Source organism: Hemiscyllium ocellatum, chromosome 47 (assembly GCF_020745735.1).
Source record: "Hemiscyllium ocellatum isolate sHemOce1 chromosome 47, sHemOce1.pat.X.cur, whole genome shotgun sequence".
NCBI classification, from domain to species: Eukaryota; Metazoa; Chordata; class Chondrichthyes; order Orectolobiformes; family Hemiscylliidae; genus Hemiscyllium; species Hemiscyllium ocellatum.
Genome location: NC_083447.1, coordinates 244,271 through 388,449, shown reverse-complemented (window position 1 = coordinate 388,449; position 144,179 = coordinate 244,271). Strand labels below are relative to the sequence as shown.

Here is a 144,179-nt window from a genome sequence, read left to right as displayed (position 1 = left end):
CCCATCGAGTCTGCACTAATCCCATTTTCTAGAACTTGGCCCATATACTGGAATGTTATGACATTTCAGGTGCTCACCTAAGTACTTTTAACAGAGTGGGTGGCAGGTAGTTTACTGGTTAGTACAGCTGCCTCACAGTGCCAGGGACCCAGGTTCAATTCCAGCCTCAGGTGACTGCAAACTCTACACAGACATTCTCCCCATGCCTGTGTGGGTGTTATGAAGGTGTAGGTGTGCACTATACCTTTAAGAGAGACTGGAAGCTGGTACTAACTTAGAGAGGCAGAGAGTGTGCTGAAAGAATTTGAAATGTAACATTTGGCTGTGAAACCAATAGTACAGCTGAGTTGCCATGGTACATAACAAATTCAAATTTGGCCAATCAGTTTAAATAATGCCCCAAGATGCCAAAATCCAATCGAATCCACAGCGGTCAGTATTGGGGCCATTGTTGTTTGTGATATCCATAAATGATCTAGAAGAGGGCACTGTTGGTATGATCAGCAAGTTTGCAGATGACACGAAGATTGGTGGAGTAGCAGAAAGCATAAGGGACAGTCAAAGAATAGGAGGATATAGATAGACTGGAGAGTTGGGCGGAAAATTGGCAGATAGTTTTCAATCCAGACAAATGTGAGGGGATGCATTTAGGCAAGTCTAATTCTAGAGCGAATTATACAATGAATGGAAGAACCTTGGGAAAGGTTGATGGGCAGAGAGATCTGGGATTGCGGGTCCATTGTACCCTGAAGGTGGCTGCACAGGTGGATAGAGTGGTCAAGAAGGCATATAGTATGCTTGCCTTCATTGGACGGAGTATTGAGTATAAGAGCTGGCAGGTCATGTTGAAATTGTACAAGACATTGGTTCGGCCGCATTTAAAATACTGTGTACAGTTCTGGTCACTACATTACCAAAAGGATGTGGACGCTTTGGAGAGGGTACAGAGAAGGTTTACGAGGATGTTGCCTGGTATGGAAGGTGCTAGCTATGAAGAGAGGTTGAGTAGGTTCGGTTTATTTTCACTAGAAAAAAAGAGATTGATGTGGGCCCTGATTGAGGTTTACAAAATCATGAAGGGTATAGACAGGGTGGATAGAGATAAGCTTTTTCCCAGGGTGATGCATTCAATAATGAGAGGTCATGCTTTCAAGGTGAGAGGTGGAAAGTTTAAGGGAGATACATACGGTAAGTACTTCACACAGAGGGTGGTAGGCGTTTGGAATGTGTTGCCAGCAGAGGTGGGAGAGGCAGGCACAGTAAATTCGTTTAAGATGCGTCTGGACAGATGCATGAGTAGGTGGGGAACAGAGGGATACAGATGCTTAGGAATTGATCGATAGGTTTAGACAGTGGGTTTGGATTGGCTCAGGCTTGGAGGGCCGAAGGGCCTGTTCCTGGCTGTAAGTTTTCTTTGTTTTCTTTCTTTGAATTGGACTTTAGTGTTTTGATGACATCAAACCAATGAAATGATCCAATGTTTTGGGGTATAAAACCAGATATTTTGAACAGTTAGGGGGAGAACTGCCAAAAAGTATTTTTTTTTGTAATTTTTATTTTAAGTAGTGACCTCTGTGATAGTTCTTTTGCCTCTCAAGATTTTACAGATTATCGCATGAGATGAGCGTCTCTGTGTGTCTGCTTTAAATTAGCAGAGGGGTTTACCCCATGTTGGAACAGTTGAATTTCGAGAGGCAAAGATCTATCCCAGAGGTCACTATTCAATGTAAAAATTAACAATTTTATTCTTTAAGTCCAACAGAGAAGATTAAAACCGAAACTATTTACAACTCCTTTCTCTCAAACCTGACTTTTACCTCCCACTCTACAATACTGGTCCGATTTTTAAAAAAAAACAATTAAGATTTATCAATTCTCCTCTGTAAGTTTCACTCTGGGTTTTCCTGGGTCGTGTCTTCTTCGATCTTCTGCTGCACAACTTTTTTTATGGACAGGTACCTTTCAGAAAGCTATGTGGCTAGCAGTCTATGTTTGTTAATTTTCTTGGCAGCTTCCAGTCTCTTTTAAAGGTACAGTACATAGCTACATCTTCATAACCGTGGGTTTCCTCCAGATGCTTCAGTTTCCTCCCACAGTGCAAAGATTAGAATGGATTGGCCTGAGGAAATGCAGGGATATATGGTGTGGGTCTGGGTGTGCTGCTCTTCGGAGGCCTGATGAAGGGCTTTTGCCCAAAACATCGATTTTACTGCTCCTCGGATGCTGCCTGAACTGCTGTGCTCTTCCAGCATTACTAATCCAGAACCTGGTTTCCAGCATCTGCAGTCATTGTTTTTACCTGCTCTTCGGAGGGTCAGTTGTAGACGTAATGGGCCAAATGGCCTGCTCCCATGCTGTGGGGGTTCTACAATTGTGAGGTTTTTCATCTTTATTATTCTCCCAGGGCCTGTTCACATTTAACTGTGTTCAGGGCACTTCTCTGCATCCATTCACCATACCAAGGTTGGTGACATGTACATTTGATTCCAAGGATCTTTCATATTCATCTTTAGCAGGTCTCCTCCGAAACAAGAGTCTCCCGACAGTGCGACACTGCCTGAGTACTAAACCTCCGACAGTGCGACGCTGCCTGAGTACTGATCCTCCGACAGTGCGACACTGCCTGAGTACTGATCCTCCGAGTGCGGCGCTGCCTGAGTACTGATCCTCTGACAGTGCGACACTGCCTGAGTACTGATCCTCTGACATTGAAGCATCCCTCAGTGCTGACCCTCCAACAGTGCGGCATTCCTTTAGTGCTGACACTCCGTCAGTGAGGCACTCCCTCAGCACTGACCCTCCGACAGTGAGGCACTCCCTCAGCACTGACCCTCCGACAGTGAGGCACTCCCTCAGTACTGACACTCTGACAGTGCGACACTCCCTCATCGCTGACCCTCCGACAGTGCAGCGCTCCCTCAGCACTGACCCTCTGACAGTGCGGCACTCCCTCAGTGCTGACCCTCCGATAGTGTGGCATTCCCTCAGCACTGACCCTCCAACAGTGTGGCACTCCCTCAGTACTGACCCTCTGACAGTACGGCACTCCCTCAGTGCTGACCCTCCGACAGTGTGGCATTCCCTCAGCACTGACCCTCTGACAGTGCAGCGCTCTCTCAGCACTGACCCTCTGACAGTGCAGCACTCCCTCAGAACCACATTGGTGATTTGTATGGGCAAATGCTGGAGGCAAATTTGAACTCAGAACCTTCAGTCTCCATGGTTAGAGTCAACCACATAACCATACCAAAACCTGAACCATGGCAATGAAATAGACACAGGATTAAAGTGACAGTGGCTGAGGAATAAGATGGAGCAGGAGCCTGAGCAAATAAAAAGAGCAGTGGCAGATAAGGAGATGGAAAGAGAGTTTGAAGATTTAAAGCCTGGAGTTATGGGGTTTATTTTAATTATTTTCACATTCCTCCACTGGGGAGTTGGACATCTTCACTTTGAATGATTTCTACTACCCTTCCAGGCAGCACATTCCAGATCACACAAATAATTATACAAAGAAATTTTCTCACTGTCTCCAATTCTCCCCCCAGTCTCTCTAAATATGTCTCTTTAATACACAACTCTAAACATCCCAGTACTCAATGTTTGGGCTATTCACTACGCAGACACTCTCTCACAATTTTGAAACGTCTGTGTTTTATTTCTCCATTGCTTTCTCTGTTTTCAGGACAGAATCCCAGCTTCTCCAGCCTCTCCACATTTACTGAAATCTCTCAGCCCTGGGACATTCTCCTTTACCCCCTTCTTCAAAGCCCTGATATCCTCCTTAAAATGCAGTGGTCAGAATCAGACACAGTCCTCCAGCTGAGATCTAAGTAGTGATTTATGGAGTTAATGTGCTTTCCTAACCTTTATCAACTGTCTAAGCGTGAGTTATCTTTTGAGCTTGAACATATGAGCCATTCTGAAGTAGACTCTTCTGCAATATTTCACAGTTGGTGCTAAGTTCAATCTGTCCCAGCAGCCTCTTGGCTGCCTCAAGTTGTCTCACATTTTCAGGCTGGTGGGGACAATAGATTTACTACCACTGAAATGTCAACAGCTGTATTGTAAAATAGGTCTGAGAAAAAAAAAACCATGAATTCTCCAAAAGGAAGAGAAAACACTCAACAAATTTGGCAGATCTGACAGTAACTGTCAAGAGAGAAACAGAGTTAGTATTTTGAGTCCAAACAGAACTGTTCCAAAGAAGAGTCTACTGTCTTTCAAACATGTTCTGTTCCATTACTGGATGGGGATCTCAATGTACCTGTATTCAGTAACTACACTACTCACTATATACACACAGACACACTCAGACATAAACACACAAACACAGACGCACAGATGCATGCGCACAGACACACACATGTACACAGACACACACATGTACACAGACACACATATGTATACAGACACATGCATTGCCACCTACACACAAATACTGAGACAGTGTGACTGCTTCTGTTCTTGGTGTCTCTAAGTGTGTACAGTGAACAAGGATATTGAGCTGTCTAACCAGTGATGGAACACAGCATCATAGCTGAGCAGCAAATGGCTCAATCTTCATTTGAAATACAAAAAGATTGTGTTTTCTTTTTAAGGACAGATTTGCTTTGAGAAATCAAAAACTCTTTCATTCATCAGCACAGTGCCCCATTTCCTGCCCTTTTTCTGCATTTCCCCTCCCCCACCCAGTATCCACCACGCCTCTATCTACATCTTCCTCCAGCCCTTCCTCCCTATGTCTGATATGTGAAGCTCTGTAACCTCTTCCTTGTGTTTATTGCAGTTTAAATGTCTGTGGCAGTGGCTGCTGTAACGGATGGGCATTGGGACCCCAGACTAGACAGTGCACAAAACGTAAGTCCCTTTCTCAAATACTCCATATAAAAGCAGTGAGGATGGAAGAAGCATTTTTGTATACCAATGAAAACACTAGGGAGATCCTCCACTGAGTGCTGTAGAATTCCATAACCCTTCCTGTACAGAAACAGACCATTCAGCCTTTCTGCTTCATGCTGGTCTGTTCCACATAAGCCTCCTCCCAACCCCTCTGCTTTTTGTCCTATCATCATCTCTTTGTATTCCTTTTGTCCAAATTCCCACTTTAAAGTATTAATAATATTCACCTTGACTACCCTCTGTCGAAGTGACTTCCACATTTGGATCACTGTCTGAATAAAAACATTTCCCCAGACATCCAGGTTGGATTTGTCAGTCTCTCATTGACAGCCCTGAGATCTGGTCTCCAAGGAAGGGAAAACATTACCTCCATGTTCATCCTATCAAAGTCCTTGTCTCACCTTAAAACCCTCGATCAGGTCAGCCTTCAGTTTTCTTGTTTCTAGTTGAAAGAGACCCAACCTGTCTGATGTTTCCTGATGGTTATATCTTCTCTCTGTTCTGGCATGAGTCTAACAATATCTTTCTTCAGTACCTTTGTTTTGATATGGAGACAAGACTGTGCACTACAATTGTGATTGCACTGAAGTTTAATGTAGGATTTACAGGAATTCTCCATTTCAATTCTATCCTTCTGGAAATTAATTCCAGTACCTGCTTTTCTTTTTCAGGGCCTTATTACTTTGTATCACTGCTTTGTGTGATCTGTTTTCCAATCCCCATTGTCATTCATTTTTTAAGAAGTGTGTAGTCTTTGATTCTTCCTACCTTATCTTTATCTCTATTGAATCTACTTACAAATATTCACCCATTTTGCAATGTATCTTGTCACAGTATTTCTGTGTATTAACTGTGTGCTCTGATTGAAAGGCCAAGTCTTTATTTTATTTATCCGTGTCACGTGGGGGTCTTTGGCTGAGTCAGAATTTATTGTTCATTCCTTGAGGCCATTGAGAAGGTGGTGGTGAGTTGTCTTGTTGAACTGCTGCAGTCTTTGGGGTGTAAGGGAATCCACAAAGTGGTTAGGATGGGAACTTTGACCCAGTGACTGAAAAAACGGCGATATATTTCCAAGTCAGGATGGTGATAGCTTCGAAGGAGATTTGCAGGTGATGTCCTCTGTAAAAGTGTCGAAACATCGGACAATATCAGTCCCAGTGACAATCCTTATGAAGCTTCACTTCCTAATTATCACCGTTCTGAGTGATTAACTTTAACCTGTTCTCTGCACCTTCTTTTGTAATCAGTTTACTATCCTCTGATTCTACCTGTTGTCACCTTCATTACGAGTCTATTATGCCATAGCATATCGCTGGATCTTTTCCTGACTAGGTTTAACCTCGGTCTGCGTTGTCATTCCAAATGGCCAGACTCAAAGAACTCAAAGGTAGAGCAGCCTGTATTTGCTTCCTTCACCACACCCAAAAGCCTTGGGGTCAGTCTGGGGGGAAACCTGTGTGCACAAAGTATGGCTGCAATTCTGGCAATCGGGACTGGCTCTCGATTTGTGCTAAGCTGTATGAGCTTTCTGTATCACAATGTAGACGTGGTTATTCAATGTGACTTGTAAAACCCGAGCTGAACTGTGCTCTTTGTAGTTTCAAGTGTAATTTCAGGTAATTGAAGAGACACTCGTCAGTTTAATACTTTCTTTATTTTGAAGCATTGCATTGTGCTTTGCACAGAGACCACACTGGTCCCCATGCAGAACCTTTGTGTGTGTGTGTGTGTGTGTGTCCTCCAATCATTGACATTCCTTTGTAAGACGGTCACAGTGACCGAAATCTCCGGCTCCAATCTGCCTTTATGTCTGATCCAGATGCAGAGTCTCAGCAGGGACCAGCTGGTTAGAGTTTTCCAAAGCCTCCCTCTCAGAGTGGAGTTGCTCAGTATCTTTCTGTCATCTGCTGACTTCCTGCTTCCAGAGACAAAAAGCTGCAGTTGCTGGAACCCAAAGTAGACGAGCAGGAGGCTGGAAGAACACGGCAAGCCAGGCAGCACCAGGAGGTGGAGAAGTCCCATGTTTTGGGCATAACCCTTTTTCAGGAATAAAGGTGGTGATAGGGGGAGTTACAGGTAAAGGAGGGGGTGTAAGGGCTATGGATGGGGAGAGGGGCAGAGTGGTGCGGTGCTGATAGGTGAATATAGGTGGGAGATACAGCCTATTTGGTCGATAGAAGGAATGAATCTGGTTGGAAGCTGGAAGGTGGGGTTGGTCAGAGAATGGAAGAGAGGAGGCAAGACTGGAATGGAAATTTCAATTCCCCTTCCCTCTCCCTCTCCCTCTCTGATTGACATGTCCATCCTCAGAATCCTCCATTGTCACAGTGAATCAGACAGTAAGTTTGTCTTCCACCTGGGCAGCTACAGCACAGAGGACACAATACTGAGTTCTCCAATTTCAAATAATCTCCCCACCCATCCCCTGATTCCATGTCCAGCCCCACCTCTGACAGACCCCTTCTTCCAGCTCCCAACTGGAGTCACTCCTACCGACTTACCAAGTTGTACAGACCACCAGTATTCATCTTTCACCACCTTACCACTCTGCTCTCTCCCTACCCACAACACCCCCCCACCCCCCATTTTATCTGCAATTCCTCTTAGCCCCACCTCCACTCCTGAAGAAGGATTATACCTGAAGCAGCAAACTTCACCACTTCCAGGTGCAGCCTGGCTCACTCTGCTCGTCCAGCCTCCTGCTCTTCTACTTTGGCTTCCTGTCTCTGACTGACCCTGGGACACACAACCTCGTGAACAGGTGGCCCACATGCTCTGGAATTGGGAGAAGTTTTTTTTTCAGATTGAAGCATGCACACAACATTGGACTCCCCCTTCCTCCAACACCCTCCCCACTTTGACCACGAAAGGACCTTGAATGTGTTTAGCGGATTTTCTCCAGTGTAGCACTCAAAGTGTGATATCTGATACAAAAGTGCTTCCCAGCCCGACATAGCTTCAATAGACTTAGCTTCAGTCTGGTTTCTGTATCTCAGCTCCAATTACACTTCATCAGAAACAGAAAGGCAACAATATTCAGGCTTTTAGCAGATGCTGTCACCAAAGCTTATTGTGTAATCATACAAAGATGTGCCTAGCTACTGTGTCCAAGCAGAAGGTTGGGGCAAATGTGATTGATGGTGTTTGAGTGGCAACACCTGGTACATTTTACAGGCCAAAAAGATGTCCAACAGGAAAAGACAAACTTCAGAGAGAATCTGACTTGAATCAGCTAAACTTTCAAGTCCATTTAATGGAGGAATTGCAATTCCTTTTATCTTTAAAGGATATTGTTGCTTAGCACATTCTCTAAAAGCAGTTGAGATTTGATTCCAATCAGTAGTTTTTTTTATTTATTCACAGGACGTGGCTGGCCAGTATTTATTTCCCATCCCTAGTTGCCCTTGAGAAGGTGGTGATGAACTGCTTTCTTCAACTGCAGTAGTCCACCTGCTGTCAGGAAACCCACAGTGCAGTTAGGGAGAGAGTTCCAGTACTTTGCTTCAGTGACACTGAAGGAATAGTGATATATTTACAAGTCAGGATGGTGAGTGACTTGGAGGCGGAACCATGTATAAGTGATGGTATTCCCATGTATCTATTGTCGTTTTCCTTCTAGATGGTAGATGTTACAGGTTGGAAGATGCAATCAAGGGAATATTGGTGATTAGCTGCAGTGTAGTTTGCAGATGATACCCACTGTAATGTTGGAGGAAGTGAATGTTGAAGGTGGTAGATGGGGTGTCAGTCAAATCAGTTTCTTTGTCCTGGATGGTGTGAGCTACTTGAGTGTTGTTGGAGCTGCACTCATCTAGACAATTGGAGTGTATTCCATCCCATTCCTGATATGTTCCCTGATGAGCTTCTGGTCAGTGATGGCCCCCTCATATTGATAGTGGGGGAGCTCAGCAATGTTTGTGTTATTGGATATCAAGGATAAACCATGAGGATTTTTATTGTTTGAAGGTGATCATTGCCTGTCTTGAGTGCCATAGAGGCTACTTTTTAAAATTAATTCATGGGATGCGGATTTCATTGACTGGACCACCCTAATTTATTGCCCATCCCTAATTGTTCAGAGGGTAGTTAAGAATCAGTCACGCTTCTTTGGGTCAAGAGTCACATGAATGCAATACTGGGTAAGGCCGGCACACTTCATTTCCGAAAGGACATTAATTCTAAAACAGTTGTATAATTACAGCACAGTTTGTATTTGGTCTGCAGCTTTTCTCACTCGCTGTGGTCATTCATGTTGCTGCAGTGATACAGCTCAAACCCACTGCCCAAATCCTAGTGGTTCCCTGCCTCAACACCAACCCCATTGCATTGTGATTTTAATGGGAAATTATGAAAGGTTTCATTTCTGGTTCTTCAGCAGCAGCTGCTGTACCAGCGAAATGTGGCCAGTAGATGGTGGTAGAAACTCAGAAACAGAAGGAGGTCAATCCAAGCCTCAATGTTCTGGAGTTCTGCCTCCCAGTTTCCCCACTCTCAGCAGCTCCCTCCCTGAACAACCCTACACTGAAACTCCCTCCCAAACCTCTCAACCCCACCATCTGCCTGGAATTCTTGCCTAAATATCATCCAAATCTCTTTCCCTGAATACGCACACTCCCCTCGCTGACCATCTTTAGCTGTCCACCCCTTCACATCCCCATCTCTTTGTCTCCTTTCAGTAGCTGCAATCTGGCTTCAAGTCACTTGTCCCAACATCTCCTTGTTATCCTAATGTCTGATTCACATCTCAAAGGCTGCTCGGGACATTTTACAATTCTGAGAGTAGCTATTTAGATGCAAGCTTTTGTTATAAAATATTTGAGTTGAATCTCTTTTTGAACATCAACATCAAGGATTTCCAAACAAAGAACAGCGTGTGGTTAAGTACTGAGCAAAGCTCCCTTTGCATTGTCCCCATCAAACCCTCCTGGGACAGGAACAGCAAGAGTTAGATACTGAGTAAATATTCCTCTATACTGTCCTCATGCACACTGTCCTTATCAAAGGCTCCAAGAACAGGTACAGGGTTAGCTACAGAGTATTGGGAGTCTGTTTTTTTTAACTAACCAAGTCTGTAGCTCAATCTAAATTTCAGTCATTTTCTGTCCCAAAACTAATGTAACAACAAGCATTGATGACCTCTTGACAGCGTAAAATTCCATAGAACTACCTGATGACTTGGTTATCTGTAGCCAACATCCCAGATTTATTCTGCCTATCTATTTGTATATATATACACAACAAAGTAAAGGGGATTTTGGTCAAGGTTGGATTTAAACCCAGAGTCCAAAAGTGACAGACAATGTTCAACTCACTATCAGATAACCTGACGAAGGGCTTTTGCCCAAACATTGATTTTCCTGCTCCTTGGATGCTGCCTGACCTGCTGCACTTTTCTAGCAACACATTTTCAGCTCAAATCTCAGTGTTGTCTGTCTTCCTAGATGCTGTGTTAAATAGAGATGTATAATGCCAGAATTTCAGACTTTTACCTTCGGTGAGCTGTTTCTTGATTGATTTTGTTCTGGTCACTTTGCAGCTATTTGTTTCCCACGTTGTCAGAATGGTGGATTTTGCCAACAGCCTCAGGTCTGTGTGTGTAAACCTGGCTTTACCGGCACACGATGTGAAGTAGTGACTGACCTTCATCTGCCAACCAATCCCACATTAGCTTCACCCAAGACACAGCATGTGCCAGCTTTGTCAATGGGACACGTCAGTAAGAAACAAAACAGGGAGAGAGCCGGAGGGACGAAAGCTTCAAGCACTCGCTACATTGGCAGAAAGAGGTCTACAGTTCGATGGCAACCACTCACGTAAGTACCAGAGGAGCCATTCTCAACTTAGGGGAAGGCAGTGAAATTAGTAACTATGTCTCTCAGACAGCACCTTCCTTCAATTACTGTTCCTCCACTGGTTTAGACAGGTGAACCTGAGTGAGCAGTGGTCAAACACAGGAACTTTTGGAAATGGTTAATGGGTTAAATCAACAATAATCTAAGGCACTACCTGTGAATTAACTGGGATGAGGGGCACAACCATCTTCACTGCTGGAATTTACAGACTGCCCTTATTGGGCCGTACATTAGGTGTCGACATTGTTATGACACAGGGTAAACCCTTCTGTTAATTAAACCAAACACACAGAAAAGGTCATCTCACCTTGTAAACTATTAAAGTATGAGTGACAGAGGAATATCCAAATTTCTTTATTTAAAGAAAAAAATTAACAATTTATTCTTTAACTCCAAAAGAGAACATTAAGTAACAACTATCTACAACTGTAAGCCTCCTTTGTCTTAATGATTTATCTACCTCCCACTCTATGACAATATTTGATTCAATAAAGCCCCTATTAAATTTACAGCAAATCAATTTTCAAAACCAGGTGCCATCTTTGTGTGCTGTACTTCCTCTGTCAGTAGATTTCTCCTGCATCATCTTTGGTCTTCTCCTGCAAAGATGTTTCATTTGAAAAAGGTACCTTTTAGAGAGAGGGTCTATGGGTAGCCTATTGATGGCAGTAGGTGCTCTTTATCTCCAGCTAATGGTTCAAAATGTCTGCTCTTTAAACCCCAAAACATCAGATCGCCTCATTGGTTTGATTTTGTCAAAACAGTAAAATATAAATTTTATTGAATTTTAGTATCTTGGGGTATAATTTAAACAGTTTCGTTGAATTCGAATGGTTGTGCAAACAACTCATTATCTGAGTTACAGCTCAAATGTTACATCTCCAAATTGTCCAGAACGTTCTGTGCCTGCACTCAGTCACATGACAGGTGCTTGCTAGCTTATCAACTTTTAGTCTCTCTTAAAGGTACAGTACACGCCTTCAACTCCACAACACCTCCCCGTTTAAGAATAGAAATGAACCATCATAATGTAAAGATAGCTTCATTTTATTTGTCTAATTCTTAACCTCACTACCATGACACACACGGGACATTAATTTAAGTTCATATTAACCTCTGCACACACACACACATATATAAATATATATATATAAACTTTGGTATCTGTTCAATCTTACCTATACTTTATCCATGAAATCCACAATAACGCATCTGCTATTACATTCTTACGATCCACAACATGTACAATTTGGAAATTAAAAGTCTGTAACATAAGACTCCAATGAATTAGTCTATATTCTTGTCTTCAAAGCATTCCAAGAATGTAAGGGGATTGTGATTGTGTAAACAACCAACTCGGACATATTGTTCGTGACATAAACATTAGAATGTTGTAAGGCCAGGACCAAACTCAATCGCTCTTTTTCAATCGTAGAGTATGTTCTCTGGTGAATGTTGAGTTTCTTTGAAACGTAACCATTTGGCAGTTCAATTCCATCCTTATCTTCCTGTAGCAGTATAGCTCTAACTCTAATGTCACTAGCATCAATTGCAACTTTGAAGGGTTGCAAAAAAAGTTGGTGTAACTAAACGTCGATTCTCCTGTTCCTTTGATGCTGCCTGGCCTGCTGCACTTTTCCAGCAACACATTTTTAAATTCGGGTAATCCTGACAGTATGCTCTTAACATGGTCTTCAGGGTCTGATGCCACCTTTCTAAAGCTCCCTGGGATTCAGGATGATACACACTGGATATAAAGTGCTGTATATCTAAGCGATCCATAACCTCCTTAAACAGCCTAGCAGTAAAATTTGACTCTTGGTCTGACTGAATCTCTCTGGGCAGCCCATACCGTGTGAAAAAAGCAACTTACTCCTCTACCATTCTTTTTGCCTTAATACTCTGGAATGGAATTGCCTCCAGAAATCTGGTCGACACATCCATTATGGTGAACAAGTAGTGGTTCCCACTTTTAGTTCTTGGGAGGGGACCTACACAATTAATCATAACCTGCATGAAAGGTTCTTCAAATGCAGGAATTGGAAATAAAAGTGCTGGTTTTATTACCGTCTATGGCTTATCTGCTATTTGGCATGTATGACACGTACAGCAAAAGTTAACCATGTCCTTGTGCATTCCAGGCCAATAAAGGTGTTTTTGTACCTTAGCCTGAATGTTTCATACGCCTAGTTGACCTCCTACAAGTAGTTCATGTGCTACCTGTAACACCTCCTGTCTGTATGCTACCGGCAACACAATCTGGTGCATCTCTGCCCATTTCTCCTCTGCACTAACCTGCCATGGTCTCCATTTCCATTTTAGGATTCTAATCATCCTCAGGAATATTCTCTGCCTCTTTTTGGGATTACGCATCAATATACAAACCTTTTATTGTCTCATCTTTCTGTTGCAAGTCCCTTTGCCTTTCAGGACTAAAAACTTCTGTCTGACCCTCTGCCTGTTCAGATTTTTCCTGCACCATTACATCAAACAGGGTGTCTGCTAACTGCACCTCAACTCCTTCATCTTTCTCTTTAGTTGTTTGCTTCGTGCTGTGATTTATGAGAGTTATGACGCTGTCTGGGAAAATATCAGGGTATTTTTCTTTTACCTCCTCAGTTCCCTGGTCTTCCTTGGGCTTCTCCACAACAAGGGGTGTCACTCCCACCTTGAAACTTGCTAAATCATTCCCAAGAACAAACTGGATTCCTGGATCGGATCTGTGTCAATCACTCCCACTGTCACTTCCCAAGTCTTGAGTTGGCACTCTAATCTGATCTTACATAGGGGAATGCTAACTTTTTGTCCATCTATCCCAAAACTTACCACTCTCTCAGGTAACAGAGCAGAAAGAGTGCAAATATGTTCATGTCTTACTATTAGAAACTGGTTAGATCCTGCATCTCTCAAAATTATAACGTCTTGTCCTTCTCTTCTTTCTGAGTAAACTTTACCCGCAGAGACGAATCCTTTATCAAGATCAGGCACTAACTCCATACCCAGACCCTGCCAAGGCTGTACACTATCCTGCAGTTCCTTGGCTCTCCTTGGGGTCTCCTTTACTACTTTCACTAATGCCACTGGCTTAGCTTCTTTTACCACATCTTTTCCCAGAGTGCCTTTCTTTAACGGCCAGCACTTTGTGTTTCCCACTTTAGCACAGTGGAAATACACAAGGACTTTCACCTCCTTTCCAGCCTCTTGGGTTTCTTTTTTAACCTGTGGTAAACAATTACCAGTATTCTCTACTCTTGGTTTCATAGTGTAGGATCTCCCCTTCTCCCAACTTCTAACCCTCACAGATTGAAATTCTTGCCGGAAGCTAAAGCTTGTTTGACCTCTTCATGATCTCTTAACCCCTTATCTGATATCGCTGCAAATACCTCACTAGCTCTGTCTACCAGTTTAGTCTGAACTAGCATTACCCATAAGTCCTCTGACCACTCCATCTGCCAAGCCAGTTTTCCAAATAAAATAAAGAAGGTTTCGACAACTTTCTCATCAAAATGTGGCAGTGTTTAACATATTTGTACATATCACTACCTTCTCTTTTAATCTCCATCCTGTTAACTTGACATTGCTAACTATATTCCTATCTCTTTTCCTCTCCTACTTTCTTCTCTCTCTTTCTCTTTCCCTCTCCCAAGTTTTTCTAACTCTATGGCACTTGTCTCTTTCTCTGACACACCTAATTGCTTGAGTGATTTCCTTCCAATTTCACCTTTACTTTTGTCCTTGGGTAAACCCAATTCTAACTTCTTTGCTAATTCTAGAAGTGAGGTCGTTTTCTTTCCTTCTAAACATTCTTGGCAAATTTGGAAATCATCTTCAAGCCCCAGAATCTCTTTAGCAATTTTAAGAGCCATTTGTCTCACTTTTAATTTAACCAACCACTAATAACTAAAATTCAACAAATTGTCTCACCTATGGTTTATTTAAAGATCTAGGACACTAATTGGCAAGTGTTTAAATCTGCTGGGATTTTATCTGTTCAGATTTGTCCAAATCTCAGACTGGATCTGTCTAAACCAGTCCAAATCACAGACCCGAGCCCAAACACTGTTATGACAAAGGGCAAACCCTTCTGCTCATTTAAACTAAACATACAGAAAAACTCACCTCACCTCGTAAATTGTTAAAGTATGAGTGACAGCAGGATACTCAAATTCCACTATTGAAAGAAAAATTAACAATTTATACTTTAATGTTTTCTTTTTGAGTTAAATAACAACTATCTACAACTGTAAGCCTCCTTTGTCTTAATGATTTATCTACCTCCCACTCTATGACAATATTTGATTCAATAAAGCCCCTATTAAATTTACAGCAAATCAATTTTCAAAACTAGGTGCCATCTTTGTGTGCTGCACTTCTCTGTCTGTAGATTTCTCCTGCATCATCTTTGGTCTTCTCCTGCAAAGATGTTTCATTTGAAAAAGCAGACAGACTACAGGTAGCCTATTGATGGCAGTAGGTGCTCTTTGACTCCAGCTAATGGTTCAAAATGTCTGCTCTTTATACCCCAAAACATCAGATCGTCTCATTGGTTTGATTTTGTCAAAACAAATTCAATTGGATTTTAGTACCTTGGGGCATAATTTAAACTGATTGGTTGAATTCGAATGGTTGTGAAAACAACTCATTATCTGAGTTACAGTTCAAATATTACATCTTCAAATTGTCCAGAATGCTCTGTGCCTGCACTCAGTCACATGATAGGTGCTTGCTAGCTTATCAACTTTCACTCTCTCTTAAAGGTACAGTACATGCCTTCAACTCCACAACACCATTATCGTGAATAATTAGCTCTCACCAAAAGATGATGTAACAACATCCCGGCTGAATGGTTTTGTGAGAACTTGATATTCCCTGAGGCTGGGAATCAAGTTGGAAATATATCCTCCAGTCTGAACTCTGAGGAACTGTTCTCACTGCTGTCATATAGTTCAGGGGATCCCCATCAGAAATCCTGCAATAAACACCAATTGTGACTTTCAGGGAGAAGAGAAAGGAAGCATTGGACATGGGGTTCAGGTTGAAAAAGGTGTTTGAAAATCTGGTTGAATGGATAAGGAGATTTCTAAAAGTGGAATAAGGAGATATGAAGGAATTTGAGGAGTGAATTGTGGGGTGAGGAGGTATGATGGACAGGAGGTTTGTAAAACTGCAGGAGGTTGTAGATGGAAGGATGATGGAACAATTTAAAGACAAGCGCCTGGATCTATTGTAGCTCAAATATTTTCAGCTTCAGACCGTTTGGAATTTAGTGAGTTAAGGAATCCACCCTGGACAGAAACATGAAGAAGGTTTCACTTGGTGTGAGGGTCTGAGGACATTGTTAGTAACTAAGATGATGTGGAGCTTGAAACTCAGTTCCATTTCTTTTGAGTAGCTTGTGTTTAGTTAATAAATTAAAGAGCTAGCTAAAACAAATTCTTGAACAATAATGGAGCCAAACTGACTCATCTAAGTCACATCAACAATATTGAATGTAGCCAGCATTAAGTGCACCTGACACAGAGTGGAAGTTGTGTGAGTTCAGGGAGCATGCGGGTTTGTCAGCCTGAGACTTTGGTGAAATGGTAGAAGGAGGTCTACCTGTCTTCTTTCTTTCTTGACCTTTTCGGAGTGCACCATTTCACCCCCTTCACCCACAGCAGCTGGCAGTCAGTGTGTGCTCAGTTTGAGAAACAATGAAAAATTAGTGGCATCATAGGAGTCGGGTGAGTTAATTAAATGTTCACGTATAACTTTCAGTTGTAAATGGTAATAGCATTTAATTGATAAAGTAAAATTGTGATAAATAATAAAAATTTAACATGACTTATCAAATTATCAACTACATTTAACTAATTAGATAAGGCAATGGGGAACCAAGCTGACGAACATGGGACATGGGAGCTTTTGGATCTGAAAGTAATCTAAGGCAAACACCTCTCCTGTAAATGTGTAAAATTACAGGGAATCCAACTCAATCATTAAATTGGAGGCTGAACTGAAGATATTATGATGTATCAGACAGTAGGAAGAGATACCAGATATCCTAGAAGGCACCCAATGTGTACAACGATACTTTGTTCTAAAGACAATCATACCCCTTAGGGTTTGACTCTCCAATTCCACCTGTAGTAAGGGTCGGGACCATTGAATCATGAGTGAGGCAGGTAAGGGCTAGGAGGATACTTACAATGTAGGAGCCTCGGCCTTTGTAATGATCTAACATGTTTCACTTGTATGGACAAAAACAAGGTCTGTAGAGAGGTGGAGCACACTGACCAGGACACTTTGGTTGCCTTTCAAGTAGCGGGGGAGCGAAAACAAATACAGTGGCAATAGAGGCTAATATAATGAAGGGAATAGATACCATTCTCTGGAGCCAAGAGGGTGACTCCAGGCAGCTGTGTTGTCTACCTAGTGCCAGAATGTAGGGCATCTGCTCAGGATAGTGTGGAATTTGGAGTGGGAGGGATAAGATCTAATTGTTGTGTTCCATGTAGGTACCTGTGGTATTGGCGGGGCGAGGAAGGAGTTTCTACTTAGACATTATTAGGAGCTAGGCACCCAATTGAAGAGCAGAACTTCAAAGGTAATAATCCTGAACCATATTCCAATTGACAGAGGCCAGGAAGAAGTTAATACATTGCTCAAGGACTGCTTTGGGAAAAGTAGGTTTCGATTCATGGACAACTGGAACTCATACTGGGGAAATGGGGTTTATACTAATAGGACAGCCTTCAACTGAATTATGCTGGTATCAGTGTTCTGGCAATCTCTATACCTAGGGAAGTACAGAGGGTTTTATACTAAACAGTGGGAGCGAGGATAAAGCTTGAGTTGGTATAGCAAATCCAGGGGTTGAGTCAAGGTAGTGGGCAGAGAATGGCAGGAATAGGCAGAAAGAATACATCTCAGATTCTTTACTCAGCGAGTTGTGTGTTCATGGAATGCCCTGCCAGTAGCAGTGGTGGACTCTCCCTCTTTATGGGCATTTAAACGGGCATTGGATAGGCATATGGAGGATAGTGGGCTAGTGTAGGTTAGGTGGGTTTGGATCGGCACAACATCGAGGGCCAAAGGGCCTGTACTGCGCTGTATTTTTCTATGTTCTATAATGCATCAACAGTCAAGATAAGATGTTACAACAATAAAAAAAAGCAAAATTAAATAGTCTATATCTGAATGCATGCAGCATTCATAGCAAGTAAACAAATTGATAGTGCACATTGAAGTAAATAAATGGGATGATGTAAGAGCTATTATAGAGATGTAGCTACGGGATGATGAAGGTTGGGTCCTGGATATTCAACTGTACATGACCCTCAAAAAAGAACAGGAAGCTTGGTAAAGATGTAGGGCTAACACTGTTAATCAAGGATGGCACAGGAAGGAAGTTACTAGTGGGAGTGCTCTTTCAGTGCCCTAACAATAACTATACCATGGGACAAAACATACAAGAAATATTAAGCACTTGTGAAAAGGGACAGCAATGATCACAGATGATGTTAATCTACAAATAAACTGGGAAAATCAGTTTGGCAGGAAAAATCTGGATGAAGAGTGTGTAGAATGCTTTCAAGATGGTAGCAGAATGTGCTGTTCTAAAAAACAAACATAGATTTTCAAACCCCCAAATTGGGCTCCATTGTGACTGACCCTTGAGCTTTATCTGGAAGAAGTACCATGACAAACGTAGAGATTTTTGTCTTCACTTCATTTAATTTATTACCTTATTATTCAAACTGAAACTATCACTCATCAGGATTCATGTTGAATCTCTGCAGGTTTTCTGTGGGGAGTAGCAAAAACAATATTACTCACCCCTGCTGAAAAAGCACAAAAGTCTGATATAAGACAGTCATCAGGGTCTAAGCAGGGAGAGCACATTATCCCATACGGGAAAAAGACAACGTGACAGAACTGAATCTGGTTTTAAGATATATAAATATTTAAAATTGTATTTCCAAAGATTTATTTTATAAATAAATATTGCAGTGCAATAGATTACAGAATCAATTCTTGAAAATAATTCAATCCCTTTCTTCTGTACCTGCCTCTTTTTGTTTTCTTAATGGGAACTGTCCTATGTTGGGTACTCTGTCCTGGCTCCTGTCAAACCCTGGGCTTTCAACCAGACAGTGCTGGAAAAGCTGTTTCCTGCAAGTGTTCTGAAATACACAGTTCCAGAGACTGGTTTTTGGAGTGTTGATGTTGCCATCACCTGTCCCTGGGACCTCATTGGATGTTGTGTTGGGTGCTGATGCTCTGGACTGTTGTACACGGGAGAATATGAATAAGGAACAGAATTAGACCATTTGGTCTCTCGTGAAAAATAAGTTCATTGCTCATTTGATTACTCTACATTTCCATGTACCCCACCATCCCCCAATAACATTCACACTCCCACTTGTTTATCAAGAATCTATCCATCTCTGTCATAACAAATATTCAAGGCCTTTGCTTCCACTGTCTTTTGAGAAAGCTCCAAAGACTCTCAAGCACTGTAAGAAAGATGTTTCTCCTTATCTCTGTCTTAAATGGACAACCGCTTTCTTTTAAACAGTTATTCCTAGTTCTAGATTCTCCCACAAGCTGTGACATCCTCCCCACATCCCCCCTGCCCCAATGCCTCAGGGTCATCTCTGCTTCAATCATGTTGCCTTACGCTCTTGTAAACTCCAGCAGATGCCAATCCAAACTCACCCAACCTTTCCTCATAAGAAAACCGTCCATTCCAGGGATTATCCAATTAACCCCTCTCTGAACTGACACCGACATTTTATCATCCTTCGTTAAAAGAGGTGACCAATATGATGCTCAAGATGTGGTGTCATCGGTACCCTGTATAACTCCCTACTTTTGTAATCGATTCCCTAACACGAGGTGGCTTGATGGCTCAGTGGTTAGCACTGCTGCCTTACAGCACTAGGCCCAGGTTTGATTCCAACCTCGGGTTACTGTTGGAGCTTGCACCTTCTCCCAATGTCTGCGTGGGTTTCCTCTGGGTGCTCTGGTTTCCTCCCACAATCCAAAGATTTGTAGGTCAGGTGAATTGGCCATGCTAAATTGCTCATAGTGTTAGGTGCATTAGTCAGAGGGAAATGGATTTGGGTGGGTTAGTCTTTGGAGGGTCAGTGTGGACTTGTTGGGCCGAAGGGCCTGTTTCCACACTGTAGGGAATCTAATCTACTCATCAAAAAATTAAATTGCCTAATTATTTGCTGCACCAGCAAACAAATCTTCTGCCATTGATGCACAAGAACATCCAGATCGCTTTGATCTGAGGTTGCAACCTCTCACCGTTTTAAATTGCCCATAGCATTAGGTAGGGGAATGGGTTTGGGTGGGTCACTCTTCAGAGGGTTGGTGTGGAATTGTTGGGCCAAATGGTCTGTTTTCATACTGTAGGGAATGTAATACTGTTTGCCGGATCTTTTCCCACTCACTTAACCTATCTACACTGTATATCTCTTTGTAGCTTCCTTATGTCCTCTTCCCAACTTATTTTCCTACCTATCTTGTATTGTCAGCAAATTTAGTTGCCATCTCTTCCGTCATTCACAATTTGTATTTTTTAAAATTCATTTGTGGGACTTGGGCGTCACTGACTGGCCAGCACTGATAACCCATCCCTATTTGCCCTTGAGAAGGCGGTGGTGAGCTACCTTCTTGAACCACTGCAGGCCACCTGCTGTGGGTCGACCCACAATGCCATTAGGGAGTCATTGGATTTTGACCCAATGACTGTGAAGGAATGGTGGTATATTTCCAAGTCAGGGTGGTGAGTGGCTTGGGGGGGATCTTGCAGGGGCTGGTGTTCCCAACTACATGCTGCCCTTATCCTTCTAGGTGGAAGTGATCGTGGGTTTGGATGGTGCTGTTCAAGGATCTTTGGTGATTTTCTACAATGCATCTTGTAGATAGTACACACTGCCGCTACTGAGCGCCAGTGATAGAGGGATTGAAAGTTTGTAAATGTGGTGCCAATCAAGCAGGTTGCTTTGTCCTGGGTGGTGTCAAGCTTCTTGAGTGTTGTTGGAGCTGCACCCATCCAGAGCAAGTGGGAGTATTATATCACACTCCTGTCTTGTGCCTTGTAGATGGTGGATAAATTTTGGGAGTCAGGAGGTGAGTTACTTGCCGCACTATCCCTAGTCTCTGGCCTGCTCTTGTAGCCATTGTGTTTATGTGGTGAGGCCAGGTGAGTCTCTAGTCAACATTAACCTCAAGGATGTTGACAGTGGAGGATTCAGTGATGGTAATGCCATTGAATGTCAAGGGACAGTGGTTAGAGTGTCTATTATTGGTGATGGTCATTGTCTGGCATTTGTGTGGTGCAAATGTTACTTGCCACTTGTCAGCCCAAGCCTGGATATTGTCCAGACCTTGTTGCATTTGAACATGGGCTCCTTCAATATCTGAGAAGTCACGAATGATGCTGAACACTGTGCAATCATCGGTGATTATCCCCACTTCTGACCTTATGACAGAGGAAAAGTCATTGATGAAGCAGCTAAAGATTTATTGGGCCTAGAACACGATGGGGATTCCTGCTGAGATGACTAACCCTCCACAACTACAACCATCTTCCTTTGTGCCAAGTATGACTAACCAGTGGAGTGTTTGCCCCCGATATCCATTGATTCCAGTTTTGCCAGGGCTCATTGATGTCAAAGATTGACCCTCTCCTCTGGAATTCAGCTTTTTTGTCCATGTATGAACTATTGCTGTAATGAGCTCAGCAACTGATTGGCCCTGGCAAAACCCAAACTGGGTGTCACTGAGCAGTTTGTTACTGAGCAGGTGCTGCTTGATAGCCCCTGTTGCTGAACCAATCCATCACTTTATTGATGATGGAGAGTTGACTGCTTGTGCGGTAATTGGCCGAGTTGGATTTGTCCTGCTTTTTATGTACGGGACATACCTGGGCAATTTTCCACATTGTTGGGTAGATGCCAGTGTTGTAACTGTATGGGAACAGTTTGGCCAGGGGAGTAGCAAGTTTTGGAGCACACAGAGCACACGTCTTCAGTCCTATTTGCCAGAATGTTGTCAGGGCTCATTGCCTTTTCAGTGTCCAGTGCCTCCAGTCATTTCTTGATATCACATGAAGTGAATCGAATTAGCTGGAGACTGGTCTCTGTGATGCTGGGGACCACTGGAGGACCCCAAGATGGATCACCCACTTGACACTTCTGACTGAAGATTGTTGCGAATGCATCAGCCTTATCTTTGGCACTGATGTGCTGGGCTCCTCCATCACTGAGGATCAGGATAGTTGTGGTGCTGCCTCCTCCAATAAGTTAGTTAATTGTCCATCACCATTCACAACTAGGTGTGGAAGGACTGCAGAGCTTAGATATGATGCACTGGTTGTGGGATCACCTAGCTCTTTCTATCACTCACTGCTTATGCTGTTTGGCAAGTAGTCCTGTTCGGTAGCTTTACCAGGTTGATACCTCATTTTTAGGTATGCCTGATGCTGCTCCTGGCATGTCCTCCTGTAGTATCCATTGAACCAGGATTGATCCCCTGTCTTGATGTTAATGGTTGAATGGGGGATATGCCGAGCCATGAGGTTGCAGATTGTGCTAGAGTACAGTTCTGCTGTTGCTAATGGCCCACAGATCCTCATGGATGCTCAGTCTTGAGCTGCGAGATCAGTTCGAAGTCTGTCCCATTCAGCACAGTGATAGTGCCACACAACACGATGGAGATTATTCTCAATGTGAAGGCGGGACTTCAACTCCACAAGGTCACTTTTATCAATACTGTCATGGACAGGTGAGTCTGCAACCAGCAGATTAGTAAGGATGAGGTCAAACATGTTTTTTCCTCTTGTTGGTTCCTTCACTACCTGCCACAGACACAGTCGAGCCGTTATATCCTTTAGGACTGGACCAGCTCGATCAGTGATGCTGCTGGTAAGCCACTCTTGGTGGTGGACATTGACATTCCCCACCCAGAGTATATTTTGTCCCCTTGCCACTCTCAGTGCTTCCTCCAAGTGGAGGAGTTTACTGACTCATCAGCCAAAGGAGGACAGTACGTGGTCACTTTATGAATTTATATCAATTGTAAACAGTTGAGGTGCCCATATTGTGGGACAACACACATTATGTTTCGTCAGCCAGAAAATGACCCACTTATGCCTGCTCTCTAGTCCCTGTAAGATAGTCAATCTTCTGTCTGTGGCAAGATATTACTTCTAACACCATGAATTTTAATTTTAAACACTAACCTTTGATGTGGCACTCTATTAAACACCTTCTGGAAATCCAAGTTCAGTACATTCACGAGTTCCCCTTTCTCTACAGTAAGTGTTACTTATTCATACAACTTCAATAAGTTGTTTAAACATGATTTTCCTTTCACAAAAGCACTGCTGTAATATCTTCAATAATGACTTAGAGCATTTTTCCGATGACAGATGTTAAACTAACTGACCTGTAATTTCCTGCTTTCTAACCCTTCGCTTTTTTAATAAAAGAGTTGTTTGTTATTTTCCAATCTGAAGGAACATTCCCCAAATTGAGAATATTTTGGAAAATTAACAGCTGCCCACAGCTCCAACAATTTGCTTACTACATTACCTGATGAAGGAGCAGCGCTCTGAAAGCCAGTGCTTCCAAATAAACCTGTTGGACTATGACATGGTGTTGTGTGATTTTTAACTTTGTACACCCCAGTCCAACATCAGCACCTCCACATCATCACCACCACCTAATGATGGTAATCTTTTTGAGTTCCTCCTGTCTCCCATTTCCTGTTTTACAGCTATTTCTAGGATGTTACTCGTTTCTTCCTAGTCAAGGCTGATATAAAGTATGTGCTCAATTCATTTGTTATCTAATTTTCCATAATTAATTCCTAAGGCAAACTTTCTATAGGAGGAATTCTGACTTTAATTATCTTTTTAGAAATAAATTTTAGAAATTTTTGCTCTGTTTTCTTTTCTCTAGTTCACTTCCTCACATGTCCTAATTTCACTTTCTTATTAATCTTTTCATTAATTAACATTGTTCTCCAGTCTAATGTGTCTGGTGTTCTGGCCTGCCATTATCTTTATGCAATTTTACACTTTTCGTTAAAGTTTATATTGTCTTTAGTATTGGAACTTATTGTAAGATCCATTAGATGATTGTCCTTACCTTGAATATTTTGTTCTTGTAGTAATGTATCTCTGCTGCGTATTCTGAAAAAAGCCTTCAATGTCTGCCAATGCACATCAATCAATCTATTGCTTTTTCTACTTTTCCAGTTCACTTTAGCTAGCTCTGCTTTCATACCCTCATAACTGTCCTTAATCAAATTTAAATTAATAGTCTTGGATCCTCTCTTCTGTCCATCAAATTTAATGTATAATAATTTGCATCACCTGATTGTTGACCTTTTTGCTAATGGACATAGGTCTCTCATTCCACACTATCACTGTTGACTAAGCTGTCTTCATTAAATCTCGGTCTAGGATACCTTGGTTGGTTGACTGGCTCTCAAACTTACTGTTTAGTTCTAAGAAACTATTCCAAAAACATTCTCATAATGGGATAGCTTTCTCTAGTACTCTCTATGACCTTAAGTGCTTCCTCACACTAGGCATAAACTATTTGAAAAACTAGCCCTTGGACATGTCTCCTAACATCCACACGATGTTATAGCTGTTATACAGTAGTGGTGAGTGTATGCTCACATGATATTGGCTTTGCAATTTCCTGGACTTCCTAATCACAGATGGAGTTAGGTACAGCCCACCAGGAATGGTCCTTGGTTCTTGCGTTGCTTAAATCCTTGAGTCTTCATGATATCTCCTGTGGTGGCCAGGATGGTATTAGGCCACATCATACAGAACCACACTCTCTCTTGTCCACTGTACACTTGTTATTTCGAGGTTCAGTTCTAGGATGATTAGTATGAGCTACAGCGCCATTCACTGACCTCATCTCTCCAGGGGTATTAAACTGTTGAAGTAGCCATCATTGGCCATGAAACGTATTTGTCCATTCAGTTCATCACCTGGGTGTTCACAATGGCAACTGAGATGTGAATTCCTTCTGCCTGCATCTGAAAACTCCAGTGCACAGCTGAATCCAGGCAGGTCTCACTGACCATACAAGCTTTCTCACTGAGAAGCTAGCTCTTCAGTGTCACTGATGATGCACACTATTGACCTTCATTTGTTATTGTCCTGATGTAGCCCATGGTGACACCAATATCTTTTCCATCATTTTAATTGTCAGCCTGCTCAGACATATTATGTCACATCTCAGGGTCAGGTGGTAATTGAATCTAGACCTCCTGGCCCAGACATAGGGACACAATAGTTTCCTAATCCATGCCTGTCTGTACAAACATTGAAGCTAATTGTCAATAACAAAGTGATAATTCTGCGAGCGCGGCTGGGTGACTTTGGAGCATCTGATTGAGCTTGTGATTGTGGAGCCAGCAATGGATTCCAGCTCAATGTTTTCTTCATTTTCTGAAAAGTTTGGTGAGTCACAAAACATCTACGCTATCACCAAATTCACAAAGTATTGTTTCGGCCTTCCATTGTAATTATATTAAGAATTGCACTGTTGACTGATTGGCTAACTTTACATTCAGAAATCTGTGAAATGATAGAGACAGGAGCTGGATAACTTCCCGATATCTGAATACTGAGTCAGTCGAATGGATTCCAGAATTGGGGAGGACATTCCTTGTAGGGGAATAAATGCACAGTCCAGAAATAAGCACCTGTCCTTACAAGGTCCAGGATCTGTTAAACACTTTACTTACTTGAAACAAAATGGTTTCAATAAGAATCATGTCCTGGTGTGAATCACAGCTCAAGCATTAAGCTTTATTTTAAATAACAAAGACTAGATTCTGCTCAATACCTTTGATTACAAGTCTACAGAGGACAGTGTCATTTCACCCAAAGATATTATTGTGTATGACAGACGATCAGGACCCACTGGTCAATAATGGGATAGACAACTCTTGCAGACTGATTCAAATCTTATTCTCTGTCTGGTCTTGACAGTTATTTTGCTATACCCTTTGGCCTCTGTAACACTTAATGTTTAAATAAATCTGAACAATTTGTTTAACCTGTATAGCTTGGCCTTCTGTTTTTTTTATATTGGAAGAGATTGTGGGGTTGTTTAAAGTAATTAATGGTTGATTATTAAATTCTGGAACTTATATGTGGGCTGTAAGGACCCGGGTGGGGTGTTGTTTAATTGAAGACCACATCTGTTTATAGAAGTTGGCTTCAAGCCACTAAATCCAAGAGGCAAATCCAGGGCAGTAACTATCCAGTGGTGCCACTGCTGATGTAAGGGTTAATGCTCAGCTGCCTAGCGTAATCTTGGCATTTACATCAACAGGTCTGCAGGCACCTGCAGTTCATATGGGCAACGATTGTACACCAGACAAGTCTGCAAATGTTTCATGTTTCAGACTTCTATCTCGCATGTTTAATCTTTCCAAACTGAGATGTGATCAAATTCACAGATCTGTTCTTTATTATCTCACCTAGATATTGTAAAGGGTGAGAGTCAGAAGGTTAGGGTAGAAGAACAGGGTGAATCGTGATGGAAATGGGGCATGGGGCGGGGAGTTGCTGAGATTAAAAAGGAGAGAGTTTCAGGAGCTGATGAGTGTAGCCTCTTGTCCTACTGCAGCCTCACCTTCAGCATTTTAAAAATGGTTTTTATAATTACAAGTTTTAGATTAATTTTTACTTCTTTTATCAATCTTGACCAACATAAATCCAGGTGGTGCTGGAAGGATCAGTGAGCATTCTTTCTTTGTACAAAGTGAGAGACAGACCAAAATGTTGTGGGATAGGGTCAAGGAACAGTAATGAAGCATGTTTTAGCAATTGCCCTTGTCAGTCTGTAAAAGCTCTGTGCATTTATTGCATTACATGAGAACTGTGTACCAGCCTTTTCTTGGACAGGATAATTTCTTTGTTCCAGACTGGCAGGCAGCATTTACAAAGTGCCATCTCTCAAGGATATGGGGAGCTGTTTGATGATCATAGTTGCAGGAAAGAGATTTGTTTGGCTAGATGTTGAGTGAATTGCCTCCCTTTACCACTTACTTAAGGGCTGTTAGATAGGGACTGGAGAAGTGGTTAGCTAAACTTTACCAGGAGTTTATTTACAGAGAATTCGATAGCATTGAACAATTAAACACAGCACAAATGAACTCCTCCTTCCCAGTGAACCCAGAGCGAATCAAGATTCTTAGACTGAATTTGGAGTGGGTCGGGACAGAGAGACCGAATCAGAATGGACTGGAAAATACAAGCTGAACCTTGAGTTGTTGGTTCTGAGCAATCTGTTCCTAAGCTTTGAGCGCCAATTAATCTTATGAAGTTTACCTGGAAATAGTCAAAACTAACATGAGATTTCTTTACATTTTCAAAGTTATCAATGCAGAAGAACAGCAGGAAGTGTTATCTCCCCCTCTTTTTCTATCCCTCTCTCTTTCTGTCTTCATCGCTCTGTGTCCTCCCTTCCCCCACTCCCAGTGCACTCCCCCAGTCCCACGCTTTCCATCCCTAAACTCAGCTCTGACTAAGCTCTCTGGCCTTCAGTGAGTGATTGTCCTCTGGGAACCAGTTGAAGAATGTTTGTTTAGCAAAAACAAATATTGCATTTGGTGCCAAGAATGTTCAGAATGGGGTCGTGTATGTGTCAGGCACATGTGAATTAATTACAGCAGAGCAAACTGTTACCATTTTGAGTCAAAGAGTGAACAAGATGAACAAAGAGGTTGAATGGAGGTAAAAAGATGGGAGGGGCTGGAGGACCTTGGAGAAATGGATTGGAGCAAGTTGGTTTGGCAGAGGAGGAACATTTTAACAGTTTGATACAGTGTGGAATGTACAGTCCAGCCGGGTGTGAGAGTGGTAACAAATAACACCTGCAGTTCTCGTGGAGAGGAATTTTCTGATTTTATTTGAAGCAGAGTAGAAATCTACTATGCAATATTCCTCCTTCTATAAACTCTGGAAAATATGATTATTATTATTATTTATTTTGAGGTGTCTGTGAAACTTACTGAGTGAGAATTGGATTTCATCCCATGCATCAACCACTCATTCAACACCAAACACTTTGAAAGCTCTCCTGGGTGTGAGAAGGTATTAAATGGCCTCTTTATGGTCTTCTAACAAGAGCCATTTTTAGGAGAGAAGGGAGAGATAATGCAAGATGAGCAAAATTCTGCAGAACTGCACATTATTTCTCCATTAGCCCCTTTCTTGATAATAGAAGACTGCTTCCACAAAACTGAACACATGTTTAGACAAAATTTTTCAGGGTTTTTGGAGTGTTTTAAGCCAATGAATTATGTTTGGATTTTTAAAAAATTTAATACGGGATGTGGGGATCATTGGCATACCCATCCTAATTGCCCAGAGGGCAATAGCATTACTGTTACACCAGTACCTCCTCAACTGTTTTACTGTGAGACAACAGGACAACTAATTTTCATCCAATCTTATCGAGAACATAAAAGTATAAGAGAGGGGAGGAATCGTTCCATAAGATCATAGCTGATTATCTGCCTCAACCTTGTCTTGCTGCATTAGATCCAGACTACCTTCATATCCAAAATCTGTATAATAATTTAAATACATGAACATTCAACATACTCAACACATGCACATTCACTGTTCTCGAGGGTAAAGGATAATAAATCCTGAAGATTCACAATCCTTTTCATAAAAATAATTATCCTCATGTCTGTCCTAAATCATTGACTTCCTATTATGAGACTGTGATGCCTGATACTTAATTCTGCCAAATGGGGGGAACATTTACTCAGAATCACCCCTTATCGGACAACGTCCTCATCCCAGGAATCAGTTTGGTGAATCTTCATTGAGCCCCCTTGTTATGAAGATGCTTCATATTTAATAAAGGACTAATATTATTATACAATGCTAGAAAACCTACTTATTTCAAGTTTAGTGGAAATACCTCTAATGTGGGTTCTTTAAAAGAGGAAGTTGAAGGTTCACTGTGGACATTGTAGATTTTTTAGCAAGGCTTCCTAAGAAATCACATGACTATTAAAACTACTTGTTTTAAGGTAGACCCCTGCAGAGGCTGTTTTGAGCACTGACTGGCTTTAGAGAAGTTCTTGTTTTATCTTGTCTAGTTATAGGAAAGCCTGCAAAGAACAAGCTGCCCATCTGATTGCTGCCCTTTCTGAACTGAAAATCTTCATTTGAGCTCAGGCTGAAACCGATTTGTTCGTTTGTAAGATTTGTTGCTGGAATATTTCAAGTTTTCTCTTTTCCGTTAGCCAAGTAGTGCTTTCATGTATTTGTTAACTAACTATTGCATCATCACTGAATAAGTTTTATTTTGATAATAAACCCATAATGGTATTTATTAAAACATTTGGTCAATAGATCTTTTTGTTGAAAACCTGATACAGATAAGGTATTTAATTGGTCATCTGAAAGGGAAAGTAACCAGAGTCATACTGGCCCATATCACTACTCTCTCATTTGAGAGAGGTGACTGGTGCTGAGTTTAACCTGAGGGGCATGACGCTGCAGGTGAGGGGCAAGATTGAGAAGGAGAGTCCTCATGATAACCTCAGTCAATGCGGGAACTGAACCGACACTAATGTGTTCCTGTGCTCAGAAAAACAGGCAACTAGCTAATTGAGCTGGCTCAGTATGGAATCTGATTTCAAGCTTCAAGACCAGACCAGTTGCAAATTGACACTGTGAGAGAGCTCAGCAGTGCTTATTTCCCCATTGACTAAATTGGTGAGGGAGGTTGGAATTTGCTAAAGTTGGAATTTTAGAGATTCTGTATAACAATGATCTTGCTCATTCAATTCTGGGAAGATGATCTTACAGAATATGAGGAAGTTGAAGAGCATTTACTTTTAGCTCCATGTGCTGAGAATAAAAGAAAACTAGAGTTTTAGCCTCTCTTTACAACAATAATGAAGAATTTTACCGTCTTAGGAAAAAAGACGGGGTGATTTCTATCATAAAACTGTCAGAGTACGATTCATGTCGGATCTTCAAACTTTGGATAAAGTTTAAAGAAAAGATCATATTATGGGCCTGAAATTCATTGAAAATGATCCTTGAGCAGATCTTCTAAGCAAAGTAAGAACATCTGCCTGAGCATGAGTAGGAATTAAGATTCAATAGGAGAAACCGTTGAAATGATTTCAAATAAATTGAGGCATATCATAAGGTGAGGCATTAGTTTTCATTGTCTGCATCTTTGATTTGCTTCTGTTGAGGGCTTCTAATTGGTTGTTGGTGATGACAAGATTTTAGGCAATTGCTCTTTGCTTGTATCTACAGAACAGGTCTAGCTGAGGTGTAGTTTATATCACAGATTGGGTATGAGAATTTGGCCACACTAGTAGATAAGGTGGTAAAGAAGATGTGTGGCATGCTAGCCTTTATTGGTCGAGGAATTGAGTACAAGATTCAGGATGTCATCTTGTAGCTTTATAAGACTTTAATTAGGCCACACTTGGAGTACTGCATTCAATTTTGGTCACCACAATGAGGGAAGGATGTGGAGGTTTTGGAGAGGTTTACCAGGATGCTGCCTGAATTGGAGGTAATGAACTATGAGAAGAGACTAAAAAAACTCTGTTTTCTCTGGAGCATTGGATGATGAGGAGAGACTTGATAGAGAGACTCTATAAAATTATGAGATGTATGGATAGGGATGATGATCAGAATCTTTTTCCCAGAGTTGAAATGTCTCATACTAGGGGTATGCATTTAAAGTGAGTGGGGGAAAGTTCAAAGGAGATATCGAGGAGGATTTTTACAAAGAGGGTGGTAAGAGTGTGGAATATTATATCAGGGGTGGAGGTGGAGGCAAATATGATAGGGTCATTTAAGAGATTTTTAGATAAGCACATGAATATGCAAGGACTGGAGGAATATGGACCAAGGGCAGGCAGAAGGGATTAGTTTAATTCATCATCATGGTGGGCCAAAGGGCCCAATTCTGTGCTGTACCATTCTATGTTCTTTAAGCCGAACTCCAGTGTATGATTGAAGGAATTCTGTATTGTCCTCAATGCATTGACTTCAGATGGCAAACTAAAGGATGGGCATAAGACTGGTTTTTGCTGTGAGCCTCCCACCCAGAGCCTGAGATACATGTTCCAGATTTGTGGGCGGCACGGTGGCACAGTGATTAGCACTGCTGCCTCACAGCGCCTGTAGACCCGGGTTCAATTCCCGACTCAGGCGACTGACTGTGTGGAGTTTGCACGTTCTCCCCGTGTCTGCGTGGGTTTCCTCCGGGTGCTCCGGTTTCCTCCCACAGTCACAAAGATGTGCGGGTCAGGTGAATTGGCCATGCTAAATTGCCCATAGTGTTAGGTAAGGGGTAAATGTAGGGGTATGGGTGGGTTGCGCTTCGGCGGGCCGGTGTGGACTTGTTGGGCCGAAGGGCCTGTTTCCACACTGTAAGTCTAATCTAATCTAATCTAAAAAAATTTGGGGGCAGTAGAAATTGTCCCAGAGGCTTCAGTTTCTCTCTAGAATCATAACCTCCAAGTGAGAAGAAACACAAGGCTACTTTGACTGCTTCAATCTGAAATTTAAATTAACGGGGAAATGCTCAGAGAGTACAGAGGTTCCCCAAAGGGACCTCTTGGTTAAAATTCCTCCATGCTGCATACAATCTGGACATTTCTCTTGTGTCAAACACACAATTGTTACTGTGATTGTCACACTTCGCTATGGTGTATCATTTGTTTTGACTCGATCTGCTGTTCAACAAACCCACATCTTCAATTCCTCATACAAGGGAATTAAGTGACAACAATATCATTGAATGTCGAGGGGTGATGGTTAAATTCTCTCTCATTGGAGATGGTCATTGCCTGGCATTTATGTGGCATGAATGGTACTTGCCAATTGCTAGCCCAAACCTCAACATTGTACATTAATCGGCGAACATCCCCACTTCTGACTTTATGATGGAGGGAGCGTTATTTGATGAAGCAGCTGAAGATGGTTGGACCTAGGACAGTGCCCTGAGGAACTCCTGCAGAGATGTTCTGGAGCTGAGATGGCTGACCTCCAACAGCCACAACCATCTTCCTGTGTGCCAGGTATGACTCCAACCAGCAGAGAGTTTTCCCGGACACCCATTAATTCCAGTTTTGCCAGGGCTCCTTGATGGTACACTCAGTCAAATGCAGCCTTGATGTCAAGGCCTGTCACTGTCACTTCCCCTCTGCAATTCCCCTCTTTCTGAACCAGGGCTGTGATGATGTCAGGTGCTGTGTGGCCCTGGTAGGTCCAAAACAGAGCTTTTGTACTGATGTGATTTTCCCTGTAGACGATGCTCTTGCTATGATGTACAAATCACTTTCACAATTCATGTAGCACATCTCGTGCAGAAATGTTTTTATCAGTGCTCAGTGGGCTGCTTCTGGAAGTAAGTTTGTGCACCAGTGTGGGGTGAGATTCTTGTCCCCGTGAAACGTAAATCTAATCAGTTTGTTTCAGTCTGAAACTACTGCCAAGTATCCTTGATTTGTACCTTTGTTCATTCTGGCAGGAAAACATTCTGTCTGTACTGGGGGGAGAGCAAAGTCGAGCCAGGAACTGTCTGAATATTACGTCTGAAAATTGAATGTAAACAGAGTAAGTGATTGTGCAGATTGAGAGTTTCCTGTCTCCAGGCAACCTGAACTAACTAGCTCTGGGGCTTGCAAGAGGTAACTGTCTCTTTTTGCAACATTTAATGTGTACTTACAGGAATGGATGTGGAGACACACAGGCTGGGCAATCCCAATGAAGTGCATCATTTGTTTTGGCTGCATGTATAGATAATGATTGGACAAACAGGAGGAAAGATTAGGCCTTCAACCAAAGATTTTCCTTGTGTCCAGTCGACCTTTGCTTGCTCCCCTTCCTCGTTCCAACTTTCTAAACTGGTTCCTCTCTCACCTCTCTTGTCCATTTCTCCTCATTTCCTTTCTCTTTGCCCAATTTTCCCCTTCTTCTACTCCCTCTTCTCCTCCCTCTCTTCCTCTCTTTGCTTCAGCAGTTTCCCATGTTGTCTGTAGTATCGATTATTACTGTATTAAATTCTGTTCCTTTTCCTTTGCAGTGTGAAGCAGGCACAGTCGGTGTTACTGAGGAAACTCACACTCTCCAGCCAGCGCTCTGTCAAAGTTGCCAAGAGACAGCCAACACCATCTGATGTCACAGCCAATACAAAAGGCCAGGGCCCAAAGGCACATGGGCAGAACCAACCTCGAGTTAAACAAGCAAGTGTCAAAGGTAAAAGTGAAGGGGAAGTGGTTATAACTGCAGGTGTAGAGATGAGAGTGGGCTCTGAGTGATACAATCAGATTAGGTACCACTCCAGGTGAGACAAGGGAGAACACAATCACTTCATTGTAGACCCTTTAATTCCAATCCAAAGAGTGAGCTTCCCAAAAGGGTCCAGTGCGAGCTAAGCTGAGCAATCCGAATCCAATTGCTAGTGATCGTGGGCTCTCATCATTATTAACAATAACAGCCCTTCAGGTCTACTTCAGCATCACCTTGTGGTTACTTCCATCCAGAAGGACGGGAATCCACATGGGAATGCCAGTGCCCGCCCGTTTCTCTCCAAGCCACTCACCATCCAGGCTTGGAAGTATATCGCTGTTCCTTCGTTGTCACTGGACCAAAATCCTTCTCTAATAAGAAGGTACCTCACCGTCATAATTTTCAGAGCAGTTCAGGGTGGGTAATAAACACTGGCATAGTCAAGATCAAATGAACCAAAGTACCAATCCACACTGTCCCTGTCCTAGGAATATTTGATGGAGGCAGTGTCAAGGGAACTTTACTTTCAGTTTAAAGGAGTAGAGGTGGCTTTACTTTATGTTTAAGCAAATATGCAGGGAGCTTTACTCTATATCTAATCCTGTACTGTCCCTGTCCTGACAGGGTTTGATGTGGACAGTGTACACAGGGCTTGACTTTAGGATCAGTGATAGGTGACTGGCCCTTTGATTTCATTCTGCATACAATGAGATGACGATTTATCTGATTCTAGAGACAACATTCACCGTTTTGTCTAAGAACAAGGGAAGGGTGCATGAGTGAGTGACTCTGGGTGTGTAAGGGTGGGGTCTGCATGTGTGTGTGAGGGAGTATCTGGATGAGTGAGACTTGGCTGTAAGTGGCTGTGTCTCATCACTCTGGGCATTTCAGCATGTTAAGTGTGCAAGTCTGTGCGATAGAGTTAGTGTGTGTGAGAGTGAGTAGGTGTGTTTGAGTTTGGGCAAGAGAGTGAGTGAGTGTGCATGGGTGTAGGAGAGAGAGGAAGGGTGCATGGGTGCAGGAGAGAGTGAATGTACGAGTGAGTGTGTATGCAATCTAAATCAATACAGACTCGTGTAAGTTGTCACGAGACTAGATGTTAGGCAGTTGAATTCGGTGAGATTCTTGGGGTTAAAATGCCTTCACATTGCCAGGATTTGAGGCAGCTGTAATTGCTGCTCCCAGTCTTGCCAGCTGATATTAATGCAGCCTCACGAATGTTGGCCTGATGCCATTGTTCCTAATTGCAGCCTTCCACTCAATCTGGATACAGGCAATGACTGACTGTGATCCCTGACTGTCCATCACCAACCATTTCGCCACAGGGTTTACGCTCTAATCAGCTGCCCTCCCTATACCCCATGCCCCTTTTGCCTTGTCCTCTCCGTCCACTCCACTTCCTTTTCATACCCCTCAACAGTGCCCTCATCCCTCTGCCCTCTCCCACCACACTCCACAGCCCCCACCCACCCCTCTGCTCCCTCCCCATCCCACTCTGTCTCCTCTCACCACACTCCTCTACCATCCCCCCGTCATCCATACATCTTTGCACCCTTCCACTTTCCTTTTACTCTCTCTGACACCCCTTCCACCTCCTCCACCACCATTTACATCATCCTCAACCCTCTCACCGGTTTCCCTCCAGTCTCAGTGGCAATTTTCCTTTCCCCTCTGATGTCCCCGCCTCCCCCACCCACCCCAACTCTCCTGTCTCCTCCCCTCTCTCCTCGGCTCCCCCACACCCCTACCCCAGCCATTCTGCTCGGCTTCCCTCTGTTATATCCTTCCCTCTCTGTCCCCTTTATGCTCCAGTCACCTCCATCCCTCCACCCTTATCCAGTTACCTTCTGCAGTCCTCCAGTCATTTCACCTATCTGTTCTCTGCTCTCCCAAACATTATCTCAAATTGTCTTCAAACTCTGTCCCAGTCCCAATGCACTCTCTCCCCTGTCTCTCCACCTTCATATCTCCTTCAGCAAGCATTCAGTTCCTCCAAACATAACACCTTCATTGTAGAAAGTACTCCACTCTGTATCTAACCCTGTGCTGTCCCCATCCTGGGAGTGTTTGATGGGGGACGATGTAGAAGGAGCTTTATTCTATATCTAACCCTGTGCTGTCCCAGCCCTGATGTCTAATGTTCTTTTGAAGTGTGGGACTGGTTGTGTGTGCCCCTTGAGTGAGCGTGTGTGCACTGTCACCTCGGAAGGCTAGATTGTTGATTGAGCTCCAAGGGAGATGAATTGGTGTTTGTGCACCGATTACTGAATCGCCATGCAGCTGTTGTTCTTGCTGAGGGCGTAATGGAGACAAAGGTGGAAGTTAAGATGCTGATACTTCCATCCTAGACTATTGGAAGGTGGTTTCAGAGTCAAGCTCCTGGATTTGTGTGGCCCCTGGCTGTGGTATTTGGTTACAAGTCAACAAAAAAAAATCACCAGGATCTAATTGATTTTGGGAAGAAGGAATACAGATTAAAATGTCCAGAGACTGTACCAAGACATATGTTCTTTACATCAGAATGATGATTATTTGCTGAGTTTTTTTTTTAAAAGTCTCAACGCTATGTGGCAGAAAAGAAATTTTTCTTCATGTTGACAACTCGCAATTCTCCTGGTGCAAATCCTTCAGTGTCACAGCAAAACCAATTAAATTCACAGTTTCATAGGTTTCACCAACGTGTTAGTTTGTTTTGGCATTTTCTCTCTTTCTAAATTTGTACACTCAGCCAAATCCCCCAACCTCTTTCCATCTACTCACTGGGATAACCAACTCCACTAACTCAGTCTTGACTAATGTTCCACAGCTCTTGTTTCACTCAGCCTCCCATCCATCTGGGACATTTCCTCACTGCCTCAGGATGATCCTCTGTGCAAATGTGGCATATTCCCACATGTTGTTCTTCAGTTGAAGTCAAACAACACAGGTGGAAGTTTAAAGTAGTTCCTAAGATCCATCTCCTGGAACAGAGTCATTTCAGCTTATGAAGTTAGGAACTACATGTTCTACATTTGTAGGATTTGTACATGTAAACACTGATTGAAAAGTACAAGTGTAGTGTTCAATTATATATGATATTATCCAGCTTGTAATCCCTTTTACCTTCTGTAAGCTGTACTGTCAGTAGTGGGGAAAATACTAGAGTCTATCATAAAAGAAATGATCACAGAACATTTTTAAAATGTTAACAAGATTGGACAAAGCCAGCATGGGTTTATGAAAGGCAAATCATGCCTAAAAACCCTCCTGGTATTCTTTCAGGATGCAACCAGCAGAATGGAAAAGAGAGAACTCGGGAAAATGGTGGATGTGGATTTTCAGAAAGCTTTTGGTCAGGTGCCTCCTAAGAGGTTACTAGGCAAACGTGAGCCACATAAAATACAGATAATGTATTGGCATGGGTCAAGATATGGTTGACAGACAGGAAACAAAGAGTGTGAATAAGTAAGTATTTTCCCAAGTGGAAGGCAGTGACTACTGAAGGTCCGCAGGGATCAGGGCTTGGGGCTCAGCTCTCCATGATATTTATAAATGACTTGGATGAGGGAATCAAACACAACATTTCCAAGTTTGCTGAAGACACTACTGGGTTGAATGGTGAGGAGGGTGCAAAGAGGCTTCAAGGCGATTTAGACACGTTGAAGGAGGGGGCAAACATATGGCAGTGCAGTCACAATTTGGCTAAATGTGAAGTCATACATTTTGGTGCTGAAAATGTGTTGCTGGAAAAGCGCAGCAGGTCAGGCAGCATCCAAGGAGCAGGCGAATTGACGTTTCGGGCATGAGCCCTTCTTCAGGAATGAGGAAAGTGTGTCCAGCAGGCTAAGATAAAAAGTAGGGAGGAGGGACTTGGGGGAGGGGCGTTGGAAATGCGATAGGTGGAAGGAGGTCAAGGTGAGGGTGATAGGCCGGAGTGGGGTGGGGGGGCGGAGAGGTCAGGAAGAAGATTGCAGGTTAGGAGGGCGGTGCTGAGTTCGAGGGTTGGGACTGAGACAAGGTGAGGGGAGGGGAAATGAGGAAACTGGAGAAATCTGAGTTCATCTCTTGTGGTTGGAGGGTTCCCAGGCCGAAGATGAGGCGATCTTCCTCCAGCCGTTGTGTTGTTATGTTCTGCCGTTGGAGGAGTCCAAGGACCTGCATGTCCTCGGTGGAGTGGGAGGGAGAGTTAAAGTGTTGAGCCACGGGGTGGTTGGGTTGGTTGGTCCGGGTGTCCCAGAGGTGTTCTCTGAAACATTCAGCAAGTAGGCAGCCTGTCTCCCCGATATAGAGGAGGCCACATCGGGTGCAGCGGATGCAGTAAATGATGTGTGTGGAGGTGCAGGTGAATTTGTGGCGGATATGGAAGGATCCCTTGGGGCCTTGGAGAGAAGTAAAGGGGGAGGTGTGGGCCCAAGTTTTGTATTTCTTGCGGTTACAGTGGAAGGTGCCGGGAGTGGAGGTTGGGTTGGTGGGGGGTGTGGACCAGAAGAGGGAGTCACGGAGGGAGTGGTCTTTTCGGAACGCTGATAGGGGAGGGGAGGGAAATATATCCCTGGTGGTGGGGTCCATTTGGAGGTGGCGGAAATGACGGTGGATGATACCTATCGCAGGACATGCAGGTCCTTGGACTCCTCCATCGCCAGACCATAGCAACATGACGGCTGGAGGAAGAGCGCCTCATCTTCTGCCTAGGAACCCTCCAACCACAAGGGATGAACTCAGATTTCTCCAGTTTCCTCATTTCCCCTCCCCCCACCTTGTCTCAGTCGGTTCCCTCAACTCAGCACCGCCCTCCTAACCTGCAATCTTCTTCCTGACCTCTCCGCCCCCACCCCACTCCGGCCTATCACTCTCACCTTGACCTCCTTCCACCTATCACATCTCCATCGCCCCTCCCCCAAGTCCCTCCTCCCTACCTTTTATCTTAGCCTGCTTGGCACACTCTCCTCATTCCTGATGAAGGGCTCATGCCTGAAATGTCAACTCACCTACTCCTTGGATGCTGCCTGACCTGCTGCACTTTTCCAGCAACACATTTTCAGCTCTGATCTCCAGCATCTGCAGACCTCACTTTCTCATACACTTTGGTGTCAAAGTCAGAAAAGAAGGGTGTTATTGAAATGGTGATATATTGCCAAGTGTGGATGTGCCAAGGGATCTGGGGATCTTTGTACTCCTTCAGTGGAAGTGAACAGGCAGCTGCAGCAAGGAATTGAGAAGGGACATGGTAAGTTGGCCTTCATTGCAAGAGAAATTGAGATCAGGAGTAAGGGTTTCTTACTGCAGTTATACAGGGCATAGGTGAGACAGCATATGGAGTGTAGTGTGCAGTTTTGGAGTCTCTACCTAAGAAAGGATATACTTGCAAAAGAAAGAGTGCAGCAGAAGTTCACTAACTTGATACCTGGGATGGTAGGACTATCCTACAAAGAGTGATTGCATTGACTGGGCCTGTGTTCACCAGAGTTTGGAAGAATGAGATAGGACCTAATTGAAATGTATAAAATTCTAATAGGGCTGGACAAGCAGGAAACATGTCTCCCCTGGCTAGGGAGTCTAGAACCAGGGGACACAGGCTCCTGAAACAGGAGGCCATTTAGGACTGAGATTTCTTCACTCAAAAGGTAGAGACCCTGTAGAATTCTCTACAACAGAAGACTGTGGAGGCCAAGTCACTGAATGTATTCAGGAAAGAGACAGATATATGTTTAGATTATAAAGATTTCAAGGGCTATGGAGACACAGTGGGACTATATCATTGAGCTAGAGCATCAATGGTGATCATATTGAAGTCGCCTACTCCTGCTCCTATCTCCCAGGGATTTGATAACACAGCTGGTTGGGAACTTGGTGTGTTTTGACTTGGCAGAACCCAGTTGTGATGGTCAATTCTGATCATTGTCCAATCAACGCAGTGGAAGTCACATTAACACAGTCCTGGGTAATGACTCGATCAATTTCCCTTCCCTTCTTATCAGGAATATCCTCCAATTAACAAAGAAAATGGATCAATCTGCAAACGCTTCAGCAGTGATTCTGTTTGAACTGAATGGAATTTATCCTGTTTATAACAATCTGACATTCTGAGATAGAAACCCACCTTCACCCATGGTGAGAAATGGATCTTGCTATCGGCCACATTTGTGATTCCATTCTACTGACCTCAGCAGAATTGACTGTCAGATGGGGAGTATAACAGGGAGTATAACAAGGCCAGTCATTGCTGGTGTAAAGGGAGAAGCTCTATTGAAGTAATCAACTGGCACTGGATTGTTGTGGCAGTTGAAACGTTTCACTATACTTTACCATGTTGTTCATTGTAGAGTACAATTGTCAATAAATCATCATTCATGATTAAATACAGCCTCATTTTTGCAGCAGAATAATGTGTCGTGTGTTGCTTAGAAGACAGACACATTGCTGAAATCTGTCACCTTGCACTCATCAAGCCAAACACAAGACTGCCAACTTTCAAACAATTGCAGCAGTTTACAGTATTACTGGAGAAAGGCTGTTGATTGGTTGGCAAATCAACCTCAGGCTATTTAATAAGCAACAGAAAATATACCTAACATGGGTAATTCAAAAAGGCAAAAGGCTGGAATGTATTCCTTTTGTTTGCAGAGAATGAGCCCTTAATTTTTTGTTGAGCAAGTGTAACTGAGCCATGGTACACGTTTCAATCAATTATCTGAAATGAGTTGTTAGTTTAGTCATTATTACAGTCAGAATCGTATGGTGAATGCTACCTATTTGTAGAATCATATCTAGTAGTTGATTTCTGTGTAACACTCCCATTCTGATTAAAATATTTAGCCTGTGAGCAACACCAGGGGAGATCTGCTAGTGCTAGAATGGTTGGCATTGTTCGGATAAAGTGACTGTATCCTCCAATGACACGTATTTAACTACATCTCAACTATCTTTATAACAGAAATACTATCTCTCATTGTTCCAAGCTACTCGCCTCCCTTCATCTCCCTCCACATCCCTCATTGACTTCCTCTGCTCTTCTCTTTCCCTCTCTCACTATTCGCCTCATCTCTCCTTTCTTCCCTCCCCCTATTCTCTCTCTTGCTATGTGTCTAGAATTCCGTGCTGTACATTTTGGCCAGGAACCAGAAAGCTAGACTGTGTTTCACCTCACCAAACAGGATTTACTTTCACAATAAAACCTGATTTTAATTTGCAAGCACTTGCCTCCTGTGATTTGGTAACTGTGTTGAGTTGTGATGCCGTGCAGTGAATCAAGGATAGACCTTTACTGGGTTAACTCCGAGACTGTTACCCCTCATAAAGTGCATGTTTGGATTTCTTCCCAGTGTATACTCAATATGCTGCATTCAATTAAACTCCCATACAAAGGATCACAAACCCTGTGGAGATTTTAAGATATTCTTTGCGTTAGCTTGAGCTTCAGTTTCCTCCTTGGATTGCTCGGGGTTCTGAACCTTTAGGGACCCCAATGGATTCCGAGCTGCTCCTGATGCTTTGTTGTTGCACTGTTTTCATGTCACCAGTGTTTAATCAAATTGCTGAGGTTGGGAAGATCAAGGTTCTTTTCACACCTACGGTTTGTAAGCTGAAGTGTGAGGCTGGACATTGCGAGAATCGTTGTAGAAAGGGCAATATTACAACGGTTTACAGTGACAGTAGCCCTTCTGACACAGCCAAGACTGGATTCCGACTGTGTGAGTAACTAACAGGAGGGGGGAAAGAACGAGTTTTATGAATCTTTCTTGAGCTCTTGATATAATTTACTCCATGTGCCTGGGCAGATGGGACTTAGAGTTTTGATTTATTTTACAGATGAGAAAAAAAAGTTTCCATTGTAGTTTGTGTGCAAGAGTGTTTTCTTTTGTGTTTCATTCCAGATCCTGTCCCTGTCTCTCCCCCACTCCTAGTTTTTCTAAGTTGAACAGTAATTTTAAACTTTATAGAGATTTTTCAAAGAGCCTTTTTACAATAGGCAGGGTGAGTCTACTCTTTGTGGTGCACAAGATCAGAAAACCCCAGGGGATGGATTTTAGCTAGCATTTTACAGATCTGCCGAGATATTCAGTAATTTGTTCCTGTAAACAATGATTGTAATTTACTCTGACGCTCTGTATTTAAACAAACTCTCTGGGCTCAGCGCCATGATTCTGCATGTCTTATTATGATGTCAGTGTGTAGCAGGGGCTTTGGGACTCAGCTTTGACCAAGTGACTTGTTTGGGGTCACATTGACATGTCTTTGCTCTTTTCAGTTAAAGAAATGTGTTGCTTTTAGGGTGGAGAGAGGAAAGGAAGTGTGATTAAGGCAATGCATTTTCCACCCAATGCACTATGAAGAAACCAGTTTAACCCTTGTTCTGCATCTCCTGTTGAGTATCTATGTTGAATCAGTATTTCCCATAGTGAGAGTGTACAGATGTGCCTGATGCTGTACATCAGGATGAGACCACAACATACTAGGCTTGTGAAAGTGGCAAATTGTATGGCGTACATTCAGTTTTACTCTGGGACGCCTCAGACAGTGATGCCTTTTTAAGAGGCGTGCACATAGTTTTCACTTTTCAAAAACAAAATAATTATTAAGATGACGGATTGAGTGGAATCTAGCCTCTCCCCTCGAGAATGTTTCTGACACACACTTGGCCAATCGTTCAGCAAACTGGAGCAATTAGCCCTCAGGGAGAGAGAATGTTTACAGAGTGAGAGTGGCCAAGAGCTGGCTGTGCCTGAAGCTTGTGTTTTGCAGCATGTTGGCAAGTCAGTGCGTACAAGTGACTTTCACTCTCTGTAACCTATGCCTGACACGACCCAACAATAAATCCTAATGCTGACTATAAACATGGATTTGTTTCACTTCCCACGATGGAGAGGGAGTTGATGGAAAGATATCTGTGTAAATGTATGACACTGTGATTACACCTCCCCTAGTGGCAAGTAGCGTAATTACAGTGTGACATGTTGACATAGCATTCCCAACATTAAAAGTTACAACCAAACAAAAACAGGATGCCACCCATGACCTAAAAATAGAAATTGAATAATGTCAGGACTTTCTAACTGAAATATAACCCCCAAACTCAACCACTGCCCTCTAACTTAAATTTGAACCATGCTCAAATGCCCCAAACACTCACTCCCCCCACCCCCAAATGAGTAAACTCAAATGCACCCCAAAACAATCTGTTGATCAAATTTTCATGTAAATGAATAGTTTTATTTATACTTGTGAAGAACTCTGGAGGTTTTCTGCAGTTTCTTGGGGAGGGAGAGATTGTTGGAGTGGAACATGAAGGGAGTATGGGAGAGGGGAGATAGTTTTTTTTCAGTGTGATACTTGCTCACAGACCCAGGCTTCAGCACTGTGTGATTGGGTTGTTCAGAGGACACCAGTTACTGAAATGCCCAAATTGACCAACAGACACAAGTCCTGCCTGATACCCCAAAACTTGTACCCCCCGTCCAAATGCCAAAACTCAAATCCAGCCCAATACCCACAAACATCCACTTACCAAATGCCCCAAATGAACCCTGTCAATAACACCAAACATACATCCTGCCCCAAATCCCCCAAACCTCAACCTGGCTCATCTCACCCATCTTGAACCCTACCCAGTTGCCCCCAGTCTTTAACCCTGCTCAACCACCTAGGCTCAGGCTCTATCTAAATGCTCCAGACCAGAACCCTGGCTAACTCACTTGGAGGCTGGAGGGTAGAGTTTGACCTCCGTCCATAGAGTCATAGCTGATTCACTGTTTATGTTAAATCTGTTGATCAAATTTTCTGGTGTCTAAAATGAAAAATATTATCCACAATCAGGAAGAATTCTACAGGTTTTCTCCTGTTTCTTGGGAGGGGAGATTGTTGGAGTGGGGCATTGGAGATGTGGAAGTGGTTAAAGTTTCAGTGTGATACCTGCTCAGAGACTCAGGGTTCAGCACCCTGTGATGGGGTTGTTAGAGGAGAGTAGTTGCTGAGTTATTTTAATATTGAAGTATCTCAGTGTTGTGGGGATAGGAGTGAGTGTGATGCTCTCCCACAGCCTGGATTAAGTTGTCCAACTTTCCTGCCACACTTTATTCAGGAGCTCACTAAGGATTGGGAGTTACATCTCCTCTAAGCTTACAATAACATATTTAGCAAACTTAAGCCATTGGCTGGATGTCAAGTACACCCTAAATTCATTTCTCATTCTCCATGATCTGTAATTTAAACTTAAACTGAGGAAACAAAGTTGAAAAGGAGATATGGTAATCTCGGAGGAAGTACATCAAGTCATAAAGACAGGGAAAATACGATGGTGGCGAGGTGAATGACACGGTGTTAGACTCTGACTCTACCTCATTCATGTGGCATAGGAATTTTCCATTCCAAAAGCTGTCTCTTACAGATTCTGCTGCATTCATTGCTAATACTGTATTTGTGAAAGGCCAGACATAACCAGATTTATTTGAGAGACTGGAAGCTGAATCTTCGCAAAACATCACTGACAGTGAAGCTCCATTTTACAGCAGTGACCACCTAAATCAGTCAATGCCATCTCATCGCCATGTTACTGAGAAAGTCTCTGCACTATTAACCAGAATCTTTCCTAAAGGCTTTGTTAGTGTGGGAGAGTACGAGAGAAATCTGGTTCTTAATCTGCAAATGGTTGTAAATAGGTGTTAGTATTTAAACTGGAAAGGTGGCTTTATTTGGAGCCATGGGTGACTGCAAGCTTATTTCATAACACAGTTAAATATTTAATATCTTCCCAAGTAATTTCTACAATATTCCATAGCTATTTTCATCTTTACCTACACAAGGTACTTCATGTCAAACTTGACCTTGTACAGCCAATAAGTAGTCAGTGCTTAATTCAGACGGGTCAGTGACAGTCAGTGAACCTGAAGGGCCTATTATGTATGTGTTAAAGATCCCTGGATCTATTGTAATATTTTGAAGGTCAAATCATCCCGAGGTTAGGGTTAAGGTTAGGGTGAGGATTCCACCTCCTGCCTGATCTGTTCTATCCATTTCTAGTCTGTCTGGGAACTCTGCCTCTATTTTTGTCACTTACATGTTGCTTCCTGAAGTTTTCTAAATCTTTGGGCCAAATTGAGCTTTTCATTACCTAAGTGCACCTTGTATTTAGAACAAAATAAATAAAATTAATATGTGCAAGAAGTTTGGTTTTGTTGTTGGATTGCGGATAGGTTGATGGTGTAGTTTAGTTTGTTGAGTTAATTCCTGAGAGTCAGGAAAATTCTCTGGAAGTATGGAAATGGCAGCTGGGATCTACCCTCAGGATTTCTGACTTTCTGCCAAGGGGACATAAATTTAAGGTGAAGGGTGGAAGGTATAGGGGGGATGTCAGGGGTAGATTCTTTACCCAGAGAGTGGTGGGGGCATGGAATGCGCTGCCTGTGGGAATGGCAGAGTCAGAATCATTGGTGACCTTTAAGCGGCAATTGGATAGGTACATGGATAGGTGCTTAAGCTGGGACAAATGTTCGGCACAACATCGTGGGCCGAAGGGCCTGTTCTGTGCTGTATTGTTCTATGTTCTAGGATTAGGGTGCAGGCAGGTTCAGGTCAAGTGCATGCACCCAACATTTTCAGGGTTGAACATCCCCCACTCTCTGGCAATTTTTGTGCAGTCACTCAGGCCTTGTTTTTAAAGAGAGCTGGTTCATGCAGCCATAAGAAGCTGTGAGCTATTGTCTGGGTGAGGACATCTTGTGAATCCCCATTCAGTCCTATAATCCTCATACTCTCTGTGTTAAGCTTCATGGTTCCACCTCCACCCCTCTGCCTAGCCTGCAAATTCTCTGTGGAGATTAAAGTGGTGCTGGAAAAGCACAGCAGGTCAGGCAGCATCCAAGGAGCCCTCGGATACTGCCAGATCTGCTGTGCTTTCCCAGCACCACTCTAATCTAGACTCTGGTTTCCAGCATCTGCAGTCCTTGTTTTTATCCTGTGAATTCTCCGTGCCAAGGTATGGCATTTAGATGCTTATTTACTCACAAAGTGCACTATAAACACAGTGGCTCAGTGGTTTACACTGCTGCCTCACTGTGCCAGGGACCTGGGCTCAATTCCTGCCTTGGGCAACTGTCAGTGTGGAGTTTGCACATTCTCCCTGTGTCTATGTGGGTTTCCTCTGGGTGCTCTGATTTCCTCCCACATCCAAAGGTGTGCAGGTTAGGTGAATTGGCCATGGTAAATTGCCCATAGTGTTAGGTGCATTAGTCAGAGGGAAATGGGTCTTCGGACGGTCAGTGTGGACTTGTTGGGTTGAAGGGACAGTTTCCACACTATAGAGAATCTAATCTAATATACTGTAATACCAATGATTCTTATGTTGACAATAGTGTGGTCCTGAACCTCAGAAACTGCAAGCACTTGAAACCCCTTTATCTTCTCTAAGTAAACATTGTGCAATTGAGTGAATAGATCAGATAGCCAGAGCTGTCAATCAAACAGGGTCTTGTCTGGGAGTATTGGGTGTCTGGGCCTGCAACCAAGCTACATTTGCAATGTTATTTATTTCTATTCTGTACTTTAGCCAGTTCAGGGCATTCTGGGCATGAAAGGAGAAATACCTGTGTTATGTGATTGTTGGGAAGGATCTGTTTGACTGACTTCATACACTGCTGTATCTGTATTCAGACATATAATTAATTGAGATCATGTCCCTGTGGTGTTTAGAACTCCTTGTAGATATAAGCAGGTTACTTTCCCTTCTCAGTAGATCCAATCTTTCCTAACGGGAATGTACTATCCCGTTCCTTTCCATTATCTGCCAGTTAACGTTTCCCCGATGGTGTCCAGTTTTCCCTGCCTTTTAAGAGCGGTGTGAAATTTCTTCTTCAGTCACCCAGCAGCTCTAGAGTTGGTCAATTTCCACTCCCCAGCTCGACCACAAAGTGTACAAAGCATGATCACAAAGTATTGGTATACCACACACAGCCAAAGCCATGTGACAAAATGACAACCTATACAAGCAATGCATGTTTCCCCTGCTCCTCAGTGCTTTACACCTTAGGTTGCTGGCGAAGCAGTGTGGAGGACATTTCCCTCCCTTTCCTCAGTGAGGAAAGGCATGTATGCAGGATCTTTCCATAATGAGGTGACACTTATCATCTCAGGCACTGACCCCCAGTGATTACTTAGCAAGAACAGAGGCTTGGATGTTCTTGTTCTGAGGCTCAGGACTCCACAGTGAATGTTGCAACCTTTCAGGGGAGTGATCTTTGTTAAAAAAATCAAAAACAATTTTAATAGCTTGCTGGATTATGAATCAGAATTTGGAAATATCAGAATCATGGCTGTCCAGAGTTTTGAAATCAGAGGTATCAATGAATGGAAGATTTGTGGTTAGGAAGAATAGTGATTGAAAGATTCCCTGCCTTTAACACGTATGTTTGCAGCACAAAGACCTGGATTCCTGTAATGAATGAGAATGTAAAGCATTCTTCCCAAATTACAGCACTCCACATTCTAATGGCACCAGGCACTTGGCAAAATAACTGCTGAACCTTGTTTCTCAAACTGCACACTTTTAAAAGCCTGCGGGGAATAGTTTGAGAGTGTTTTGCTCTCACAGATCACAGTTCCCACCTTTCCCATCAAGGAGTTCTCTCTCTCTCTCTCTCTCTCTCTTTCTTGGAAAGAGACCATTGTTGTGAGGTCATTGTATTGCTATTCTGTCTCTATTTACTGTTCCATTTCTCAGTTTTTTTTTGTGTTCTTCCCTGTCACTTGATCTTCTGAAGTCTGTATTTGCTGTGAAGAAGGTGCACTTTGTTGTTGAGAGAAGCTCCATCCTACTCTCCTCCTGAAACAGTCAGAGTCATTGTAAAACATTTTACGCAGGCAACCAAACATAGAAAAAGTCTAATTCTGGAACCTTCTGATTAGATTAGATTCCCTACAGTATGGAAACAGGCTCTTTGGCCCAACAAGTCCACACTGCCCCTCCGAAGAGTAACCCACCCAGACCTATTCCCCTCCCCTATATTTACCCCTGACTAATACACCTAACACTATGTGCAATTTAGCATGGCCAATTCACCTAACCTGCACAGGTTTGGAAACCAGAGCATCCGGAAAAAAACCCACGCAGACACGGGGAGAACGTGCAAACTCCACATAGACAGTCACCTGAGGCTGGAATTGAACCCAGGACTGTGAGGCAGCAGTGCTAACCACTGAGCCACCATGCTGCCCCCTGTTAACAATTCTGTTAAATGATCACTTAATTTTCAGTTTTAAAGCTTCACTTCAGGATTAGACCTTCCCATCCCAGCTACTATTTAGAGAATGAATTGGCTTTTAGCTTAGACTGAAATATTTTTCACTTGTTCCTTGTGCACCAGGAATAAAATATGTAAAGACCCAGGGTCAAAAATTGCAAACATAAACTGACCATTCTGGAAAGAAACTCAGCAAATTCAGTTCAACAACTTCTGTTGTTACCTCAGACTTCAATGTCTGCACAATTCGGCTTTTCAGAATAATACATTGAGAAATTTTGCAACTCTACACTATCTCCATCCAGGACGGGGACAGGACAGGGTTAGATATAGAATAAAGTTCCCCAGACTCTTTAAAATGAAAAGTAAAGCTCTCTCAACACTGTCCCCATCAAACATTTTCTGTCAGCCAAGGCACAGCACAGGGTTAGATACATGGTAAAGCTACCTCTACCCTATCCCTATCAAACACTCCATAACAGATACAGCATGCTGTAAGCTACAGAGTCATTATATATTCATTCAGGAAATGTGGGTGGCATTGCCTTGGCCAACTTTTATTGTCCATCCATAATTACCCTTGGAGAAGGTGGTCATGAGGTTCCTTTTTGAACCACTTGCAGTCCATTTGGAGTGGGGGGACCCACAATGCTGTAAGGGAGTGAGTTCCAGTACTTTGCCAATGAGTGAATAGAGGTATATCTCTAAGTTAGGATGGTGATTGGCTTAGCAAGAGAACTTGAAGTTGATAGTGTTCTCATGTATTTATTGCTCTTGTCCTTCTAGATAGCAATGTCTATGGGTTTAAAATGTGCTGTTTAAGGATTTTGTAGTTGCTGTAACTTTTCTGGAATTTAGCAAGTTAAGGAGTGATCTGATAAAAGTTTTCAAGATATTAACTGGAAAAGACAGGGTACATAAACGTAAACTATTTTCACTAGTTGGAGATTCTGGAACGATGGGGCATCATCTGAGAAATAGGGCCAGGTGGTTCAGGAGAGATGTTAAAAAGCTCTTCTACAGACACAAAGTGTAAATGTTTGGAACTCTCTTCCACAAACAGCAGTAAAATTAATTTTAATTTTGAGATTGATAAATGTTTGTTAAGGATAGGTTTTAAGGGATATAGGCCAAAGGTGAGTATATGGAGTTAGACCACAGATCAGCCATGGTCTTGTAGAATGGTGGAAGAAGGCTGAATGGCCTACTCTGTTCTGTGTTCTTAACTTGCTGCTACTGTGTGTCAGAATGTTGATAGTGGTGGATGTGCTGCCAATCAAAAGGGCTGCTTTGATTGAATGATGTCAAACTTATTGAATATTGTTGGAGTTGTATTCCAGGTAAGTAGGGAGTTGTCCCTCACACTCCTACTTTGTCCATTGTAGATGGTGGAGTCATCAACACCATCCTCAAAGTTTGGGGAGTCACTGCAGGATTCCTAATCTTTGACTTGTTTTGTTAGCCATTGTGCTTGTCTTGCTTTTTATGTACAGGACATACCTGGGCAATTTTCCACATTGTCAGGTAGATGCTGGTGGTGTAACTGCACTGGATCAGGTTGGCTAGGGGAACAAGTTCTGGAGCCCAAGTCTTCAGTACTGTTACCAGAATGTTGTCAGGGCAGAGAGCCTTTGCAGTATCCAGTACCTGTAACTGTTTCTTGTTACCACATGGAATGAATCATGTTGGATGAAGACTGGTACCTGTAATGCTGGGAGCCACTTGACACTGCTGACTGAAGGTTGCTGTGAATGCTTCAGCTTTATGTTTTGCATGGGTGTGCAGGGCTCTTCCATCATTGAGGGTGAGGATATTTGTGGAGACCCCTCCTCCTCCAGTGAGTTGTTTAATTGTTCATCACCATTCCCAATTGGATATGGCAGGAGTGAACTTAGATCTGATCCATTGATTGTGGGATCACTTAGCTCAGTCTATCACTTGCTGCTTATGCTGTATGGCATGCAAATTGCCCTGTTTGATAGTTTCACCAGGTTGACACCTGAGTGGGAAGCAGTGTGTGTCCCAGAGTGGGAAGCAGTGTGTGTCCCGGAGTGGGGAGCAGTGTGTGTCCTGGAGTGGGGAGCAGTGTGTCCCAGAGTGGGAAGCAGTGTGTGTCCCGGAGTGGGGAGCAGTATGTGTCCTGGAGTGGGAAGCAGTGTGTGTCCCGGAGTGGGGAGCAGTGTGTGTCCTGGAGTGGGGAGCAGTTTGTGTCCTGGAGTGGGGAGCAGTGTGTGTCCCGGAGTGGGGAGCAGTGTGTGTCCTGGAGTGGGGAGCAGTATGTGTCCCGGAGTGGGAAGCAGTGTGTGTCCCGGAGTGGGGAGCAGTGTGTGTCCCGGAGTGGGGAGCAGTGTGTGTCCCGGAGTGGGGAGCAGTATGTGTCCTGGAGTGGGGAGCAGTTTGTGTCCTGGAGTGGGGAGCAGTGTGTCCCGGAGTTGGAATCAGTATGTGTCCTGGAGTGGGGAGCAGTGTGTGTCTTGGAGCAGGAAGCAGTGTGTCCCGGATGAAAGTGTATCACATTTCCAACGCCCCTCCCCCAAATCCCTCCTTCCTACCTTTTATCTTAGCCTACTGGACACTCTTGCCTCATTCCTGAAGAAGGGCTCATGCCCGAAATGTTCATTCTCCTACTCCTTGGATGCTGCCTGACCTGCTGCGCCTTTCCAGCAACACATTTTCAGTTTAAACTCTATTCCCATACTTACCAATGTATTTTACTCTGTACCCACAGTTAAATATCTGTACCGAGGTACTTTGCATAAGATTGCGTCCAGAAGGTGATATTACAAACTTTTCACTGCATTCACTGAATGCACATTACAATAAAAGCGATTCAAACACTCCTAGCCCAGGGACAGCAGAGGGTTAGGTACAGAGTAAAGCTGCCTCTACACTGTCCCCACCAAACACTCCCAGCACAGGGACAGCAGAGGGTTAGATACAGAGTAAAGCTGCCTCTACACTGTCCCCACCAAACACTCCCAGCACAGGGACAGCAGAGGGTTAGGTACAGAGTAAAGCTGCCTCTACACTGACCCATCAAACACTCCTAGGAAACAGTCAGTATAGGCTTAGATACTGGTAAAAAGCTGCCTCCACCCTGTCCCCACCAAACATTCCCAGCACAGGGGCAGCATGGGATCAGATACATAGTAAAGCTCTCTCTACGCTGTCTCCTTCAAACTCTTCCAGGACAGGGACAGTATGAGGAAGTTGAGACAGATTTAGAGTTTCAATGTCTTTTTAAATTCCCTTCCAATGTATTCTCAGGGAGTATTGTTACCTTCTGTGTCAAACTACCTCAGCTTCACCCCTGGAATGGTACATTGTGCTTGCTTTACATTCCACCCTTCCTTACATCTGCCACCTAGGGGTAGTTTGGGCTGTGGGATCTCAATCTTGAGGCGCAGGATTCCAACTTCCTGAACTAGATGCAAGAGGATTTAGTTTCAGTGGAGATGAAAATTGTTTTGCGTGTGATTGACTGAATTATTAGCATTTTATTGTTCCCCTGTTTTCTATCAGCCCCCACTTGCTACATATTAAATATATATCTGTCTATGTCGATTATAGAATTCATAATCACAGTGTGGCTGTTCTTTCTCCTAATCTCTACAGCATCTGTTAAATATCAGTAAACCTGCTGAGTCTCCCTCCTGCAAACTGTAGGAATTACACTCCCCCTCTGCCCATGTTCAGTATCAATCTGCATACACTGATCTCACCAGGGGAAACTTATTTCTAAACCTATTCATGCATAAACGTGTTTTTGGTCAAAATCTTTCCTGAGTAGATCATTTTGTCAAAATATTGGCTATTTTCTTTTTTTTTGGTGCTTATACCTGAGAGCCTTCATATACAGCTGTACAGTGCTTGGGTCAAGCTGTACACGGATGAGAGTCCCTGGACTATTGAGTCATTGCAGAGGCTTTCCCCCAACTAGGACTGCAATCCTTGGAATTTAAAAGGTTATGGGGTGATTTGGTCATCCGTTTTCCAGATATAATGGGGAATAAATCCGGTAGATTTGGAGTAAGGTCTTCTGCAGTTTGGGAGTCTGGGATTAAGAGAGCAATCTTAAAAAATAGGAACAGACCTTTCAGGAATTCCTTTCAGGAATCAAGTTGGGACTCACCTATAAATGCAAAGGTTGGCAGAGATTTGGAACTCCCTTCCACAGTGTATTCTGTGTAAATTATTAATTATAAATTTTCAGATTGATGCTAAGGAGAATGGGGAACAGCTTGGGTATATGGAGTTATGTCACGGACCAACCAAGACCTGATCAACTTGAGAGCTTAAGGGGCTGAATGGCCTCCTTCTGTTCCAATGCATACATTCCCAAGACAGTTTTCTGCTTGAGTGAAGGATTTTAACTCCGTTAGTTTCTGCATTCCTCGAAGAGTCAGTAATTCCCAGGCAAGAGGAGAATTTAAGTTTTTGTGATTTAGACTTTCCTGATGATGTTAACTTGTTTCTACGGATGTAACATGATTTCTTTCCTTCCAGTCCTCTGTCTGCTTCAGTGCCAGAATGGGGGAGTGTGCGTACGGAAGGATCGTTGCCATTGCCCACCTGGGTTCACCGGGAAATTCTGTCAGATCTCCACCCGGTCAGCCAGCAGCAGTCAGGTTCCTGACAGTTTCCCAACAGTAAACCCAGATCGACACCGTAAACCACGGGTGGAAACAGTATACACTCTTCCACTCTCCAACCAACAGCTTTCAAACCAAAGTAAGAGAAGCTTCCTCACAACAGAAATTGTTGTTTAAATTTTGTTAAGGTGGAGGATTGATTCTTCTTCATTGTTTCAGATTAAATGCAAATTTGACAAATCAGGCTAATAATAATTTTGGTGATGTTATGATGCAGACAGTGAATATTCTTGAACAAACTATTGAATACCTGCTTTTTTTTTATTTTAACTGAGGGGTTTGCCCTCCTCATATAGCTTCCGATTTGACCAGGGGGAACAGGGCTTTGCTAGGCTCCATGCCCAGTGCGTTGATTGAGTCAGTCAGAGTTTGCACTGACTTCCTTGCTGTGGAAATAGTTCAGGATCCACCATATATATATTCACATTATGTCCCCAAATTTACCATGTTCAACTATCACAGAATCCCAATAGTGTGGAGGCAGGCCATTTGACCCATTGAATCCACACTGACCTTCCAAAGAACATCCCACCCCATCCCCCTAACCCTGCATTTCCCATGCTTAATCCACCTAGTCTCCACATCCCTGGATGCTATGGGCAAGTTAGCATGGCCAGTTCAACCAACCTGCACATGTTTGGATTGTGGGAGGAAACCAATGCAGATATCATGAGAAACTCCACACAGACAAATGCCTGAGGTGGAATCGAACCCAGGTACCTGGTGCTATGAGGCAGCAGTGCTAATCACTGAGCCACCATGCCGCCCCACAGCTTCAGAACTGTCTGCTGTGGTGTGTTCAGTAATTCACATCTCTCTCATTTAAAACTTTGCTGATTGGTCAGTAGGAATGGCCTAGTCTGCAAGAATTGGAGATTACTCTCCAGGTCACTTCTGAAAAAAAGCAACTTTTAAAACAAATACAATTTGTCTTTGTACTTTCGTAAAAGAAAGACTATCCAAACTGGGAGTGGGAACTTGATGAGCAGGAAATTGGAGGCGGAGATGAAATCTCTAACCAGAGTCAGGGGCATTTCTCATTAAACCTGTAAACTGAGCAATGCTGATCCTCTTTTTCCCTGTAAATTGTCCAGATTCTGATGTATGTCTTTCCAGCATTTCTGTTTTATTTGGCATTTTGTATCAGTTATATGGAAACCAGTGAAGGGCCATAATCTATAATAACACCATGGAAACCTTTTGGCTGCACTCGGGAGAGATTTATAAAAGGGCAGGTCAAATTGACAAGTATAATTAAATTTGTTATCTATGTTATGAGCAAAGAAAATAGTCAAAGGATTAGTTTCAATTTGATATATTCAGATGTTCAAGTGTCATTTCATCAAATGCTACATGAGTTGTAAAGATCAAGGACATTGAAGAATTGACTGGCTCAGTCCAGTTGAAGCCTGGGGACAGAAATGGGTCAATGCTGTGGCAGGCCGCACATCAGAGACCACTGGGAGCTTCTCTTTTCTTCACAACCTGATGGTCACAGAGAGATAAATATCAAGACTAGTGGAAATACAGTAAGTGCACCAAATGCAGTATAATTGGAAATAATACACTCCGTAGAAATTTTGCCAGAATAGAGTGCCTTATCATAAACTGAGTCAGTCACAATCTTTAAGAGAAAATCATAGTTACTGAACAAGAACAAAATGAAATAATTAAATAAAGGTATGGACTTAGGAGAGAAACTGGAACACAGACTCATGAAGCTCCTGAATTCCTCAGCAAAACATTTACAATTCTCAGATTTTATAATGATTGATATTTATTGATAGAGTTAGACCCATTTCCCAGATTTCACTCCTGGAGCAAAATGACCTAATCTCAGTTTCAGGAGTATTGATAGTCCCTACTTTAAGGAAGGGAAATGTCTGCGAAGGTTCTCACTCCTGCTCAGAATCCATTGAGCCTTGGTGCAGAAAGTACATATATAATGTTTATATATAATGTTTATATGTTTATAAAGTTTATATGTAATGATGTTCTGCAATTCCTCAACACTTGAAAAGGCTGCTAACACTCACCCCCTGAGCTCATACATTAAAGATGAGCACTGAAGTGAGGTAGCAAAAGACTTTCTAGCAGACTTTACCTACAACCGCATCCCAGCAGGAGAAGGGATGTATCCCAGCAGGAGACATGTCTGGGAAAGATAGAGAATTCTTCAGCTCTTCACCCTCTCTGCAAACACAGACCATAGAATAATACAGTGCAGAACAGGCCCTTCAGCCCTCGATGTTGCACCGACCTGTGAACTAATCAAAGCCCATCGCCCTACACTATCGCATCAACATCCATGTGCTTTTCCAAAGGATTGTTTAAACCTCCCTAATGTGGCTGAGTTAACTACATTGGCAGGTAGGGCATTCCACACCCTTACCACTGAGTGAAGAACCTGCCTCTGACATCTGTCTTAAATCTATCACCCCTCGATTTGTAGTTATGCCCCCTCGTACAAGCAGATGTCATCATCCGAGGAAAAAGACTCTCACTGTCTACCCTATCTCACTGTCTCACTGTCTACCCTATCTAATCCTCTGATCACCTTGTATGTCTCTATTAAATCCACTTTGCCTTCTTCTCTCCAATGAGAACAGACCCAAGTCCTTCAGCTTTTCCTCATAAGACCTTCCCTCCAGACCAGGCAACATCCTGGTAAATCTCCTCTGCACCTTTTCCAATGTTTCCACATCCTTAATGGGGTGACCAGAACCGTACACAATATTCCAAGTGTGGTTGTACTAGCATTTTGTACAGTTGCAACATGACATCACAGCTCCAGAACTCAATCCTTCTACTAATAAAACCTAACATACCGTATGCCTTCTTAACAGCACTATCAACCTGGGTGGCAACTTTCAGGGATCTATGTACATGGACACCAAGATCCCCCTACACATCCACACTACCAAGAATCTTTCCATCGACCCAGTACTCTGCCTTCCTGTTATTCTTCCCAAAGTGAATCACCTCACATTTAACTGCATTGAATGCCATTTGCCACCTCTCAGCCTAATTCTCCAGTTTATCCAAGTCCCCCTGCAACCTGTAACATTCTTCCTCACTGTCCACCACTCCACTGATTTTAGTATCAACTGCAAATTTACTAATCCATCCACCTATGCCTGCGTTCAAGTCATTTATAAAAATGACAAACAGCAGTGGTCCCAAAACAAATCCTTGTGGCACACCACTAGTAACCGGACCCCAGCCTGAATATTTTCCATCAACCACCACTTGTTGCCTTCTTACAGAAAGCCAGTTTCTAATCCAGACTGGTAAATCACCTTTAATCCTATGCCTAAACCAAAGACCTACCAAATGGAATCTTATCAAAGGCTTTACTGAAGTCCATGTACACCACGTCAACTGCCCTACCCTCATCCACATGCTTGATCACCTTCTCAAAACACTCAGTGAGGTTTGTGAGACATGACCTACACTTGGCGAGTCCATGTTGACTATTTCCAAACAAATTGTTCTTTGCTAGATGATTATAAATCCTATCTCTTATAATCTTTTCCAAAACCTTTCCTACAACAGACGTAAGGCTCACTGGTCTATAATTATCTGGGTCATCTTTAACTCCCTTCTTGAACAAGGGCACAACATTTGCAATCCTCCAGTCCTCTGGTACTAAACCTGTAGACAATGAAGACTCAAAGATCAAGGGCAAATGCTCGGCCATCTCCTCCCTCACTTCCCAGTGAATTCTTGGAAACATCCCATCCGGCCCAAGGGACTTATCTACTTTCACACCTTCTAGAATTGATAACGCCTTCTCCTTACTAACCTCAATCCTTTCTAGTCTAATAGCCCATATCTCAGTCTTCTCCACTACAATATACTGCTTTTCCTGCGTGAAAACAGATGAGAAATATTCATTTAGCACCTCTCTGATCTCCACAGGGTCCACACACAACTTCCCCCTTCTGTCTTTGACAGACCCTATTCCTACCCTAGTCATCCTTTTATTCCTCACATATCTATAGAAAGCTTTAGGGTTCTCCTTTATTCTACCTGCTAAAGACTGCTCATGTCCCCTCCTCGCTCTACTTAACTCTCTCGTTAAATCCTTCCTAACTAATCTGTAACTCTCCATCGCCTCATGTGAACCATCTCGCCTCAATGTCACATGAGCCTCCCTCTTCTGCTTAACAAGAGATGCAATTTCTTTAGTAAACCATGGTTCCTTTACCTTATCACTTCCTCCTTGCCTGACAGGGACAAACCTATCAAAGACACGCAATATGTGTTCCTTAAACCAGCTCTACATTTTGATTGTCCCTATCCTCTGCATTTTGCTACCCCATTCTATGCCTCCTAAGTCTTGCCTAATCACATTATAATTGCCCTTCCCCCTATCTATAACTCTTGCTCTGTGTCACATACCTATCCCTCTCCATCGCTAAACTAAACATAATCTTGTTTCATTTTGCGATGGAATCTGCTTGCCACTTGGGTAATGGCATCTTGGACAGTTTGGAGTTGAGGTGAAGAGCCAAGTCTGGAATATTGTGTGGTCAGTTTTAAGTTTTAGGAGCACAGTGTTTCTGCATCTAAGAGGTCGAGGTGTCCACTGCAAATGGCAGAATGGAAAACTTACATTTTACTGGCCACATAGGAGTTCAATTATTTTAAATTGGTCGAAACAAAAGGACATCTCCAGTAGAAAGTTTATTGATTTAATGTGCAGTCATTATAGAAACTGGGATTCTGAGAAAGGGATAGAAACTGGCAATTTTAAATAGCTAGGTCACTGTGGAGAACAAACTGGGAGTGATTGTTTGGCTGTTAATCAGCCTCCTGAGGGCCAAGCACAAGTTCACTTGCTTCCAGGCGCAATAATACTTAACAAAAACCATTTAATAAACCCGTCTATCGTCATTTTAATATTTTTAATGTTTGGCCAGTCAGAACATTAATCTTGTCCTGGAGTATGTAATTGTCACCTAAACAAGCACACAACGGGAAACATTGTTGGAGTTTACAGGGTATTGTAAGATTATTGTACAGATTTGAAACTGCTTTGTAAGGAACCAGACACAGAAGGCTGTGAGAAACAGACTGAAATGCTTTAATGTGCCACTATAAAGAGTAGCAGGCACATAAATAATTGGAAAATATATTTCTTTATGGCCTTGTCACTCCCTATCTCCCCCCCTCCTCCAGCCTTCCTACCCGACAGACAATCACATTCCTTCAATGTTTACCTTTGATATTCATATCGTTTACTTGAAGTATGGTAGCTTTAGTGACTGCCTTCAGCTGTGAGGACATTAACTTCTGAAATTCACCTTTATAAACTTCTCCAAGTTCTGTATCCCTAGGGTTCTTTTTAAGACTATTATTTGTTACAGTAGAACTAGAGTATTGGACAAAAAAAGCCACATTTTAACAAAGCCTTTTGCTTTGCACTCAGAACATTTTGTAAGAATATCAGTAAATGACATGTTTTACCATAAGGGTCAAATGCTAGTTTGATGGTAAGTAGATGGTCACGCTGTTGCCATACACCAGGTACGTAATGATTGACAGTTAATTAAAAGTTTGTTGTTTAAATTTAAATCAGGCAAGCTGACTCTAATTGGTCAAGGATTTGGTCTCAGAAAAGAACCAGTGAATGGTAGTCACCTATTCCACACCCAGCATTATTTAGCAAATGTCCAATAATGGAATCACATCTAATGTTGGAGACTATATTTTAATTTTGAGAACATGGGCTGATTAGGTACATGATGTGGAGGAGCCAGCATTCGGGGGGGGGGGGCGGGGGAGGGGGGTTGTTGGACAAAGTTAAAAATCACACAACACCAGGTTATAGTCCATTTGGAAGCACTAACTTTCGGAGCGCTGCTCCTTCATCAGTTGGCTATTGGACCAGGATGTCTTATGGTCCTGCTCCACAGCTACCTGATGAAGGAGCAGCGCTCCAAAAGCTAGTGCTTCCAACAAACCTTGAGTACAGGAGTTGGGAGGTCATGTTGTGGCTGTACAGGACATTGGTTAGGCCACTGTTGGAATATTGCGTGCAATTCTGCTCTCCTTCCTATCGGAAAGATGTTGTGTAACTTGAAAGGGTTCAGAAAAGATTCACAAGGATGTTGCCAGGGTTGGAGGATTTGAGATATAGGGAGAGGCTGAACAGGCTGGGGCTGTTTTCCCTGGAGTGTTGGAGGCTGAGGGGTGACCTTATAGAGGTTTACAAAATTATGAGGGGCATGGATAGGATAAATAGATAAAGTCTTTTCCCTGGGGTCAGGGAGTCCAGAACTAGAGGGCATAGGTTTAGGGTGTGAGGGGAAAGATATAGAAGAGACCTAAGGGGCAACTTTTTCATGCAGAGGGTGGTACGTGTATGGAATGAGCTGCCAGAGGATGTGGTGGAGGCTGGTACAATTACAGCATTTAAGAGGCATTTGGATGGATATATGAATAGGAAGGGTTTGGAGGGATATGGGCCGGGTGCTGGCAGGTGGGACTAGATTGGGTTGGGATATCTGGTCGGCATGGATGGGTTGGATCGAAAGATCTGTTTCCATGTTGTACATCCCTATGACTCTAAACCTGTTGGACTAAAACCTGGTGTTGTGTGACTGGATACAATTAGTATAAAGGCTGAAGGGATGGGCTGGGAGAAAATGAGGGCAGCAGATGCTGGAGATCAGAGTCAAAGAGTGTGGTGCTGGAAAAGCACAACTGGTCAGGCAGCAGCTGAAGAACAGGAGAATCAACGTTTCGAGCATAAGCCCAGCATCAAGAATGAGGTCCTCATGAAGGGTTATGCTCAAAATGTCAATTTGCCTGCTCCTCAGATACTGCCTGACCAACTGTGTTTCCTGAAGGGATGGGCTGTTTGGTATGGTCTATCAATCTTTGGGTTTTCCAGTTTACAGACTTAACTTGGCAGTTAACTGTCAACTCAATCCAATAGAGAGTATCATGGAGTCATACTGCATGGAAATGGACTCTTCGGTCTATCTAGTATAGTTAGTAAGTTTGCAGATGACACCAAAATTGGAGGTGTAGTGGACAGCAAAGAAGGTTACCTCAGAGTACATTGGGATCTTGATCAAATAGGCTAATGGGCTGAGGAGTGGCAGGTAATTTGGATTTTAATTTGGAGAAATGTGAGGTGCTGCATTTTGGAAAGGCAAATCAGAGCAGGACATGTACACTTACTGGTAAGGTCCTGGGGAGTATTGCTGAACAAATAGACCTTGGAGTCCAGGTTCATAGCTCTTTGAAAGTAGAGTCGCAGGTAGATAGGACAGTGAAGAAGGCATTTGGTATGCTTTCCTTTTTTGGTCAGAGTATTGAGTACAGGAGTTGGAAGGTCATGTTACAGCTATGCATCACGTTGGTTAGGCCACTCTTCGAATATTGCAGGCAATTCTGGTCTCCTTTCTATCAGAAGGATGTTGTGAAACTTGAAAGGGTTCAAAAAAGATTTACAAGGATGTTACCAGGGTTGGAAGATTTGAGCTACAGGGAGAAGCTGAATAGGCCGGGGCTGTTTTCCCTGGAACATTGTAGACTAAGGGGTGACCTTATAGAGGTTTATAAAATCATGAGTGGCATGGGTAGGTTAAATAGACAAAGTCTTTTCCCTGGGGTGGGGGAGTCCAGAACTAGAGGGCATAGGCTTGGGTGAGAGGGAAAAGATATGAGAGGGATCTAAGGGGCAACTTTTTCACTCAGAGAGTGGTGCATGTATGGAATGAGCTGCCAGAGGAAGTGGTGGAGGCTGGTACAATTGCCACATTTAAAAGACATCTGGTTGGGTATATGAATAGGAAAGGTTTAGAGGGATATGGGCCAAGTGCTGCCAAATGGGACTCGATTAAGTTAAGATATCTGGTCAGCATGGACGAGTTGGACCAAAGGGTCTGTTTCCATGCTATACATTTTTATGACTGTAGTCCACACCAACCACAATCCCAAACTGAACTAGTCCCACCTGCCTATGTTTGATCAATATCCCTCCAAACATTTCTTATTCATGAACTTACCCAAATGTCTTTCCACTGTTGTAACTGTACCTGCATCCACCACTTCCTGCGGAAGTTCATTCCACACACAAACCATTCCCTGTGCATCAAAAAAAGGTTGCCCCTCATGTCCTTTTTAAAACTTTCTCCTCTCCACAGAATTCCTCCATCCTAAAAAAAGACCCTTGTTATTCATCTTATCTGTGTCCCTCATGATTTTGTAAACCTCCAATGAGGTCACTCCTCAACCTCCTACACTCCAGTGAAAAAAATCCCAACTTAGTTTTATACCACAAACCCTCCATTCCTGGCAACATCCTAGTAAATATTTTCTGAACTCTCTCCAATTTAATAATATCCTTCCCATCGCAGTACTTCAAAAAGAGGTTTCACGTTGTCCTGTACCAACTCAATATGACATCCCAACTCCTATACTCAAAGGTCTGAGCTACAATGGCAATTGTGCAAAATACCTTTTTAACTACCCTGTTTACCTGTGATGTAAATTTCAAAGAATTATGTACCTGAACCCCATGTCTCTCTGTTCTACCACCCAACCCAAGGCCCTACTTTTAATTGTATAATCATGCCCTTGTTTGTTTTACCAAAGTGCAATGCCTCACATTTATCCAAATTAAACTCCATCTGCCACTCCTCAGCCCATTGGCCCAATTGATCAAGATCTCTTTGTAATTGTAGATAACCTTCTTCACTGTCCACCATTTTTGTGTCATCTGCAAGCTTACTAACCATGCCTCCTATATTCTCATCTAAATCATTTATATAAATATCAAACAAAAGTGGACCCATTACCAATCCCTGTGGAACCCCATTGGTCACAGGACTCCAGTCAGAGAAACAACCCACCACGGCCACACTCTGTCTCTTATCATAAAGCCAATTTTGTATTCTTTAACAAGTTCACCCTGAATCCCATGTGATCCAACTTTACTAATTAATCTACCATGCAGAATCTCGTTAAAGGCTTTATTAAAAACCATGTAAACAACATCTACCCTCTACCATCATCAACTGTTTTTTATACTTCCTCAGAATACTCAACCAAGTTTGTGAAACATAATTTCCCTCACACAAAACCATGCTGACCATCCCCAATCAGTCATTGCCTCTCCAAATGCATGTAAATCCTATCTTTCAGATTCACCTCCAACCATTTATCCTCCTCTGATATCAGGCTCACAGATCCATATTTCCCAAGCTTCTCCTTATGACAGCCTTTCTTATATAAAGGCACTTTAGCCACCCTCCAATCCTTTGGCACCTCACCTGTGGTTATTGCTGATACAAATATTTCTGCTGGAGGCCCCACAATTTCTTCCCTAACATCCTGGGATTCACTTGGTCAGATCCTGGAGATCTGTTGTTTTCTGAGACCTCCAGCACCTTTTCTTCTGTAATGTGAATTGTTTTCAAAGCATCTATATTTTTTTCTTCGAGTTCTCTAACCTTCATTTCTTTCTCCACTGTAAAAACTGACATGAAATATTCATTTGGTATCTCTCCCTTCTCCTGAGGTTCAGCACAGAGACAACCTCATTGATCTTTTGCTCTTAATGCACTTGTAGAATCTCTTTGGATTATCCTTAACCTTATCTGCCAAGGCAATCTCGTATCCCTCCTTTTCCCTCCGGATTTTCCTCTTAAGAATGCCCTACACTCTTTTTACTCTTCAAGAGGTTCAGTTGATACCTTTTGCTTATATCTAATGTATGATTCTTTCTTATCCTTCACTAGAACCTCAATACCTTCATTCATCAATTGTTCCCTACTCTTACCAGTTTTACCCTTCACTCTAACTGGAACATGATGCCTCCAAACCCTCGTTACCACACTTTTGAAAGCCCCCTACTTGTCAGTTATCCCATTACCTGCATACGGTCTTCTCTAATCAATGTTTGAAAGTTCTTGTCTCATACTATTAAGATTGGCCTTACTCCAGTTAAGAACTTAAACTTTTATGGAAGACTTATCCTTTTCCATAACTATTCTACAAAAACTTGTAGAATTATGATCACTTCTCCCAAAGTGTTCTCCTACTAACACTTCAGTCACTTGCCCTACCTAATTTCCAAAAAGAGAATTGAGGTTTGCTCCTTCTCTGATAGGTACATTTACATACTATAGTCATAGATTTGTACAGCATGGAAACAAACCCTTCAGTCTAACTCATCAATACCAACCAGATATCCTAAATTAATCTAGTCCTATTTGCCAGCATTTGACCTACATCCCTCTAAACCCTTCCTACTCATGTACCTATCCAGATGCCTTTGAAATGTTGTAATTGTACTCACCTCCACCCCTTCCTATGGCAGCTAATTCCATACACGCACTACCTTTTGTGTGAAAACATTGCCCCTCAGGTCTCTTTTAAATCTCTCCTTTCTCACCTTAAACTTATACTGACTAGTTTTGGACTCCCCTTTTCATGGGAAAAAGACCTTGACTATTCACTCTATCCATGCCCCTCATGATTTTATAAACCTCTATAAGGCCACTCTCAGCCGCCAATACTTCTGAGAGCCTGTTCAGCCTCTCCATATAACTCAAGCCCTCCAATCCTGGCAACATCCCTGTAAGTCTTTTCTGAGCCCTTTCAAGTTTGAGATGAGAAAAAATGGGAGGAGGTTCGAATTGAATCTGCAGAGACTGAGCTGAATGGCCTGTGTCTGTGCTGCATATCCTGTGGAATTAGAAAAGCTTTCTATGTGAACAAGAGAGAGGGCTGAGGATCATCAGTCAATATGTAGTCTAGTGTACGCTAGTTTCAGCTTTAAAAGTTTATGGTCTAATCTAACAGCAATCCCAATTCTTAGAAGAGAAAATAGAATTAGCGCATCCATTTTGTCATTGATTAACCCCACTCTTTCACCATCTCCCTTTATCTTTACCTGTCTCAGTATCAGTAGCTTTCAAATAGGTTTCCTGATTAAGTTTCTAATTTTATTTGATATTCCTCACTTCCCTGTCTGTACCAAACAACCCTATCGATAACTGATGTAATTGTATTGGAAAATTTACCCTTACTCTTTCTTTCACAGCTCTACCACAGGTGAGCAGTCCTCCCAAGGGATGGTATTGTCTGATTTCTGACCCCATTGATCAATGATTCATTCCTCTGTTCTCCCATTGGATATTGCCCTTTATTCTGCTCCTTCATTACACAGTGATTCATTACCCTGTGCCCTCATTGCACATTGATTTATTGCTGCACTCCTCATTGGACGGTGATCTCTAACTGCAAATAATGTGCTGATTCCAGCAGACCGACTGATTCCGTCAATCGTTAATCTCCGAGTCCAGCATCCTCCTGAAGTCTCGGTGAAGGTTCATCAGGTCACACAAGTGGTCGGAGAGAAACACACAAATTCTGCTCAGCTCCACGTCCAGGAGCCAACATCTCAGAGAGAACCACAAAACCGGACACCACAGGAGCGCCAGGGACCTCTCACTGCTGACCCCCGATTGGATGCAGAGTCTGTGTTTGGGTACTGCTTTACTGAAATCACCAGTGGACAGGTAGGAAACTGCTTTACAACTGGCATTGGGTGTGATGCCAGCTTGGAGCACACTGCTGTTAGAACATACAACAGTACAGCACAGGAATAGGCCCTTCGGCCCACCAAATGTGTGCTGACCATGATGCTATTCTAAACTAATCCAATTGCCTGCACATGGTCCATATTTCTCTATTCCTGCCTGTTCATGTATCTGTCTAAATGTCTCTTAGGTGTTTCTGTTATCTCTGTTTCTACCACCTTCCCTGGCAATGCTTTCCAGTCACCCATCACTCTCTGTGTAAACAAAGACCTGCCTCCCATATTTCCCCTCTCATTTTAAACCAATGCCACCGAGTAATTGATATTTCCACACTGGAAAAGAAACACTGACTACCCACCCTATCTCTGCTTCACAATTTTCTACATTGCTATCAGGTTGCCCCTCAGCCTCTGACAATCTAATGAAAACAATCTAAGTTTTTTAACCTCCCCTTATAGCTAATATACTCCAATCCAGGCAACGTTCTGGTAAACCCCTTCTGCACCCTTTCCAAAGCTTCAATATTTTTCCCATAGTGTGGTGACCAGAACTGCACATAATACTCCAAATGTGGTCTAACTAAAGTTTTATTCAGCTGCATCACAATTTACCAATTTTTAATCTCAGTGCCCTGACTGATGAAGGCAAGAATACCTATGCCTTCTTTACCCGTTATCCACTTGTGTTGCCACTTACAGGGAGCTATGGACTTGCCCCCGAGATCCCGCTGTATTTCAATGCATCAAAGGATCCTATCATTTACTGTATACATTTCCTTTGTATTTGCCCTCCTGAAATACATCACCTCCCACTTATCCAGATTAAACTCCTTCTGCCATTTCTCTGATTAACTTTCCACCTGACCTCTTTCCTGCTGTACTCTTTGACAACCCTCCTCACTATCTGCAGTTCCACCAATTTTCATGTCACCTACAAACTTACTAATCAGACTGCCTACATTTTCATTCAAATCATTTATATATATATTACAAACATGAAAGGTCCCAGTACTAATCCTTGTGGAACACCACTGGTCACAGACCTCTAGACAGAAAAACACAACTACCCTCTGTCTTCTATGACCAAGCCAATTTTGTTTCCAACTTACCAAGTCATAGTGGATCCCATGTGACTTAAACTTGTGGACCAGCCTATCATGAGGGACCTTTTCAATGTTTTGTTAGACACGGTGGCCCAGTGGTTAGCACTGCTGCCTCACAGCACCAGGGATCCAGGTTCAATTCCATCCTCAGGCAACTGTCTGTGTGGAGTTTGCACATTCTCTCTGTGTCTGTGTGGGTTTCCTCTGGATGTTCTGGTTTCCTCCCACAGTCCAAAAATGTGCAGGTTAGGTGAATTGGCCATGCTAATTTGTCCATAGTGTTCAGGGATGTGTAAGTTAGGGTGCATTAGTCATGGGAAATACTAAGTAATAGGGTAGGGGAATGGGTTTGGGTGGGATACACCTTGGAGAATCAATGTGGACTTGTTGGGCTGAAATGCCTGCTTCTGCACTGTAAGGATTCTATAATAAAGTCAATATAGACAACATTCACTGCCTTTCCCTCATCTATCATCTTTGTCACTTCCTCAAAAAACTCAATCAAATTTGTGAGATAAGACCTCCCCCCAAACAAAGTCATGTTGACTATCCCTAATAAGTCCATTCTTTTCCAAATGCAAGTAAATCCTGTCTCTCAGAATCTTTCTCTAATAATCTTCCCAACCAGTGATGTAAGGCTCGCCTGCCTATAATTTCCAGGATTATCCCTGTTACCTTTCTTAAACAAAGGAGCAACATTGACTATACTCCAATCTTCTGGGATCTTGCCTGTGGCTAAAGAGGATACAAAGATTTCTGTCAAGGTCCCAGAATTCGTCTCCCTCAATATCCTGTGGTAGATCCCATCAGCCCTTGGGGCTTTCTCAAATTTAATATTATTCGAGACAACAAGCATTGCTTCCTTTTTAATAGTGGCATGCCCTAGAATATCAACATACCCTTCCCAAACCTTACCATCATCCATGTTCTTCTATTGGTCTGAGAGTTGTGGGGAAAGATCCTAAATATTTATTTGAAAGTGCATCACTAACCAATGCCAGTGACTGGCAGCTCTTAAGGATGACAGAGACAAAGAGAACTGCAGATACTGAAATCCACAGTAGACAAGCAGTGGATGTTTCTGGTACAACTTCGTCCTGATGCTTAGGATCAGCATTGGATTCCAGGCACTGGTGAGTGACGTCTAGGGAGGTGACACTTGGAGATGGAGTGGACAGGGAGGTGGCAGTAGTGGGGATGATTCTGAGCAGAACCCTTTGTCTTTTATTAATTTGTTTGTGGGATGTGGGTGTTGCTGGCTGGGACAGCATTTAATGTTGCCCTTTGAAAAGGTAGGTATGAGCTGCCTTCTTGAACCACTACAGTCCATGTGCTGTGGGTTGACCCACAATGCCCTTAGGAAGGGAATTCCAGGATTCTGACCCAGCAACAGTGAAGGGATGGTGATATACTTCCAAATCAAGATGTTGAATGGTATGGAGAGAATTTGAAGCTGATGATGTTCCCATGTATCTGCTGCTGTTGTCCTTCTAGATGGAAGTGGTTGTGGGTTTGGAAGGTGCTGATCTTTGATGAGGATGTTTTGGTGCCAAGTCCCTCAATTCCAGGCACTGAGCACTTTTGTTCAAAAGAGTCTACCCATTGGAGCCCAGAGATGATGTTGTGCAGGTTTGCTCCACGTTGTTGAGCCAGCTCTCAGTTCCTGCTGCATTAATAGCAGGAAGAAGAATCCAGGGAGCTAGGAGGTAAAGAGGAGGAACTCAAAGGTAGTGAGCTCGGGATTACTATCAGTGCCACGTGTTAGCCAGTGTAGAAATGAAAAAATAGGCAGGATGAACACGTGGCTTGAGAGATGGTGTAGGAGGGAGGGGTTCAGATTTGTCATACATTGGGACCAGTTCTGAGGAAGGTGGGACTATTACAAAATGGGCGGTCTACATCTGAACCAGACTGGAACCGATGTCCTTGGGGGAGTTTTAAACTAATGTGGTAGGGGACTGGGAACCAGAAGAGAAAATAAGTAGGCAGTGAGTTGGAGACTGGAGACCGTAAGAGTTATGAAGATAGCATTAATAAAGGAAAGAGTAGGCAGAGAGCAGATGGATGCAAAAAATCTGGTGATCTGAAATGCATCTACTGTAATGCAAGGAGTATAGTGTGTAAGGCAGATGAACTTAGGGCTTGGATTGGTGCCTGGGAGTATGACGTTATTGCAATCACAGAGACTTGGTTGAAGGAAGGGCATGATGATTGGCGATTAAATGTTCCAGGATATAGACGCTTCAGACAGGACACGGAAGGAAGTAAAAGGGGGGTGAAGTTGCATTGCTGGTCAGGGACGATATCATGGCTGTGCTAAAGGAGGACACTATGGAGGTCGTGGGTAGTGAGGCATTATGGGTGGAGCTGAGAAATAAGAAGGGTGCGGTTACATTGTTGGGGCTGTATTACAGGCCTCCCAACAGTGAGGGTGAGGTAGAACAACAAATAGGTAAACAGATTATGGAAAGATGTAGAGGCAATAGGGTAGTGGTGATCGGAGATATTAATTTTCCCAACATTGACTGGGATATACTTAGCGTCAGAGGTCTGGATGGGGTAGAATTTGTAAGAAGCGTCCAGGAGAGTTTTCTAGAGCAGTATGTCAATAGTCCAATGAGGGAAGGGGCCATATTGGACCTGGTACCGGGAAATGACCCAGGCCAGGTGGTAGAAGTTGCGGTGGGGGATTTCTTTGGGAACACTGACCACAATTCTGTAAGTTTTAGAATGCTGGTAGATAACGAAGAGAGTGGTCCTAAGGGAAGAGTACTACACTGGGCCAAGGCCAATTATATCAAAATTAGGCAGGAGCTGGGAAATGTGGATTGGACACAGCTATTTGAAGGGAAGTCCACATTTGAGATGTGGGAGGCTTTCAAAGATAGGTTAAAGATAGAGCAGGATAGGCATGTCCCGGTGAAGGCAAAGAATAGGAAGGGCAAATTTTGTGAACTATGGATGACAGGAGAAATTGTACAACTAGCCAAGAGGACAACGGAAGAGTACATAAGGTTCAGGCAGTTAAGAACAGAACGGGGCCTGGAGGAATATCGGAAGAGTAGGACAAGTCTTAAACGAGGAATCAAGCGGGCTAAAAGGGGTCATGAAATAGCTTTAGTGAGCAGAATTAAGGAGAATCCCAAAGCATTTTATTCTTACATAAGAAGCAAGTTGGTAACTAGAGAAAAGAATTGGTCCACTGAAGGATAATGAAGGAAGGCTGTGCGCCGAACCTGAGAGAATGGGTGAGATTCTGAATGATTACTTTGCAGCAATGTTCACTGAGGAGAGGAACATGATGAATCTTGAGATTAGAGATAGAATTTTGATTAGTCTGGATCACGTTGGCATAAGTAGGGAAGATGTGTTGGGTAGGATAGAGGTTATTAAGGTAGACAAATCCCCACGGGTCAGATGGGGTCTATCCCAGGTTGCTGAGGGAGGTGAGAGAGGAAATAGCTGGGGCCCTGACAGATATCTTTGTAGCATCCTTAAATACAGGTGAGGTGCCGGAGGACTGGAGGGTTGCTCATGCTGTCCCCCTGTACAAGAAGGGTAGTAGGTATATTCCGGTAACTATAGACCAGTGAGCCTGACGTCGGTAGTAGGGAAGTTGCTGGAGAGGGTACTGAGGGATAGGATCTATTTATATTTAGAAAAGAATGAGCTTATCAGTAATAGGCAACATGGTTTTATGTGGGGGAGATTGTGCCTTACCCACTTAATAGAGTTCTTCGAGGAAGTGAGCAAGTTGTTAGATGAAGGAAGGGCTGTTGATGTCATATACATAGACTTTAGTAAGGCGTTTGATAAGGTTCTCCATTGTAGACTAATGGAGAAAGTGAAGTCACATGGTGTGCAGGGTGTTCTAGCGAGGTGGATAAAGAACTGGTTGAGCAACAGAAGACAGAGAGTAATGGTTGAAGGGAGTTTCTCAAAATGGAGAAAGGTGACCAGTGGTGTTCCACAGGGGTCAGTGTTGGGGCCACTGTTGTTTGTAATATCCATAAATGATCTGGAAGAGGGCACTGTTGGTATGATCAGGAAGTTTGCAGATGACATGAAGATTGGTGGAGTAGCAGAAAGCATAGAGGACTGTCAGAGAATACAGGAGGATATAGATAGGCTGGAGAGTTGGGCAGAAAAGTAGCAGATGGATTTCAATCCAGACAAATGTGAGGTAATGCATTTAGGCAAGTCTAATTCTAGAGCGAATTATACAATGAATGGAAGAGCCTTGGGAAAAGTTGATGGGCAGAGAGATCTGGGAGTGCAGGTCCATTGTATCCTGAAGGTGGCTGCACAAGTGGATAGAGTGGTCAAGAAGGCATATAGTATGCTTGCCTTCATTGGACGGGGTATTGAGTATAAGAGCTGGCAATACATGTTAAAATTGTACAAGACATTGGTTCAGCCTCATTTAGAATACTGTGTACAGTTCTGGACGCTTTAGAGAGGGTACAGAGAAGGTTTATGAGGATGTTGCCTGGTATGGAAGGTGATAGCTATGAAGAGAGGTTGAGTAGGTTAGGTTTATTTTCATTAGAAAAAAGGAGATTGATGTGGGCCCTGATTGAGGTTTACAAAATCATGAAGGTGTAGACAGGGTGGGTAGAGACAAGCTTTTCCCAGGGTGAAGGATTCAATAACAAGAGGTCACACTTTCAAGGTAAGATGTGAAAGTTTAAGGGGGATACACACGGCAAGTACTTCACACAGAGGGTGGTGGGCATTTGGAATGTGTTGCCAGCAGAGGTGGTAGAGGCAGGCATGGGAGATTCATTTAAGTTGTGTCTGAACAGATGCATGAGTAGATGGGGAGCACAGGGATGCAGATGCTTAGGAATTGGGCAACAGGTTAGACAGTAGGTTTGGATCGGCTTAGGCTTGGAGGGCCAAAGGGCCTGTTCCTGGGCTGTAAATTTTCTTTGTTCTTTGTTCACTGGCAGGATCAAACCCATTCATGAGCAGGTGAAAGGTTTCAGTCAATAACAGAATGAGAAAGATTAGATTACTTACAGTGTGGAAACAGGCCCTTCGGCCCAACAAGTCCACACCGACCCGCCGAAGCGCAACCCACCCACACCCCTACACCTACCCCTCACCTAACACTAGGGGCAATTCAGCATGGCCAATTCACCTGACGCGCACATCTTTGGACTGTGGGAGGAAACCGGAGCACCCGGAGGAAACCCACGCAGACACGAGGAGAACGTGCAAACTCCACACAGTCAGTCGCCTGAGTCGGGAATTGAACCCGGGTCTCAGGCGCTGTGAGGCAGCAGTGCTAACCACTGTGCCACCGTGCCGCACACAAAGCTTTATTCAGAGTGAAAGCAAGAAGAGAGCAGGGTCCTACTCTGTCACACTCCTACCCAATTAAATGGCTGCCCATCAAGCTCTCTTTGGGAGGGAGGTATTAACCCCTATCCAGAGGTCCATTCCCACCTCTCTCTCTGTTCATTGGCTTTTGTCACTGTGCAATGTTCTTGGTGTCAGACAGTGACTTACCCCATTGATCAATAACAGTTCATCTTTTCTTTCACTGAGAGATTGAATCCTGTTTGTCATAATCAGAGTTTTTACAGCATCCAGATCCTTCAGCCCATCATGTCCACGCTGACCATCCAGCAGACATCTCTTCCATTCTCATTTTCGAGCACTTGGTCCATAGCCTTGTCAGTTCTGGTGTTTCAATTGAATCTTCTTCAATGTCTTGGAGATCCTGCCTTATTACTCTCTCAGGCAGTGACTCACACTACCCTCTAGATGAAAATATTTTTCCTCAAGTCCCTTGCTCCTTATTTAATGTGGTGCCCTCAAGTTATTGACCCCTCTCTGAAGGGGAAAGGTTTCTACCTTGTCTATTCCCCTCAGAGCTTTGAGCACCTCAAGCCAAAGCCCCCCAGCCTTCTCTGCTCTAAGAAAAGCAACTCCAGCCAATCTACTTTCTTTTTGTCGCTGAATCACTTCAGCCCATCCAACATTCTGGTGAATCTCCTCTGCACCCCATCCAATGTACTCACATCCTTCCTATAACTTGGCGACCAGAACAGCACACAGTACACCAGCTGTGGTCTAACTCATATGCAACTCCACCAAAACCCCCTTAACCAATAAAGGCAAGTTTCCCATTTGCCTCCTTAACCACCTTACCTGTCTCTCCTGCTACCTTCAAGGAACTATGCAAATGCAGACAAAGGTCTCTCTAATTCTCTGCACATCCTAGGGTCCTACCATTCAATGTGTACTCCCTTGCCTTGTTAGTTCTGTCAAAATGTTTGCCTTGTGAATGTTCAAGGATTTATGGCCTCAGCTCAATCTGGAGAAATCCTGGTGTCAACATTCTTCCCTTAACCAGAACCAAGCTGTTGGTTCATCTCAGCCCGGAGTGGAATCTCGCTCATCAAGGAGCTGATATATTTGTTACAACTGCCTCAAATTAATGAAATGTTTGACAAATGGGCTGAAGCTTTCTGGGAGACTCACTGAGGAGAAAAGTATGAGTCGCTGAGCTACAATATTAACTCACGCTCTTCCCTTCTGCCCAAGCTGCCGTGTACTTTCAGTGGCTTTTGTTTTTACCTAGGCTTCAAGGTTCTGGCTTGCTCAGAAGTCATTGTTGTCTCGATATTATCATTTCAGTGTTCTTCCCCACTGACCGGCCTGCGGACAGTCGAACGTTGCTGCCAAGGAGGAGGTGTTGGCTGGGGAGTGACCGAATGTATTCAATGTCCTGTGACACCAGGTCAGACATTTCCATAATGCATACGGACAAAACTATTCCAAAATCACATGGATCAGTTAGTGAGCTTGTCACCTGGTGAAATAACCAAGCCACACCCAGTCTCGAACCCCATCCCATAGTTAGATCAGAATTGGATCAGTAACGCACATCAGTAGAACCAGAGAGTTATGACAGCACAGGGGAAGGACACTAGGCCCTTGTATATGTACTGGCTTTCAGAATGAACACCTTGAGCCAGAGTTACAGCCCCATCCCCTCCCGATAGCCCTGCTCATCATTCTTATCCACTTTTCCACCATGTGATAGTGTAACTGCGTCTTCATAGCTTCCATTGAATCTGCCTCCACCACATTGCTTCGTGCACTCACCGTGCCAGAGTCAGTGTGTATCCAGAGCTTAAAAATGTGTTGCTGGAAAAGCGCAGCAGTTCAGGCAGCATCAAAGGAGCAGGAGAATCGACGTTTCGGGCAGAAGCCCTTCTTTAGGAAATAGGAGGGTGTGCCAAGCAGGCTAAGATAAAAGGTAGGGAGGAGGGACCTGGGGGAGGGGTGTTGGGAATGCGATAGGTGGAAGGTGGTTAAAGTGAGGGTGATAGGCTGGAATGGGGGTGGGGGCGGAGAGATCGGGAAGAAGATTGCAGGTCAAGAAGGCGGTGCTGAGTCTGAGGGTTGGGACTGAGAAAAGGTGGGGGGAGAGGAAATGAGGAAACTGGAGAAATCTGCATTCATCCCTCGTGGTTGGAGGGCTCCTAAACGGAAGATGAGTCGCTCTTCCTTCAGGTGTCATGTTGCCAAGGTCTGGCGATGGAGGAGGCCAAGGACCTGCATGTCCTTGGTGGGGTGGGAGGGGGAGTTAAAGTGTTCAGCCACGGGGTGGTTGGGTTGGTTGGTCCGAGTGTCCCAGAGGTGTTCTCTGAAACGTTTCGCAAGTAAGCAGCCTGTCTCCCCAATGTAGAGGAGGCCACATCGGGTGCAGCGGATGCAGTAAGTGATCTGTGTGGAGGTGCAGGTGAATTTCTGATGGATATGGAAGGATCCCTTGGGGCCTTGGAGGAAAGTAAGGGGGGAGGTGTGGGTGCAAGTTTTGCATTTTTTGCGGTTGCAGGGGAAGGTGCTGGGAGTGGAGGTTGGGTTGGTGGGGGATGTGGATCTGACAAGGGGATTGTGGAGGGAGTGGTCTTTCTGGAACGCTGATAAGGGAGGGGAGGGAAATATATCCCTGGTGGTGGGGTCCGTTTGGATGTGGTGGAAATGACAAAGGATGATCCGATGTATCTGGAGGTTGGTGGGGTGGTAGGTGAGGACTAGTGGGGTTCTGTCCTGGTGGCGGTTGGAGGGGCGGGGTTCAAGAGGAGGAGCGGGAAGTGGAGGAGATGCGGTGGAGTTGGAATTGGGAGCCCGACTGACTCCCACAGCTACCTAGACTACACCCCTTCCCACTCTGCCCCCTGTAAAAAACGCCATCCCATATTCCCAATTTCTTCGCCTTCGCCGCATCTGCTCCCAGGAGGACCAATTCCAATACCGTACAACCCAGATGGCCTCCTTCTTCAAAGACCGCAATTTCCCCCCAGACGTGGTTGACGATGCTCTCCACCACATCTCCTCCACTTCCCGCTCCTCCGCCCCTGAACCCCGTTTGGTCACAGGTGCTGAACAAAAGAATTTTATACAAATACTGAAATCTGAGCACTGATCACATGATCAAGGAATTAGTACTTTCTGGGAGTCATGATTTTATTAAAAGACTTTAAGCACTCAATTTAATGACTTAGTTTTTAGGATGAAAGACAGCAGCTTTCCTCAGCAGCTGAACTGGGCAAATAAAGATGTTTTTGTTTTATTTCAAGCAAGGTGGGTATTCACATTGCTAGAATGTTGGAATGCAATTTTCAGTGTGTGTTTAATTAATTAGTTTCCAGATTTTGGTACTGAGTGTAGATACATGTGAAGAAAGTTAAAGAATTAGTGAGTTGCCATTCTCCTCCCTGATCAACACATGAATTCCCCATTCACAAAATCCACACATTTTTAAGTTGAACTTCAGCTCCTGAAGTTTTCAAAAGTTTCACACCTGGCAGTTTCTAACTGAACTTTGGCTCGTTGTATTGTCAATTAATATTAGTGTATTACCTATGCACTGCCACAATCCACTGGGGCAGTGCAATGAAAGTCAAGATCCACTATTCTTGGAATCAATACATAGGTGAAAAATTGATTAATTTTCTCAAACAGTCTAATTCTGATGACGAGACTGTGCAGATCAGATTTATTTTCAATTAATAAAAAATAACTGTTGTTATCAAACTCCTTTTAGCCAATGGCAAAAGGCTGACAAGTCAAGTTGCAAAACTCTAAACTTAAACTCTGCCACTTTTTATAATTTCCATACAGATGCACAAAGAGAGAAGACACAAGTGTTGGGGTGGGGAATGAAGGAATAAAGTAGCACAATTCTGGCACCAGTCCAAATCACAGACTTTAGCAAGTTGTTTCCTTTTGGGTCCCTTTTATTCCTTTCAATTGTTTCTGCTTCTTTTCTGATGATATGAGATTGTGGCTACAACCAATTCTCAGTCTCTCTTTCGCTGGTTGAGGAATCACCTTTTCAGTGCCTCTGAGGGTGGTTTTCCAACTGGTCATTTCAACCAGGGATTTCCAGAGAAAACAGTTTAGAGAAAAGTGAGGAGAATAGTTAGCTACTCAGCACAGAAAAAAGATGGTGAAGGAGAGATGGATTATTTCTCTTCACAGTCTCCTGTATTGCCCACACACAGGGATGGAACCACCTTCCCAGGAACCAATCAAGTAGTTGTTACTACGCTGAGCCCACAATAACTGGCTCCAATTGAAAAACTAATCAAAGAACTGTTTCTGGGCCAAGTGGCCCTAAACACACACAGGCAGTTCCATTCCATCTGAAATTCTTCCTCAACATTTCACAATGTGCTCCACCCATTTGGCTTTAATAGCTGCAAACATTCTTTCTCAGATTTCTCAATTTAAAGGTGTCTCTTCTCTCATTTTTAGTCGACATGCCAAACAAAAGAAAATTGTTCTTTGCAAATATCCATTCAAATCACTGCAATTCTGAATCCTGTAATGCTGAGAGCAATGCATGTTTCCTATTAGATTCCTCTATCTTGCTCAGTGCTGACTGAGAGAGAGTAGACAGAGGCTGGGGGCAAGGAGCCACCACAGCTAGTTCTAGGTACCGCAGCTTTTGTTTCCTGCTATCCATTCATGTGATGTGGATGTTGTAGATGAGGTCAGCATTTATTATTTATCCAATTTGCCTTTGAGCTGAACAGCTTGTTCAGTCATTTAGATGGGAGTTGGGAGCCAGTCATATGGCTCTGAAACCACATGTAAGTCAGACATGAGCTGAAAAATGCGTTGCTGGAAAAGCGTAGCAGGTCAGGCAGCCTCCAAGGAGCAGGAGAATCGACATTTCAGGCATAAGCCCTTCTTCAGGAATGAGGAGGGTGTGCCAAGCAGGCTAGATAAAAGGTAGGGAGGAGGGACTTGGGGGAGCGGCGTTGGGAATGCGATAGGTGGAAGGAGGTTAAGGTGAGCGTGATAGGCCGGAGAGGGGATGGGGGCAGAGAGGTTGGGAAGAAGATTGCAGGTCAAGAAGGCAGTGCTGAATCCGAGATTTGGGACTGAGATAAGGTGGGGGGAGGGGAAATGAGGAAACTGGAGAAATCTGCATTCATCCCTCGTGGTTGGAGGGTTCCTAGACGGAAGATGAGGCACTTTTCCTCCAGGCGTTGTGTTGCCATGGTCTGGCAATGGAGGAGGCCAAGGACCTGCATGTCGTTGGCGGAGTGGGAGGGGGAGTTAAAGTGTCCAGCCACAGGGGAGTTGGGTTGGTTGGTGCGGGTGTCCCAGAGGTGTTCTCTGAAATGTTCTGCAAGTAGGCAGTCTGTCTCCCCAATGTAGAGGAGGCCACATCAGGTGCAACGGATGCAGTAAATGATGTGTGTGGAGGTGCAGGTGAATTTGTGGCGGATATGGAAGGATCCCTTGGGGCCTTGGAGGGAAGTGAGGGGGGAGGTGTGGGTGCAAGTTTTGTATTTCTTGCGGTTGCAGGGGAAGGTGCCAGGTGTGGAGGTTGGGTTGGTGGGGGGTGTGGACCTGACAAGGGAGTCGCGGAGGGAGTGGTCTTTCCGGAACGCTGATAGGGGAGGGGAGGGAAATATATTCCTGGGTGGTGGGGTCTGTTTGGAGGTGGCAGAAATGACAAAGGATGATACGATGTATCTGGAGGTTGGTGGGGTGGTAGGTGAGAACCAGTGGAGTTCTGTCCTGGTGGCGATTGGAGGGGCGGGGTTCAAGGGTGGAGGAGCAAGAAGTGGAGGAGATGTGATGGAACACAGAACCCCACTGTTCCTCACCTACCACTCCACCAACCACTAGATATATCGTATCATCCTTTGTCATTATTGCCACCTCCAAACAGACCCCACCACCAAGGATATATTTCTCTCCCCTCCCATATCAGCATTCTGGAAAGACCACTCCCTCCGCGACTCCCTCGTCAGGTCCACACCCCCCACCAACCCAACCTCCATTCCCGGCACCTTCCCCTGCAACCGCAAGAAATGCAAAACCTGCGCCCACACCTCCCCCCACTTACTTCCCTCCAAGGCCCCAAAGGATCCTTCCATATCCGCCACAAATTCACCTGCACCTCCACACACATCATTTACTGCATCCACTGCACCTGATGTGGCCTCCTCTGCATTGGGGAGACAGGCCGCTTACTTGCGGAACATTTCAGAGAACACCTCTGGGACACCCGCACCAACCAACCCAACCACCCCGTGGCTGAACACTTCAACTCCCCCTCCCACTCCACCAAGGACATGTAGGTCCTTGGCCTCCTCCATCGCCAGACCATGGCAACACGACGCTGGAGGAAGAGCGCCTCATCTTCCACCTAGGAACCCTCCAACCACAAGGGATGAACTCAGATTTCTCCAGCTTCCTCATTTCCCCTCCCCCCACCTTGTCTCAGTCCCAACCCTCAGACTCAGCACCACCTTCTTGACCTGCAATCTCCTTCCTGACCTCTCCGCCCCCACCCCCTCTCCAGCCTATCACCCTCACCTTGACCTCCTTCCACCTATCGCATTACCAATGCCCTCCCCTAAGTCCCTCCTCTCTACCTTTTATCTGAGCCTGCTTGGCACACCTTCCTCATTCCTGAAGAAGGGCTTATGCCCAAAACATCGATTCTCCTGTTCCTTTGATGCTGCCTGACCTGCTGCGCTTTTCAGGAACACCTTTTTCAGCTCTGATCTCCAGCATCTGCAGTCCTCACTTTCTCCTAAGTCAGAGATGGTAAAGACAATAGATTTCACTCCCTTGGGCATCGGGTGAATCAGATGGGTTTTTGCAACAATCAGTAGTTGTTTCATAGAATCCCTACAATGTGAAAGCAGACCATTCGGCCCATCAAGTCCACAATGCCCCTCTGATAAGGAACATCTCACCTGGACCAACCTCCCTCCAACCACCTCACACTATCCCTGTAACCCTGCATTTCCTATAGCTAATCCACCTAGCCCTGGGCACTACGCACAGTTAAACACGGCCAATCGACCTAACATGCACATCTTTCGACTGTGGGAGAAAGTCAGAGCATTCTTTGGAAATCCACGCAGACATGGCAAGAATGTACAAACTTCACACAGACAGTAATTCAAGGGTAAAATCAAACCTGGGTCCCTGGTGTTGTGAGGTGACAAAACTAACCATTGAGCCACTGTGGGAGAATTTGACCAAAATTGACACAAAACTGTGTGTAAGCCATTCTTGTCAAATTCTCCCACTGCCACCATGCCACCCATACCGCCTGCCATTAAATAATTTGCAAGTTGATACTCAACAAACTTTCCTGTTTATGTGTATTAATGTTTCTCCTCATCCACAAGATTTGGTTGTTTCATGTTCACAATTAGACCAGCTTTTGATTGCAGATTAATGAATAAAAATTGCATCAGATACTGATATTATAAATTTGCAGGTCTTTGATGAGGTGGTATGTTCAATACTGGGCCCAACTTTGTCTCTTTACCAAAGAAAAGGTGCACTTTCCTTCTGGGGAGAGATATGAAGACTCACTAGACTCGTTCTGCAATGAGGGGATTACTTCAGGTGGAATACCTAGAGCCAGCATTCCCTGGGGTTTGGAGTATGAGAGGTGATAAAATCCTTCAGCTGCTGTGAAATGCAGCTAGGAGTTAGAAACCGGAGTCTGTCAAGCCTACTCTGCATTTTAATCTGATTGTTGCTTCAAATCTCCTTCACTGTCTGCCCCTAGAATTTCTGACTCCTTTCCCAGTTAATAGTCAATCCAGCTCAGCCTTAAAGTTACTCAATGACCCACCTCAACTGTTTTCCAGGAAAGAAAATTCCATGGGCTTATAAGACACAGGAGCGGAATTAGGCCATTTGGCCCATTGGGTCTGCTCCACTTTTCGATCATGATAGAGTTTTCTCAACCCCATTCTCTTCCTTCTCCCGGTAGCCCTTGATCCCCTTACTAGTCATTAGTCAGTGCCTGAGAGAAAAGAAAATTATTTTCCTTTTCATCCTAAATGGGAGCTCATTTATTTTTAAGCAATGCTCCTTAGTGCTAGTTTCTCCCTTCACCTTTTCAGTATCCACCCTGACATGTCCCCTCAGCATTTAGGTGTCTCAATGAGACCTCACCTCCTTTTTCTAAACTTCAATGGATATAGGCCCGACTTGTTTCTTGTAAGATAGAGCCCTTATCCCAGGATCTCTGGCTGGAGAGTCTGGAAAAGGGATCACAATAATTGAGAACATGGTCTCTATGTAAGACAGGGATAAGAAGAGATTTTTTTCACTGCAGTGAGTTGTGAATGTTTACAATACTTGTCCTCAAAGCTGAGAGTGCTCCTTTTCATGAAAGGAAACCAATAGACTTTTGGATATTGAGGGAAATGAGGAACAATGGTTTGGGAGGGAGGTAGAGTGGGACAGAAGATTATCCCTGGCCACAATGAATCCCAGAGAAGCTTGTCCAGCTCCTATTGCTGTATTCTTGTGACCCATGTTTCATGAAGCACATTCCCACACAAATGACGGTAGAAATTTGATTTGATTTATTTATTGGCATGTGTATTTTGTTACAAAATACACCTGAAATATTGTAACGTGTCATCATTCTCCAGCACCACCATAAAACACAGAAAAATTAAACAAAACATAGAATATAAAGGCAGAAAAATAAAAAAAAGTGTTTAACGTTACAGTCCTCCTTGTTAAGTGCTCTGCCATGGGTCATGAACCTGGAACAGTCTACTCCCTAAGGATTACTGGAGCACTGGATATTGAGCAGAACTGGTTTTTTTGTGAGGTGAGGCTATTAAAGGCTATGGAACCAAGATCTGTAAAAGTTTTTTTTATTTCAAAAATATACTTTATTCATAAAATTATTTGGATCTCTGTACAATCAGCCATGCCATTCTTGTGCACACATTACTTTTCTTTACATATAGACATCGAAATTTATTTTCCCGATATACAAGTCTGTACATTTACTATCCAGCTCTTCTGCTGAGGCATCAGCGGAGCCCAACTGACTGGGTGGGCCCCCTGTTCTTCTTTAGACAGGCAGATGTTACACGGTGGTCTTTCCCCACCGCGCCTTGGCGGCAGCTGCCCCAAGCTTCAGCGCGTCCCTCAACACGTAGTCCTGGACCTTGGAATGTGTCAGTCTGCAACACTCAGTTGGGGTCAACTCCTTCAGCTGGAAGATCAACAGGTTCAGACCACCCAAAGAGCGTCTTTGACGGAGTCGATGATCCTCCAGGCGCATTGATGTTTGTCTCGGTGTGTGTCCCGAGGAACAGGCCGTAGAGCACGGAGTCCCTAGTCACGGAGCTGCCAAGGATGAACCTCGACAAACACCACTGCATTCCTCTCCAGACTTCTTCTGCATAGGCACATTCCAGAAGGAGGTGTGTGACAGTCTCTCTCTCCTCTCCCCCCCCCCACAGCCGCTTCGAGGGCAGCGTGCGGTGCAGCTGAGAGTCCGGGCGTGCATAAAGGATCTCACAGGCAGAGCCCTTCTCACCACCAGCCAAGCCATGTCTTGGTGCTTGTTGTAAAGTTCTGGTGATGAGGCATTCTGCCAAATGACTTTGACAGTCTGCTGAGGGACCTGCTCGATAGGATCCGCCCTCTCCTTTTCCCGAAGGGTCTCAAGGATGCTACGTGCTGACCACTTCCTGATGGACTTATGGTCAAAGGTGTTTTTCTTCATAAACTTCTCCATGAAGGACAGGTGATATGGAACGGTCCAACTACTCGGAGCGTTCCGCGGCAGCGAGGCCAGGCCCATCCTTCGCAACACCGGGGACAGGTAGAACCTCAGTACGTAGTGACACTTGGTGTTTGCATACCGGCTTGTGCATGGATCCCCAAGATCTGTAAAAGTTGTAAAGCAGAAAGGCTTGAGGGTCTGAATTGTGTCCTCCTGTTCCTCTGAGCCTGTACCTGTAGTCCATTCTGTGCTCCCACTGATAACAGGTGGTGATTAAATTACAGGGTCAAGAGTGGGGTGCTGGAAAATTACAGCAGGTCAGGCAGTATCTGAGGAGCAGGCGAATCGACGTTTTGGATAAGAGCCCTTCAACAGACTTGTGAGCCGAGGGAGTGGAGAGTTAAATGGGATGTGGGTGGGGCTGGGGAAAGGTAGCTGAGAGTGCGATAGGTGGTCAGAGGTGGGGGTAATGGTGATGGGTCGGAGAGGAGGGTGGAGTGGATAGGTGGGAAGGAAGTGGGATAGGTCATGAGGATGGTGCTGAACTGGAAGGTTGGAACTAGGATAAGGTTGGGGAAGGAGAAAAGAGGAAACTGGTAAAATCCACATTGATGTCATGTGGTTGGAGGGTCCCAAGGTGGAAGATGAGGTGTTCTTCCTCCAGGCTTCAGGTGATAAAGGTATGATGCTGGAGGAGGCCCAGAACCTGCATGTCCTTGGCAGAGAGGGAATTGAAGTGTTCGGCCACGGGGCAGTGGGGTAGGTTGGTACAGGTGTCCCAGAGATGTTCTCTGAAGCGCTCTACAAGTAGGCGTCCTGTCTCTCCGATGTAGCGGAGACTGCATCGGGAGCAATGGATACAGTAAATGACATGTGGATTTGCAGGTAAAACTCTGATGGATGTGGGGCCTTGGATGGAGGTGAGGAGGTAGGTGTGGGTGTAGGTTTGCAATTCCTGCGGTGGCAGGAAAGGTGCTGGGAGGAGAAGGTGGGTTGGTGGCGGGTGTGGACCTGACAAGAGATCCTAGTTGATTTAACTGTCAGGGTAGATTCAAAATGGATGCAGTGATGATGCCCCCACAGTCAAATATCCCGTATTGCTTTGTGCCTGAGCTGAGGTATTGGAAATAATCACAGATTATGTCCCAAAGCTGTTCAGAGCAAATGCTGCCTCAGCGCAGGGTGTCACTGACTGTCTTGTTGATTTGTCATGGGGCTGTGGGCAAGTGCATTCTGACCGTGATCAGACATTCCTTTCTGGTTTGTATAATTTCAACTAAACAAGACACAAATCTCTGCTTGCAATAATCAGACTCCGTGTTAACTTAATCACTTGTCTAGGCTGTTAAATCTTCCTCAGTGTCCATTTCAAATTAATTCTTTCCACTGATATCAGCCAAACGTGTGGGGAATATCAGCCGAACGTGTGGGGAATAGCCAGACATAATTTGAAGTGTTGTCTGCACTCCAGATCCAAACCTTAACCCATTGGTTATTTTGCTACAAGACAATGAGTCTCAAAGTGGTGCCAGGAGGATGGGAGAAGAGTCCTTCCTGATAACCGTCCTTCCAGAGGTGGCTGGATAGAGAGTCTTGAGAAGTTGATGTTTTGGGTGTAACCCTTCTTCAGTCCTGAAGAAGTGTTACACCTGAAACATCAACTTCTCCATCTCCTGATGCTGCCTGCCTTGCTGTGTTCCCCCAGCCTCCTGCCTGTCCCTCCTGATGCTGCCTGCCTTGCTGTGTTCCCCCAGCCTCCTGCCTGTCCCTCCTGATGCTGCCTGCCTTGCTGTGTTCCCCCAGCCTCCTGCCTGTCCCTCCTGATGCTGCCTGCCTTGCTGTGTTCCCCCAGCCTCCTGCCTGTCCCTCCTGATGCTGCCGGCCTTGCTGTGTTCCCCCAGCCTCCTGCCTGTCCCTCCTGATGCTGCCTGCCTTGCTGTGTTCCCCCAGCCTCCTGCCTGTCCCTCCTGATGCTGCCTGCCTTGCTGTGTTCCCCCAGCCTCCTGCCTGTCCCTCCTGACGCTGCCTGCCTTGCTGTGTTCCCCCAGCCTCCTGCCTGTCCCTCCTGATGCTGCCTGCCTTGCTGTGTTCCCCCAGCCTCCTGCCTGTCCCTCCTGACGCTGCCTGCCTTGCTGTGTTCCCCCAGCCTCCTGCCTGTCCCTCCTGACGCTGCCTGCCTTGCTGTGTTCCCCCAGCCTCCTGCCTGTCCCTCCTGACGCTGCCTGCCTTGCTGTGTTCCCCCAGCCTCCTGCCTGTCCCTCCTGACGCTGCCTGCCTTGCTGTGTTCCCCCAGCCTCCTGCCTGTCCCTCCTGACGCTGCCTGCCTTGCTGTGTTCCCCCAGCCTCCTGCCTGTCCCTCCTGACGCTGCCTGCCTTGCTGTGTTCCCCCAGCCTCCTGCCTGTCCCTCCTGACGCTGCCTGCCTTGCTGTGTTCCCCCAGCCTCCTGCCTGTCCCTCCTGACGCTGCCTGCCTTGCTGTGTTCACCCAGCCTCCTGCCTGTCTACTTTGGATTCCAGCAGCTGCTGTTTTTTTTGTCTCTAAAGGACAGTGAGAGTGGGCCAATGTTTGGATCATGGGGCTCAATAAACAAAGTCCACCCTAGCCTTTGTCGGTCAAGAGGTCCTCATTATGCTCCCCCGTTTTTGGGTGGCAGTGTATATAACCACCTCAAGGAGCTGAATGGCTTCCTCTTTCAGTGATTTTGTTCTGATCTTTCATTCTTTCTCTTTATCATAAAGTCTGTGAAATAAAATCACCAAAGTGAAAATGGTCTGAAAATCAAACCTGAAACCTTCTGGTCACCATTTCAGCTCTCTCTCAAAGAAGGGAGTAATTTAAATTATGTACAGTCACAGCCAACAGCTGGCCAATTGTAATTGTACGAATCATCTGAATCTCTGTAACTAATTGTTCCCATGTGTGGGAGATGCAATGTGTGTGAACAGGCGTCTTCTCACTGCGATCTTGTTCACTGTCGTTGTGAACCAGGGTCCTGCTATTGTAGCAGGAGCCACCTCCTGCACACACAAACCACAGTGAGGGTGTAGAAATATCCCAGGCAGGTTAAAGCATAATCATTAACCACATGAAATGGCATGTTTGCATGGAACCTCCACAAGACGTTTCCCATTAGACCTCAATCCCTTTAGGAACATGGTGTCTTGGGTGATGGTGACATGGAGCTGGGGAGGTGGCGAGGGGGTTGACATTGTTTTACAATGTGCATTTGTTCTCAGTGAGTCAGTACCCCCTTCAGGATGTGCGTCAGGAGGTAGGGAAATCGACATTTTGGGTGTGACCCTTCTTCAGGACAGGGGTTGGGTGTGGGGGGGATCTGCAGATATAGGGGGTGGCAGGGGCAGGGTGGTGAAGTGGGGATAGGTGAAGACAGGGAGGGGATACAACCTGGTTGGTCAATGGGAGGAATGAATCTGGTAGGTGGCTGGGAAGGTGGAAAGGAGGGGGAGAGGCTGGAAAGGGAGTTGGGGGATAGGAAGGGTAGTTATTTGAAATTGGAGAACTCAATGTTGAGTCCTCCAGGCGTAGGCTGCCCAGGTGGAAATTGAGGTGCTGTTTCTCCAATTTGTGGTTTGGTTTGTTGTGGCAGTGGAGAAGGCCAAGGATGGTCATGTTGGAAAGGAAGTGGGAAGGGAAATTAAAATGGATGACAACTGGGAGGTCAGGTTGGCCCCTGTGGGCCTGGCTGAGATGCTGTGCAAACCATTCCCTAAGTTTACGCTCAGTCTCTCGATGTAGACAATACCACGTTGGGAGCACCAGATACAGTAAACTAGGTAGGAAGGGAGTCGAAGAGTGTGGTGATGGAAAAGCACAGCAGGTCAGGCAGTTCCTGAAGAACGGGACAATCGATGTTTCGAGCATAATCTCTCCATCAGGAACTTATGCTCAAAACATCAATTCTCCTGCTCTTCGGAAGCTGACTGACCTGCTGTGCTTGTCCAGCAACACACTCTTCGACTCTGATCTCCAGCATCTGCAGTGCTCACTTTCCCCTAGGTTGGAAGAGATGCAGGTGAACCACTGCACCTGCAGAGGTTCATCTGCAGGGGTCGACCAGACCTCCCAGTCACTGCCCAATTTAATTCCCCTTCCCACTCCCTTTCCAGCATGACCATCCTTGGCCTCATCTATTATAGAGTCATAGAGATGTGCAGCATGGAAACAAACCCTTTGGTCCAACTCATCCGTGCCGACCAGATATCCCAACCCAATCTAGTCCCACCTGCCAGCACCCAGCCCATATCCCTTCAAACCCTTCCTATTCTTATACCCATCCAAATGCCTTTTAAATATTGCAATTGTACCAGCCTCTGGCAGCTCATTCCATACACGTACCATCCTCTGAATGAAAAAGTTACCCCTTAGGTCTTTTTTATATCTTTCCCCTCACACCCTAAACGCATGTCCTCTAGTTCTGGATTTCCCCCACCCCAGGGAAAAGACTTTGTCTATTTATCCTATCCATGCCCTTCATGATTTTATAAATCTTGATAAGCTCACCCCTCAGCCTCCGATGCTCCAGGGAAAACAGCCCCAGCCTGTTCAGCCTTTCCCTATAGCTCAAATCCTCCAACCCTGGCAACATTCATGTAAATCTTTTCTGAACCCTTTCAAGTTTCACAACATCTTTCTGAGAGGAAGGAGACCAGAATTGTACAATGAACCAAACCACACATTGGAGGAACAACACCTCATCTTCCGCCTGGGCAGTCTACATCCTTGAGTTCTCCAATTTCAAATAACCTCCTTCCCTATCCCCGACCCCCTTCCTAGTCTCTCTTCCCCTCCCTTCCACCCGTCCCTGCCAACAATTTGATTCATTCCTCCCATTGGCCAACCATGTCATACCCTCTACCTGTCTTCACCTGTCCCCACTTCACCACCCTGACCCCTGCAGCTCCACCCACACCCAACCCCAGTCCCGAAGAAGGGTTACACCCAAAATGTTGATTTCTCTACATCCTGATGCTGCCTGGTTTGCTGTGTTCTTCCAGCTCCCTGCCTGTCTACTCTGAGTCTAGTTAAGATGTTCAGTCACTCTTGTTTCGATTTCCTCCCAGCTTTTTTTCTCTGTTTCTTTCTGCTTTACTGTTGTTCTTTTCTCTTCCACAGGAAATGACTGCCCACATGGATTTGAAAAAGCTGCTGATGGACATTGTCAAGGTAAATAAGCCAAAGCACCTTAAATTCCCTGCCCCATGAACCCCTCTCCCCACCTTCTTCCCACCAACAGCACCCTGCTCCCCTTACTCCTAACCCCAGAAAGAGAGTACTGCTATGAATATAATCCTAGTATCAGCAGGCAGTTGGGAAGGACCCAGCCTGTGCTGCCCATACTTTGGGGTTTTCAGTTACATTCAGTAGCCCTTTGGAATTAGCCTGTTTCCTGAGTGAACCTCCAGTGCAGTGTGTATTAAACTTCACACGGATGTTTGAATTGTCGGTGAACACTCACTCTTTATCAGGGTTCAGACATGAAGAATAACTGTTAAGAATCCCCATTCCCAGAGACGCTATTGCTGCACCCATTACAGCTGCTGGGGCCTCTCCACGTCAGTGCTGGGAGTTCCGCTGAATTGACTGAATATGGAAAAGAAGAAATAAAAAGACGATTTCTGTGTGAGCACATTAACCATTCAGTTTGCACAGTCATGGAGGTGATAAGGGTAAAAGGTGCGAACCTCTTTACACAAGGGATTAGTGCAAATTGGATTCCACACCATGCTCCCCTCCTAGAGAGAGACTGGAGACCTGAATAAACTGAAAGCTGCTTTTGTAATTAGGCTGCATTGTAAAGGCATGATCGGAGTGGGAGCAGCGATTGATGCTCTGGTATTTGGGAAATCTCATTCCCGGCTTCCTCTGCTGGCAGCTTCATTGAGAGGAGGTGCACAGCCTGAACCCTGTCTACATTTGATGCATTAAGCTGCCTATCCCTTTGGAACATTCTGCACATACCTCCCAAATAATCTTAACACTGGTCTCAACAGCTCGCATTCCAACCTTGACACACTATATCTTTTCAAACTGTTCGGTACGAAGATAATGTATTAAATCATGCCTGGTCTTAAACAGGTAATGTCCTTTGGTTCACGCAAATATTTTTCCAGAATAAATGTTTGCTGGCACTCTCTCCCACTATTACTGACCATTCTTGTGTGGTGTCTGTGATGGTCCGTACGCTGCTAGTACCTCCCCATCCCATAATTATTGAGACAATAATCAGCATCATTTCACAGTTGTATAGTTGAAGTGCACACAAAGCGTTGATCCCAGGGGACCCCACCAACCACCATCTCCAGTTCAAAATGCTGCACTGTTCTCTAGAGGGCGCCAGGATTGCAATAAATATTTTCCAAAAACATATATTATTTTAAAAATATCAAAAGGTATATTCCAAAATGTTTCCAATTGGACATTCTGGAAGTTGCAACAATATTCAGGTTTTATCGATAAATTCCTTACACTCTGAGGTGCCTCAATATAATTGAAATCTGTGTGACATTCAGGATCTAGATTCATTAGCAAGCATTGGGACTAAGGGGTTCCGTAAGTTACTAGCCCCTCAGCTGTTTGAAAGGCCTTGGTGTCCACATTGCAATAAACAGGCGTAACACTGCAGCTGGGGTAAGGTAGCGTTGCCCACCACCACAGAACATCTGTGGGGACACTGTAACTGCAAATGAGATTCTTCTTTATATTAACTGTGAGGTGAGTACAGGGGTGTAAGGTATCAAATCAATAGATGGATAAAACAGATGCCACCTCAGTTACTGTTGGCCTTCCCTGAAGACTGATTTAATTTCTTATAAAAATAATTGAGGCATGAAAATTTACTGCAGAGCAATCAGCTGGAGAGCTCAACCATCACTTCTGTAGCACTCGTAAAACATAAGACTAGAAATAAGCTTTTGACCTGGTGCTGCTCCCTCCCCACCCATTGGAGAGGGTAACTTTATGAGCAGTATAGTCAACTCTTTCATTGTGCTTCTTCCAGATATCAATGAGTGCTCCCTGCCAGGAATCTGTCAAAATGGAAAGTGCCTGAACGTGAGAGGCAGCTACAGCTGTGTGTGCAGCCAAGGGTTTGTACAGGACACCTCCAAGAGCCGCTGCATCTGTAAGTGATCAGAAATTACAGACACAACGCCTTGTAACCATTGAGCACAATCACCAAAACTACCAGCCAGTTCTCTACAGGCAACAGCTCCACCCTCAACTTCCGAAATTATAGCAACTTTCATCTAGGGGACCATGGAATTGAAGTTTACAAATTAGGAATAGGAAATTTGGTTAATTATAGTCAACAGCAAGAGCAGTCAAAAGCTCTTTCTACTGCCCCACACTCTCCCCATAGCCCTATACTAATCCCCAAACTAATCCCACTGCTCCACTCTCTCCCCATAGTCCTGTACTAATCCCCAACCTAATCCCACTGCCCCACACTCTCCCCATAGCACTACACTAATCCCCAACCCCACTCCCTCCCCATATCCCTGTACTAATCCCCAAACGAATCTCATGCCCCACTCTGTCCCTACAGCGCTGTACTAATCCCCACCCTAATCCCTCCCAAAGGTCTGTAGCAGTCTTCAAACTAATTGCACCAACATATTCTCCCAACCCAATGTAATCCCAATGCCCCTTGCTCTCCCCTCAATGCTGTATCAATCTCAAACTAATTCTACTGCCTCACACTCTCCATAACCTGTACCTCTGTTAGTTTCCAATATAAATTTAATTTGGTTTAAACAATGCAGTGGCTTATCCCTCACTCTCTCTCTCAAATCTTAATCCTAACCTTAGATTTTGATTGCCATTTTTACTTCTTTAGTTTGTAAGAAGCAGACTGATACTTTTTTTTAATAAAAGAGATACAGAGGTTTTTATGTGTGAAATAGAAAAGAGATAAATTGCCTCGAGGCTATTTAATTTTTGATAATTCACGCACAAAAGTTTGTTGCTATTAGTCTTCTGAATCCTTGAGTGTCAGCCTCATCTTGTGTAGTTCAGTGGTGTTTTGGAGGATCTGCAAATGATATCTTGGAGCTTTTTAAATAGTGAGAAGGTCTCACTATTTAACCTGCACTGCCACCATGATGTGAGATCTGGGATCTGGGATCTGGGAGCTCTTTCTTTATAAACGGCCATCATGTTAACCTTGATCTGTTCTGCCCTCACCATCTGCTGTAGGTGAAGAGGTAGCGTTAGGGTTTGGTTTTTACCTTTTTTCGGGTTTTCATTCCTGATGAGGTAAGAACTAGATGTGAGTACATTACGGCCATACAGGACTTTGGTTAGGCCACTTTTGGAATACTGCGTGCAATTCTGGTTTTGCAGCTATCGGAAGGATGTTGTGAAACTTGAAAAGGTCCAGAAAAGATTTACAGGGATGTTGCCAGGGTTGGAGGGTTTGAGCCGCAGGGAGAAACTGAATAGCTGGGGGTATTTTACCTGGTGTATTGGAGACTGAGGGGTGACCTTGGATTAGATTCCCTACAGTGTGGAAACAGTCCCTTCAGCCCAACAAGTCCACACCGACCCTCCAAAGAGCAACCCACCCAGACCCATTCCCCTACATTTACCCCTTCACCTAACACTACACGCAATTTAGTTTGGCCAATTCACCTAACCTGCACATTTTTGGACTGTGGGAGGAAACGCATGCAGACATGGGGAGAAAGTGCAAACTCCACACAGAGAGTTGCCTGAGGCAGGAATTGAACCTGGGTCTCTGGCGCTGTGAGGCAGCAGTGCTAACCATTGTGCCACTGTGCCGACCTTATAGAGATTTATAAAATCATGCGGGCATAGATAGGACAAATAGACAATGTCTTTTCTCTGTGGTGACTGAGTCAAGAGAGGGGAAAGATTTAAAAGGGATCTAAGGAGCAACTTTATCACGCAAACGGTGGTGTGTGTATGGAACAAGCTGCCAGAGGAAGTGGTGGAGGTTGGTACAATTACAACATTTAAAAGGCATCTGGATGGTAGGAAATGTTTGGAGAGGTATGGGCCAAATGCTGGCAAATGGGACTAGATTGGATTAGGATATCTGGCTGGCCTGGATGAGTTGGACTGAAGAGTCTGTGTCCTTATCTTTTTGATTGTATGAGTAACATAATATTGAGATTCTCAATGGATGTTTGTGACAATCATGGGCATTTACACACGCACACCTTACAATCACAGGCTGTGTTGTATATGGGCTAGGAGAAACCTTGTCATGCCATGCTACTAGTGTACGCAGTAAGGTGGAGTCGGGCACCTTCATAAGATTGGTTCACATGTGATGATGAGATGAGTGTGTCTTTTGAAGCTTTGTTGCCGATGAGCTCTGAGATGTAACACAACCACATCAATGTTGGGAAGTAGGAAATCAGCAGACTCTATGCTGCAGCGAACCTGTAAAAGGGTGACTGTGGGGACAGGATGAGTCTGGGAGATTTCCCACATCACTTGGGGGCCTATTTGGGGTTCTCCAGACTGAGGAAGAGTGGTGAACCATTCCAACTCCTGTGTTTTTACTGAGTAACTTGCTGCGGTTTCAATGTTTCAGCGCAGAAGGTGATCTCATTAACCAAAGGACCTTGTTATCGGATTTGGAGGAGTGGATCCTGTTCCCTGCCTGTGGGACAGAACATCACGAAGCAGATCTGTTGCTGCAGCAGAGTGGGGAAAGCCTGGGGAACAGAGTGCCTGAAGTGCCCATCGCCGCTCACAGGTAATCAGGAAGTTACCCACGGCCAGCACCTTAATGACCTCTGACTGCAGAGGGCTATACAGTTGGGAGGGAAACGAGACAGGAAAGGGAGAAAATAGGTAGGGGATAGAGGGAAAGAGTGTGAGTAAAGAGTGAGAGACTGCAAGGGGAAGAGTGGAGCAAAAGGGGTTGAATGTAGGAAAAATAGAAAGAAAAGAGGTGAATGAGATAAATGGAACGAAGGAGGAGGAGGAGGGTATCAGAGTGGGAGTATAAGAGGGGATAAGAGAGACAGCAAGGTGTCTGTGAGTGGAGTAATGATGGAAGAAGTGGCATCATTGGCCATCCCTTGAGTCACAGATGAGAGGGCAGCAAGTTTCTGTTGTGTGAATGAATAGACCGATTCTTGACCCACTGATCTTTGGACACCTGGGGCGAGAGGTTGGGTGTTATTGGGTTGATGATAATGGGAGAAATAAATAAAGTGTCAAGGAAAGGTGCAAATATATTGGAGAGAGTGCAGAAGGGATTTACAACATTGATTTCAGGAATGAGAAACCTCAGTTGTGAGGATAGATTGAAGTGGTTGGGACTGTTCCCCTTGGAGAGGAGAAGTCTGTGAGAGGATTTATTTGGGGGCTGAGTGGGCTGGATAGAGTAGATAGGGAAAGAAACTAGAATGAAAGGACGTAGGTTTAAAGAGATGTGCAAAGGGTTATGTAAGGAAAATATTTACAGGCAGCAAGTATTTAGGGCATGGAATACATTGCCTGGAAATCTGGTAGAGGCAGATTCAATTGAAGAATTCAAGAGGGCATTAAATAATTATTTGGATAGAAATAGTGTGTAGGGAAATGGGGAAAAGACAGGAGATTGGCATTAAGTCATAGATTTTGTACAGGCACGATGGACCACTGGCCCCCTTCTGTACCATCATAATTCTGTGGTATTGTTCTGTATTCTGACAAGAGCCCTGTCTGGGAAATAAATGTCCTCAGTTTCTGCAGTGAGGCAGAGGGAAGGAGACAAAGCAACGCTCTGTCAGGTTACAGTGTCAGGTTCAGAAACATTAGAAACACTGGGGGAATTTGGCAGGAGGCAGTAAATGGAGATGGTTGCTATCACATTGATGTTAGTGAGTCTCCCTCCCTCTACCTGCTGGAAATCTGTCTGTTCCAGAGCCAAGGCCTTGGTTTTGTTTTGGGAATATAGACCCCAAAGGGATACTGGAGACCAAATTGCCGATGGTTTATTCAGTGGTCCCTGTGGAATTCTGGTCATAACCGCAATGTGGGCCTGGAGTTACATATGGGATTGAGTGGTTTGAAGATTCCCAAGAGGCAGGGTGTAGGTGCTAGTTTTTAGCATAAGCAGCTTCATGCCTCTGGTGAAATAACAAACCAGATCAAGGGCAACTGCCTTTTAATCCCTGTTCTTGTGTATTCTTAAAAGGGCAAGGGACAAAACAATCTGCTGCCTATTTTTTCTCATCATATTCACAGTCTGAGATAACTCCCAGGGGATTGCAGTTTACTTTGTCATGTCTTTCTCCCTTCTAAATCTATCCATTTGAAGAATCCATGTACTATATCAGTATGACATTCCAGGGTCTCTCTCCAGATAGCAACTGTACAGAATTTACATCTGCAGTCACCTTTTGACCTTGTTATTTTTGTTCAGAAAAACATATTGTAATTAAAAGTTCAGTCAGTCTGTAAGAACTTTTGGGTTTCTGCCCTCTCAGCATGACACATTATGTTCACAAATGACTAAATATGATGATTCAGATCTCGCACTTTGCTCTACTGATGTTTGAACTCAATCAGGGCTGTTTTGGCTGGAACAAGTACACCATCAGTGCTAGTGCGATTGGAGCTTCATCGCTGTTTGACATATTCACACTGGGCTTTCGAACAGATTATGGAAGTTTTAAGATTCTAAATTTCAGTTTCTCCCTTCAGAGGGATTTCGGGAGATTTGCCCCGCAGGTTCTGGATATCATTACATCCGGTCAGATCTCCGCTACGGTAACCGGGGACTGGGGGAGAGGGACCGAGGAATCACTAATGTGGATCAAGCATCATTGACCAGTACCTCAGCACCAATTGTTCAACCCACACAGGGTAGGTTCAAGGTCATTGCGGGATCAAGGGTAGAGGGATGTGGGGAGACAATAGCACGCGGGTGACGGAGGAATGTTTGGAAAGGTGTAGATGAGGGTGAATGTGGGATTGGAGGGCTGGGGGAGAAGGGGATAGCAGGGGAAGGACGGAAAGTGTGAAAAGGAGTGATGTTTGAAATGGGTACCAGAGGGGAACTGTAATGTTTTGATTCTCTTTCCACCTCAGCTCCGAGGCTGAGAGAGACAACAAGCCTAGCCAGGACATCGCCCACAACAGCAGCTGTGCCCAGGACCCCCCAGCCAGGTTTGTGTCCAACTCCTACTTCATAAACAAGGCAAACAGATTCACAACCTGCCACATTCACCATGTTTAAACATTTCCAACTCTTGTTTTGCTTTCTGTGTCAGAATCTTTGTATTGCTGTTGGGATGGATATCATCTCCACCCTGTTTCCAAATTCCTGTTCCTATCTGGTCAGAGCTCTGCATCAATGGATTTGTTGTTAGATTGAAATGATTTTCCTTCAAAGGGTCAGCTGCTCTATCACTTGAAAGGCTGGAGGTTGTCACAGTGAATAAACTGAGACAGTTATCCTGACTCTGAGAGAAAGGAATCGCAGCAAACTCACTCCCCGCGCTCTCACTCCCCGCACTCTCTCTCCCCGCACACCCTGTCCCTGCAGCCTCTCTCCCCGCGCACTCACTCCCCGCACTCTCTCTCCCCGCACACCCTGTCCCTGCAGCCTCTCTCCCCGCGCACTCACTCCCCACGCAGTCCCTGTGTACTCACTACCCATGCATTCAGTCTGTGCGCACTATATACCTGCACCCTCTCTCCCTCCATGATGACTCCCCGCACTCTCTCTCTCCCTGCACCCTGTCTCACAGCACCCTGTCTCCCCACACCACCGTCTCTCCCCCCGCACACTTCCCATGTACTCTCTTTCCACCCACTCACTCCCCGCCTACTCAGTCCCCGCCCACTCAGTCTTTGCTCCACCCAGTCCCCACCCACTCAGTCCTTGACCCACCAAGTCCCCGCCCACTCTGTCCCCACCCACTCAGTCCTTGACCCACCAAGTCCCAGCTCACTCTGTCCCCGCCCACTCAGTCCCCGCCCACTCTGTCCCCGCCCCACTCTGTCCCCGCCCCACTCTGTCCCCGCCCACTCTGTCCCCGCCCACTCTGTCCCCGCCCCACTCTGTCCCCGCCCCACTCTGTCCCCGCCCACTCTGTCCCCGCCCCACTCTGTCCCCGCCCCACTCTGTCCCCGCCCCACTCTGTCCCCGCCCCACTCTGTCCCCGCCCCACTCTGTCCCCGCCCCACTCTGTCCCCGCCCACTCTGTCCCCGCCCCACTCTGTCCCCGCCCACTCTGTCCCCGCCCCACTCTGTCCCCGCCCCACTCTGTCCCCGCCCCACTCTGTCCCTGCCCCAATCTGTCCCTGCCCCACTCTGTCCCTGCCCCACTCTGTCCCCGCCCCACTCTGTCCCTGCCCCACTCTGTCCCCGCCCACTCTGTCCCCGCCCACTCTGTCCCCGCCCCACTCTGTCCCCGCCCACTCTGTCCCCGCCCCACTCTGTCCCCGCCCACTCTGTCCCCGCCCACTCTGTCCCTGCCCCACTCTGTCCCCGCCCACTCTGTCCCCGCCCACTCTGTCCCTGCCCCACTCTGTCCCCGCCCCACTCTGTCCCCGCCCCACTCTGTCCCTGCCCCAATCTGTCCCTGCCCCACTCTGTCCCCGCCCCACTCTGTCCCTGCCCCACTCTGTCCCCGCCCCACTCTGTCCCTGCCCCACTCTGTCCCCGCCCACTCTGTCCCCGCCCACTCTGTCCCCGCCCCACTCTGTCCCCGCCCACTCTGTCCCCGCCCACTCTGTCCCCGCCCCACTCTGTCCCCGCCCCACTCTGTCCCCGCCCCACTCTGTCCCCGCCCCACTCTGTCCCCGCCCACTCTGTCCCTGCCCCACTCTGTCCCCGCCCCACTCTGTCCCCGCCCCACTCTGTCCCCGCCCACTCTGTCCCCGCCCCACTCTGTCCCCGCCCACTCTGTCCCCGCCCCACTCTGTCCCCGCCCACTCTGTCCCCGCCCACTCTGTCCCCGCCCCACTCTGTCCCCGCCCACTCTGTCCCCGCCCCACTCTGTCCCCGCCCCACTCTGTCCCCGCCCCACTCTGTCCCCGCCCACTCTGTCCCCGCCCCACTCTGTCCCCGCCCCACTCTGTCCCCGCCCACTCTGTCCCCGTCCACTCAGAGCTGAAAATATGTTGCTGGAAAAGCGCAGCAGGTCAGACAGCATCCAAAGAGCAGGAGAACCGACGTTTCGGGCATGAGCCTGTCCACTCAGTCCCCACCCACTGACTCCGCATGCCCTAATGAAGTTACCTCGGTTTCCACAATCTGACAGGCAAGTCAGTTACAGATTCAATCTGGCAATGTTGCTGCATTCTTTGCAGTGCGGGGGCTCCTTGTACATGGTGTATACAGTGTGGGGGGGGGGGTGGTCCCTGTATACGGTGTATACAGTGTGGGGGGGGGGTGGTCCCTGTATACGGTGTATACAGTGTGGGGGGGGGGGTGGTCCCTGTATACGGTGTATACAGTGTGGGGGGGGGGTGGTCCCTGTACACGGTGTATACAGTGTGGGGGGGGGGGGTGGTCCCTGTATACGGTGTATACAGTGTGTGGGGGGGGTGGTCCCTGTATACGGTGTATACAGTGTGGGGGGGGGGTGGTCCCTGTATACGGTGTATACAGTGTGGGGGGGGTGGTCCCTGTACACGGTGTATACAGTGTGGGGGGGGGTGGTCCCTGTACACGGTGTATACAGTTTGGGGGGGGGTTGTCCCTGTACATGGTGTATACAGTGTGGGGGGCTCACTGTACACGATGTATACAGTGTGGGGGGCTCACTGTACATGGTGTATACAGTATGGGGGCTCACTGTACACGGTGTATACAGTGTGGGGGCTCTCTGTACATGGTGTATACAGTATGGGGGCTCACTGTACACGGTGTATACAGTGTGGGGGCTCTCTGTACATGGTGTATACAGTGTGAGGGATTCCTGTACACGGTGTATACAGTGTGGGGGGTCCCTGTACACGGTGTATACAGTGTGGAGGGCTCACTGTACATGGTGTATACAGTGTGGGGGGCTCACTGTACACGATGTATACAGTGTGGGGGGCTCACTGTACATGGTGTATACAGTATGGGGGCTCACTGTACACGGTGTATACAGTGTGGGGGCTCTCTGTACATGGTGTATACAGTATGGGGGCTCACTGTACACGGTGTATACAGTGTGGGGGCTCTCTGTACATGGTGTATACAGTGTGAGGGATTCCTGTACACGGTGTATACAGTGTGGGGGGTCCCTGTACACGGTGTATACAGTGTGGAGGGCTCACTGTACATGGTGTATTCAGTGTGGGGGGCTCACTGTACACGATGTATACAGTGTGGGGGGCTCACTGTACACGGTGTATACAGTGTGGGGGCTCCTTGTACACAGTGTATATAGTGTAGGGGCTCCTTGTACACAGTGTATACAGTGTGAGGGGTCGCTGTACACGGTGTATACAGTGTGAGGAGGGGTCGCTGTACACGGTGTATACAGTGTGGGGGCTCCTTGTACACAGTGTATACCGTGTGAGGGGTCGCTGTACACGGTGTATACAGTGTGGGGGGCTCACTGTACATGGTGTATACAGTGTGGGGGCTCTCTGTACATGGTGTATACAGTGTGAGGGATTCCTGTACACAATATAAACAGTGTGGGGGCTCCTTGTTCACGGTGCATACAATGTGAGGGTGTCCCTGTACAAGGTGTATACAGTGTGAGGGGGCCCTCTGTACACGGTGTATACAGTGTGAGAGCTCCATGTACATGGTGTTTACAGTGTTGGGGATCCCTGTACATGATGTATATAGTGTGGTGGCTTCTTGTACACAGTGTATACAGTGTTGGGGATCCCTGTACATGATGTATATAGTGTGGGGGCTCCTTGTTCATAGTGTATACAGTATGGGGGCTCCATGTATATGGTGTATACAGTGTGGGGTGCTCCGTGTATACAGTGTGGGAGGGTCCCTGTACACTGTGTATACAGTGTGGGGGGGTCCCTGTACACGGTATACAGTATGGAGGGGGAGATCCCTGTACTCGGTGTATACAATGTTGAGGGCTCTCTGTATGCGATGTATACAGTGTGGGGGTCTCCCTGTAAACGGTGTATACAGTGTGGGGGTCCCTGTACATGGTGTATACAGTGTGGGGGCTCCTTGTACATGGTGTATACAGTGTGAGGGATTCCTGTACACGATATATACACAATATATGTGGGGACTCCTTGTTCATGGTGTATACACTATGGGGGCTCCGTTTATACGGTGTATACAGTGTGGGGTGCTCCGTGTATACAGTGTTGGGGCTCCCTGTACATGGTGTATACAGTGTGTATGTGTGTGTGTGGGGGGTCCCTGTACATGGTGTATACAGTGTGGGGGATCCCTGTACAGTGTGTATACAGTGTGGGTGGTCCCTGTACACGGTGTATACAGTGTGGGGGTTCACTGTACGTGATGTATACAGTGTGGGGGGGGGGTCCCTGTACACAATGTATATAGTATGAGGGGTCCCTGTACACTGTGTATACAGTGTGGGGGGTCCCTGTACACAGTGTATATAGTGTGAGGGGTCCCTGTACATGGTGTATATAGTGTAGGGGCTCCTTGTACACGGTGTATACAGTGTGGGAGCTCCATGTATACGGTGTATACAGTCAGGGAGCACCCTGTACACGGTGTATACAGTGTGAGGGGTCCCTGTACATGATGTATACAGTGTGGGGGTTCCTTGTACACCGTGTATGCAGTGTGGGTCTCTGTGTATACGGTGTATATAATGTGGGAACCCCTGGTACATGGTGTATATAGTGTGGGGGCTCCTTGTACACAGCGTACACAGTGTGGGGGCTCCCTGTACCTGGTGTATATAGTGTAGGGGGGGTCTCTGTACACAGTGTATACAGTGTGAGGGGTCCCTGTACATGATGTATATAGTGTGAGGGCACCGTGTATGCAGTGTGGGTCTCTGTGTATAGTGTATATAATGTGGGAACTCCTGGTACATGGTGTATACAGTGTGGGGGCTCTGTATATACGGTGTATATAGTGTGGGGGCTCCTTGTACACTCCCAATGGTATTTACTGTTGCTATGTTCTTCTCAATTTGCAGCTCCTGAGGTTCACATCTGTCATCGGATGCCGCAGATCTGTGGGCCGGGACGCTGTGTGATACGGCAGCTGGGTTACACATGTGCATGTCACACTGGTTTCCAGCTGAACACCGAGCGTTCACGTTGTGTTGGTGAGTGAGTGTCGCTGGGGCCATCAGTGCTGTCATCGAGACTGGTGTTTATTCATCACTGGGGTCCAGTTCCAAATGGCTCAGAGACGGGATATGCTGCTTCTGGGGGTATTTAGACCAAATTACCCAAAGGGTCTAGCTTCTAGCTCCCATCCTGTGGGGTGGTGGTGGAGGTATCAGAGAGTAATTGGGAGGGGAATGGGCTGCGGAGGCTAGAGGAAGGGGGGAGGGCACTGCGAGAGTGCAGGAGGGGGGTGGGGGTCGGGGGAAGGGAGTGAGGGTACGTTGAGCTTGTGTGTGGGCCTCAGTGGGGACTTTGATTTATTTGGCCGTTTTGATTTTGAGGCGGATGGCTAAAAGTTTGTGTCTCTCCTGTAGATACTGACGAATGTAGAGTGAGACCTCGGCCCTGCCTCAATGGTCGCTGTGTGAACACAGTCGGCAGTTTCCATTGTGCCTGTTCCAAGGGGTTTTCAGCCAATTCTCACGGCACGGATTGTGTGGGTAATTAATAATTTGTCCTCACTGTAAATCCGGCAGCATGAGGAGTTTTCAACGTTTCACTCACCTCCCACCTCACAAACTCAATATCAGAAAAAAATAAATCAGGGCCATGGAGGAGTGTCTGATAGGTGACTGTGGGTGTGACAGGGTGAGACTTGGGGGTAAGCAACAGCCTTCTTAGTATTATTGCTGGGATATTTATCCAAAGACCCAGGTAATGTTCTGGAGACCCAGGTTTGCCAAGATGACAGAGGTTGAATTCAGTAAAAATCTAATGATGATGTCAAGGAAAATCCATCTAGGTTACTAATGTCCGTTAGGGAAGGGAACTGCCGTCCTTATCCAGTCTGGCCTATATGTGACTCCAGACCCACAGGTTGACTCTGAGACTGCCCTGTGGGTAATTAATGCTTTGCCTTCTCAGTTACCTCTGCATCACGAGAATGAATTTTAAAAAAAGATCAAGCAAAAGACTGGAGCTGAGAGTCCAGTAGAAAGACTTGTTGCTCATGAGGTGGCAAATGGGTTTTTGAGATTGTCACGTTTTGATGATCTGAAATCCAGAAGCTCCAAGAAAGGTTGGTAGGTCACAGAGATGAATTGATCAAAAGCTGGGATTCGGGAGAGTGGGCAGAACATCATTGTTACAGAAAGAAGAATAAAAATATTCGCCATCTGAACATGAAGAAAATGAAGGTAGAGCATCAGACCTCATGCCTACACTCCCAGAACCACTTGTGAACACTCTCCACTGTCCCTCCCTCTCTCATTCTGTCTCTCTGTCTCTCTCTCTCGTGCTCTCTCTCTCTCTCTGTCTCTCTCTCTCGCTCTGTCTCTCTCTCGCTCTGTCTCTCTCTCTCATTCTGTCTCTCTGTCTGTCTCTCTCTCTCATGCTCTCTCTTTCTCTGTGTGTCTCTCTCTCTGTCTGGCTCTCTCTCTCTCGCTCTGCTTCTTTGTCTGTCTCTCTGTCTGTTTCTCTCTCTCTCTCTTTCTGTGTCTCTCTTTCTCTCTCTCTCTCTGCCTGTCACACACACACACATTCTGTCTTGTTGATGATATTTAGATTGATCTGGATGGCAAATTTCTAAATTCAGTCTGTTCTCCCTACTTTTTGCACCTTTTCAGATATTGATGAGTGTCTGGATATTTCCACCTGTCCAAATGCAGAGTGTGTGAATTCAGTGGGGTCATACCGCTGTCTGCCCTGCCCAAATGGCTACAGAATCCAGAATCGCAAGTGTTCAGGTAATGAGGGCCTTGACTTTACTTAAAGCCTGAAACCAAATAATGGTAACAATATCCAGAGACAGGAGGGAAATGCACCATCAAGCACTCCCAGGACAGGGACAGCACGGGGTTAGATACAGAGTAAAGCTTTCTCCACACTGTGCACCATCAAACACTTCAAGGACAAGTTATAGCATGGGGTCAGGTAGAAGGTTAATCTCCCACTCTCCTGTTGCAAGATTAACACACATCTTTATCATTAATATTATTATTGTTAAGCCATTGTACTGTCAGGCCACATGGCAGCCTAGCTCCCTGTTAGATGTACTCCCACGCTATGAAAGAAGCAATCAGAAGTCAGGGTTAAACTCTGCCCAGTGCAGCCTGATTGGTTATCTATCGTTACAGATATCGACGAGTGTGCAAATGCTGCACCGTGTGGGAATTCTGGAAGATGTGTCAACACTGAGGGCTCGTACCAATGTGACTGTAACCCTGGATATCGGCAAAGTGCTGACGGCAATCGATGTGCAGGTTTGACTCAGACTGACAATGTCCCAGAGCTCAGTAAACTGAGGCTGTGCTCAGCTGTAGAAGATTTGAAACCAATACTGAAATATCTGCAGTTTCTTCCAGCATTCCAAAACATTCTGTGCACAGAATTGAATGAGGTCTTTGCTGAACTTAGTAATGATTGGTGGGATCCTGCTGGGCACAATTGTCTGATTGCTCAATTACCAGAGTGGTTACACTTTTGTAATAATGTGTTTGCTGTAGAGCTACTGATACATCCTGAGCATGTAAAAGGAGCGACAGAAATGCATGTTTCTCTTGCTGTGGAATGATCATTGTGAGCGCTTGCACAGTTCAGCTGAGTTGGTTCTGGAATATACATTTCTCTGTCAGAAACCTGCCTTTAAATGTGGAAAATGAATAATTGCCATGAGGTGCAGAGGCATCTTTATAAATCAAAGAATAGTTTCAGCAAAAAGGGGACATGAGATAGCTTTGGCAAATAGAGTTAAGGAAAATCCAAAGGGTTTTTACAAATACATTAAGGACAAAAGGGTAACTAGGGAGAGAATAGGGCCCCTCAAAGACCAGCAAGAAAGCCTTTGTGTGGAGCCACAGAAAATGGGGAAGATACTAAATGAGTATTTTGCATCAGTATTTATTGTGAAAAAGGATATAGAAGATATAGACTGTAGGGAAATGGATGGTGACATCTTACAAAATGTCCAGATTACAGAGGAGGAAGTGCTGGATGTTTTGAAACGGTTAAAGGTGGATAAATCCCCAGGACCTGATCAGCTGTACCTTAGAACTCTGTGGGAAGCTAGAGAAGTGATTGCTGGGCCTCTTGCTGGGATATTTGTATCATCGATAGTCACAGGTGAGGTGCTGGAAGACTGGAGGTTGGCAAATGTGGTGCCACTGTTTAAGAAGGGTGGTAAAGACAAGCCAAGGAACTATAGACCGGTGAGCCTGACCTCGGTGGTGGGTAAGTTGTTGGAGGGAATCCTGAGGGACAGGATGTACATGTATTTGGAAAGGCAAGGACTGATTAGGGATAGTCAACATGGCTTTGTGCATGGGAAATCATGTCTCACAAACTTGATTGAGTTTTTTGATGAAGTAACAAAAACGATTGATGAGGGCAGAGCAGTAGATGTGATCGACATGGACTTCAGTAAGGTGTTCGACAAGGTAATCCCATGGGAGACTGGTTAGCAAGGTTAGATCTCATGTAATACAGGGAGAACTAGCCATTTGCATGCAGAACTGGTTCAAAGGTAGAAGACAGAAGGTGGTGGTGGAGGGTTGTTTTTCAGACTGGAGGCCTGTGACCAGTGGAGTGCCACAAGGATCGGTGCTGGGTCCTCTACTTTTTGTCATTTACATAAATGATTTGGATGCGAGCATAAGAGGTACAGTTAGTAAGTCTACAGATGACACCAAAATTGGAGGTGTAGTGTACAGCGAAGAGGGTTACCTCAGATTACAACAGGATCTGGACCACCTGGGCCAATGGGCTGAGAAGTGGCAGATGGAGTTTAATTCCCCTATTACTTAAGTTCAGGATTCCATACACTTTTTAACCAAGCTCTCAATCTTTTTGATAGCTTTTTGTGATCTGGATATATAAACACCCAGAATTCTTTGCTCCTGTAGCCATTTCAGAATTGTACTCATTATTTTAGATTGTCTCTCTGCGTTCCTCTGCAAACATGAATCTCTTTACAGTTTCTATGTGTTAAATTTTATCTGCCACTTATCTGCCCATTCCAGCACAGGGCTGCCTACGTCCTCTTTACATCTATTACTCTCCTCCTCACGGTTCACAGTGCTCACAAACTTGTGTTCTGTGTAGTTGTGCCCTATGCACCCAAGGACTAGGTCATTAATGTCGGTCAGCAAAAACAGGAATCCTAACACTGGCTCCTAACACTGTGTAATGTCCTCCTGTCTACTGTTCAAATATTTCCCATCACACTCTGTTGGCCATCACTAGAGCAATTCCATGGTCATGTTACTGCTGTCCCTGATATTCCATGAGCTGTAACTTTGCTGTCAGGTCTGTTGAGTCACACTCTATCAAATGCCTTTTGGAAATCCGTGTGCAACACATCAATGATGTGACCCTCAATAACACCCTCTGTTACCTCATCCAAAAACTCAATCACATTGCCTTAACAAATGTGTGTTGTCTTTCATCTTTTAATTTGAATTTATCCAAGTAACTGTCAATTTTACATCAAAATAGCTTTTCTAAAAATGAGTAAAGTAAAAGAGCTCTGTGGATTTACTGTGAGATTTTGTTTATGGTTTTTCAGATATCAATGAATGTTTTGAGGGAGATTTCTGTGCTCCATATGGGGAATGTCTGAATAGTGTTGGATCCTACACCTGTCTCTGTGCTGAGGGATTCACTACATCTGCTGATCTCTCCACCTGTCTCGGTGAGACACCCACATTATCCAGCATTTATTCCGTTACATGAATTTTAATATTTCTCTATTAATGTCTCTCTCCTGCTTTCACTCCATTCTCCCACTTCATTATGAGAATTCTTTCTCCCTCCTCTCTCTCTCTTTCTCTGTCCTTCTCTCCCCAACTAATGCCTTTCTTTTGATTCTCCCTCCCTCTATCTCATACTTTCCTCTCCCTCCATTCTTGTTGGTTTTGAGTTTTCCTTTGCTTTTGTTTGCCAGGAATTCTAACTCTGGGTTGTTCCCTGATTAGCCTTTTCTGAGTTCCTGCATCTTTGCTTCTCTGTGTGGGTCCTTCAACTTAAAAAAGGGAAGTCTGTTAAACATGGGGATTGTATGAAGTCACCATTTAGCTTTTGGTGTCTCTGTTCCTCTGACTTTCTCTTTCTCTCACTCCCCATTTTACTATTTTCTCCCAATCTTCACTCCTGTTCTTTCATTTTTCCTCTGTCTCCCTTCCTTCTAATTTTTCTGTGTTCTCTGTTTCTCTCTCTCTGTCCTTTCTCTTTCCCCTATCTCCTGTTCTCACTATGTTTCCCTAAATGTGTCTCTCCCACCTCTACCTCCCTCTGCCCCTCTCCCATCTTTCTATTTCTCCCTTTCTCTCTGTCTCTCAATGCTTCTTTTTCCCTGCTCTCCTCCCCTCACCTCCCTCTCGAATTTCCCCGTCATTAATCCATTTCTCGGTGTTCCTTTCATTCCTGTTAGATGTTAATGAGTGCACACGGCCAGGTGTCTGTGATCGTGGGAGCTGCACCAATACAGTTGGGTCATTTGAGTGTGTGTGTGAGCCTGGATTCCTAGTTGATGAAGATCGATCCCAGTGTTTTGGTAAGTGTCTGACCTTTCCTCACCCAGGGGTTTAGCAGCTTTTCCACCGATGTTTCTACTGACTACTCTGTGTTTTCAGTGTTAGTTTTGCAACCTCACTGGATCCATTGTCCACTGGGTTTCACCCCACTGCATACTGACTCTCCTGGATTCCTCCCCACTCTCTCATACCCATACAATTCCATTCTCTCTCTTTGCCTCACATGCACATGCGCTCTCTCACATGCACATACATTCTCACACTTGTTAACGGATCCTCTTGGAAGGAGCGATGGCAGTATGGTTGAATTTAGAATACAGATGGAGAGTGTGAAGATAAAATCCAATACTACGGTCCTGTGCTTAAACAAGGGAGACTACAACACGATGAGGGAGGTGTTGGCTAAAGTAAACTGGAAACAAAGACTATTGTGGGACAGGTGACGAGCAGTGGAGGACTTTCAAAGCAATTTTTCGAAGTGCTTAGCCAAAGTATATTCCGGTAAAAAGGAAGAACTTTAAGAAAACGGGTAATCTGCCATGGGTGTCTAAGGAAATAAGGGAGGCTAGCAAATCCCCCCCCCCGTGAGAACATTCTGCACCCTCTCTGAGACATCCTTGATCCTGGCACCAGGGAAATAACACACTATTCTGCTTTGTCTCTGCTGGCCACAGAAAGGTCTGTTTGTACTTCGGACTACAGAATCCTCAAACAGAATTGATCTCTTGGAAGCTGACATACCCCTCGTTGCATTAGAGCCAGTCTCAGTACCAGAAACTTGGCTGTTTGTGCTACATTCCCCTGACAATCCACCACTCCCTACATTTTCCAAAACAGCATACCTGTTCGAAATGGGTATATCCACAAAAGACTCCTGCCCTAGGTGCCAACCTCTCCTACCCTTCCTGAAGTTAACCCATCTATGTGACTGTATCTGAGACTTTCTCCCCTTCCTATAACTGCCATCCATCACGTACTGTTGCTGTTGCAAATTCCTCATCGCTTCTAACTGTCTCTCCAACCGATCCACTCGATCTGATAAGATTCGCATCCAACAGCATTTATGGCAGATATAATCCGCAGTAACCATTAAACTTTCTATAAACTCCCACATCTGACAAGAAACACATATCACTGCAAAGGCCATTTTTGTTCCTTCACAATCTACAGACCCAGAAAATAACACCACAAACACTGCCCCAGGTTAAATTAAGAGCTATGGCTTATATTTTAAATTTAATCATGAGACTTATCTCCAAAAACGGGCCAGCAAGAGGTCATTGTCCACATTGGAACCAACGATATAGGAAGGGAAAAGGTTGAGATTCTGAAGAGACATTACAGAGAGTTAGGCAAAAATTTAAAAAGGAGGTCCTCAAGGGTAGTAATATCTGGATTGCTCCCAGTGCTACGAGCTAGTGAGGGCAGGAATAGGAGGATAGAGCAGATGAATGCATGGCTGAGGAGCTGGTGTATGGGAGAAGGATTCACATTTTTGGATCACTGGAATCTCTTTTGGGGTAGAAGTGACCTGTACAAGAAGGGGGAGGGGGGCAGTGGGACCCAGGGAGATAGTGAGGAAAGTGATCGATCTGAGATGGGTACAACTGAGAACAGAAGTGAGTCAAACAGTCAGGGACAAGGTAGGACTAATAAACTAAACTGCATTTGTTTCAATGCAAGGGGCCTAACAGGATGAACTTAGGGCATGGTTAGGAACATGGGACTGGGATATCATAGCAATTACAGAAACATGGCTCAGGGATAGGCAGGACTGGCAGCTTAATGTTCCAGGATACAAATGCTACAGGAAGGATAGAAAAGGAGACAAGAGAGGAGGGGGAGTGGCATCTTTGATAAGGGATAACATTACAGCTGTGCTGAGGGAGGATATTCCCGGAAATACATCCAGGGAAGTTATTTGGGTGGAACTGAGAAATAAGAAAAGGATGATCACCTTATTGGGATTGTATTATAGACCCCCTAATAATCAGAGGGAAATTGAGAAACAAACTTGTAAGGAGATCTCAGGTATCTGTAAGAATAATAGGGTAGTTATGGAGGGGATTTTAACTTTCCAAACATCTCTATGACTCTGTGACTCTATGAAATTAAAAGAAAAGGCACACAAAGTGGCCAAATTTTCAGTGGGATACTAGAAGATTGGGAAAGCTTTAAAGGCCAACAGAACGCTACAAAAGGAGCTAAAGAAAAAAGTAAGATAGAACATGAGAAAAACTAGCACAGAATGTAAAGATAAATCGCAAAAGTTTCCATAAATATATAAAATGAGTAAGAGTGGCTAAAGTAAATATTGGTCCTTTCGAGGATAAGGGACATGATGAAATGGACGAGACATTGAATAGGTTATTTTGTGTCTGTCTTCACAGTGGAAGACACAAATAACATGCAAGTAATTAATAAAGGGATGGAGGTCGGTGAGGACCTGGAAACAGACATTATCACGGAAGATATCGTGTTGGGAAAGCAAACAGAGCTAAGGATAGACAGGTTTCCTGGCCCGAATGGAATACATCCCAGGGTACCAAAAAAGATGGCAGGAGAAGTAGCAAGTGCACTTATGGTAATTTTCCAAAATTCGCTGGACTCTGGAGCAGTTCCAACAGATTGGTGTCACATTTGCTTTTTCCCACTGTTTAAAAAAGGGAGGTCGACAAAAGGAGGGGAATTATAGACCTGTTAGCTTAACTACTGTAGTGGGGAAGATGCTTGAGTTTATTATCAAAGAAGCAATAGTAAGGTATCTGAACAGAAATTGTCCTGTTGGGTAGATGCAACATGAGTTCATAAAGGGCTTGCTTAATTATTCTTTTGGAATTCCCTGAAGACATTTCAAACAAGGTGGACAAGGGGGACCCAGTGGATGTGGTGTACCTAGATTCCCAAAAGGCCTTTGACAAGGTGCTGCACAAGAGGTTGCTGCATAAGGATGCATGGTGTTAGGGGTAAAGGATTAACGTGGATAGAGGATTGGTTGACTAACAGGAAGCAAAGAATGGGGATAAATGAGTACTACTCTGGTTGGCAATCAGTGAGTACTGGTGTGCCTCAGGGATCGGTGTTGGGACTGCAGTTACTTTCAATTTATATTGGTGATTTGGAGTTGGGGACCACGCATATAGTGTCAAAGTTTGCAGATGACACTAAGATGAGTGGCTGAACAAAGTGTCCAGAGGACTGGGAAACATTGCAGAAGAACATAGATACTTTAAGTAAGTGGGCAAAGGTCTGGCAGATGGAATACGATGTTAATAAATGTGAAGTTATACATTATGGTAGGAGTAACAGTAAAAAAGATTATTACTTGAATTGTAAAAAGTTGCAGCATGCTGCTGTGCAGAGGGACCTGGGTGTCCTTGTGCATGAGTCACAGAAGGTTGGTCTGCAAGTACAAGTAATTGGGAAGGCAAATGGAATTTTGTCCTTCATTGATAAAGGGATGGAGTTTAAAAACAGAGAGGTTATGTTGCAGCTGAACAGGGTGCTGGTGAGGCCACACCTGGAGTACTGTGTGCAGTTTTGGTCTCCTTGGGAAGGGATGTACTGGCACTGGAGGGGGTGCAGAGGAGGTTCACCAGGTTGATTTCGGAGTTGAGGGGGTTGTTTTATGAGGAGACGCTAAGTAGATTGGGATTATATTCATTGGAGTTTAGAAAAATGAGGAGGGATCATGTGGAAGTATATAAAATTAGGAAGGGAATCGATAAGATAGACGCCAAGTGTAACAAGGTCAAGAGGGCAGAATCTCAAAATTAGGGGGAACAGATTTATGACTGAATTGAGAAGGAACTTGTTCACCCAGAGAGTTGTTAATCTGTGGAATTCCCTGCCAAGTGAAGTAGTTGATGCTAATTTAGCAAATGTTTTTAAAGCCAAGATTGATAATTTTTTGAAAGAATCAAGGGTCATGGTGAGTGGGTGGGTCAGTGGAGCTGATTCCATCAAGAGTCATGGGTCAAGGGTCATAGTGAGTGGGCGGGTCAGTGGAGCTGATTCCATGAAAAGCTCAGCCATGATCTCACACGTGCACACTCTCTCACACGTGCTTGGAACTAGGTTTTCTATGAAGCAATCTTCAGGCCCACACAGTAACCCTTCTCTACCTGCCTACTGAACTTTGATCAGTTATAAACTTTGACTGACTGCACCCAGAAATTATTTTGTGTCTCACTATGTCTCTTTTCTTTTTGTATAACAGATCTGGATGAGTGTGTTGAATATCCAACCATCTGTGGTAGCAAGCGATGTGAGAATACTGCTGGCTCCTTTCTGTGTATCACTGACTGTAGTGAAGGATTTGAGCTCAGTCCTGCTCAGGACTGCATTGGTGAGTTGTCCCTGATCCCCAGGTCAATATAAACAGCTGAATGTCTTGCCAAAATTTCTGCAAAGGATGTTGTGTTGATTTGTGTTTGAGTTTTGTTATTACTGATATACAACAATGGGATACTTCACTAAACATGGTCAGGGCTGAGGGATGGACATGGCGATATGACGAACCTCTCATGTACCATTCATCCTAGCTCCAAATACCCCTTCTCAGTGAGACTGAGGTGTACACCCCAGTGCATCATGGATAGTGGGAGTATACGCAACTCTGTTCTCTACTCAATCCCACACCCACAATTTCTCTGACCCTGTCTTCTGGCATGTTCCCATGAAACTCCACACAAGCTCAGAGAGAAACTATTGTCTTCTATTTTTGGGGGATATGGGCATCATTGTCTGTGCCTAGCATTTACTTCCAATCCTTATTGCCCCCTGAGAAGATCTTTATAAATGATCTAGAGGAAGGACTTGAAAGCTGGGTAAGCAAGTTTGCGGATGACACAAAAGTCGGTGGAGTTGTGGATAGTGAGGAAGGAAGTGGTAGGTTACAGCGGGATATAGATAAGTTGCAGAGCTGGGCGGAAATGTGGCAAATGGAATTCAATGTAGCTAAGTGCGAAGTCGTTCACTTTGGTAGGAATAACAAGATGATGGATTACTGGGCTAATGGTAGGCTACTTGGTAGTGTGGATGAGCAGAGGGATCTTGGTGTCCATGTACACAGATCTCTGAAAGTTGCCACCCAGGTAAATAGTGCTGTGAGGAAGGCATATGGTGTACTGGGCTTTATTGGCAGAGGAATTGAGTTCCTGAGTCCTGAGGTCATGTTGCAGTTGTATAAGACTCTGGTGAGGCCTCATCTGGAGTATTGTGTGCAGTTTTGGTCGCCATACTATAGGAAGGATGTGGAAGCTTTAGAACGAGTGCAGAGGAGGTTTACCAGGATGTTGCCTGGAATGGTAGGAAAATCTTATGAGGAAAGGCTGAGGCACTTGGGGCTGTTCTCATTGGAGAAGAGAAGGTTTAGGGGAGATCTGATAGAAGTGTATAAGATGATTAGGGGTTTAGATAGGGTAGATACTAAGAACCTTTTACCGCTAATGGAGTCAGGTGTTACTAGGGGACATAGCTTTAAATTAAGGGGTGGTAGGTATAGGACAGATGTTAGGGGTAGATTCTTCACACAGCGGGTTGTGAGTTCATGGAATGCCCTGCCCGTATCAGTGGTGAACTCTCCTTCTTTATGGTCATTTAAGCGGGCATTGGATAGGCATTTGGAAGTTATTGGGCTAGTATAGGTTAGGTAGGATTCGGTCGGCGCAACATCGAGGGCCGAAGGGCCTGTACTGCGCTGTATCCTTCTATGTTCTATATGTTCTAAGGTGTGGGTGAGCTGCCTTCTTGAACAGCTGGAGTCCATGTGCTGAAGGGTGGCCCACAATGCCCTTAGGGAGGGAATTCCAGGATTTTGACCCAGTGACACTGAAGGAACAGTGATATATTTCAAAGTCAGGATGGTGAGGGGCTTGAAGGGGAACTTGCAAGGATATGTTGTTCCCATGTATCTTCCTGTATTAAGGCATGCTCCCTTGCCTTTGTCCTTATCAATGGAAATTGCTCTGAGTTTGGAAGATGTTGTCTAAGCCTTAGTGAATCTCTGCAACATTTCTTGTAGATGGTACACACTGCTGCTTCCGAGTGTCAGTAGTAGAGGGAGTGGGTGCTTGTGGATGTGGTGCTAATCAAGCATCTGTTTTGTCCTGGATGGTGTCAGGCTTCTTGAGTATTGGAGCTGCACCCATCCAGGGCAAGTGGGGAGTATTCTATCACACTCTTGACATGTGCCTTGTACAGGCTTTGGGGAGTCAGGAGATGAGTTACTCACTGCAGGTTTCCCAACCTCTGACCTCCCTCGTAGCCATGGTGTTTATGTGGAAAGTCCAGTTCAGTTTCTGGTCAGTGGTCTGTCTTCTGACTCTTCATATCAAAATGCATGGCCTGACACTTTTTGGCAGACAGTTAGAGTGAGAGAGATTCCTGATAGGCCTGGGATGGGAAGAGTCCATCGCTATCGATGGTCCCAGACCTTGTTACATGTACAATGTCAACATTACCATAGTAACTCAGGCGCCTTGAGAGGGCAGAGCCGATATGGATCTGAACAACATGGGATTTGGTCCCCGTTCTGAATCTGGAGAATAGGGACCTGTTTTTAAGCAGAGAACTCCTGACTTTTACTACAGGCCTGGCCAGTGAATGAGCATTCTGAGTGCTGATGGTCTCAATTGTGGCTGTAATTAGATGAGTCTGTGCTGGAATCATCTCCAGGTTTGTGCTGTTCAAGCGCAACTAATGGTGACGTGGATCTGAGAGCTTGTTTGAAAAGAAAGGGAGGAAATCCCAGTTCCACAAATAGGATCCCAACCATCGGCTGTCAAACTGAAGGGACCATATCACTGCAAACTGAGAATAATTCAATTGAGTTTGCAAAGCGGAAATTTTTTTTGTGTGGGAGAGGGCAGGGAGAAAGAATGGAAGAATGTGAAGCGTGTGATAGAGAGGAGGGAGGGGGGAGAATGGGAATGGTGGTGTGACCTGGGGGAGGAGCAGATTGGAGTGGGGATCAAATAGGAAAGAGGGAATAGGAAAAGGGAAAGGAGGAGGGAGAGAGAAAGTAGAGGAGCTTGGACCTGAGCCAGGATCTGGGGATATAAAGTTCAGCCTTTGTTGATCATTACATTGTGTACTGCCTCAGAGACAGACTTAAACCAAATCTGACACCAAAGTCTCACGACAGTGACCATGTTTCCTGTAAATCCTCTTGGAGTTACTATTCAACTGAGGGTGCTGCACTAAAGATTAAAACTCTCAACATTCTTTGAGAGAGCAGTAGGAGCCATCACACCCCATTGAAGACAAGTTGTCCCTCCCCACGTATTGTGGGCGGCACGGTGGCACAGTGGTTAGCACTGCTGCCTCACAGCACCAGAGACCCGGCCGACTGACTGTGTGGAGTTTGCACATTCTCCCCGTGTCTGAGTGGGTTTCCTCCGGGTGCTCCGGTTTCCTCCCACAATCCAAAAGATGTGCAGGTCAGGTGAATTGGCCATGCTAAATTGTCCGTAGTGTTAGGTAAGGGGTAAATGTAGGGGTATGGGTGGGTTGCGCTTCGGCGGGTCGGTGTGGACTTGTTGGGCCGAAGAGCCTGTTTCCACACTGTAAGGAATCTAATCTAATCTAATATCGGCTTCCTGTGCTTGAATGGGACTTGAATTTTCTATTTTTGATCATAAATGTCCCTTGCTCTTTTCCCCTCTGTCCAGTTGGAATGTTAATTGATTTCTATGCAAAGTCTTTGATTATTCCTGCAGAATCCTGAGAAAACACCTCCTTTAAACTCAGGAGCTCCTGATGAACTGCACCAAGACTGTGTCAGGACAAAGGCAGAGTCCAGAGGCAGAAGCTAGTAATGGGCAGCCCAGCAAGAACAATCAAATTCAGACACAAACTTGTGGAAATGTCAGGCTGTGGTCCAGCCAGAGCGACTCTGCCAGTGCGGCCCAGCTAGAGTGACTCTGCCAGTGCGGTCCAGCCAGAGCAACTCTGCCAGTGCGGCCCAGCCAAAGTGACTCTGCCAGTGCGGCCCAGCCAGTGCGGCCCAGCCAGAGCGGCTCTGCTAGTGCGGCACAGCCAGTGCAGCCCAGCCAGAGTGACTCTGCCAGTGTGGCCCAGCCAGAGCGGCCCAGCCAGAGCAACTCTGCCAGTGCAGCCCAGCTAGTGCAACTCTGACAGTGTGGCCCAGCCAGAGCAACTCTGCCAGTGCGGCCCAGCCAGTGCAACTCTGCCAGTGTGGTCCAGCCAGGGCAACTCTGCCAGTGCGGCCCAGCCAGAGCGACTCTGCCAGTGCAACTCTGCCAGTGTGGTCCAGCCAGAGCGACTCTGCCAGTGTGGCCTAGCCAATGCTACTCTGCCAGTGTGGCCCAGCCAGAGCGACTCTGCTAGTGCGGCCCAGCCAGAGCGACTCTGCCAGTGTGGCCCAGCCAGAGCGGCTCTGCCAGTGCGGCCCAGCCAGAGCGACTCTGCCAGTGCGGCCCAGCCAGAGCGGCTCTGCCAGTGTGGCCCAGTCATTGTGGCTCTGCCAGTGCAGCCCTGTCAGTGTGACACAGTGAGTGTGTTATCTGTATAAGTGAGTGAACTGTTTTCTTTGCCATCTCCCACAGATATCGATGAGTGCGTCAATGCCACGGTCTGTGGGTTGAATGCATATTGTCAGAATGTGGCTGGTTCCTATCAGTGTCACTGTGACCAGGGCTACCATATGACATCAGATGGCTCACGGTGTGTGGGTAAGTCACATGGCTGTGGTCAAACCGACAGTAAATGGGAGTTCCTGACCCATTCCAGCTGTGACTGACTGTGTGGACAGTGCAGGGAGCTGAAAATGAGTTGCTGGTTAAAGCACAGCAGGTTAGGCAGCATCCAGGGAGCAGGAAATTCGACGTTTCGGGCCAGAGCCCTTCATCAGGAATGAGGAGAGGGTGCCAGGCAGGCTAAGATAAAAGGTAGGGAGGAGGGACTAAGGGGAGGGGCGATGGAGATGTGATAGGTGGAAGGAGGTCAAGGTGAGGGTGATAGGCTGGAGTGGGGTGGGGGTGGAGAGGTCAGGAAGAAGATTGCAGGTTAGGAGGGTGGTGCTGAGTTCGAGGGAATCGACTGAGACAAGGTGGGGGGAGGGGAAATGAGGAAACTGGAGAAATCTGAGTTCATCCCTTGTGGTTGGAGGTTTCCAGGCGGAAGATGAGGCGCTCTTTCTCCAACCGTCATGTTGTTATATTCTGGCGATGGAGGAGTCCAAGTACCTGCATGTCCTTGGTGGAGTGGGAGGGAGAGTTAAAGTGTTGAGCCACGGGATGGTTGGGTTGGTTGGTCCGGGCATCCCAGAGGTGTTCCCTGAAGCGTTCCGCAAGTAGGCGGCCCGTCTCCCCAATATAGAGGAGGCCACATCGGGTGCAGCGGATGCAATAGATGATGTGTGTGGAGGTGCAGGTGAATTTGTGACGGATATGGAAGGATCCCTTGGGGCCTTGGAGAGAAGTAAGGGGGGAGGTGTGGGCGCAAGTTTAGCATTTCCTGCGGTTGCAGGGGAAGGTGCCGGGAGTGGAGGTTGGGTTGGTGGGGGGTGTGGACCTGACGAGGGAGTCACGAAGGGAGTGGTCTTTGCGGAACGCTGATAGGGGAGGGAGGGAAATATATCCCTGGTGGTGGGGTCCGTTTTGAGGTGGCGGAAATGACGGCGAATGATACGATGTATACGGAGGTTGGTGGGGTGGTAGGTGAGAACCAGTGGGGTTCTGTCTTGGTGGCGGTTGGAGGAGCGGGGCTCAAGGGCGGAGGAGCGGGAAGTGGAGGAGATGCGGTGGAGGGCATCGTCGATCACGTCTGGGGGGAATCTGCGGTCCTTGAAGAAGGAGGCCATCTAGAATATGGGATGGCATTTTTACAGGGGGCAGGGTGGGAGGAGGTGTAGTCCAGGTAGTTGTGGGAGTCAGTCGGTTTATGTAGATGTCTGTGTTCCATTTCTATCTCGGGCGCCACGTGGAGGTTGAACAGTTCATCAACTTTACCAACACCTTCCACCCCGACCTGAAATTCACCTGGACTGTCTCAGACTCCTCCCTCCCCTTCCTAGACCTTTCCATTTCTATCTCGGGCGATCGACTCAACACAGACATCTACTATCCTCCATCGCCAGAATATAACAACATGACGGTTGGAGAAAGAGCGCCTCATCTTCCGCCTGGAACCCTCCAACCACAAGGGATGAACTCAGATTTCTCCAGTTTCCTCATTTCCCCTCCCCCCACCTTGTCTCAGTCGATTCCCTCGAACTCAGCACCACCCTCCTAACCTGCAATCTTCTTCCTGACCTCTCCACCCCCACCCCACTCCAGCCTATCACCCTCACCTTGACCTCCTTCCACCTATCACATCTCCATCGCCCCTCCCCCTAGTCCCTCCTCCCTACCTTTTATCTTAGCCTGCCTGGCACACTCTCCTCATTCCTGATGAAGGGCTCTGGCCCGAAATGTCGAATTTCCTGTTCCTTGGATGCTGCCTAACCTGCTGTGCTTTAACCAGCCACACATTTTCAGCTCTGATCTCCAGCATCTGCAGACCTCACATTTTAGTGCAGGGAGATGACTGATGATGTGAACAGTGCGGGGTGGGTGGTCAACAGTGTGAACAGTACAGACAGAGCTGGGGGGTGGGGGGAGGGGTGTCTGATGGTACGGGACAGTGATTGATGGTGTAAAGTGGTACCTGATGGTGTCTGATGGGGTGGAGTCGTGACTGACAGTGTGGACTGTGAGGGGTGGTGTCTGACGGTGGGGGGTGGGGGCTGACAGTGGGGGGTGGGGGCTGACGGTGGGGGTTGGTGTCTGACGGTGGGGGGGTGGGGGCTTATGGTGCAGAGTGGGGGCTGACGGTGAGGGGGTGGTGACTGACGGTGGGGGGCGGTGGCTGACGGTGGGGGGGGTGGTGACTGACGGTGGGGGGTGGGGGCTGACGGTGCAGGGTAGGGGCTGATGGTGAGGGGGTGGGGGCTGACGGTGGGGGGTGGGGGCTGACGGTGTGTGACAGTAACTATGACATGGACCTCAGAAAAATAGCAAACAGTTGGAAGGAAAGTCTAGATTTCAGGTGGACTTGGACCAGTCAGGGAGAGGGGAGATGGGAGATGGGAGATGGGAGATGGGGAGATGGGAGAGGGGAGATGGGAGATGGGGAGATGGGAGATGGGGAGATGGGAGATGGGGAGATGGGAGAGGGGAGATGGGAGATGGGAAAGGGGAGATGTATGGGAAGATTGAATATAAAACGTCGAACATAGAACCGTGCAGCACAGTACAGGCCTTTCAGCCCTTGATGTCGTGCTGACCTTTTATTCTGCTCTAAGATCAAACTAACCTACATACCCTTCATTTTACTGTCATCCATGTGCCTCTCCGAGAGGCAGCCAAATGAACCTAACACATCTGACTGTCCTACCAGTGCATTCCTCGTACCCATGCACCCACCACTCTCTGAGTAAAGAACTTACCTCAATATCTACCCTAAACCTTCCTCTTATCACTTTCTCATGACAGAAATTTCTGCCCTGGGGAAAAGTCTCTGAGTATTTACTCTATCTATGCTTCACATCATCTTGTACACTCTAACAAATCACCTGTCACTCTGCATCGCTCCAATGAGAAAGATTGGGGGAATCCCATTCCTGTCATGTGATGCTTTGCCACATGACACTTGAAAACTTCCTGTACACATCCACCTCGTCCACTGCGATCATTAACCCCCTTCATTCCTTCATCAATGCTCTTCATTATGATGATTGTGCAATGAAAGCAAATTTAGTCCAACTCAGTCCCCCCCCACCCCCGCTGCGGTGAGGTTTCTGTATGGACATTGACTGCAATGTGACACCTGCTGCACATTCACTGAGGAACTGCAATGTGAATTTTTTTTATCTTTTGAACTTAGCACTATTGTAATCATAACCAGAAGATTGTTAAACATGAGTTGAAGTGTGTCTGAGATGTTTCCTGAGCCAAGGCCCAGGGAATGATGTTCAGAATGCAAGACTGAATGTCATGAAAATGGTTCAAATTCAGCTAAATTTTCACTATAAAACTTGCCATCCCTTTGCAGATGTGAACGAGTGTGAGACTATCGAGGGTGTCTGTGGCTCTGCAGTCTGTGAGAATGTGGCTGGTTCATTTTTCTGCCTTTGTCTGGATGAAAACGAAGAGTTTGAACCGAGGACAGGACGGTGCAATCGACGAACTGTCCAGGGTACCTGTAATGGCTGCTGTATCGCTGCTTTCCTCTCTGTCTAGACCAGGGTAATATCTTCCTCTTGGGAAAGCCGTACTGAGGTGTGCACACCAACTCACACCTGTACATTAGTGACATCTCTGTCCGGTTCAGCCAAGCCCAGAATCTCTGTACAAAGCAGCTCAAGAAACGAGTGAGAGCATTGATGCGATAAATGTGCTTTCACTGAAAAAGTTAAGAATCACACACCACCAGGTTATAGTCCAACAGGTTTATTTGGAAGCACTAGTTTTCGGAGCCCTTTCTAACCACCTGATGAAGGAGCAGCGCTCCAAAAGCTAGTGCTTCCAAATAAACCTGTTGGACTTTCACCTGGTGGTGTGTCATTTTTATCTTTGTACGCCCTAGTTCAACACCAGCATCTCCAAATCATCCCTGAAAAGGTCGTAGTTCATGATGAGTGAACAGATTATTGACCAAGAGCCCTGCTCCAAATCAGTATCCAATGGGACACTGAGGATCTACACAGTGGGGATGGCGAGGAGGAGAGGGAATCCTAGCATAATGTGTTTCCTCAGACAATACAATACAGGTCAAGATACGCAGGTATGGGCACACACAGATCACGAGTGAGAGGAGAGAATGTACCAGGCAGAAACAACTGAGAATGGATCAGTAACGTTGGTGCTTTGTTCAGTAATCTATGTTCATCAAGGAGAATTGATCCAGAACCTGCCTTCAATACTCAGCTCCAAGATTGAAGATAGGAGTTTGAACAGAAGGAGGGAGGTAGCTGCTGACAGTTTGTATTTGCTTGAATTCACTTTTGGGATTGGTGTTTGAGACAGAAACAATATGAACTTTGGGGATTAAATGGAATTCAAGGAGATAGACAATCTCTAGAAATCAAAGTGGGTAAGTCCCAGTATGAACTCGAGATTGATTGACACATGGTCCTTTGTACAAATGGATGGGGTAGTGTCAGTGAAAGGGAGAGCGTCGCAGGTTTACTGGTGCTTTGATGCTCCTTACCTTCTGCCTCTGCTGCCTTTTCTAGGTCGGCCGATGGGAGAGACCATGAGGGAGGAGAACGAGTGCTACTACAATCTAAATGATGTGCAGCTATGTGAAAACATTCTGGCACGGAATGTCACTAGACAGGAATGCTGCTGCACTGTGGGTGAGGGCTGGGGGAGAGAATGCCGAATCTACCAATGTCCTGTCCCTGGCGCAGGTTAGTGTGTATGCGTGAAATTGAAATTAATGTTTACCATCACTTATTAATCTTTACCATAACTTGTTAACTTTTACTATCCCTTTTTCATTTTTACTGTCGTCAATTAACTCATACCATCACTTGTTCATCTTAACCATCAGTGGTTTACTCTTACTGTCACTTGTGAATCTTTACTGTCAATTGCAGAACCTCATGTTCCTGTGTCTAAATGATTTCCCTCTCGTATCTCTTTCAGATGAATATCAGTCTCTGTGTCCTCAAGGGCAAGGATTCCTCTCCATTCCACAGTCATTGTTTGGAAGGAACTACAAAGGTGAGTTCACAGGTGGGAATAGTCTTTGAACCTTGGAACCTGGAGAGTTGGAGCACGATTCTTGATAATCTGGGAGAGAAACTCTCTGTTTGAAAATGCTGTTCCTAGTCCCATCAGCAGCGGAGGTCCTGATGGTCATTCTATGACATATTCCTCTCACTTGCTCTATGTTAAAAATAAAACAAGTAAACTGTTCAGCACATCAGGGCTGCTCGCCATTCAATAAGATGTCATAGAGTCATAGAGATGGACAGCACGGAAACAGACCCTTCGGTCCAACCCGTCCATGCCAACCAGATATCCCAACCCAATCTAGTCCAACCTGCCAGTACCCGGCCCATATCTCTCCAAACCCTTCCTATTCAGATACCCATCCAAATGCCTCTTAAATGTTGTAATTGTACCAGCCTCCACCACTCCCTCTGGCAGCTCATTCCATACACGCACCTCTGGTTAGCAAGGTTAGATCTCACCGAATACAGGGAGTACTTGCCATTTGGATACAGAACTGGCTCAGAGGTAGAAGACAGAGGGTGGTGGTGGAGGGTTGTTTTTCAGATTGGAGGTCTGTGACCAGTGGAGTGCCACAAAGACCGAAACTGGGACCACTGCTTCTCATTACTTATATAAAAAATTTCCATCCTGAAGACCTTAGTAACGACTTACTTCAGTCATAATCCCTGCTCATACCTGTTCTTGCAGCCCTGTAGAGAGACCATTCAAAGTGCAAACACAATATTTCTCGGTACATGAATGACAATCAGGCTCCTTCACATTGGTCGCTCTGACTCAAAGAACAAAAGAGAGCCACAAACTTGTTCAAAATGGCATGTTCCACTTGCAAAACCCCATTTTGCCACAGGATGGCAGCAACGTAGTAGCAATCTGATACTGTCAAATACCTACAGCATCTCGACCAAATGGAAAGATTCATTCACTGAGCCATAGAGATGTACAGCACAGAAACAGACCCAGCCCATATCCCTTCAAACCTTTTCTATTCATATATCCCTCAAAATGCCTTTTAAATGTTGCAATTGTACCAGCCTCCACCACGTCCTCTGGCAGCTCATTCCATACACGTACCACCCTCTGTGTGAAAAGGTTGTCCCTCAAGTCCCTTTTAATTTTTTCCCCTTTCACCTTAAGCTGTATCTTCTGGTTTTGGACTCCCCAACTCTGGCGAAAAGACTTTGTCTATTTATCCTATCTATGCCCTCATGATGTTATAAACCTCTAGCCTCTGACACTCCAGGGAAACAGCCCCAGCCTGTTCAGCCTCTCCCTATGGCTCAAATCTTCCAACCCTGGCACGATCCTTGTTTCTGAACCCTTTTGAATTTAACAACATTTCTCCTATAGCAAGGAGACCAGAATTGTATACAATATTCCAAAAGAGGCCTAACCAATGTCCTGTACAGCCGCAACATGACCTTCCAACTCCTGTACTCAATACTCTGACCAATAAAGGAAAGCATACCAAACGCCTTCTTCACTATCCTATCTACCTGCGACTCCACTTTCAAGGAGCTATGAACCTGCACTCCAAGGTCTCTTTGTCCAGCAACACTCCCCAGGACCTTAACACATTAAGTGCATAAGTCCTGCTCTGATTTGCCTTTCCAAAAAGCAGCACCTTGCATTTATCTAAATTAAACTCCATCTGCCACTTCTCAGCCCACTGACCCATCTGATCAAGATCCCATAGTAATCTGAGGTAACCTTCTTCGCTGTCAATTACACCTCCAATTTTGGTGTCATCTGCAAACTTACTAACTATACCTCCTATGTTCACATTCCAAATCATTTATGTAAATGACAGAAAGCAGTGGACCCAGCACCGATCCTTGTGGCACTCCACTGGTCACAGGCCTTCAGTCTGAAAGGCAACCCTGGACCATCACTCTCTGTCTTCTACTTTTGAACCAGTTCTGTATCCAAATGGCTAGTTCTCCCTGTATTCCGTGAGATCTAACCTTGCTAATCAGTCTCCCATGGGGAACCTTGTCGAATGCCTTACTGAACCCCATATAGATCACATTTATCACTCTATCCTCATCAATCCTCTGTGTTACTTCTTCAAAAAACTCAATTAAAATCGTGATTTACCACACACAAAACCATGTTGACTATCCCTAATCAGTTCTTGCCTTTCCAAATACATGTACATCCTGTCCCTCAGGATTCCCTCCAACAACTTGCCCACCACAGAGGTCAGGCTCACCGGTCTATAGTTCCCTGGCTTGTCTTTACACCCTTCTTAAACAGTGGCACCATGTTTGCCAATCTCCAGTCATCCGGCACCTCACCTGTGACTATCGATGATACAAATATCTCAGCAAGAGGCCCAGCAATCACTTCTCTAGCTTCCCACAGAGTTCTCGGATACACCTGATCAGGTCCTGGGGATTTATCCACCTTTATATGTTTTAAGTCGTCCAGCACTTCCTCCTCTGTGAGATGGATCTTTTTCCAAATGTCACTATTTATTTCCCCATGTTCTATTTCTTCCATTTTTTTTCCACATTTAACACTGATGTAGAATATTTGCTTTCTATTTCCCCCACCTCTTGCCATTCCACACAAAAGTGGCCTTGCTGATCTTTAAGTGGGCCCTATTCTCTCCCTAGTTCCCCATTGGCCTCAATGTATTTGTAGAATCCCTTCAGATTCTCCTTAGCCTATTTGCCAAAGCTATCTCATGTCCCCCTTTTGCACTCCTGATTTCCCTCTTAAATATACTCCTACTGCCTTTATACTCTTCCAGGGTTTCACTCAATCTCTGCTGTCTATACCTGAAATATACTTCTTTCTTTTCCTAAACCAAACCACCAATTTCTCCAGTCATCCAGCATTCCCTACACCTACCAGCTTTTTCTTTCACCCTAACAGGAATATACTGTCTCTGGACTTTCGTTGTCTCATTTTTGAAGGCTTCCCATTTTCCAGCCATCCCTTTACCTACGAACATCTGCATCCAATCAGCTTTTGAAAGTTCTTGCCTAATACCGTCAAAATTGGGCCTTGTTCAATTTAGAACTTCAACTTTTAAATACAATCTATCCTTTACCATCACTATTTTAAGACTATTAGAATTATGGTCGCTGGCCCCAAAGTGCTCCCCCACTGACACCTCAGTCACCTGCCCTGCCTTATTTCCCAAGAGTAGGTCATGTTTTGCACCTTCTCTAGTAGATACATTCACATACGAATCAGAAAATTTTTTTATACACACTTAACAAATTCCTCTCCATCTAAACCCTTAACACTATGGCAGTCCCAATATATGCTGGGAAAGTTAAAATTTCCTACCATAACTACCCTATTATTCTTAAAGATAACTGAGATCTCCTTACAAGTTTGTTTCTCAACTTTCGCTGAGTATTAGGGGGTCTACAATACAATCCTATTAAGGTGATCATCCCTTTCTTATTTCTCAGTTCCACCCAAATAACCTCCCTGGATGTATTCCCAGGAATGTCCTTCCTAAGTACAACCATAATGTTATCCCTAATCAAAAACGCCACTCCCCCTCCTCGCTTGCTTCCCTTTCTATTCTTCCTATAGTGTCTATACTCTGGAGCTTTAAGCTGCCAGTCCTGTCCATCCCTGAGCTACGTCTCTGTAATTGCAATGACATTCCCAATCATGCCCTGAATTCATCTGCCTTCCCTATTGGGCCTCTTGCATTGAAATAAATGTGGTTTAATTTATCAGTCCTACCTTGCTCTCTGCTTTGTCCAAGTCTGCCCTGGCTGTTCGACTCGCTCCCTTTCCCAACTGTACCAGTCTCAGATTGATCTCCTTCTTCACTATCTCCTGGGTCCCACCTCTCTAATCCCCCCTCAATCACCCACCCACCTCCACCCCGTGCCACCTTACTACTTTAAATCCTCCTGAGCAGCTGTAGCAATCTCCCTGCCAGTATATTAGTCCCCTTCCAATACAAGTGCAATCCGTCCTTCTTATACAGGTCACTTCTACACCAGAAGAGATTCCAATTGATACAAAAATGTGAATCTTTCTCCCCTGCTCTAGCTCCTCAGCCACGCATTCATCTGTTCTGTCCTTCTATTCCTACTCTCACAAGCTTGTGGCATCAGGAGTAATCTAGATATTCTAACCCTCGACGACCTCCTTTTTAAATTCCTGCCTAACTTCCTATATCCTCTCCTCAGAATCTCATCCTTTTCCTTTCCTATGTCGTTAATTCCAACGTGTACAATGACCTCCTGCTGGTTTCTCTCCTCTTTGAGAACATAAGATATAAGAGTGAAAGTAAGGCCATTCAGCCCCCTCTGTCACTTACCCGCACCCTTTAGATTAGATACAGTGTGGAAACAGGCCCTTCGCCCCAACAAGTCCACACCGACCTGCCGAAGCACAACCCACCCAGACTGCATTCTCCTACATTTACCTCTTCACCTAACACTACGGGCAATTTAGCATAGCCAGTTCACCTAACCTGCACATTTTTGGACTGTGGGAGGAAACCAGAGCACCAGAGGAAACCCACGCAAACGCGGGGAGAATGTGCAAACTCCACACAGTCAGTCGCCTGAGCCGAGAATTGAACCCAGGTCTCTGGCGCTGTGAGGCAGCAGTGCTAACCACTGTGCCGCCCTTGCGAGATCAAGAGTTTATCAATCTCTGCCTCGAAGATCTTCAATGTCCCGGCCTCCATTGTGCTCCATGGCAATGAATTTGACAGGCCCACCACGCTCTGGCTGAAGAAATGTCTCCTCATTTTTTTTAGATTAGATTCCCTACAGTATGGAAACACATCCTTCGGCCCAACAAGTCCACACCAACCCTCCGAAGAGTAACCCACCCAGATCCATTCCCCTACCCTATATTTACCCCTGACTAATGCAATTAACATTATGGGCAATTTAACATGGCCAATTCACCTGACCTGCACATCTTTTGGATTGTGGGAGGAAACCGGAGCACCCAGAAGAAACTCATGCAGATGCGGGGAGAATGTGCAAACTCCACACAGATAGTCACTCAAGGTTGGAATCAAACCTGGGTCCCTGGTGCTGTGAGGCAGCTGTGCTAACCACTGAGCCACCATGCTCCCCTCATTTCCGTTCTAAATTGACCCCCTCCAATTCTAATGCTGTGCCCACTGGTCCTAGTCTCCCCGCCTAACGGAAACACATTCCTAGTGTCCACCTTTTCTAAGCCATGCATTATCTTGTAAGTTTCTATGAGATCTCCCCTCAACCTCCTAAACTCTAATGAATACAATCCCAGGATCCTCAGCCGTTCATCGTATGTCAGGCCTGCCATTCCAGGGATCATCCGTGTGAATCTCCGCTGGACACGCTCCAGTGCCAGTATGTCCTTCCTGAGGGGTGGGGACCAGACTTGGATACAGTTTTCTAAATGGGGTCTAACTAAAGCTTTATAAAGTCTCAGTAGCACATCACTGCTTTTACATTCCAACCCTCTTGAGTTAAATGACAACATTACATTTGCTTTCTTAACCATGGACTCAACCTGCATGTTTACCTTTAGAGAATCCTGGACGAGCACTCCCAGATCCCTTTGTACTTCGGCTTTCTGAATTTTCTCACCGTTTAGAAAATAGTCCATGCCTGTATTCTTTTTTCCAAAGTGCAAGACCTCGCATTTGCTCACATTGAATTTCATCAACCATTTCCTGGAGCACTCTCCTAAACTGTCTAAGTCTTTCTGCAGCCTCCCCACCTCCTCAGTACTACCTGCCTGTCCACCTAATTTCGTATCATCGACAAACTTCACTAGAATGCCCCCAGTCCCTTTATCCAAATCATTAATATATAAAATGAACAGCTGCGGCCCCAACACTGAACCCTGCGGGACACCACTTGTCACCAGCTGCCATTCCAAAAAAAGATCCTTTTATCCCAACTCTCTGCCTTCTGTCAGACAGCCAATCCTCAATCCATACCAGTAGCTCATGTCGAACACCATGGTCCCTCACCTAACTCAACAGCCTCCCGTGTGGCACCTTATCAAAGGCCTTTTGGAAGTCTAGATAGATAACATCCACTGGGTTTCCTTGGTCTAACCTACTTGTTACCTCTTCAAAAAATTCTAACAGGTTTGTCAGCCATGACCTCCCCTTACTAAATCCATGTTGACTTGTTCTAATCCAACTCTGCAGTTCCAAGAATTTAGAAATCTCATCCTTAACAATGGATTCTAAGATTTTGCCCACAACCAAGGTTAGGCTAATTCGCCTATAAAATTCCATCTTTCATCTTGATCCGTTCTTAAACAAGGGGGTTACAACAGTGATTTTCCAATCATTTGGGATTCCCTGACTCAGTGCGTTTTGAAAGATCATAACCAATGCCTTTGCTATTTCCTCAGCCACCTCCCTCAGAACTCTAGGATGTAGCCCATCGAGGCCAGGAGATTTATAAATTTTTAGATCTTTTAGCTTTTCTAGCACTTTCTCTTTTGTAATGGCTGCCATCCTCAACTCTGCACGCGACTTTCCTTAGTTGTTGGGCGATTACTTATGTCTTCCACTGCGAAGACTGACATAAAGTATTTATTAATTTCTTCAGCTATTTCCTTATCTCCCATCACTCGCTTTTCAGCATTAATTTGGAGCGGCCCAATCTCTACTTTTGCCTCTCATTTGTTTCTCATGTATTGAAAGAAACTTTTACTATCATTTCTAATATTACTGGCTAGCCTACCTTCATATTTGATCCTCTCCTTCCTTATTTCTCTCTTTGTTATCCTCTGTTTGTTTTTGTAGCCTTCCCAACCTTCTGATTTCCCAGTGCTCTGGGCCACTCTTTGGCTCTCTCTTTTACTTTGATACATTTCCTGACTTCCTTTGTCAGCCATGGCTGCCTAATTCCCCCCACCCCCCGGATAATCTGTCTTCTCTTTGGGATGTACCTCTGTACTGTGTCCTCAATTACACCCAGAAACTCCTGCCATTGTTGTTCTACTGTCTTCCCCACTAGGCTCTGCTTCCAGTCGATTTTCATCAGTTCCTCTCTCATGCCTCTGTAATTATCTTTATTTAACTGTAACACCATTACATCCGATTTTGCCTTCTCTCAAACTACAGACTGAACTCTACCATATTATGATCGCTGCCTCCTAAGTGTTCCCTGACTTTAAGATCTTTTATAAAATCTGGCTGATTACATAGCACCAAGTGCAGAATAGCCCGCTCTCTTGTGGGCTCCATCACAAGCTGTTCCAAAAAGCCATCCATGAGTTCCCTTTCTTCGGAACCACCGGCAACATTATTGATACAGTCCACCTGCATATTGAAGTCTCCCATGATCACCGTGACCTTACCTTTCTGACATGCCCTATCTATTTCCCAGTACATGTTGCACCCCTGGTCCTGACCACTGTTAGGAGGTCTGTACATAACTCCCATTATGTTTTTTTTTGCCTTTGTGGTTCCTCAATTCCACCCACACAGACTCCACATCATCTGACCCTATGTCATTCAGTGCCATAGATTTAATTTCATTCCTGACTAACAAGGCAACTCTACCCCCTCTGCCCACCTCCCTGTCTTTTCAATACGTTGTAAATCCTTGGATGTTTAACTGCCAGCCCTGAACCCCCTGCAACCACGTCTCTGTGATGCCTACCACATCATAATCATTCACGATGATTTGTGTCATTAATTCATCTATTTTGTTACAAATACTACGAGCATTCAAGTACAGCTTCTTAATGCTAGTTTTCTTATCCTCATGATTTCCAAAATCCCTAGTAATATGTCCTAAGTTATCCTTCCTTTTTGCTTCATTCCGAGTCTGCCTTGAACTTAAACCTTGCACACATGCTAACCTGCTGCTTATCTTTCTACTTGACTCCATACTCCCTGTTGCTTTCCCTTTCTCTTCCCCCCACCGACTCAGAAGTTTAAAGTCCTAGTGACCATCCTATTTATCCTTTTTGTCAGAACACTGGTTCTGGATCAGTTCAGATGGAGACCGTCCCATCGGAATAGATTGCTCCAGTTCCAAAACTGATGCCAATGTTCCATAAAATGGAATCCCTCTTTCCCACACCAATCTCTTGGCCACGTGTTTACATCCCTAACTTTCGTATCCCTCTGCCAATCAGCACATGGCCAAGAAAGTAATCCAGAGATTATGTCCTTCGAGGATCCGTTCTTCAATTTCCTTCCTAATTTCCTCCTAATTTCCTTCCTTGCTTGATAACCCCCAAACAGGTCCTCCTTCCTCACCTTGCCTATGGTGTTAGTGCCAATGTGGACCACAACAACTGGATCTTCTCCCTCCTGCTCCAATATCCTTTCAAACATTCTGCACCCTCTCTGAGATATCCTTGATCCTGGCACCAGGGAGGCAACACACCATTCTGATGTCTCACTGTCGGCAGCAGAAATGTCTGTCTGTGTCTCTGACTAGAGAGTCCCCTAACACAATCGATTGTTTGGAACCTGACATACCCTTCGTTACATTAGAGCCAGTCTTGATACCAGAAACCTGGCTGTTCACGCGACATTTTCCTGAGAGTCATCATCCCCTATATGTTCCAAATGGGCATACCTGTTTGAGATGGGGCTAGTCAAAGAAGATTCCTGCATTCCCTGCTTCCCTCTCCTACCTTTCCTGGGGGTCACCAATCTACTTGACTGTATCTGCAGTGTATCTCCCTTCCTATAACTGCCATTCATCACATCCTCCCACTCTCGTAAATTCTTCATTGGCTCTAACTGTCACTCCAACCGATCCATGTGATTTGATTGGATTTGCAACTAAACACACTTCCTGCAGACATAATCATCAGTCACATGGAAACTCTCCCTCAACTCCCACATCCAACAGGAAAGGCACATCACTCTACTAAAGGCCATCTCTGCACCTTAACAATCTACAGACTCAGAAAATAGCATAGCCTTGCTGCTCTACAAAATACTGCTCCAGGCTAACTTAGTATCTATGTTTTATATTTTCAGATAATCAAGACACAGATTTCAATAAAACATAAAATCGAGAAAAGAACTCACTCTTCTCACTACTGTAGATTTACAAAAAAGAAAATAGTAAGGTTACACTTTTAAAAAAGCCATTTAGCTGCTCCCCTGCTGTGAACTCTCCCACACAGATTCGTCCAAGGTCAGCTGTGAATCTTGCTGTTTGTTAATTTTTCTTAGTCAACTTTGATGTCCAGAGATACTTGAACCAAAGCAGCAGAACAGTTAGCTGTGCAGATGCATGGCAGGGTCAAACAGCAGTGCAGGTTTATTTCTCTATTTGATTCACTCCCCATGTGGTCACAACTTTTGTCTGTTTTCCTCCTTTTAAAAATACCGTTGTTTTGATCATATTTTTTGCCCAAGTTCCAAAACAATACAACAGCTTATAAAACAGTAATTACTGCTCCTAGAATTTGAGGAAATCAGCTCCAACACTGAAAAATGCCTCAAAAAAGGAGCAGTTCTTACAGCCACAGTTTCTTCCCACCCTCCATGGGGTGTTACGGTGGTTCAGTGGTTAGCACTGCTGCCTCACACTACCAAGGACCCAGGTTCCACTCCAGCCTCGAACGACTGCCTGTGTGGAGTTTGCATGTTCTCCCTGTGTCTGTGTGGGTTTTCTCTGGGTTTTCCGGTTTCCTCCCACACTCCAAAAATGTGCAGATTAGGTACTTTGGCCATGCTAAATTGCCCATGTGTTTCGGTGTGTGTAGGTTCGGTGCATTAGTCGGGGTAAATATAGGTTAGGGGGAATGGGTCTGGGCCAGTTACTCTTCAGAGGGTCAGTGTAGACTTGAAGGGCCTGTTTCCACATTTTAGGGATTCTATGACGATTCTCTGATCTTCTCTACCTCCATCTTGGATTACCCAGAATTCATTGTACAGATTCATTTCCTGATTGTAGTAATAACCTTGGATGGGGTTACACAGTGAGTGTCATTTACCTCGGATAACCACTGATCCTGAGCATTTACACAGTGAGTGATGCTGACCCTGCTGAATAAGCACTGACATTGCACATTGCGTGACCCTGACTCTCTACAATTATACAGTGAGTGACCCTGATCGTGTACAGTTCCACAGTGAGTGACCCTGACCCTCTTGAATAAACTCTGACCCTGTACAGTTACACAGTGAGTGACCCTGACCCTGTACAGTTACATAGTGAGTGACCCTGACCCTGTACAGTTACACAGTGAATGACCCTGACCCTGTACAATTACACAGTGACTGAACTTTACCCTGCTGAATAAACACCAACTCTGTACAATTACACAGTGAGTGACACTGACCCTATACAGTTCCACAGTGAGTGACCCTTACCCTGCTGAATAAACACTGACTCTGTACAATTACACAGTGAGTGACACTGATCCTGTACGGTTACATTGTGGGTGACCCTGACCCTGCTGAATAAACACTGATCCTATACAGTTACACAGTGAGTGACCCTGATCGTGTACAGTTACACAGTGAGTGACCCTGACCCTGCTGAATAAACCCTGACCCTGTACAGTTACACAGTGAGTGACTCTGACCCTGCTGCATAAACACTGATTCTGTACATTTACACAGAGTGACCTTTACTGTGCTGAGTAACGTGTAACTGAGTTTGCCGTAATCCTTTAACCGTCTGTTCATTTGGTTCCCTTGCTCACAGATGCTGATGAATGTTCGTTGTTTGGATCTGAGGTCTGTAAGAATGGCGTCTGTGTGAACACAGTTCCTGGTTATTCCTGTTACTGTCCAACTGGCTATTATTATCACTCCATCCGGCTGGAGTGCATTGGTGAGTGTTGGTTTAAGGATGCAAGAGAGGACTAGAGCTGAGTGTCGCGGAGAGTCAAGATAGAGAGACGTCAGGAGAGACACGGCATGTAGGATGTCTGTCTTCCAGCTTATGATCTATGCCCTGGTAACTCAGTGACTCTGACCCAATGTGTACTTCCCTTGTAAGCAAACCAATCACTCAAATTGTATTTCCCCACTTCTTCTCTATTCCACTATTGCTTTTCCCAAATTGTCTTATTCAAAATCAGTTTCCTGATTTGTGAAAATTTGTGCCTCAGGACTTTCACTAACCATAAATTTGAGGCGTTGTTGGCCAGACAGTTTGAGAATTCCATGGATCATCCTTGATTGACCTGACCCCATGCCATCATAAATTGGAAGAGCCAGCCACACAGCATCTTCTGATTGCCCTGATGCCAATCCATGTTCCCTCAGTGATTTGGGTACAGGGTGTGGTGCTGGAATGAGAGGAGGGGATGGTGGGTGGGGAGGGAGTGTTGAAATCGGGCTTGGAGTTGCAGTCACTTGACTGACAGACAGACAGAGTGTGTTACTGAGAAGCCTGCCTTGAAAGCCAATTGGCTCTGTGCTGGACTGTGTTCCCCCAAGTCTTGTAGCTCAGAAGTGTACCAACACAGAATGGGGAAGCAGCTTTGGCTACAGCATGTCCTAGATTCAACGTGCCTGTCTCCCCTGTACCCTGACAGATAATGATGAGTGTGAGGAAGAGACAGCCTGTGATAATGGCGAATGCGTGAACACAATTGGATCCTATTACTGCTCATGTCAACCTCCTCTCATTCTCGATGTGACACTTCGGCGGTGCATCTCAAACAGCAGTGAGCAGTTTGGTAAGTGGCCAATTTTGCACTGGTGTTAGCCTATGTATGGGAGACAGAAACATCAGTGATTCCATCCTGAATACAGTCCTGAATACAGTGGGCGGCACGGTGGCACAGTGGTTAGCACTTCTGCCTCACAGCGCCTGAGACCCGGGTTCAGTTCCCGACTCAGGCGACTGACTGTGTGGAGTTTGCACGTTCTCCCCGTGTCTGCGTGGGTTTCCTCCGGGTGCTCCGGTTTCCTCCCACAGTCCAAAGATGTGCGGGTTAGGTGAATTGGCCATGCTAAATTGCCCGTAGTGTTAGGTAAGGGGTAAATGTAAGGGTATGGGTGGGTTTCGCTTCGGCGGGTCGGTGTGGACTTGTTGGGCCGAAGGGCCTGTTTCCACACTGTAAGTCTAATCTAATCTAATCTATTCGTCTGGGTACTGGTACAGGACTCTCTTGATCTGGATATCAGTTCGGAGCATTATTGATCCGGACGCTGATAATGAACCCTCTCGATCTGTCCCTGAACCAGATACTGGTTATAATTCCCCAGATACTGTAGACTATGATCCCTCCCCCTCCCCAAGACAGACGGGGCAGGATTGGGGATCCCCTCCATGGAACTCAACCTCCAAGCTCCACCCCCCCCTCCCCCACTCCTGGGTTTGAGGACGATGGACTCCCAGCATCATTCCCATCAAAGCCTCCTAGTGGCACTGGGTCGTTGTGGGAGTGGGGTTCTGTGGATGTAATCAGGGAGGTTTGAGACTGGAATCATAGCTGGATCAGTCTGAAGGACACAGGGGTCACTTACGACGGATTGAAATTCCCAGATTCCATAAATCCCATTTGGTGGTTTGGAACTTGGGCTCACAGGTTCACAGACCAGATCACTGAGCGCAATCCACAAGGGAACAGCAAATTAAATTCATGCTTTACAATTTTAATTGTTCTGTTCTGTCAATCTGACCATTCTTCCTCGCCCCCTCCCCCTACTCCTTTGAACCCCCACTCCCTCATGCCACTCACTCCCTTACCATCCCCTCCCCTCCCTCAAATCCACTTTCTCTCCCTCTTCCTCTTCTAACCCTCTGTCTTTCTTCTCCCCCTCTCCCCCTTTCCCCTCCCCCTCTCCCCCTTTCCCCTCCCCCTCTCCCCCTTTCCCCTCCCCCACTCCCCCTTTCCTCCCCCTCTCCCCCTTTCCCCTCCCCCACTCCCCCTTTCCCCTCCCCCTCTCCCCCTTTCCCCTCCCTCTCCCCCTTTCCCCTCCCACTCCCCCTTTCCCCTCCCCCACTCCCCCTTTCCCCTCCCCCACTCCCCCTTTCCTCCCCCTCTCCCCCTTTCCTCCCCCTCTCCCCCTTTCCCCTCCCCCTCTCCCCCTTTCCCCTCCCCCTCTCCCCCTTTCCCCTCCCCCTCTCCCCCTTTCCCCTCCCCCTCTCCCCCTTTCCCCTCCCCCTCTCCCCCTTTCCCCTCCCCCTCTCCCCCTTTCCCCTCCCCCTCTCCTCCTTTCCCCTCCCCCTCTCCCCCTTTCCCCTCCCCCACTCCCCCTTTCCTCCCCCTCTCCCCCTTTCCCCTCCCCCTCTCCCCCTTTCCCCTCCCCCTCTCCCCCTTTCCCCTCCCCCTCTCCTCCTTTCCCCTCCCCCTCTCCCCCTTTCCCCTCCCCCACTCCCCCTTTCCTCCCCCTCTCCCCCTTTCCCCTCCCCCTCTCCCCCTTTCCCCTCCCCCTCTCCCCCTTTCCCCTCCCTCTCCCCCTTTCCTCCCCCTCTCCCCCTTTCCTCCCCCTCTCCCCCTTTCCCCTCCCCCTCTCCCCCTTTCCCCTCCCCCACTCCCCTTTTCCCTCCCTCTCCCCCTTTCCCCTCCCCCTCTCCCCCTTTCCCCTCCCCCTCTCCCCCTTTCCCCTCCCCCTCTCCCCCTTTCCCCTCCCACTCCCCCTTTCCCCTCCCACTCCCCCTTTCCCCTCCCCCTCTCCCCCTTTCCCCTCCCCCTCTCCCCCTTTCCCCTCCCCCACTCCCCCTTTCCTCCCCCTCTCCCCCTTTCCCCTCCCCCACTCCCCTTTTCCCTCCCTCTCCCCCTTCCCCTCCCTCTCCCCCTTTCCCCTCCCCCTCTCCCCCTTTCCCCTCCCCCTCTCCCCCTTTCCCCTCCCCCTCTCCCCCTTTCCCCTCCCCCTCTCCCCCTTTCCCCTCCCACTCCCCCTTTCCCCTCCCCCACTCCCCCTTTCCCCTCCCCCTCTCCCCCTTTCCCCTCCCACTCCCCCTTTCCCCTCCCCCTCTCCCCCTTTCCCCTCCCCCTCTCCCCCTTTCCCCTCCCCCTCTCCCCCTTTCCCCTCCCTCTCCCCCTTTCCCCTCCCACTCCCCCTTTCCCCTCCCACTCCCCCTTTCCCCTCCCCCTCTCCCCCTTTCCCCTCCCCCTCTCCCCCTTTCCTCCCCCTCTCCCCCTTTCCCCTCCCCCACTCCCCCTTTCCCCTCCCCCACTCCCCCTTTCCTCCCCCTCTCCCCCTTTCCCCTCCCCCACTCCCCTTTTCCCTCCCTCTCCCCCTTTCCCCTCCCTCTCCCCCTTTCCCCTCCCCCTCTCCCCCTTTCCCCTCCCCCTCTCCCCCTTTCCCCTCCCCCTCTCCCCCTTTTCCCTCCCTCTCCCCCTTTCCCCTCCCTCTCCCCCTTTCCCCTCCCCCTCTCCCCCTTTCCCCTCCCCCTCTCCCCCTTTCCTCCCCCTCTCCCCCTTTCCCCTCCCCCTCTCCCCCTTTCCCCTCCCCCTCTCCCCCTTTCCCCTCCCTCTCCCCCTTTCCTCCCCCTCTCCCCCTTTCCCCTCCCCCACTCCCCTTTTCCCTCCCTCTCCCCCTTTCCCCTCCCTCTCCCCCTTTCCCCTCCCCCTCTCCCCCTTTCCCCTCCCCCTCTCCCCCTTTCCCCTCCCCCTCTCCCCCTTTCCCCTCCCTCTCCCCCTTCCCCTCCCCTCTCTCCCCCTTTCCTCCCCCTCTCCCCCTTTCCCTCCCCCACTCCCCTTTCCCCTCCCTCTCCCCCTTTCCCCTCCCTCTCCCCCTTTCCCCTCCCTCTCCCCCTTTCCCCTCCCCCTCTCCCCCTTTCCCCTCCCTCTCCCCCTTTCCCCTCCCCCACTCCCCTTTTCCCTCCCTCTCCCCCTTTCCCCTCCCCCACTCCCCTTTCCCCTCCCTCTCCCCCTTTCCCCTCCCTCTCCCCCTTTCCCCTCCCCCTCTCCCCCTTTCCCCTCCCTCTCCCCCTTTCCTCTCCCTCTCCCCCTTTCCCCTCCCCCTCTCCCCCGTTCCTCTCCTACCCCCTTTCCCACCACACCTTTTCCTCTTCCTCTTTCACTACCTCTCCCTCATCTTCTCTCCTTCTCCCTCTCCCTCCCTCTCCCTTGCCCCCCACCCTCACAGATGTGCACATGGCTCTCTGTTGGCAGGAGGTGACTGTGAACCTGTTGTGTAAACGGCCTTTCCTGGAGAGACAGACCACATACACAGAATGCTGTTGCCGCTATGGAGAGGCCTGGGGAATGGACTGTGCCCTCTGCCCTGACAGGAACTCAGGTAACTCTGACCCCTGACCCTGACCCCGACTACGGACATGTGTCCTATGACCCTAGCAAAGTGAGGATCAGCTTTTGGAGAGGATGAGATGCCTAAATGTGAGAATGATGAATGATTGAGTTTCAGACACTAAACTTTGTCTCTCTCCACAGAGTATCACAATGAGTTGTGTAATTACCTGAGTGTACCCCTGGGTGAAGATGAGGGCTTTTCTCAAGGGCTGGAATATGAAAACTATGAGCTGCCAATCGGGCCTGAATTCCCTCCAGATTCCCTCAGTCGTTATCGCCCACGAGAGTATGTCCCCATTCCACCCCAGATTGGAGATGGGAGCGATTACAGACTTCCAGACCGCGAGCCGTTCCTGCCTCGGGACTCCCTGCCTAGGCGCCCACCATACGACTCCCGCCAGCTGCGCTCTGGGACGGCCTACAGGGGGCAGAGCTCATCCAGCCGGCGTCGCTACCAGCCCCGAAGCAGGCAGCTGGGACAGGGCTACAACACCCGAAGCATCCACACAGGTGTCACTGACTCAGAGTCTGCCCAGCCCTGGCATCGCTACCAGCCCCGGGAACCTGTCCGAGCTGCTCCAGAATTCCAGTCTCCCAACCTCCCTCTCCTTGTCAGCAGCAATGAGGAATATGACAGTAAGTAATGTCTCCAGTCACTGACACTGACCTATCAGCACGCTCTGTCACCCTTGCTCCCCTCACCTCATCTCTCCTTAAATATTTTCACGTACCTCATTTCTGCAGCTAAACACAACTAGTCCCCACTCCACTCCTCAATCCCCTCATCTCCCCTCCATCCCCTCTCAATCCCCTTTAAGTCTCACCCCCCCATACCCTCCTCATTCCCATTACTCTCCCCTACCCTCACCCCATTTCCTGCCCTCCGTTCCTCTTACCACTGCCTTGTCCTCCTCCCAGTCTCTCCTCTGCCATTGGACACAATCTCATGCTTATCCCTGGGTCAGGATTTTTCACAATCCCGTTCGGACTATCACAGTCCGACCATTTAGTTTGTACTTCTGTGGTAAGCTCTTTGCTTCCAGCTGCAGCCGGCACTGAGCTGGATGAAGACGGATGAAGGTTCAGGAAATTCCACGTCATTGACAAACGCAGGGCAACTTTAATAATTTACTGGAATTAAATAAGGAACTGTGGAAACCAGACAATAATGTACACACTAACGTTGTCCATCTTGATTCTCAGACCAGTTCCAGCGTTATGAGGGTCTACAAGCTGAGGAATGTGGGATCCTGACTGGCTGTGTGAACGGGAAATGTATCCGTGTCCCTGAAGGGTTCACCTGTCACTGTGATGATGGTTATCAACTCGACATGACCAAAATGGCGTGTGTCGGTATGAGCTCTGGGGCCTGTGTCTGGTGGGAGAATATGGGCCCAACACGGGATGGAGGAATGATGGGCACACTGTGAGCATTATGGTCCTGGATACAGTAGGGAGATTATGGTCCCAGGGTACAGTGGGTGGGGATACGGGCCCCAGGTACTCTGGAGGGGATATGGACATTGGGTAGGGTGGTTGTGGGCAGTATATAGGCACAGGTACCATGGAAAGGATATGGTCCTGGGTATACTGGTAGGGTTATGGACACAGGGTACAGAAAGAAATGTGAGACTTAGTGATTTTTGAGAAGAATTGTAGCTGAGGTTGATGATATGGATGTAGGTTAACTCACTGAGGTTGAAGGTTTGTTTTCAGATGGTTCGTCACCATGACTAGGTAACATCATCAGTGAGTCTCTGGTGAAGCGCTGGTGATGTGTCTCACCTTTCTATTTATAGGTCTTGGTTTCTTAAGGTGGGTGATAGTTTTGGTTCCTGTTTTCAAGGGAAGGTAGATAGGATCTAAGTCGATGTGTTTATTGATGGAGTTCTGGTTAGAATGCCATGCCTTTAAGAATTCGCATGCATGTTTTTGTTTCTCCTGTCCTGGGATGTGTGTGTTGTCCCAGTGAAAGCGTCCTTCTTTGTCGTATTAATAGAAACTAGTGAAAGTGCGTCATGTCTTTTGGTGATTTGTTGGTGTTCATGTGGTCCTGGTGGCAAGTTTCCTGCTAGTTTGTATGTTTCTTCTTTTTTACAGTTCTTGTAAGCTATTTTGTAAATTACATTAGTTTTGCTGGCAGTATCAGATGGATCGTACAGGTTCATTAGTCACTGTTTAAATGTGTTGGTAGGTTTGTGGGCTACCATGATGCCAAGGTGTCTGAGTAGTCTGGAAGTCATTTCTGATATGTCTTTGATGTACATTATATTGGACAAACTAGCAGGAAACCTCCCAACAGGATACAGGAACACCAGCTGACCACCAAAAGACACAACTTACTATCACTAGCTTCCATAAATACCGACAAAGAAGGACACTACTTTGACTGGGACAACACATACATAGAACAAAGAACAAAATTTACAGCCCAGGAACAGGTCCTTCGGCCCTCCAAGCCTGAGCTGATCCAAATGTACTGTCTAAACCTGTTGGTCAATTCCTAAGCATCTGTACCCCTCTGCTCCCCACCTACTCACGCATCTGTCCAGACGCATCTTAAAAGAATCTCCCGTGCCTGCCTCTACCACCTCTGCTGGCAATGCGTTCCAGATACCCACCACCCTCTGTGTGAAGTACTTGCCGCGAGTATCCCCCTTAAACTTTCCACCTCTCACTTTGAAAGCATGACCTGGGGATTTGTCCACCTTAATAACCTCTATTCTACCCAACACATCTTCCCTACTTATGCCAAGGTGATCCAGATTAATCAAACTTCTATCTCTAATCTCCAGATTCATCATGTTCCTCTCCTCAGTGAACACTGATGCAAAGTAATCATTCAGAATCTCATCCATTTTCTCAGGTTCAGCACAGCCTTCCTTCATTATCCTTTGGTGGACCAATCCTTTCTCTCGTTACCCACTTGCTTCTTATGTAAGAATAAAATGTTTTGGGATTTTCCTTAATTCTGCTCACTAAAGCTATTTCATGACCCCTTTTAGCCCGCTTGATTCCTCGTTTAAGACTTGTCCTACTCTTCCGATATTCCTCCAGGGCCCGTTTATTCTTAGCTGCCTAGACCTTATGTACGCTTCCCTTTTCCTCTTGGCTTCCATGGTTCACAAATCTTGCCCTTCCTATCCTTTGCCTTCAATGGGACATGCCTATCCTGCTCTATCTTTAACCTATCTTTGAAAGCCTCCCACATCTCAAATGTGGACTTCCCTTCAAATACCTGTGTTCAATCCACATTTCCCAGCTCTTCCCTAATTTTGATATAACATACATAGGACAGGCAAAAAAAGACACAGATGAGAATTCCTAGAGGCATGGCATTCTGACCAGATTTAGACCACATCTACCTTCCATTAAAAAAAATGGAAATTACATCCCCCACTTTAAGAAACCAAGATCTATAAATAGAGAAGTGGGACATACCTCCAGCGTTTCACCTGAGGCTCTCACTGATGATGTTACCTGGTCGTGGTGACGAAACATCTGAAAACAAACCTTCCAGGTCAGCTAGCTAACTTACATCCAGAAATGTGAGAGTGTTGACACTGGGGGAGGGGGTCTATAGGAATGAGTAAGGGGCAGAAATCTTGTTCAGGATGGGGGCTGATGTGGTACTGGGGTGTGACATTGGGGGAGGCAAGGTAAATTTGGGGCATGGAGTTTGGTATAGTTATAGAGACAGTGGGGACAGAAATACCTGATCTAGAGGAGTGAGGTGGAGGAGTCAGTTCAGAGCCAGATTCACATGGAATACTCCCTCCCTCTGGCACAGAACCAACAAGGGACTGGATTCTCCCCCTCCCTTCAACAACATTCCCTGCTAGCCACTGAGCCACTGTATGGGGTGGTCTGAGGTGGGGCATCTGGGTGGGGTTAGAGGTGTGGTCTGTGGGGTTTGTAGGTAGGGGCTATCTGGGATGTGTGGTCTAGAATGGCTGTGTTGCAGTGGAGTGGGGAAGGTGGCTTGTGTGGGGAGTGTTGGCTGTGTGTCTGGGAGGGTTGTTGGGGAAGGTGTCTCGAATGGGGAGGGTGCATTTCGAATGTTGTATTTCCTGCGTTTCCTTGCTCCAGACTAAAACTTTGTCTATTGGTCATAGATATAAACGAATGTGATGAGGTGGATGACCCGAAGACACTCTGTAGAAATGCGAAGTGTGCAAACACCGATGGTTCTTACCGTTGTATCTGCTTACGGGGTTACGTGTTGTCACGGCAACCCAACTACTGTGTCCGAGTGGAACGGAGAGCATGAGGAGAGCAGGCCTGTGAAACCAAAGATTCAGACTAGCAATCAATTCCATGTTTATCAGACAAGGGGAGTGTTGTAGAATAAGAGGGTGGAAGGTATTTATTTAATTGCTATTTAATTGATATTGGACAACACCAGGGAAGGAATGTAATAAATGGCCAGCCCCATGAAATGAGATGGACATTCCTGAAATTGTGCCATTCAGGCTCTCTTCCCAAATCTTTAAGCAGGATCTGTTGAGCTTCAATCCAATGGCTGGAAGATTCAGTCCCATTCCCTCACATAGCGAGGAATTTGGGATGACTTTCTCAATCACAAAAGCACATATTTCTAAAGATCCAGGTGTCATTTGAAATACCTACTAGTCTGATTTTATAAAATGTTGCCAGTCACTGTGTTGCCTTACCCCTGAGAAGATCCTGCCCCTCAGAATAATAATTTTTCTGACTGAGTAACTGTAAAATTTAGCAGGGAAATAAACCGAAAGAACCCCACCTGCAAACCTCCTTCCCTCCTGTGCTGTCCTGCTGTACCCAGCACCACAACAATCCTTCAATGCCTCTCATTCACTCCGAGACAGTGAAGGTGATAAGCTAATCAACAGTGAAAGGCGCACCATGATGAATGACCCAATAGCCCGTGGTGTACACCGGATGGTGATGAGGTGTGGGAGACTGCACTGATTTCCTCCTTCTAGCCCAGGGGATGTTAAACATCCAACAGCATCAGGACGTGCAAAGTAAGCATCAGGTAGAAACGTGATCTGGTAGTAGTTCATCAGCATCTCACAGAGAGATCACTGAAACACTGGTCTTGCAGAGATGGTAAAGTTTGCCGTAATCTGATTGGCATTTGAGATTAATCCTCGTTAAAGTGACCTGAGCTGACATTTCCCCCAGTTCTAATCACTGAATATGGATCCTGGAACTTGATTCAAAAGTGTGAACATCTCTATGCTCTTTTGACACCTTTTTTTAAATCCCACCTGCTCCTAATCACATTCTCTCTCTGACTTAGTGCTCATCTTCCTATGATGTGTAATGGGGCAGGTTCTACAATGAAAACAGCATGATGTTGTAAAATGATACCATTCCTTGTCCCTCCAATCCATATTGAGTCCATCTTGAGATTCTGACAAATTAAGCTTGCTCCTTCCTGACGTTCTGCTTCTTTATCTTCTTTTCTCCTTTTTTTCAAACAGCGAATCTTCGTTAGATCTTGCATTTTCACCTTGGTTGCAAAGCTGAATGGGGGTTAGGATTCCCATAATGAACCATGGGTCCAACAGTTAAATACATGACCTTGCCTCAGAGGCTGCTGAACTTTCATCAGCCAACTTCCCTCTGATTCCCCCATTCAAAGATGACCATATATTTATACCACCACAACCAATCCTAAACTTTATATTATCACTTTTATCTAACTAGCAGACCAGAATAAGGAACAAAGTGATGACTTTCCAGATGGATAATCTCATCATTAATCCCTGTGTAAAACAGCATCAAATAAATCAGCAGCATTGAGACAAGCCTGTCTCTCTCTTGCCCCTCCTCCCCACAGTCCCTGTTCCCTAATCGTGGCTCGATCTGTTAGAATGCTGTTCTTGTCCTTGGCACTCATTATTCCTGCAGGAAAGATAATTTACATTTCTTTTGTAACATTCTCTGTGCTGAGATCAAAACATTGGGAGCCAAACCGGTTTTTGGAAAAAATTCCAGAAATAATGTTCCCAACAAAATCCAGAAAGAGTAAAACTGAGACGATTATTTTCAATCTGAAAGGGGGTGCGGGGGTGTTTCTCCATGTTTGCTCTCCACAATCTGTGCTGGTCAGGCTCTTTATGCGATCGATGAACTTGGTCTGACACTGTGCCTTGTCCACATTTTGCCACAATTTAGAATAGCTGAGATATTGTTGGGCAGCTCCTCAAATATCCCACAAGCTTTGCCACTTGTGATTGTGGTACTGATATTCTTGTACTTGTGCTATAAAGCTACATATTTTCTCCATGTTTATGAATAGTGAGGGCATTTTTTTACACTTTTGGTTTGTTGTACTGTTTCTCAACTTTTTTTTAATCTGCTCACATTAAAAGCCAAAATAAAATATGTCCGAAATATTGCTTTAGTTTTTAATGAAGCTGAATTTGATCTGTTCGCATCACAAAGATCAAGGGAGATTTTTAACATTGGCAAGATGTTATTTTCCCATTTGATTTCAGGATGTAGACAGTACTAATTTATTATTCACGCCTAGTTACTCTGACAAGTTAATGGGCTTTCTGCTCCTGCTTGTGGTTTCTGGTGAGTTGATTTACTCAGACACTTGATGAGGAAATGGAGTGAAGTTATGGCCAGACTGGGTTGAGGTGGCAGATTTTGTAAGGACCGTGAGTGAAGTTAGTTGGAGTTTTAAACGACCAACAAATTTGGTGGTCACTTGGCTTTCTGCTGCCAATGAATAGATCCAGATTTATTGAAATAGTTTCACAATTCTCCCTCATCTCTTGGTTGGATGGTTGGTATTTTATGGGTTAAAGTTAGTTTCCACTCTGGATTCCAATCCAGTTTCTAACCCCCACACTTCCTGCAAGATGTTGTGTAGACTGCTTCAGGCTCAGATCCTAACATTGGAACTAACACTCTTTAAGAGCAGCATTGTTGATTAATGATATTAGTTAAGAGTGGATCTTTGCTTGTGCTTATTTTCTGCCCTTCCTCGATTGAGTTTTTATTGTGATGTAAAGACGCAGGAAACATGTAGCATTCTTGTGGGGTTTAATCTGTTAACTTCAGGCCTAACAAGCCCAGAAGTTTAACATTAACATTATTTTCTCTCTCTCATGCTCAGTCAGAGACCAAGTAGATCTAAGCTACGTTTTCTGGTACAGTTGTTCAGAAAAGATTAATAGAATTGACTGAAATTGTGCTTGAAATGTGTTGTGCTCTTTGAGAGGCACTAGACCTTTGAGAAGCTTGTAACGGTAATCACACTCACCCTTTGGCAGTCAATCACAGAATTACACTGCTCTACATCTCTTGGAAATCCAGACCTCAGAAAAGAGGTAGTTCAAAATATTCTGATCAACAGTTAAATCTTTCCTCGTCTATTCAAAGTAAGCTACTTGCCAGTCTTGGACTCTCCAACAGGTTAACTCAGGAATGAAGACTCCAGGTACAGAAAATAATCAGGAAAGTTAATGGAATGCTGACCTTTATATTGAGAGGACTGGAGTACAAGGATACAGAAGTGATGCTACAATATCCTCGATAGACCCCACTTGGAATACTCAGAGCAGATCTTACAGAGTCCTATAGCGCAGAGAAAGGTCCTTTGGCCCAAACTGGTTCATGCCAACCAAACTCTGGGCACCACACCTTCGGAAGAATTATAGTGGCCTTGGAGGGAGTACAACATAGGTTTAAAATAATGGCACCTGAATTTCAGAAAGTTAAGGATCTGATTGAAATATTCAAGATTTTCACAGGAAAAGACATTCCCACTGGTTGGGAATTCTAGAACTAGGGAGATTAATCTGAGAATTAGAGCCAGACTGCTCAGGATGGATGTTAGGAAGTACTTCTCGACACCAAGATTTGGAACTGACTTCCACAAACAGCAATTCATACAGGGTGAGTTATTAATTTTAAATCTGAGATTGATAAATTTTTGTTAAGCAAAGCTATCAAGGGATATGGGCCAAAGGCAGGGATATGGAGTTAGGCCTCAGATCAGCCATGATCCCATTGAATGGCAGAACAGGGTTGAGGGGCTGAATGATCAACTCCTGTTCCTATTCATTAAATTCAAATTTAACTCTCTGCTATGAAAGGGATCAAAACCTACCCTTAGTATTAGCTAACGACTCTACTAGTTCAATGACAATGCCACTACACCACTGCCTCCCTCCATGCTTATTACTGATTGAGGATAACCAGGAATAGCCTGTGATCAATGGCTTCGGACTGTTTATTGCACATAAAGGATCCCTGCGAGTCGTGACAGCTGTTATTTTATCCGATAGTGTTCTGCAGTTTCTTCCTCTGTCGGAAGATTCATAGTTTAAATAAAGAGACAGCTTTTTACCAGATTGGGAAATAGAAAGGATGGGCTAACAATGCCTGCTATTTTCCTGAGGTGCATACAGGTGCATCGTGGCTGACAACCTGGTGAGCAACTGTGTCATCGTAGTCTGTACCCAGCCAGTTTTCATGTCACTCTCTGTTCTTTTTGAGTTTGCTCTCTTTCTGTGAATTGTTGTTTTTCCATGTATCACTGAAGTTTGAAATGTCTTAAACTTCCAACCTGACAGATCATATTCCTAACAGGATGCCTGAGTTAAGAGTTGCCAGTGTTGCACTATCAAAGGCAGACACTAGTCCATTTATGCAGCATGGAACAATGAAACGTAACTCCTGCCTGCTCAATCCACACATCAATCATCCCAATTAAAGCTACAACATCCCACTCAGGATTACTCGTAAAACAGCAAAGATTGGAACTGAACTGTTGTAGCACCAAGGCTTACTTAACACACAGTACAGACAACAGAAAGACAGAAAAATTCAGGATGTTACACAGCGCAGTTAGTGATTGAATTTACAAAGTATAGTTCATTATCTTAACAACAGAAATGTGGTAACCAGTTTGTGCGCAGCAAGATCCCACAGCCAGCAATATGGCAGTGCTGGATTATTTGTTTTACTGATTTTGATTGAAACAGAAATCCTGATGTATAAGTTGACGATTGAAACTTTGAAGAAATCTTCCAAATATGAGTTTGACTCAAACACAAAGCTTATGACACCAGGCTTGGTGGAGGGGTTTCATTCCTATTAAACAGTCTTCTCTTAAACCCATGTGCATCTTCCTCCAGCACAACTCTTATCACCTTGACTTAGAAGGTGAGTATAAACAGGTTTCTCTGAGCATACATTTATTGACTGAAAAAGTAGAGTTGACATGGACACTGAGTATTGTGCTAAGTACTCATTTGGAGCTGAAGAAAACGGAGTTTAGCCTCATGCATCAAGACAACATACATGCTGTGATACACAGTAAAGATTGGTCCGGGGAACTCTCCTGTTTTTATAATGGGATCTATTACATCTGCCTGAGATGACAGAAGTGATCTTAGTACCAAACATAACAACACACTCAAATGCAAATCTACAATCACTAATTGCATCAACACACAATGCATTTGTGTGACCAGTCAGAGAAGATGTAATTGCAGTAATTCATCAACCTCTTGCATTGAGCCATATTTGACCTTCAGATGGCCTTATGAGAGTCGAGGTGTGCACCTTCCCTCTCCCACCCAGTTCAGTTCTAGGTTCAAGAGGAGAAAGGATAGTGTTAGAATAAACTGAGGCATTTCTCTCTCTTATTGTCATTGTCTTTTCTCACACTCTCACACTTACCCTCTCTCTCCTGTACACCCTTTCTCTGTCTCTCTCTCTCACACACACACACACACACATACAACACTCTCTCATTCTGTTTCTCACTTTCCTCTCACACTGACTTTCATTTTAACAGTGGGAAATTGAGACGGTAATAAATGGTACCTGTTTGGGCAGATTGAGGGGATGATAATGTGGAGGACTATGTTTGAAAGGGCTGTACGAGAGGTTGTGAGAAGGAATGTGTGGTAACGGGAGGTTTCCAAGGTGAGATGTGGTTTTATTAAACTGTGTGCAATGTCAGATATCAAGCTGGGGTGTACACATTGTGAGGTATCTGACATTGCTCTCAACTGCAGTTCAATGATGACCCAGATTGAGAAACAGGAAAAATGGTTTGTGTTAATTCTGGTTCCAAAACCCTTCAATCTCAGACCAAGAGGCAGATTGTAATTTGTGCAGGCTTCTATAAAGAACCGTACTTAGTCCTCAGCTTTGTACAATCGATAGGAATGAGTTCCATGTAAGGATTGAATGTAACCCCCAAGTATGCTGATTATACAAAGTTAGGAGTTAGTGAGAAGGGAAGGGTTGCTTGTGGAACGCTGCAGGCTGATAGAGTTGGGTTGGGTGAGTAAGCAAGACATAGCAAATAGAGCACCACATGAAGTATAAGCTTATATATAAAGCTACATATTCTTATATTTGTACATATGTTACGCACTTTGGTAGAAAAACTAAAAGACAGAATTTTTTTTTGAACAATAGGAGACTGAGATACAAGTCACCAGGACTGAATGAGGTAGATCAAAGGATACTGATAGGGTAAGAAAAGAAATTACAAAGGATCCAGCATAATCTTCCAATAGGTCAGAGGACAGAGGACTGAATAATTACAAATGTTAAATCTTTGCTCGAGGAAGTGTGTAAGAATAAACTCCAGAAGTAAGTAATCTAATCTAAACTGGTGGTGGTGGTAAACTTCTGGAATGCTTAAGTGGGATGAAATTAACAGTCATTTAGACAAGTCCAGGTTAATACAGAATGCCAGTTAAGGGCAAATTTAATTTCACTAACATGCTGGAACTTTGGATGAGGTAACAGAGGGTGTTATTGAGGGTCATATCATTGATGTGATGCACACGGATTTCCAAAAGGCATTTGATACAGTGTGACACAACAGACTTGACAGCAAAGTTACAGCTCATGGAATATCAGGGACAGCAGTAACATGACCATGGAATTGCTCTAGTGCTGGCCAGCAGAGTGTGATGGGAAATATTTGAACATTATACAGGAGGACATTACACAGTGGAATTTCCCAGGTTAGGCGGCTGTTTGAAGGTGATGAAACACAGAAACCAGTAAGTATTCACAATGTTTCTGGCAGGGAGCGTATGTGATTCCATGAGGAAGGGTATCATCACCCTCACCTACAAGTGGAAGGGAGAGAGGGAGGCAATCAGAAACTGGCAACAAATGTAACTGCTGAATGCAAATTGTAGAATCCAGACTGAGGTCATCACCAACCAGGTCAGGTCTGCTCTGGGATCGGTGTTTCACCCCGACCAAACTCATACTGTACCAGGCAGGGCCATCTCTCTGACAGCCTCGGGATACTCAGGGATACAATCACTTACGTGCAGGACAAGGGAGGTGACACCTGCCTCATCGGCCTGGACCACGGGAAGGCCTTTCAGGATATTGCACATTTATATGTGGGATGTGCTATCCAAAATCGGCTTTACGGAGGGTATCTGCAGTTGGATCTGACTGTTCTACACCACCAACATTAGTGCAGTCTCAATCAACATGTGGGAATCAGAAAGCTTCCCGATCAGATCCAGAGTCAGGCAGGGCTGCCCACTCTCTCTCCTGCCTTGTTTGTGTGCTGTATAGTCCAACAGGAAGGATGTGAGCCTGGGAGGGGTGACTATTCCAGGCAGCGGAGGCCTGCAGGTGGAAGATGTTGTCTTTTTCTGCTCAGATCCACTGTCAGTGCACAGACTATGAGCATCTGAGACCAGTTCAGACTAGCTTCTGATGGCAAATAAATTAAGGCAAAAGCGAGACCATTTTCTTTGGGAACTGATCCGAGTGATCCTTGAACTCTGAAGATGGATGAGGGAGATCCAGTAGATGTAGTGTACCTGGACTTTCAGAAAGCTTTTGATAAAGTCCCACATAGCAGGTTAGTGAGGAAAATTATAGTGCATGGTATTGGGGGCAATGTACTAACTTGGATTGAAAGTTGGTTGGCTGACAGGAAACAAAGAGTAGTGATAAACAGCTCCATTTCGGAATGGCAGGCAATGACCAGTGGGGTACCACAGGGATCAGTACTGGGACCGCAGCTTTTTACAATATATGTTAGTGATATAGAAGATGGTATTAGTAATAACATTAGCAAATTTGCTGATGATACTAAGCCGGGTGGCAGGGTGAAATGTGATGAGGATGTTCGGAGATTACAGGGTGACCTGGACAAGTTAGGTGAGTGGTTAGATGTATGGCAGATGCAGTTTAATGTGGATAAATGTATGGTTATCCACTTTGGTAGCAAGAACAGGAAGGCAGATTTCCTACCTCAATGGAATCAATTTAGGTAAAGGGGCAGTACAGAGAGATCTGGGTGTTCTTGTACACCAGTCAATGTGCATGCAGGTACAGCAGGTAGTGAAGAAGGCTAATAGCATGCTGGCCTTCATAACAAGAGGGATTGAGTATAGAAGCAAAGAGGTGCTTCTGCAGCTGTACAGGGCCCTGGTGAGACTACACCTGGAGTGCTGTGTGCAGTTCTGGTCTCCAAATTTGAGGAAAGACATTCTGGCTATTGAGGGAGTGCAGTGTAGGTTCACGAGGTCAATTCCTGGAATGGCGGGATTACCTTACACTGAAAGACTGGAGCAACTGGGCTTGTATACCCTTGAGTGTAGAAGACTGAGAGGGGATCTGATTGAGACATATAAAATTATGAAAGGATTGGACACTCTGGAGGCAGGAAACATGTTTCCGCTGTTGGGTGAGTGCCGAGCCAGAGGATACAGCTTAAAAATATGGGGTAGACCATTTTGGACAGAGATGAGGAGAAACGTCTTCACCCAGAGAGTGGTGGCTGTGTGGAATGCTCTGCCCCAGAGGGCAGTGGAATCCCAGTCTCCGGATTCATTTAAGAAAGAGTTGGATAGTGCTGTCAAGGATAGTGGAATCAAGG

The 144,179-nt window shown here is 45.4% G+C and overlaps 1 protein-coding gene across 1 annotated transcript; it reads left to right on the top strand.

The window, feature by feature from the left end:
• Positions 1–40,392: 40,392 nt before the first annotated feature.
• On the top strand, positions 40,393–137,677 carry LOC132836795 (latent-transforming growth factor beta-binding protein 1-like). The gene is made up of 26 exons (XM_060856265.1): positions 40,393–40,748; positions 51,795–52,019; positions 63,227–63,483; positions 71,255–71,357; positions 84,790–84,840; positions 86,675–86,797; positions 89,237–89,401; positions 91,342–91,503; positions 91,729–91,806; positions 96,744–96,875; positions 97,254–97,379; positions 98,505–98,624; positions 99,015–99,140; positions 101,441–101,566; positions 102,305–102,427; positions 106,627–106,755; positions 110,978–111,103; positions 114,465–114,608; positions 115,648–115,824; positions 116,063–116,140; positions 126,784–126,912; positions 127,622–127,765; positions 131,130–131,282; positions 131,435–131,929; positions 132,497–132,646; positions 135,409–137,677. The coding sequence occupies exons 1-26, from the start codon at positions 40,523–40,525 to the stop codon at positions 135,561–135,563; spliced, it is 4,023 nt and encodes a 1,340-aa protein (XP_060712248.1). The 5' UTR covers positions 40,393–40,522; the 3' UTR covers positions 135,564–137,677.
• The last annotated feature ends 6,502 nt before the right edge of the window (positions 137,678–144,179 follow it).

Bases quoted from the DNA above. Each gene is read 5' to 3' on its own strand.
- LOC132836795 (XM_060856265.1), top strand. From the start codon at position 40,523: ATGGATTCCGAGCTGCTCCTGATGCTTTGTTGTTGCACTGTTTTCATG. The intron at 131,283-131,434 runs GTAACTCTGACC...CTCTCTCCACAG, and splicing joins CTGCCCTGACAGGAACTCAG to AGTATCACAATGAGTTGTGT. The intron at 131,930-132,496 runs GTAAGTAATGTC...CTTGATTCTCAG, and splicing joins CAGCAATGAGGAATATGACA to ACCAGTTCCAGCGTTATGAG.